The sequence below is a fragment of the Botryllus schlosseri genome, chromosome 6, assembly GCF_051294905.1.
Source record: "Botryllus schlosseri isolate E-star chromosome 6, Bs_hap1, whole genome shotgun sequence".
In the NCBI taxonomy this organism is placed as follows: Eukaryota; Metazoa; Chordata; class Ascidiacea; order Stolidobranchia; family Styelidae; genus Botryllus; species Botryllus schlosseri.
The window spans coordinates 14,104,794-14,248,972 of NC_137241.1; the positions used below are offsets into that span (position 1 = coordinate 14,104,794).

At 41.0% G+C, this 144,179-nt stretch overlaps 7 protein-coding genes across 11 annotated transcripts in view; 4 read left to right on the forward strand and 3 right to left on the reverse strand.

Moving 5' to 3' along the window:
• Positions 1-2,696: 2,696 nt before the first annotated feature.
• On the reverse strand, positions 2,697-87,642 carry LOC145440300 (uncharacterized). The gene is made up of 7 exons (XM_080317868.1): positions 87,632-87,642; positions 8,533-8,867; positions 7,428-8,208; positions 6,686-6,835; positions 6,340-6,625; positions 6,171-6,276; positions 2,697-3,227 (listed from the first exon to the last, which is right to left on the reverse strand). Exons 2-7 carry the CDS (start codon positions 8,815-8,817, stop codon positions 3,072-3,074), a joined length of 1,764 nt encoding a protein of 587 aa, XP_080173994.1. The 5' UTR covers positions 8,818-8,867; positions 87,632-87,642; the 3' UTR covers positions 2,697-3,071.
• Positions 26,902-48,842, forward strand: LOC145440292 (protein PALS1-like). The gene is made up of 14 exons (XM_080317859.1): positions 26,902-27,305; positions 27,365-27,450; positions 28,108-28,206; positions 28,265-28,386; positions 29,038-29,150; positions 29,216-29,311; positions 33,909-33,986; positions 34,343-34,639; positions 34,842-34,985; positions 36,786-36,988; positions 37,537-37,676; positions 44,093-44,254; positions 44,949-45,151; positions 47,128-48,842. Exons 1-14 carry the CDS (start codon positions 27,108-27,110, stop codon positions 47,413-47,415), a joined length of 2,229 nt encoding a protein of 742 aa, XP_080173985.1. The 5' UTR covers positions 26,902-27,107; the 3' UTR covers positions 47,416-48,842.
• Positions 50,714-52,423, forward strand: LOC145440305 (ribitol-5-phosphate transferase FKTN-like). Its single transcript, XM_080317872.1, has one exon. The coding sequence runs from the start codon at positions 50,770-50,772 to the stop codon at positions 52,171-52,173; it is 1,404 nt and encodes a 467-aa protein (XP_080173998.1). The 5' UTR covers positions 50,714-50,769; the 3' UTR covers positions 52,174-52,423.
• On the forward strand, positions 58,529-84,512 carry LOC145440283 (pleckstrin homology-like domain family B member 2). 4 transcript variants are annotated; one of them, XM_080317846.1, is made up of 27 exons: positions 58,529-58,916; positions 61,144-61,268; positions 61,773-62,317; positions 63,302-63,387; positions 64,438-64,537; positions 65,774-66,186; positions 66,872-66,951; positions 68,197-68,339; positions 70,034-70,166; positions 71,287-71,445; positions 71,988-72,070; positions 72,138-72,248; positions 74,284-74,421; positions 75,099-75,227; positions 75,673-75,828; positions 76,654-76,764; positions 77,933-78,113; positions 78,170-78,250; positions 78,337-78,459; positions 79,342-79,453; positions 79,749-79,838; positions 79,899-79,980; positions 80,383-80,598; positions 81,754-81,878; positions 81,940-82,034; positions 83,167-83,249; positions 83,874-84,512. In XM_080317846.1, the coding sequence occupies exons 1-27, from the start codon at positions 58,693-58,695 to the stop codon at positions 84,021-84,023; spliced, it is 4,074 nt and encodes a 1,357-aa protein (XP_080173972.1). In that variant the 5' UTR covers positions 58,529-58,692; the 3' UTR covers positions 84,024-84,512. The 4 variants fall into 4 exon arrangements, with proteins under 4 accessions (XP_080173972.1, XP_080173973.1, XP_080173974.1 ...); XM_080317847.1 differs by having other exon boundaries at positions 58,531-58,916; positions 77,933-78,088; positions 78,154-78,250; XM_080317848.1 differs by lacking the exon at positions 78,337-78,459 and having other exon boundaries at positions 58,533-58,916.
• LOC145440314 (upstream stimulatory factor-like) lies at positions 87,056-92,961 on the forward strand. 2 transcript variants are annotated; one of them, XM_080317885.1, is made up of 10 exons: positions 87,056-87,210; positions 89,430-89,488; positions 89,681-89,778; positions 90,275-90,403; positions 90,542-90,596; positions 90,680-90,721; positions 91,567-91,663; positions 91,726-91,784; positions 92,308-92,402; positions 92,559-92,961. In XM_080317885.1, the coding sequence occupies exons 1-10, from the start codon at positions 87,176-87,178 to the stop codon at positions 92,772-92,774; spliced, it is 885 nt and encodes a 294-aa protein (XP_080174011.1). In that variant the 5' UTR covers positions 87,056-87,175; the 3' UTR covers positions 92,775-92,961. The 2 variants fall into 2 exon arrangements, with proteins under 2 accessions (XP_080174011.1, XP_080174012.1); XM_080317886.1 differs by having other exon boundaries at positions 91,570-91,663.
• LOC145440312 (prolyl hydroxylase EGLN3-like) lies at positions 92,910-97,866 on the reverse strand. The gene is made up of 4 exons (XM_080317881.1): positions 96,686-97,866; positions 95,361-95,480; positions 95,147-95,289; positions 92,910-93,192 (listed from the first exon to the last, which is right to left on the reverse strand). Exons 1-4 carry the CDS (start codon positions 97,316-97,318, stop codon positions 93,108-93,110), a joined length of 981 nt encoding a protein of 326 aa, XP_080174007.1. The 5' UTR covers positions 97,319-97,866; the 3' UTR covers positions 92,910-93,107.
• Positions 97,867-132,370: 34,504 nt separating this feature from the next.
• The window catches only part of LOC145441069 (multifunctional protein CAD-like), a 22,776-nt gene continuing 10,967 nt past the window's right edge, over positions 132,371-144,179 (reverse strand). The window contains exon 2 of the mRNA XM_080318846.1: positions 132,371-139,566. Within this exon, the coding sequence (XP_080174972.1) occupies positions 132,982-139,566 (6,585 nt within the window). The 3' untranslated portion in view covers positions 132,371-132,981. The remainder of the gene's footprint in view (positions 139,567-144,179) is intronic.

Genomic DNA, 144,179 nt, shown 5'->3' on the forward strand with positions numbered 1-144,179 from the left:
AAAAGTCAAAAAAGAGGACAAATCCTCTTAAAAGAGGACGTATGGTAAGCCTATGTAATATAAGGTTACGCATGTTCGCATATAGGGATATCTAGAACTCCGGCTGAATCATAAGTTAGGTATAAAGATACGAAGTCATGAGTGATGTTGGGCCGACGAAATACATAACGTAGGCCTAAGCTCCAGATGTGCTCGAATTCGCGTTTCGAAATCGAATCTCTTGAGGTACTCGGTTTTGCCCAGTCTTGAAAAATACAGCATGAATTTGTAGACTCCATCGTAACTCATATAGTCCGAGAATCGTATACGTAGTTGCTTTGTAGTCCATCAGGTGTACCGTAAAAGCCAACAATAAACAATTAAACATGTTGTCAAGAGCGGAGGTTGCTTCGCCGATTCCGCACCGTCCGCATCGTTGGAGATTATCGGAAAGGTGTGGACATGCATGGTGAACATTTGAACAACTATAGTATCCTTTCTGTGGCCGATTAAGGATTGCTTTTGGTGGCGGATAGCCCGAGGGGATAAGCGGTTTTGCGATCTCAAATTACGGGTTTGGGAACTCACAGCATTGCTCAATTTGTAGTCAAGATACGCCCCAGCTTACATGTACGGGATCATGAAGGGAATCATCTATTATATGGCTACTACAAACTGGACACTGTAAACTGAACTATCACCTCCATCGCATGAGTTGTCATGTCGGTGATCTCTGGGAAACGTGCAGCGTAGCCTACCAGAATATAGACGTGTCCTCGATACTATCACCAAGTACTTGAAAAATGTAGCTGAACATAGCAGTGTGAGCTTTAACCTGGACTGTCTGCTGACTGATCCGTGTATGGTTATTCCGGTCGTAGAATTTGTTGTATTGTGTAGACGTATCTGATTTAACTATAGCTCCCTCAGGCCTGGTGCACAAGACCTTCGTAGTCGAGCACCATAAAACCTCTTATACATATACCTACACGTACATTGTACAACATACGTTATTGTCTATTATGTCAATGATATCATCGTATTGTCACTCATACAAATATCTTCTTTAATGTCTACCCCAGTGGTTCTCAACCGGGGGTCCACGGACCCCTGAGGGTCCGTGAAGCATTTTCAGGGGGTCCGCGAAGCCTGCAACTTTGTAAAACTATCGACAACCTACTTTGTGTTTTTTTTAATTAGGAAAATCATTGAGCTAGGACTCACATCATTGAAATTGTCGTCTGAGATGAAATATCCGACTGTACAAACTCTTTTTAATTGAGAAATTGCCAATAGGGCTGACGCAAACGTATTGCTGTTTAGAGATGTTTTGTTGGGGTTTGCGTAAAGATAAAATGTTGGAGATAGCAAGGTCAAACAGGGTGACTTCTAAATGTCTGCGAAATATTTGAGATTCGGAGTTGTCAGTCTCCGCAAATTAGTAAACAGTCGTTTGTAATAGAAACTTCTGAATTTTTTTCCTAATCTGCCCCAATGAAGGAATTGAAACCACGCCACGAAATCCATTTTCTCCTGTGATATAACCACACAATAACTTCAAGATGAGATGCTAGGTACAAATGACTAGGCTGGACGTGATATGTTCATTAAAAACTCACAACAAAAGCTGTCGTCGGAAGCGTTTCGCGGCAATATTACATTCGCCACCAATATATCTTTGTGGAAATGATAATTGAGCTAATTTTGGAAGCAAACTTTAGGGGGCTCCGCGGAGTCCGTGACAGTCCAAAAGGGGTCCGCGAACAGAAAACGGTTAAAGCACTGGTCTACTCTAATGCAGACGGTATATTTGAGCTTAAACAGCACTTTGTAACCATAACGCTCTTCTCGGTTTCACCCCACCATATATTGTTATCAACACAACCCCCATATCAAAATCTCTCCTGGGCGCAATACCAACACTATACACTTCATGTATCGTATGCGATCTGCAAGATATCATATCCGTCAACGAGTCAAATATTCGCGATTTGGACGGCCTGCCTAATATCGGAGCATTCAATCAATACTGCGCGGTGTTTTACCATATATTCCTTCTGTTAGGTAGGCATTATTGCAGTATTGCAGATGTATCGTGTTCGGTGCAATCTCCTAAATATACTATTGTGCTATTGTCTATTTGATATCGCCCTATATAAACAAGCAGCATATATCAAACTATGCCCGAATACTCCAGTTGAGTCCAGCAACCTCTGTCCGGCGTGGAGTGCAAACATTCTCCTTCTCTGAGAACACATATATGAATCTGACGTTCCTACTTTCTAGACGTATCGTACGCGCCTCCCCACTTCAGTTACTCCATTTCTGTGGTGCGATTACTCTGTGTTAGGGAATTCCTTTACACAATCCTATGTATGTTGTATATATACCTGTACTGATCACGCATAATCTACAATGAATTACTCCAGAAAATACCCGTCATCGGACCGCCATTAGGATAACATTATAATAATCATTATAAGTAACTCCTAAATGACATTATTGTAAAGTGATTAGTCCGCGTTTGGCATGCATGATACTTCATGATGAGCTTGCTGGCCTTCTAAGATATATGGCGAGATCTATCGGTCACATTACACTAATTGGAAATACGTCATCCCTAACCAATCGCAAGGTTCAGGTAAGTGGCAAAACAGTCGGTTCTTGAATTTCATTCGCAAAAACTGTCGGTGAGGTATAAGAAACCCACGAGCATATGACTTTAAGTACAAAGCTTTATTGATGAAACGGACGCTATTATATTGATGCGAACGCTCTTATATTCTCGAAATGTTGAATGATGAATGTTGATGCGTATATCTTGCTATATTCGCGCTTGACTACAACAGTTAATTTCCTGGAATCGCGTGATCGTGCGTGTACACTGTACAGTGTACAGTGTACACTGTACATTTTGCGGAAGTCTGCAGTTTGCGGAAAACCGCGCAATGGAAATGTCAATGGAAAAACAGTGTTTGCTGTCGCAGGTCTTTTTGGCGATTTCTCTTCGACATGGTCATTGGTCATGGAGTGACCCGTGGTGTTCCACCCTTCCCTCTATATTGGCTGTAGGTTACTATGTTTTTTACGTATCATTCAACTCTGATAGGTTCTTGTCCATTTGGAATTTCGGTTGCGTCCTCGATGTCGTCCAATTTTTCTGGTTTATTCGTCGGGACTAAACCTCTGTCCTTCATTTTGATCTCTTGCCGCCACTTCATTCTTCTATTCTGGAACCAAATTTTGACCTGAAAAAATATTGTATATAGTGAAACCACGCAGATTTAGTTTTAGTTTTCCTATATAGTGCTGGAATGTAACAAAATCGTTGGCGTCGGCGAAATATTAGTTATTAATCAGCAATGGAATTATATGAAAATAGTTCCCACATGTTTGCATAGTTGCAGTTGTAATGAAGTCTTCATTGGTAGAGTGCCGTGTGGTGAGATTAGTGGTTGGTGTGGCAATGGCCCATTTAGAGTCATATTTACAAATATGCAAATCCAAAAGGGGAGCTGATTAAGTTGACGACTTGTTTCTTATAACGGAGGCTACGTAAGAAGGTACATCCAAAAGTGAAAGTAGGTATAACAGTTACATCAGTAAGAGAAGTTATTTCTTTTGTGCTACAAATTGGTCGTCTCAGCTTCACAATACATACCACACAGTCGGTTCGCGAAGCCCATAGCGCATTGTTTTACTGCGCTGCGATTGCCGCATTGTTTGGCCATAATTTGTGAGGCAGATAGGTTTGTGCCTCCCCTTTTTGAGAATCACTGCCACGATGACAATGGCATTCGATTAATACCAGTTATAAATTCACAACTATTCATGACGAATTGCATTATTACAGGTGAGGCTAGGTTCGTCTGTTACCTCTCCATTCGCCCTATATTTGTAAACAATAATTATGCAAATCGCATGATTTCGGGTGTAAAAATGTTCAAAATTAATCATTCATGAACATCCGTGCAAAAATACCAATTATTATATCATCACTGAAGGTTTTCATAATTTTTCCCCTGATTACAGGTGAGACATTGCCTCACTTAGCTCCCCTGACCGCACGTCCCCGGTGGTAATATCAATCGTAAGTTATTTACTTTTACGGTGATGTTCTGTTTCAATGAATGTAATGAAACTCTCCCTTCCCGTATTATGAAAATGCTTGCATATAATTTATTGATTATCGTCAATATAACAACACTGGTTCGGGGCCCGTCAATCACACTCGGATTGCGTGATAGCCGATATGTATCACGTTTCCACTGAAGGAGCCCGGTCGCATGCAACTGCGTGAAAGGTCGTTCTGAGCTATCATAAATAGATAGGAATTTAATTCTGGCTCTATTTGATATTAAGATATTTCATGATATTCAATGCGTATTTCAAAGCAGTTACTTGATTGCGGTGTGTCACGATAGTATCACGGTATATTCTGATTAAGTTGCCACAGTGGTGGAAGTTTGGTCGCGATTCAGGATTGACTTTCGAAATTATTTCGGGCTTACATCGGGTCGAATGAAGATTCAGAAATATGAAATGCGTACTCCAGATTTTCGGTTCAAATCAAGTTGCAATATCAACCGACCCCTTTAGGCAGCGTTCTGACCCAATGTACTCGGCCCGATCCCACGTTGCCAAGCAATACAATGTTAGTGCATTGTAAAAAGCGAGGCCGCCCCGAAGTATAGATGTAATGGCGTTGTGTCAGTAAGGTTCCGTGGTATCGACGAGTTCACGAGAGACCGTGTTTTCAACGCCTCCCTCGAAAACCCAACGATGGGTCCAGGAAGTCAATTATGGGGGCATGCACGGCGTATAGGCGCATGCAGGAGCTCCAATCTTTTAAGAATAAGTCATTATAAAATGTATGAGTAAGAATCACCAAATATCGTATACCCATTTCAGAATCCCAACGATTGCATTACGCTTTATGGGCCGAAAATGAAACGAGTTCTACGGGTATGCATACCATAGGCTATGCATGTTATTGTTGTGCTATAGTATCTTCAATTCGTGGTGTTTTGGCATCTATGATCCATCCATATGATCCATCCATCTATCTATATCCTTTTCACATCAGGTTGAAGTTTGTTTTGATTATTCCTGAGCTGTGGACTTGTAATACGGCCTAATTTCGTTCTAAGGTTTTGTATAGCGCTCCGTCATGAGGATCCGATGGTGATGAGGAACTCAGGTAGACCCGTTGGTGCTGCAGCGGTGGGCCGTATTACTATACGCTACTCGTGACAGCGTATATATTCATATTCATGATGTGGTATTATAATGTGAAAACGATGAAATTGCCTGATAATTGGTAATCACTAGCTCACGCGGTGTACATAGAACCGTGCGATGAGGTGATAATTACCTCTCATCTTCCTAGTCTCGTCATACGCACCCAACTTCCTCAATCGATTTTGTTTATTGAGTTTGCTAATTCTACGAAAGTTCGGTGCATGGACTCATGGCACTCATTGTCAATAGTTGAGATTGCGGAAATAATTAGCGTCAGATTTACGCGGAAAGTATCACACACAAATAGCAAAAGAATCCTGTTAGCCTGTCCTCATATACCCCCGATAATTATGTTGCATATTGGCTACGGTAAAATATAGTAGATGTACAGTTTTAGCTGCCATCATTGCTATAGTGAACCTTTCCGACCATACGTCATAAACTCATGTACAAATTATGAACTGGTATTAGGTAGATATGTATTATATATATTAGAGCTGGATATGGTATCGGTCTCCAGTCCGATGAATAATTTTCTGCGAGAATTATTTGAAGCGGAATGACCCATCAATTGCTTAAATATATCAGCTCTTACAGCTCTTACAGTCAAATAGGTGAAATTATACTTCTATAGCATAATATGTTAATATCGGACGACTGCGGACATTGCATAAGATCGGCTCTATATTCATAACTACGTTTTGCGACATAGCCTACTACATCATATCTAACATTGTGGATTATATGTGCTGCTTGGCGTATCATAAATGCGCTGATGGTCCTTATCGGCTTTGGTGCGGGTCTTCCAAATTTGAAGCGATCACTCACTGAATAACCCTTCGTCACCGTCAACCCATTGGGCAGCAGATACGATTCCACATTTCATGAAGTTTTGTGGCACGTTGCCAATAATGCGGGTTACTAATCTTACTATAATATCAGAAAATTACCTGAGCGTCAGTGAGATTCAATGACTCTGCTAATTTCCTTCTCTCGGGCTTCGCCACGTACTTCTGTTTCTGGAAACTTTTCTCTAATCCGCGTCTTTGAGATAAACTGTGAATGACACAAGCGACGGTTCCCTTTCGAACCTCAGAAGAATCCAAGATTATATTTTACCTGAACACTGCGCGGTTCCATTTTCGTCTTTTCTTCCCGCCAGAACTACTTCTGGTTAATAAAGGATGACTTATCGAGTGCGAGTCCATGTCGTACAGGGGTCTATGTCCATGTCCATGAAAGCGGAGCTGTGTGTTCCTTTCGAAACCGTCACTCAATGCTTGGATGTTGGATAGAAAAGAATTGCGAATACTGGACATTGGATTCACGTCCATTCTTCCAGGGGACCGTAAAAATGGGACCGAGCCTCGATGGACCCCGTACGGTAGAGCGGGATTTAAGTTTTCTGAAAAATATAACTCATTCAATATCATGCATCCACAATGTCACAAATTCAGTCAATTACTTCTGTCGCGATATGCTTTTTCCCATGTCGATGATGAAAACGGATGTCCCGCGAAATGCACAGGCTTCCAAAGCGAAGCATTCGGCTGTTTCATGGTCTCCGAAACGTCACCCTGACTTTGTTGTTCGCTCGCCCATCTCAGATATGAGCCTGAATTAAATGGCGGATTGTTGTGTTAGCGCGGTATCGATAAATCATGTATTGACGATGACTGAAGCACACTACGTATGTGGCGCTTTTGTTGGCTGTAACATCCGAATCTCGCATAATATGAAGCGTAAGATACAGGCTAATGGTATGGCCCAATTGAGGCGATTCGAATTTATGTAATTTTCCGAGCTTGACTTTTGGTCACTTTTCCCAAGAGATTCACGTCTAATTTGTTCTTAGTACCTTATTACTTACAAACGCAAGTTCTGGAAAATACAAAGCGGACAAAAATGTTCACCGTACTTCTCACAAAACGACAGGAAGCCTGATCGTATCAATACAACTTGTTTGTTTTTTTAAATACTTTCATCGTTTTGAATATGTCTGCAGAGCTTTCGTTTCAAAGATATTATTGAAACTTGATGATATTCATCGCGAAGACTTTATTACCAAAACGACTTCTCTTCAGCATATTGTGTTTGAGTTTCGCCCTCCAGGCTCTTCTAACCCGCTTGCAATATGCACCAGGTCCTTCTATCTAGTATAGCCTAATCTAATGGCGTTGTCTTGAATTCGAATTAGTAAACTTCACCTGGACTTGTTGGCGACAGCGGTGAACTTCGCTTGTGTGTAGTTGATTGTTCGTCGTCGCGATCGCCTTTGGTGCAGTAAAATCCATTTCGTACGCCATGTAAAGGAAGTAACGAAGCGAGTCGAGCATACGGTCCCGAAAAGCCGCCAAGCCCGCTGCCATTTAACATAAAGGGATGATGGCTAGATAGCGAGCCGTCTTTGTGAGATTTTAATCTTTGCATATGTTCATTATTCGGTGTTTCACTCGTATCCTGGAAACTGTGCATCAGATGTCTGTGATAATTTAGCAACATCTGTTGATCTCGCAGTTCAAAAAACTGTTTAGGGATGCCGGGAGGAATGTTTTTACACGTCAGCTTTTCGTAAAGAGTTTTGAACATATCTAGTGAGTCAGTGCTGACGTGAGGCTCATATCGTTCTCGACGGTGTTCGGCGGGGTGAAATGTAGAATCCTTTTTGCAAGATGGATCGTAGCGGTCGTTGCGCTCTTGCGTGAGGCTGAAAGATCGCCGGTACGGAGGCGGGTTAACTTTGATACTGTTTTTACCGCCTAAAATGGCATCAATGCCAAAGTTTAATTTCTTTCCGTGAGAATCATGCTGCTTTTTGCTGGTGATTTGCTCATCGTTTTCTTCGGTGAAAGTACACTCGTGCTTCGATAATTCGGTGCGGGTCGGTGAATTAGAATCGCCTGATGAAGAGCCAGCATCGATTCTGTTTTCGGGCGATGAAAATCCTGGTGATACCCGCGGATTCTGTAGCTCCCGAGTATAGCTCAACTGAAAATAGAGGTCATTTTGTAAGCACTTCTGAAACTTTGGGGTATAATTTGACGTCGGGTTCCCTATCGGAACTCGGCAAATTGGTGCAGTCTTTTCTAATGCTTCCATTACAGAATTTATGACAGCTTTCGGTGAATATTTAACATCACGTATAATGGCACTTGTACTGTTACTATATGGTCATTTGATCGTCTATCAGACCGTATATGTGGTGCTGATAGTTTGAAGCAGTTGAAATCCTTAAAAAGGTACCAATAGCTACACAAGGCTTGTTTGTATCTTGGAAACTTATCACAAAAACGTCAACGCATTAGACCCTACCTGAAATGAACTTCGGCGTCGCTGCCCTGGTACGATCTCGTCACAATCCGAGAGGGAACTCCGGCGAAGCTCGGAGTCATCGCCGGACATTTCACCATTGGCCCAATCCGGAGATTTGCAGTCCTCTTCTGGAGTATTTTGACAGTCAAATACATTGTCCGACGCATTCATATCAATGGACTGAGGCCTTTTTATTGTGAGCTTCTTTTCGTCCGTAAATTCGGATGGAGTGTGATATCTCTGCATCAAGGTTTGGGGTATAGTCCTCGAGGGGTACGGTAGCATTTTCAAGACAGGATATTATTTTATATCTTAGTCTTTGTCTGTTAAGGTACCTGAAAGATCATGAAAATTATACTTTCGAAATCTGTGGTCTAAATAAGCACTGATTTCTGACTTGACAAAAACTGTCGTGCTGAGATTGCAAATGCCTATAATTGGCCGTGTGCGCTGCAATGAAGTCCTACAAGCTATACTGACACGACCATGGATTGTAGTCGGTTGCTTTACCTTCGTAACGGAAATGCGGACTCTATTTTGTAAACCTTTCCCAAGCTTAACTTAACATAAATCAGCTATGTTTTATAGCTGGAATACACTTCCTCGCAAATCAATAGGAACGCGCACGATCCAAACTATTAGGACAATACGTGACAAAACCACGTACCTCCTTCGCGCGGTACAACAACCACGGCTATCCGTTTTATGTCGTGATGAATTGATGTGCATAGTCTTCTTTTTGTATCAATCCTAAGGTTTTGATTTTAGAGCCATTGGCCTACACGATTACTCCGCCATTTGATGAAGTATTTCGTTGTCGTATTGGGCAACCTGTGTACTGATAAATATATATCTATAATAATTTAAAATATATATCTATTCTGAGATCTTGAAAATTGGTAGTTAGAAATCATTTTTTATTGACACCAATCCGTGAATTAAAAATCTTCTTACTGAAAGTGTTTAGACCTTGTAAAAGTTCAGTCTATCGCCAGAAACCCGATGGTTTGTTTACGATATCATTCCAAATTTGCTACAACAACTAATACCTGTGTCACCTTAATAATATCGACCTAAACGAAAATATTTCCATCTCATATGACTAGTTTCGATTATATATCTATATGTTGAATTGAACATCGCCCTTTCAGTATGAACATTTTTTCTGGCATGAAATATTAGCCACCATTTCATACCGCACTCATTCATCATAATGCGCATGGAATGAAGTGACATATATTATAAAGCGCGCTCTCGCCATTTTGTATTCTCTCAATTAAATTCGCGGCTTTCTCTTTGATTAAAAAAGAGATTTTTCTATTTGTGTTTATGGCTTATAATTTGTGTTTCTTCTCGTGCAGTACTCATTTGTCATTTTTCACTTCACATCGTGCACGGAAGAGCTTGCAGATTTTTGTTATAAAATTCCACCGCCCTTTGAATGCAATATACTTGCCAAATCCATCCTCAAGAACACTACGCGGTACACCTCTGATAATATTAAGAATAATTATAATTGTCTGTGCCAGGTGATAACTCTTCCGGTGACGAATAATTCGGTGATCGGTTAAGAGGTGAAGGCATGCGTTGATTGCATAGCTGAAGAGAATCTTTTTGTGAGCATATGGTATTTTTTTTGCTTGTGGTATTCATGGTGTTTGTCGACTACAATGGTCATTTATACCAGGTCGATATTCTTTATTTTTTATTCCGTAGCTGCCGACTTGTAGTTTGGTCCGCTCCTAGGCTTTTCACTCTCAATCCGAAATCTAGTGGGAAACTAATTATAAAGTCGATGAAATCCGCATTTGGTCCAATTCCGAGTTTATGCCTATACATTAGAGGTGTTCAAAATGACTTTTTTCCTCAAATTGTACTGGCTACTTGATAAAATTGTTAGGTTACCTAATTCAAGGCTGCATACCAAGTTTGGTTCAATTCCAACCGATAGCCGCATTGCTATGCGAGAGAAGAAAGTTATTTATTATGTAAAAATGAATAAAGGACTTTTCAAAATTCTCTGTTCACCCCATGAAATTGTTATGTTGTCTATAGAAACGATGCTCACCAAATTTGGCTCAATTTTAAAATAGTATTTACGGTGGTAAATTCTTTAATTATTTATGATAGTTCTGCCCACCGGTAATACTCTGATTTGAAGGCTCAAATTTTGAACATCAATAACGTCGTTTCTACTGGTTCAAATTGAGTCAAATTCGTTGAGCATCGTTGTTTCAGACAATCTAACAGTTTCATGGAGTAGTTGGTAAAATTAAAAAATATATATATTTATTTTTGTTAGATAGATCCAAAACTTTTTCTCTTATAGCTATGCCACGATAGGTTGGAATTGAGTCAAAATTGGTGTGCAGCGTTTTCTTTTTTAGGTAACCTAACAATTTTATCAAGTAACCAGTACAATTTGAAAGAAAAAGTTATTTTGAACACCCCTACTATACAGAGTTTACCGAGCCGAATGAATTTATTGAAGTTCTGAACAGGTTCGGTTTTATAAAATATATCACCGAAATAGCTAACTATAATTGAAGATCGCTAAGTATCAATTGGTATAGTGTTCCGGTCTTTGCCTTAACCAAGCCATTCACACTTTCGTTGGGAATTATGCATCAATCATTGGATCGAAAATATTACATTATTGCCGAATTGAAAAAATAGGTCTGTGTGACAATGTAATTTTCGCTCAACAGCTTGAAACTTCAACCCTGGGGTCTCCGTTATCCCTTCTTGCGTATTTTTACCATCACGACTCGACATAAATTATATTGCGAAATCGTTGCATTAAAATCTTCCAAGGCTCAAAGTACCATGCAAAATAAAAGAGTTCTGTCCAACATATCATCGAATGGTTGAATATCAACCATTGCAAACAATAATTACGAGTCACGAGAGACACGATTGGCATATAAAGTTATGCATGGTACCCTTGCAATGTGCTCATAATTCACTGCCAAAAGAGGTGATAACGATCTCATTACGATCACACACTAGCGGTGAATTGCATTACCGTCCCGAACTTTAATTTACATCAAAACCCAATGAAAGCATATCATATGTCTCTTTGTTAGGCGGGAAAAATCCGGATATGGCAAAAGTCTTTCCTTCCTTATTTGAGTTCGCCCGATAACCCTATTACCTGGGTTACTAATAGAGCAATTTTATCGACGCATATCCGTGATTACAGGTTAATACCTCCTGGGTGTGACATAATAATGCGTATATCGTAGCACTGCGATAGCGAATATTAGCAGTCTCCTCTCCACAAATTTCAACCTAAACCGATAAGCGTTCATCATCTCAAAGTTCAACAGTTGAAAAATTACGTGTTTTGCGGTAAACACACTGCATCGATTTATTTAGGCCTACTTCATGCACATTAGGGCTGTTCAAAAATAACTTTTTCTTACGGATTCCAGCCATTCACTGATTAAATTGTCAGGTTACCCTAAAAAACGCTGCACACCAAATTTCGTTCGATTCTAACAAGTGTAGGACTCCGCAGCTCCAATTAAAATTTTTAATTTATTATGGAAAATTAAAAAAAAAAATTTCCAGATTTTTCTACCAACCCCATGAAATTGTTGAGCTGTCTTCAAAGACGTTGCAAAACAAATTTGAGTCAATTCCGACCAGTAGAAGCGGAGTTATGTGACTTTTTCGTTGATAAATCGCGGATTATCCACCGATCAAGGATAATCCGAGGAATATCATCGAAAAACTCACATAACTTCGCTTCTACTGGTCGGAATTGACTCAAATTTGTTTTGCAACGTCTTTGAAGACAGCTCAACAATTTCATGGGGTTGGTAGAAAAATTTGGAAATTTTTTTTTTAATTTTCCATAATAAATTAAAAATTTTAATTGGAGCTGCGGAGTCCTACACTTGTTAGAATCGAACGAAATTTGGTGTGCAGCGTTTTTTAGGGTAACCTGACAATTTAATCAGTGAATGGCTGGAATCCGAAAGAAAAAGTTATTTTTGAACAGCCCTAACGCACATGCACACATCCTCAATATTCAAGTATTCGGATCGTACTTTATGCAAAAATAAATACCTCCGAGTCGTTGACTAATGCGAAATTGTGTCCGGAAGATGTTTAGCATCGGGATATATATATGACGCCATATATGGCCGTAAAGATATCGGTGCGTGCAATGTGTATGTGCTTTCATCGACTGGCATAATAATGTTAGCGCCAGTATTTAGATATCAACCAGTATAAGTATCAGCGAAAACCTCAAAATATATGTCAGTAAACTAAAATAATTAGTATGCTTGGTCTCGATAGGCTGAAATTATACTTCACTCGATGATTCTTTGATTTCTGCCTTAGCTATGAAATTTAGAATCGTTCATCTTTGTTTGCTGGGTTTTGTTCCTGCACTTGGGTTCATTTGGTCTCTCTGACTCTGTTAATACCACCTCCATCTGTAATACGGATATAGCGTAATCTATGTCAAAATTCCATAGTTCATAGGCTTTCGTTAATTTATCGATATAACCAATAACCATTGTGTATTGGGCGTCCGTGGATGTGGCGGAAGTGTATTATCTTGATTACGGTAGTTGATTGACAACATTACCATAAATATAAACAGACAGCCAAACGATCGTGTATCATCAAGTTTTGATGGCTGTCTCATCATCTAATAAAATAGGGAAGTCGATAGTGACACCTTCATCAAACGACAGCGGGTGGTGCTTGCATACAGAAATGCAGATTCCTGCTCCATTACTGATAATATATCGCCTATTACATTTTATTATTCATTCTCCTATTACCACATCAAGGCAGGTCGTTGAAATCGGTGTGCTGCAGTGAAAACTGCAGTGCGTGGATGGCGTCATCTGGCGGTGATATTTCGCTCAGCTTATGTGACAATATTATACTCACTCGCTGCATATATGCAATGATAATATATTTGTTGTGTCAGTTTATAGGAAATAAATTTCCGAGCAGTCATATCAAAAATTTATCGTATTTTCTGGTGTATAAATGAAATCGGTATTACGTAAATTTACAATTATTTTTAGTTTGTGAGACTTCGGCCGTAGTGCATGCTCAATGCTCATTGCTCATGTGGTCTTGGAAGGATTGAAGGTCGAAATTGAAATTCAGAAATGCACAAATATCAACTCTGCGCGTTAGCCATTGTCGCTTCAGGGGATTGGCTGTGAGGAGGTAGCAAAATATAAATAAAACTGAAATTTAGATTCACCTATAGACAGAGGGGGTCAAAGTAGTCACTGTCGTTTCTCAAGTAAAAGTAGAAGTAACGCGGAAATTTCTACTCAAGTAGAAGTGGCGGTTGACAAATAACTAAGTAGGTATTCTACGCCTATTTTAGCCTAAAAAATGAAAACTGTCAAGTAGAAGTAGAAGTAGTCTAAAATCAAAACTACTTAATAAGTAGTGCGAGCAGGCAAAATCTACTTCAAGTACTTCAAAAAGTAGAAGTACTTCGTTACTGACCCCCTTTGCCTATAGATAGGTAGGCTACATCGTCAGCTACGGTATTTTGAGGAATAACCCTACTTTGCCTAACAGAATATACATGACTTGACGAATTAAAATGGTGGAAACGCGAGATATGTCACGGAAATCTGGCTCACGAATTATCGCACGAGAACGTGACGCTTGTGGGCGCAAAAACAAATTATTTTTGAGGATGAGAACGTGTAGGCCTATTTGCCCGTCTAGCCGTGTGAAGATGAAATGTTTGTCGCATATTGAATAGGAAACTGTAACACAGACCTGGGCAAACTGCGGCCCACGGAGCCATTCTGTGCGGCCCGCGAAAGGTTGTTTGAAATTCAAAACATAAAACCTACTTTTGAATGTTGTTGTGTGAACTAAAACCACAGGCTGTATAAACTGAACAACAAATTGGTTTACTTTGAAACCTGTTCAATAATAATAATATTTCACGAATCCACGATTACGATTCCTACGTAGGCTATACCTGGCATGCGTAATCACATTGAAAATAAAGTCAACGTAGCAAAGTATGAGTAGCATGCGGCCCCGTACAAGCCTTCTTGCGGCTCTCACTGATTTTACTTCTACCTGTAGGTCTACTGGTGATATAGACTTCTATAGATGTTTTTCTGTGACGAGCTAATGCTCATACAATGTTATTAGCATCGAGATAAGCCAAGCGTAAATAGCAGTAGGCTCAATATACTACTCCGCGTATATATTCCCGGGCAATGTAAGTCCATAATGAATGGAAAACATGTGAATTTACCATATTCCAGCCATATAGCTGGATGTAAATCAGGTAAGCGGCACTTTCAGGTATCAAATTTTACTTTGAAAATAAGTCAAATGCACAATTGCACCATCACATAAATGCTTATGGTCGTGGTCGTACATCCCCGCAGCAGGCGAGTATTGTAATGGGTTTTGTTTTCATACCAGCTTTCTGATATTTATTGGGGTGGTACACGAAAACAGAATCCACAGTAGGCTACTTACCTATGAAATACTGTGTCCCCATCAGAATTTGTGTGTTTGATTGATCGGCACACGTTGCAATGGCGCCAAAACATAATTCGAATCCTGAAAGTGACGTTTACCTGATTTACAACCTACGCTAGAATGAAAATCGGCAAAATGCAATATTTTCTTTCTTATCCTGTAGTTATGTTACGCACTTACAATTCTAAAATCACCGATGTAGAGTATATATGTACAATGTAGATAATACACATGCTTTAAAATGGCCGGGAAGCATTTTCACGCGGCTTCATACGTACTCTGAAGTTCGAGATGCGGCTCCGACATCAATAAAGGTTGGGAAACACTGGTTTAGAGCACTGAATATTTGTATACTGGAGTCTGGGGTAAACCGGTCGTTTTAGTTTGTGCCGAGCAGGTCGCCGAGATTGAGGATTTAGTGCACGCCTTCTCAAACTAGGGGTCGTGAACGCATCTGAAGGAGGCGCGAAGCCTCAGTGAAATAAATAAAAAATCGCGCTCATCGCGTGATTCACCCCCAGCTAGTGGTTATTGTTCTGCGTATTGTCCGACTTTGATATTTGAGAATTCTCTCAGCAACAGCTATAAACCTTTCATGATATCAAACTGTCTATTGAGACTGCTAGTATACTGATGTTTCTCCTTAATAACATTTTGTGATGTCACGATAAGGGAGGTGGTGTCTAAAAAAGTTTGAGAATCACTGTTTTAGTGTCTTAATAGAATAACGTGGATAGAGGTTTAAAGAGAGCTAAAAACGCATCATTAACTTTTCTTCGAATCATGACGGTAAATAGATATTTTTTTAAATAAACCGTCCCTTCCTCATTACCTAACATCAACACATTCACTGAGCAGCTTTTATTAACAATGTAATTTAGAAATAAAATCTAAATGCGCTGGAGAATATAGCTAAAAAAATTCACTCGGCCCACCAACGTATTTTCTACTTCTGATTTAGCCCGCGGGGAAAATAATTGCCCACCCCTGCTGTAACATATAGAAATCCTTCGCGGCCCACCTGAAATAGCCTCTCGACCCACCTGCTGGGAAGCACTGTTCTAAGCCATTTCTGATCTTTCGTCTGGAGAACATAGGCTATCATGTTGAAGTTTAAAACCGATTGCAATATCGCGTCTATTTTCGGGAAAGAAAATTACAGTATATAGCATTTTTACGATCAGTCAGTTAACACCGTGTCCGATACAACTTCTCCGTATTGATCAGCATCTAGACTTGTAATCCTTGTAATCCGGGGAGTTCGCCATGCCATATGACATTTTCTGTGGGGGTGTTCGAGTAAATAGAAGATTAGAATCACTTTTCCATTGCAAAACTAGTATTTTGATCTTATGATACTGTCGAATGCTTATGCTGTCGAAAATATATATCTCCTTGGATGCATCAATATGAATCAAGGTCTCTGCACCTTCCGCATAGCTCAATTTGCGGCTTTTGGCAGTCCATGCAAACGTATTTTGATTGTTTTCACAACTGCATACTTACTTACTTACTTACTTGAGTAGATTCAAAGCAAGCCGATTCTACTTCTACTAGAAGTAGTTTTAGATTACTTTTACTATACTTTTAATCATACTCGAGTTGAGTTTCTGCGTCGCTACCCTATATCGTTGGGTTATATTTTTCATCTGAACAAGTCACACACACAATGTACAATGCGATAACACACAATGCGATGTCATGAACAGATGTAGGAGGATGTCGAACGACACGCATCAGTAGCGATCCTTTACTCTAACATCCACCTCGGCCTATAGTGCCCGATGTCACAGTTCTTCTCGACGTTGATCTTTTCGAAGCCGCGGCCCTTTCTTCTAGTTCTTACCATTCGTTGTGAGAACTATGTTTCGTCGGGTCTTTTTCTGGGCTTTTTTGTCGCCGTAAGAACTTCTACTCCTACTCAGTAGCTTATATTTGACTATACTATCTGACCACCTCTGCTTGATTCATTTCCCCTCGTCTTCACCTCTAATCTAAAGTTTTAGCAGCAAATTCGGAGAAGTTTGCCTTCTGTTGTAGTCAATGTAGTGTAAGCTGAGGCTGAAGCATAGGCGTAGCCAGAGGGGACCACAGGAGTCATGCCTCCCTCATAAATTAACATGATGTATAAGAGTGTTTTAGGAAAAATATGTTCAGCTTGAAAGTTTTCTTCGCGCTTCGCGTGGTTCAGGGTCGCTAGTTTTCCTGATCTTAATGTGCAGTGCATGGATACCCACTCCCGAATACAAAGACGCATAATTTACAGAATTGAGTCCGATCGTATTCACAGTTATGAGAGAACGGTATGCATTCATGGTCTTGGGATGCTTTAGTCTAGGGTCATGCAGCCTGCAAGTCCGGACTGTTAGGCACCGGCACTTTGGCGTCGATCCATGTCGCCCTAAGAACACGTCAATACATATATACTTTCAGCGAACATGCGACTCTCGCGAAGTGATCTCTCAGAAAAATGATCACCGCACGTTGGTTGGTCGAAGCCTTCGATATTGGTATGTCCAGGCTCAGATTGATTGGCGGATATCCCGAGAAGTATAAACGGAGAACTCAAATAACTCCGCCTCTACTTGTTGAAAACAGCTCAACAATTCCATGGGTTTTTGACAAAAAAATTTAAATTTCCCTAATAAATTAATATGTTTAATTGAATCTGCGGAGTCTTATACTTATTAGAATTGAACCAAATTTGGTGTGCAGCTTTTTTAGGGTAACCTAACAAATTAATCAGTGAATGGCAGTAATCCAGAATAAAAGTTATTTTTGAACTGCCCGAATGCACACTGACGTCTCATAACATTAGTACTTGTGAGATGATACGCACTTGTGCGGATGAAAAAAATTGCAATTCTGTTTTTCGGTTGGTATGTGGATGAAATGTTTGCCAACAAATAAGTGCGGATATTACTCAATAAGGCTGAAACGCACTTATATTAGGGTTTCAGTGCGTGGTAAGCCAACAAATATAAGCAGATAAGTCCTGGGAGTCGCCGTCGCCTAATCCACCTCGTTCGTGAATCTTGTATTACACCGGGCATAATTCGCTATGGAAAGGGTGTGTGTGTCTGTCTGTGAAATTTAGCCTGTTCAACAACTAACAATAATGAAGTGTGAGGGTAACGATGCAATGGCCTACAGAAGGGGGAGTCTAGGTGTCGCCAAAAATGGTACTGATCAATTATGCGAGGGCCTAGAGAACTCATATATTTTTCCCCATCTCAAATTCTTTCTATAGCTGCGCCACTGACCCGAAGCTACACGAGAACCATATGAATAGTCTTAACCGTGTGATATGAACAATTATGGATGAAAATGAACAAATATTGCTCAAGCTTTACATTTATACGTTTCGAAGTCACCACTTGATATTACATAGGCTATATGCAATGTATGCACGTACCCGATACGCATTCATTTCCTTTAAAAAAATTCGCGCTTCCCTTCGTGCCACTATAAATGTATACACTCAGTTTTCATTGCATTAATATTAGCAAATTGGCGTTGTTCATGAATCGATCACGTATGCCGGAGTTTGTTCACTACGGAAAGGGTAGATATATGTGTGTGTGTGATGTGTATACTGTAAAGTGTATTCCGTATAGGATATGAATCGTATACAGGGTTGTAATCAAGTCACACGGCTCCGAGTCACAGGTCAATTTCACTATTACAGTTTTGACTCGAGTCAAGTCGAGGCATTTTCAATTCGGCACCGAGTCACGACCGAGTCCAAGTCAGCGAGTAGAGGGTCGAGTATAGTCCGAGTCATGGTATTATGACTCGAGTCCGAGTCCAAGTCATTGTGTTAACTGCTCAGTTTGCAGTTAAAGTCTTGTTAAACCCACTTTTTATAACTCTGTTTTGTGATATCGAGTGGTTAGCATTTATAATATACTAATTTCCCTCACTGTTAGCATTTTCTGGTAGCACGTAGCCTACATTTTACGGTACCAGTACCAAATAGACGAAATCTCAATAGTGTGGCTACTTTAGTATTCTTCGAAATTACAATAAAATGTCGGTCTTGACAGTCGGAGTCGCGAGTCATATGACTTATTGATTCGAGTAATGCGTCGAGTGATTTTCGTATTTTGAGAAAATCACTCGAGTCAAGTCGAGTCATCAGAAAATCGTGACTCGAGTCGAGTCATGACTCGAGTCATTAGAACCCTGATCGTGTGTATAAAGGGTAGTAATGAAATTGTTCTCATATCAGTGGTGGCCGCAGGGCCGTAACAGCACTTCGTCAGCCCCCCCTAAAACGTTGGCCGTGGGGCCCCCATAGGGTGATAAACCTAACTTTTGGGGGGCTTCGCCCCCCAGACCCCCCTTTGGCTATCCGCTTTTTGACGCTATTTCACATCTGCATTGGGTGTCCGTTTAGTGAATCAGCTTTTCCCGCCTAGACGCGCGAAGCGCGAAAAATTCCAGAAAATCATGATTGAATCGGGCAATATGATCGGGATCAATTACATATATATTGCTATCAATTTTGATCCCCTGCTCACGTAATCAGATTTACCGGTAGAGCTGAGCGAGGTATGTTTTAAAACGTAGGACCGCCCAATAATAATTTATAGACATCTTCGGGCGTATACCCGTTGGCAGGAACGAAACAGCACTTCTTCAGCCCCGCCCCCCACAAAAACTTGGGCTTGGGGGTCTCATAGGGTGATAAACCGACCCCCTCATCACAGTGTTCGCTTTTGCCACGAAATTAGCTGCACTGTTTAGTGAGCCAGCTCGAAGCGCGAAAATTTTCGATAATTCATGATACAATCGGTCAATAAGATCGGGAATTGCAAATATATTGCTATCAATATCTTGTCCTCTCTGCTCACGTTATCAGATTTACCGGAAACTGTAGGGCCCGTAAATAATAATTAAACATCTTCGGGCGGGAAGACCAGTTGGTATGACTTCGTTACATGATTTTATTTCGTGACCTCCTGTCTGCTATATCAAAAATATAGAATCGCTCAAACGTACTAAACTAAAAGACGCACACGATTTCAAATTGGTATTTCTTCACAGGCATATATTTTTTTCCTGCTGGATGATATTTGTCTTCTGAGGTTCAGATTGCCAAGACAGGAAGCAACATATGGCGCCTGTCATTTAGGCACCTATGGACAACAGTGTTGGGATGACTCGAGTCACCTTTTTCGCATGACTTGACTTGACTCGAGTCACTTTGCTATAATGACTTGACTTGACTTGACTCGGCGCATCAGAAATGTGAATTGATTCGTGACTCGGAGCAAAATTCACGAGTCAATTTCAAGTCATCAAGTGATCGTTGTCGATAAAAATCACTTTATCTTGCATATGATCGAATTGTTCGCGAAACGCTGATGTAACCCGTGAGAGCGACCAATAATTCAATGATCGTGCGTTTTACTGCGCCTCCATTGTTCTCTCACAAACAAATTGACCGCAAACGAAGTGATCGAGGCTTACAGTTTACGCTGTCGTAAACTAGCATAGTGAAGTAACCTTATAGCAAAATTTCTGTTCCATGTTCTTACATCAACAAAACCTCTTGTTTTAATGAAATTGAATTCGAATATAGTTTATACATAGTCGATCCCCAACCATTGGCGCAGGCTCGAATTGTACCATATCAATTTGTAAATGGGTAATGTATTGCATATTATCAATTCGTTTCTCTATTCTCTATTTTGGCTGGTAACTATAAACTGAGGCTATGCAATTACTTACGTAGTTTGCAGTTCTACGTATATTTGAACGATACAGCGCCTTCTTGCGTGTATATTTAAGTCTGTATTAGTTCATCGCTTCAAAATTATTGACCACTCAATCTGTATTTCTGACAGCTAGCAAAATGCAATGAAGTAATCAAGCCTCATACTTCGAAAAGGCAACTTGACTTGAATTGTGACTTGACTCGTGACTTGACTTGACTTGACTCGACTTGACTCGAGTCACCTCCAAAAATCGAGTGACTTGACTTGACTCGAGTCACCTTCGAAAATCGATTGACTTGACTTGACTCGAGTCAAAATGTGCATTGACTCGAAATGACTCGTGACTCGAAGGTTTTTTTGTATATATAACGAAGTTTTCGGTCTGCGTAAGGGCAGTCCGTTTCGGCCAAGCTTTTCGCGCTGCCGATCGTTCTGGCACACTTCTTGGAGTCGCATGTAATAAGTCCTAAATCGTTATATATCTTGGTGCGTAGTGGCGTGTCAATGGCCAACGCTGATATGTCCATTGCTATAAATTTTGCGTGTTTTTTCTTGGGGGAAGAGTACCAAATAATCAAGATATTTGGCAACTTTAAATCGCGCGCTTCGCGAAAAATTTTGGAAAAAATTGCATAAATTTTCAAAAAATACTCTATAATTTATGCTAATTCACAAAATAATTTGGGGCCCCTTTCGAGCTCGCCCCCCCCCCAATTGGGGGGTTTGGGGTGCGGCAGTTACGGTGCTGGGTGGCCGCAACCCGTTACCGATGAGAAGGTTTTGAGTGGCCCATTAGGTAACTTTTGATAGTCATATTTTATCAGAAAATGAATTGCCCAGATCGTGAACTTGCAAGGCCAACCAAAAATTTGATTAATTTTGCCGCGACACTTTGAGATGTTGATAACTAAAATATCAGTAGTTCCGGCGCATTGGCATTATAACTAGGGACCAGCAGTCATATGTTCGTATACAATAAAGCCTACACAACAGTTCGTAAATTGCATGTGGTCCTTCGGTCGGAGAGGTTGGTAATACCTGCCTTCGATGGATTGGCGGATCTGGGGTGTGTGTTTGTGGGGGGAGCTCCCCTGAACTCACAAACAATTTTTTGTGGCTACGCCCTTGAGCTGAAGGCCATAAGTTTTGTCCTGATTTCCGGAATGAATTCTTCTTTATGAGTAGATTAATTAAGAGCTGGGATCAGAAAGCCCAGAAAATACCCGATATAAAGAAAGAACAAGAAATACCGTCTAAAAAGGACTGACGAAGAAAGATTAACATCGAAAAAGACATCGGGCACTTTGGCCGAGGTGGGTGCCTGATTAAGAAACCGCGACTGCTGATCGTTTCACCATACCTATTTGTTCATTACATCGCATTGTGTCCAAGGGCGTAGCCAGAAGAAATATTTGGGGGGGGGCGAAAAATTCGATGACGTAAATGAACCCCCCCCCATCCTTAAAGACAAGGAAAAAATAGGTAAAATCGATGGACTTGGGCGCTGATTGGATTATTAACATAACATCTGGGGCGATCGTTATATATATTCCACTCACAGACGGATGTCATCAAATGATGATTGTAGAAAACCAGGACGACAACACTTTCGCGCGAAGCGCGAAGATTTTTCATGGTTAATGAATTAAAATTGGTTCATTATATTGGTCTTTGCATATTGTAAATACGTTTTCATTATCAGATTTGCCGGCATAGGGCTGATAGAAGTGGTGTCAAACATTCAGGGGGCAATTAATTATACATCTTGAGCTATATGTTCATACCACACGGCAAGACTATTTAGAGTTTCTAGAGCAGGGTGGCCAAAGGGCCACATGAGACTTACGAACCATTGCGCGGGTCACTTGAATGTTGATGACCTTTTTTAGTCTTCCGATAGGAGGGTACCGGATAATAGGTAACGTTGAAAACAATACTTATATTAATACGCATCAAAATCAATGACAATTATGACATGAAGACTTGGTGTGGATCCCCAACCTAGCCGCGCGAAATATTGTACATTATATAGTCATATACGACGATCTGCGAAAAATGTGGCTGACCCCTGGCTACGCCAATGCGTCGGAACTCAGAACTGATATTTTAGTCGGCAAAATCCCAAATTTCGCGGTCAGGCTAATCAAATTTTAGTTATTCGGTTTTGGTAATTTATTTTTTGATAATACTAGTAATTTCGAGAATTAACCCGCGAGCCTCTCTAAACCTTCTCGCGGGACACGGGTTGGCCGCCCCTGTTCTAGAGGTTGGACGCCGGACGGGACAATTGTCATTTATTGCTGTTACTTCATGACTTGCGTAGAAAGGTGTCACCACTCAAGAGATCGAGCACACGCAAGGTCGTAGCCCGTAGCCAGAAAAACAATTTATTTTTATTTTTATATTGTTTGGGGGTGGGGGATTATGACTTTAGGGGAGCTCTCCCGTGGGAACATCTCGCAGAACCGTACATCCTGCCATATGCAATTTCATCACTACCCTTTATACATACGATTCTTAGACGCACACACACACATACCCTATGGAAGCTTCCAGTTGCCAACTATAGCTTATTAGGCGGTCGTTGTACGGATGAGCCCAAATCGCTGACATAAAGTGATGAACAATCAGTGTGAATTTCGGCCCTAGTCGCGCGGAGCGGAAATTTTTTTTTGAATAAATGAAAGAATTTGATCAATAATATTGGTACGTCTATATGAGCAAGTGGTGTCCATTCTTATTACTTCGTTGAAGCACGGTTTGTTCGTAACCTCTGGTAGAGATTGACGCTACTTCAAAGATTGAAATCGCTGATACATACCAGACCAAATTAAAAAACTCCTTTGATCAGCCTCGTTCAATTTCAAATTAGCAATTTTTAACGGGAGGTGGTGATATTTTCCTGTGCCAGTTGCGTTTATGTTGGAGGGGTCTGATTGCAGGGACAGCTGGATCATTCGGCGCCAGCCATTTAAGCACCCGAAAATCTGTATCGGAGGCTTCGGAATACATGCGTCGGTTTTATGGTGGTCAATCATTTTGGGAGCGCACTTTGCGGAGTAGCATGTAGCATACTTTATATATCTTCGTGTGTCCCGGAACGGAAGTTGCCGGAGCTAACAGTCCCCAACCCCCATACTGAACTGACACTCCTACAGACTCAATCAACCCAACGACCTCGGGCTACTCTAGTGTATCTACTGGTACTGTTGTATTCTCATAATTGAGAATGCAGCTAAATTCAATAATGGGTATTTGCGGAATAAATTTTTTTCGTGATACCGATAACAAAATCGAGACATGAACGGACACTAAATCGCGCGAAGCGCGAAGAAAAAATTTTAGGTTGCATACATTTGCCCCAAAATACTCTAATGTCTATTGATTTTACGAAAATTTTCAAAAAATTTGGGGGGGGGGGGCGTCCCCCCCAATTCGCCCCCCCCCCTGGCTACGCCAGTGATTGTGTCTTGTAGGCCTATATCGCACTGTAGCCTACATTGTGTGTGTGTCTTGGGCACTTTCCATACCTCATGATTCAATCGGTCAATATCATCGGGAATTGCATATAATTATATTAATTGCTATCAACTTCTTGTCCTCTCTGCTCACGTAATCAGATTTACCGGTAGAGCTGAGTGAGGCGTCTTGGAAACTGTAGGGCCGGTTGGTATGACTCCGTAACATGATGTTATTTCGTGACCTCTTGTCTGCCATATCAAAAAATTTAGAATCGTCCAAACGAAGGCTACTAAAATATAAAAGACGCACACGATTTCAAATTGGCATTTCTTAACTGGCATAAAACTTTTCCCTGCGGGATGGTATTTGTCGTTAGGGGTTCAGATTGCCAAGACAGTAGTTTGTATGTACAGATAGATAGATAGATCATTTATTAAATTCGTCTCACCAGGAAAATTTGAATATTCAAATAATCGGTATGGACAGGGAAGGGACGATACGACCGAGTGGTCATCTAGTCAATCCCTTCCCTAAAGAGCATACAAATTACATCTCACGTGACAGACGAACACAATAAATTTCAAAAACACCAAAATGAAAGAGATCGGTATAAGTCGGAAGTTTTCGGTCAGCATAAGGGCAGTCCTTTTCGGCCAAGGTTTTCTCGCTGCCGATCGTTCTCGCACACTTCTTGGAGTCGCATGTTACATGGCCTAAAACTTTTTATAAGTCTTGGTGCGTCGTGGCGCGGTAATGGCCAACGCTGATATGCCTATTTCTATAAATCTTGCGTATTTTTTCTTGGGGGAAGAGTACCCAAAAATCAAGATATCTGACAACTTGAAATCGCGCGTAGAGCGAAAAAAAATTTGAAAAAGTTGCATAAATTTTCAAAAAATACTCTATAATTTATGCTAATTCACGAAATAATTTTGGGCCCGCTTCGAGCTCAGGCCCCCAATCGGGGGGTTTGGGGTGCGTCCTCAAAGCAATAGCAATTTGCAATTTCGACTGCCATGCCTGAAGCTTTTACGAAGGCCATGTTCGAAGTAGATTGATTGAAGGAGTGAAGTTTACTTCATAACCCAACGGCCCACTAGTGACTGCAATTGCGCATTGCTGAAGATAGTTTTTAGTACTTGAGTGAAGGAGCCTGACCGTGACAGAGCGTTATCGTTTTCGCGATGGTCGATTCTCACTTCGGCTGCAGCAAAGGGCGGGCCCTTTTCAGGACTCAAATCGTTATCTGCGATAGTATGTGCTAATCCGGTAGAGTTTCCACTCTTGACATATGCCGCAAATTTCGATTCGGTTTGTTATGATAACTGCCAGCTCTTGTCGTTTTACTTTTAGATTTCACCGCACATTGAGGTTATCAGCCACATTTATAGTTATAGGCTACTGGTCGGACCTCAGTCAGGGGCGACCTGTGACGCTACGTGCGGTAGCTTACTGTTATGCACCGTATGAGGATCGTGATTTACTATGTTGATAGAAATCCGTCCACTCCGCGATCATCGGTAAATTATATACTGGATCACATCACTATACGCTCTGCATTTTTCGTCACTTTGTTGTTAATACAAATATCTTGTTTTATTGTTATATATAATAAGCAAGGTGAGGAGATTATTCCTTCATTTCATCTCGACATTGAGAAATTCTATGTCGGATCCTCATACACTACACAAAAGTGATAGCTTTAATAGTGCGTAACTGGACGTATTCATTAGAAAAAGACGAGTACCTTTCGATAGAATTCGATGTTCAATCATTCACTGAATTATAACTAGCTGTTCCAGTATTAGTACATTATTCTTATCCTGGTTATGGTTGAATTAGTTTTTTCACATGTGTGGAACATTTAATTATAAGCAAGAACTGACACAGTGACATGAATGCGTGTGACCATTCTTCGCTGAACTGAAACAAACAACACCAATGCTGAACTTATTTGGCCTGTGCCTCTGTGGTATGTTTTGGTTTTGAAGACTAATAAATGACTATTAGTCATGTACAGCGCAAACGCCTTATATCTATCGGCTATATGTGACCATGCAAAGTTTGACAAATCTAGAATGTTGTTTTATGTACTACTGGCCCGTATGTTGATGTATATTACAATATAGGCCATAATAATAATTAGTCTGTATTAACCATAGGAATAACCATATTTGTGCAATGATGCTATGCCATGACTGTTGTAATATGATTATTTTCTTAGGACAGAGGTATGCCAGTACTTTCAGCATTTTTTGATCGCGAAGGCCAATTTTGAGGATTAAGAGCTGTTATCTTCCTGCACACAATAGTGCGAAGCGAAACTTGGCACATAAAAAGTCCTACTTCGATCCAATTTTGCCTGCATGTTTTATGCAGTTCAAGCTGTAATTGACTAAGTTCCACACTATAAGGCCACGGTATAGAGTGATGATATACCAATATACCATCATATCATCTATTATGCTATATCCAATGAATTCGGAAGTGATCATTATTGTAGGTTTTCTTTGGCTATTGGTTCAAGGTTCAACAATCGATGTTTAATAATAATGGATTGATTGTTGAATATTTCCTTCTCAGGAAGTTATCAAGATAATTGAAGGTATCCGATGTCTAATGTCTTATATCTTCTTATTGGTAAAGTAGCCTTATGAGTATTTAACAAGTAAACATGAGTAATACCGACTTATCATGTGAGTATTGTTTTGCAGTTATGTTTTTATATAGGTATCCTTCCTTTGTCTGATTAGAATTTGACATGATTTTATCCTGAATCGGATTACAAGTATCTGCTGCAACGGAAATCTCATTTTCATGGAAAGCCACTCTTGATCTTATGGAATATCGGAGCATTGACTGAAATATAACATCTCCGCAATATCGGCAATGACCTCTGTTATGATGCAACCGCGTGCGCAGTACAAGAATGGTAAAGTCAACCTGGATGAACGGCATTCAGGGACTGAGATGGCTGTAGACTGCCCGCCGTCTTTCGTTCAAGCTTATCCTCCAAACGGAGGAATGTCTACACCACATCTAGAAACACCACCACCGACTCCCGCCACTGGATTTGGACCTCAAAAGGTATTGTGATTATGATTATGTGGTTTGTATTGTGGGGTTTGAATATGTATATCTTCAAGAGCAACACGGACAAAGATCTAGAAGCGGCAGCAAACGCGGCCGCATCTCTTCCACAGCCACAAATGGATTATACACGGATACACCGGTAGGTAATCTCATTTTATATTACCCTTCTTGTGAGGGGATTGATGCTTTGTTTGCTACAGTCCTTACATCGTAGTTCATCGGCATTCCAGCAGTAATTATGATTGATATGTTTAGCTACGGTATCAATTGATCAGAAAAGTGGTCATTCAAGGCAATCAAATCTTATATGTTCAAGTTTGGAAAACTAAGAGCTGTTGTAGACGACGGTATGCAAATTATGGCAATGTGTTCTTTTCTTTGGCGAAAATGTAGCCGTAGGATGATGTACTTGGGTCATAACACAATGAAAAACAGTTCTGTCACTTTTCATTTCAACAATGTTTGCAATATGTATCTTGTCTGTGATATGCAACATCAAAAAGGTTGCCTCGTTTGTTCGAGACCAACATAGGCAAGATGCCCTTGAAGAAGTGGCCTGTCAAACATCCATTTCCGCTAATTCTGTGAATATCAAGTCCTGTGCAAGTTACGAACCTAAATTCTTTACACTTTGCTAATCTGCTAATATGGGCACAGTTGGTTAAATACGACCGTTGAGCATGCAAGGTAAGATCAATGAAAATCTGTAACAACATTCATGAATATTTGTTAATATGACAGACTCATGATAGGATTTATCTTTGTATCAACTATCAAGTTCTTGTACGTTCCTCAGAATGAGGGAATCGATGAAGCGAAAGAGAGAACTTGAAAAGCGAGACCGCAAAGTGCGTGAAGACATGACCAGAGAGGATAATGCGGAAAAGCTTAGACAGTACGTCTTGCGGCTACTATCATTTAACACACAAATTTCAGCGCCATTGATGTTACAGAATGAAGGCCATGACACCAGAGGAGGCGGTAGCCTCGAGAATGAAAGGAGTTCCGAATCTAGGCTACGAAGAGGACAGCTCTGCTGGTGAATACGAACAATTTGCAGAGTCCTCTACTTTAAGTAAGCTTTCTCTTGTGATTTGTTACATGTTGTACACTCTGTAGGCCTACACTGTCAGTGTGCATTCCATATGTATCAAAATTGCCCACGCTTAGTTTGTGAGAAGCCAACACAATGGGTATACTGGGAAATGGACGCAGGACAGTTGGGTAGTAGTTAGTATGTTGGTGGCTTTGAAACTTCTTTACTGCGTTTAGTACAATGACACCCTTGACTGTAAGGAATCTCCTATTCGCTGTTGCAATGATTGAGCGTTGAATATCAGAACCCGCAATTTCTTGATTATTTCGTTTTGTTTCAACCTCAATTAGACAGTGGGGTCGTCAGCTAATTGGCCTTCACCAATATTCCCACGGTTTTGTCAAATGGTTGTACAAATGTACAGTTACGACTACGTCTACACTGTAATGCAATTATAAGTTACTCAACTGTTCATTTTGTGTTGTCACAATCGTTATACACCTCAAAACGAGCATTTCATTGTGTTTTGCTTGTAATTTCTCACTTGTGGACTATATCCGTATATTATTTAGATATCACAACTTTACATTGTCCTGATGAATATTAGATAGTTGTCCATAAGTTATCTACACCCTATTGACAGCATTACATTTCATTACTCTGCATACGAATGACTCGTCTCTTTTGCAGGTGTCGACGCCATCTTCGCTGCCCTTCACGACATTTCAAAAGAAAGTCGCGATCCTTCTTTATTAAAAGATTTGAAATATGTTGAGAATATGATGCATAATGATTCTTTTCGGGTGGGTTCTGGGATATTGAATATGATGTATGTTGATTTTTGGCAACGGGTTGTTTTTTTGTTAAGGATTCTTTGGAATTGCACGAAATTTTGAGGCAGAAGACTGTCACCAACTCTGCCTTTTCTCCTTTGCACAGAGACGCCGTCATTCTGGTTGAAGAAGTGAGTCGAAAATTGTTATTTTTGTGACTGAGTGCGTGCAATGGAAAACTGTCACTTTTCATAGCTAGGGTATCGGCCGTTGTCGAGTGGAGGAGGTACTTATTTGATATTTCTGTATGTAGAAGGGCTCTCGAATATGCTTCGTCCTTTTGATAATGACACGCTGGTGAAACTTGTGTCCTTGTCTTGGTAGCCTACATTGGAATTTCGATTATATTTAATACCTAATGAATAATTGTCCGATCATTGATTATGTTCAATGACACACAGAGATAATCAATGGACGCATGTGACATAAATTATATTATATCTGGCTAAAGCCGGATTAATAACAGAAGATAGCAACTAACTGACAGATCAATTCGATTTCAAACATACAAATGGACTCGGACTATTTTTAACTAAATCGTGGAACATGTGTCATGTTACAATTGTGAAAGAGCTTTAAATTTGTGATGGTATTACAATAATGTCTCCATCAGTGAACCAGTAGAAAAGTGTGGCTCAAGCCTGAGGATATACTCATGTCAAATTGTGTTTGTGCACAGTAGATAGACACACCGACATACAGTTAAATAACAATCGGGCACCAAATGAGATACCAGTGGTATGAAGTCTTATAGTGTTGGTTTGCATTGTTCGTGCTGGTACGTTGATTAGACTAAGGCTAAGGCATGCCCGAGCCGATATGATGTCACCCACAGGTGCTCACACTTTGGTTTGGCACGATCGACCTTCCTGTTTCCGTATGTCACAATCAATCAGCACTCCGTCTAGGGTTCCGGAATTTTAAATATGTTACCCTGCTATCACTACTACTACTGCCTGAACAGTCTTTATTTGGTAATGGTTATTTTCTATTTGAATATTGATTCTACACTCCAAATCGATTCGGGCGGATTTTTTGTATCTATGATTGTAAACGCTCCTCAACATGAAGCAAGTTGCTTAGAGATTGAAACTGTTGCTGTTACGTCGTTTTGTGTACTCTACAGTAATGATTTTTATAGTTAGACCGTTACTCTTATCTTCAGGTCGCGATTTTTGTGAACCAAAGCCATCTTCGGTGATCATTTTATAAATCATTATTTTCTGACCTAAAAATAAAAGATTTTGCACTAAGAAATGAAAATTTTGACACCAAACTACTTGATTTGCACTCAAGTATCAAAATTAGGCATTGTTACACATAATGTTGAAATTGTAGTTCTTTTCTACATTTTTGGTTGGAACTGAATGTCCTAAGAAGTCACTTGGCGATAATAAATATGAACGTTCAACAGAAACACCTGTTGCATCATACAGACAATGTTGTCTACATTGACCTTTTTAGATCGTAACCCTATTCTGAGTTTTGTTAATGATGTAAGAACCAATAACCACGCTGTCAAGTTCCAGATTCAGTTTTCATTTATCTGCGTGAGCTTGTAAAAACTACTGATTCACTAAAAATTTCACTCAATTTTAGGTGTGTTGGTCATCGCGCCATGTCAACTTGTTTGTTTTATTCGATATTTTTTGATTCACAATGGGACGTCTGCAACAGTAAGCCTGTAAAGTAGGCAACAAGGTGTAACTGTGAAATGACAAAGGAAAAGTTCACCGACAGTCCTCCACGACACCAATGAAATGCAGTTTGCAAAAAAAATAACTTCGTAAACAATTTTTAGACCTAATGCTACAATTTTGTCAAAACTTTGTAATGTCAAAAAATAATCACCCTACTCATAAGTAAAGATCATGAATTGTTACCTTACATGCCTTCTATGAAGGTCCCATATATATCGTCGCTGGAAAACCAAACTGTCCTATGTCCACTTTTGGTGATTTTGACATTTTTGGTTTCTGTTACTATTTGGACATAGGTCTTTCTTTTTAGCTGGGTTTCATGTTTCTAGGTAGTGTGATCAATGGTCAAGTGGACATGTACACATGGATTTTCAAGGCAAATTGAAAACCAAACTGGGTTATGTCCAAATTATGGACATAAACCTCTTTGACCTTCCACTTGACTAAGGTTTTATGTACGCCTGTGAGGCTCTATGTCCATCATTGCATGTAAGTAAAGTGGCGGGAAGATCCTGCCATGTGTCATTCAAGTGTTCTATAGTATCTCTCAGGATGTAATTACCTTTTTAGTTAGGTTAATGCATGTTCTCGAATATGCTCTGCCAAAATTCAGAGATGAACAGTGTGAGATGCCAGAATTCAAAGTATTGGTAGATTAACAGTGAGAGATGAGATAATAATACTTGTGTTGAAATTTAGATGTTACTCATGTCTTGATGTTTTTACTGGATTCCTATTAAAATTTGTTGATTACAGGGATATATTATGGTAATTCCCAGTACTTGTGGTTTAAAAGTGGCAGAATGAATCGAATTAGAATAAATTCAAGGGTGTCAACGGATGCCTGGCAATTCGATGAGAAAAACCAGTTGGACACTGACAGATCGTCTTATATGCATTTTGGAGATAATTGGAGGGATGCAAGAATACAAGGAACAGTTATAAAAGCTTTAGGATCTAAATGGCAAGTGAAAAGTTGTTTCTAGAAGGAATCGCAGATAGACAAGGAAGAGTTGCAGTTGAGCCATCTTGTTCTGGTGGTGCTGTAAACAGAGGCAGTGACTCTGACTCTGAGGAGATTGAATTAAGTGACTCTGCAGCGGGAAGTGGGGGGTGGTTCAAAATAATAACAGAACGGTTGTTGTAATGCTATGCCATGCCTCTACTGTTTTTGAATTTGAGGAGATAACTTTAAATTTCATGGTAATTTGACATTCACAAAGTGAATATGACAATGCACACTCTGTCATTGAAAACGCCACCAGAGGAAAGTGCATATTTACCACAAAACAATGGGAAATGGCAATAAAAATGGCATTTAAGAAGAATTCTCCTGAAGTCAATGCCTTTATTACAATGACGTGATTGACTTCAAGTCACAACAGGGTTTTCCGCAGTATGCCTCAATTTGGCGGAGCAAATCCATCATTGATGCTGGGAAAAATGCCGGTGAAAAAATTTACTGGTCAAAAGTGATGCAAATGAAATTTTTGAAGGGTTCCAATTCAACAGTTTTTTTCAAGTATAGTTACAGTGAGCCCTCGTTCCAAAATTTGCAGCTGTCCAGTTCAAGACCAGCAACTAGGTCAAATGCCACAGTTCTACCGCTGCTGTATCAGGAGAGACCAGGGATTCCGGCAGACAAATACAAAGACTTGTCTAAACTCTTGTGATAAAAATTTGGTTCCTCCACACCTGCATTCCTTTTACAAAACCCTTCCGGTGGCATGCACTAGTGAAGGGAGTGACTGAGTTATTCAGTTTCTTTCATCCGTTTCATTAATTGTGTTCCTGTTTCTTAGTTTGAAATTATTTAGTCTCACTCATTCGTTTCATTTGTTACCGGTATGTTCCTGTTTCTTACTTTGACATTATTATGCCATAAAATGCTGATAAAGTACATTATTGACGCATTGATTGGTAATTTGAAGAGGAATTATGTCCAAGAAAATGCTACTTAGTGGAGGACTATTTGAGAACCAAACCGGCCTATGTCCAAAATGGGGGCTGAAAATAGGGGTTGGTCTTATTTTGAGAAGCAAAAAATTATGCGATATGCCAGCTATATGCATATATATCAGTATCCCAGGAGCTCACTGCTGGCGTGTGGAGAGTGTGAGCATGATAACTCTGGGAAATCTTCTTTTTCGATTATCTCAGCTCGCTGTTTTGTGACATAGCGCAGTTTGGTTTTCCAGCGACGATATATTATGCATCCTGTAAGACTGTAACCATAGTTTAAAAGCGTTTGAAATCTTCCCTTGTGTATATTCTGTTTGTTATTTATGTTCCGGTTGATGAAGAAATGAAATCTCTCTCTCTGTCTCATTTGACGTTGTGACTTAATTTTTGGTTTTCCAATCGAATTTGTTGCAATTGGCCGCCACTCATTCCTAAATCACTTCAGGGTATTTCCGATTTGAGTAATTTTTTATGTTTCCTTGATGTTATGCCTGGGGGCTTCAAGCTGAAGCCAATATTGTAAATTGCCCGCCATTATTGTTTAACAAAATTCACATCAGACCGTCTGTTATCTGATTTTTGTCATTCAGTTGCTCTTTACTAAATTCATGCCCATTTGGATCAGTGTTAGAGATGCTGAAGATTTATCATAGTAATATCGCTTAGAAATTGTGAAAGATACATTTGCTGTAGCCTGTAGAGATTCATGTTTTATGATGAAAAAATTGAATTGTCCATTGATGAGAATAACCAATGAGATTATGTTAATGCCAATAATGAAAACAGCAATCAGTGTCGCATGGGGCATACATGCTACATGCTCTTTCAAGCCTCGCAAATCTTCATGGTTCATCGATCTCTCGTAGTATTGAATTATGCTGTAGAAGTATTTGTGGAATTTCACTGTAGAGTTTGGAATGTGATTATATCTCTTATATCGTGTTTCTAAGAATCATACCCAGCTCTGGACAAACTGTTTACTCTGGTCTGCATATAGCAGGCAATGTTCTGAATTTGCTACTTCGTTGGGTTGTCTGAAGATGCTAACCACTGAGTTTGATTTTAGCTTGATGATGACCTGACGTCGAGTACAGACGGTACTGCGAGAGAGCTGTCCGCTTTATTGTCAAAACACCACATCAAAGTAAGCAGTATTTTACAGTGTACTGCTGTATTAGATGCTTCAGATCCAATGTAACCGGATAGTGTTGTTGCAACTTGCATTCTATGTTTCTGCGGATTACAGAATCATAGATTTTCTGAAAATACACAGCCGATTAATTTGTGCTCGTAACAGCTGTTTGTTCATGCTGAAATCGGGTCTACTTCTGTTGGATACAACTTGATAGATGACCCAAAATAGCGATGTATGTCAAAAATGAACACAAATCTTATAAATAAGGACGATATGACAACCCTTATATCCCATGGTTTCATGTCCTACAGTGCTAGTATTAATGTAATAAGTCGTAATCGTAATGAGTCTTCGTTTATCGGCAGGGCCTTCTTCAATCGCACGACGGCGTGGCAGAATTCGCGTATGTGCCCCCACCTCACCCGAACATCCCGTCCGCCGTTATGAACCCCGAAGACAAAGTTCTGCTGCAAAACGCGGCCAAATATACCACAAAACCAGCCAAAGTAGTGACTGTTACCAAAAATAACGCTCCGTTAGGAGCGACTGTCCGTGTTGAAGAAGACGGCAACGTCATCATTAGCCGCGTTGTCGTCGGTGGGGCCGCGGAAAAGTCTGGATTACTTCAAGAGGGAGACGAGATACTCGAAGTAAACGGCAGGGTATGTAAACATTCCGCAAATTCCGTTTTGTCGCGTCATAGTATGTATCATTTTGATGTCATCTGGCACAAAGAAACAGCCGTGTGTTGTTTGGCTGGAGATATCATGTCCCAATTTTTGTGATGTAGAAATGTATCGTGGTAGTGAGCTGTGTTAGGGCTGTGTTTCTTTGTGATTTTTGCACTTTGTGCTTCTCTTTCAGACCATGAGAGGTTTCGATGTGAACGAAGTGGGCGACGCAATAGGCGCTATGTCTGGAACGCTCAAGTTTCTCATCATACCCGCCGACGGTAACGTTACTCGAAACGGGGGACATCCGGTTTTTGATATGAGTAAAGAGCCAGTCGTAAGTTTCCTTGGAGGTTGTTTTTCTTGTATTGTGCATCAGTTCCCAGATCTCTTCATTTTAATTTTGCCCGGTAGCCTACACTGCGCGTTGTGCCATGTGGATGTTGTAATGGGGCACGAGAGAAGTGTTGAAAATCATTTATTTTATTCAATTTTTCATTGGTTTAAGGTTTTTGCTCGTATCAACTTCCAAGCAAAATAACTCGGTCACTATCATTTATTGGTAGGGCTCGACACAACGATTTGAGTACCGGTATGAATTACAATGAAAATATAGGTCTTCACATCAAGGCTTAATATCCATCGCTGTCGTCTCTAAATCTCGGCTAGTCGTATCCAAGCTTCAGAAAACACGTAGCACAAGTCTATGAATGTACATGTACATTGTACAATGTGCATGGAATGACATTCTGTCAAGTTATTGATCAAGCCTCACACTAGTCACAAAAGGCCACAAAATCGTTCTGTTCCCGAAAGAGTAAATCGTTTTGGATGACTTGAAACTGGCGATATTTTCTTTGTGGTGGCAAAAACTGGGCGTATCTGAACTTTTTCAGGTCATTATTTCTATTATTAGTACTAATAGGTGGTGCTCAATTACTCAATTCAACATGAAGCTTAATACTCGAATCTGAATCGAATCACCCAGGTACTCGATATTGCCCATCGCTACTTATTAGATATGCTATCTCAACTCCACACAGTTTTAACGAGTGCGTTTCTGCCAGCTAGAAAGGCTCTGAAAGAATTCTGACTTCAAGTGGATCCTTTGTTTAATTAGTCTGACCTGATCTTGCTATGGTAAGAGGATTTGATAAGAGTAGCGCTCTAGTTTTATTTTTCGTTACCATTAAGGATTGAGGTTATATTTGTTTGACTTTGAATTGATGAGATTTTATAATCACCTGGTGCAGGCCACACTGTGGTGGTATTCACTGATCGACGGAAGTTACCGTCAGATCGATCTAATCCCGAACTCGAGACAAATTGACAGCGATAAAACACAGAAAAAGTTACGTCCCTAATCATTGGATTTGGATGTAACCGGAGGTTGTCAAAGTAGCCAGCGTTGTGTAAGAGGAAGTAGAAATTCTTATAATTTACAATTTGTACTTTATAATTACAAGTAGAAATAGCAATTATATTATAACTACTTCAATTGGATGTAGAATATGAAAAGTACTCAATTAGGTAATTGCATGAAGTGAATTTGGCAAGGGTGACATATTTATAGCAGTTAATCCAAGGTGGCTACTTTCAAAATAACATGATTCTTCTTCACGAGTGATACAAAATGACTAATCACACTAAAAGGTACAATCTTGGAATTTTTAGAATTTTAATGTTTTCAGTTACAGTGATACAGGAGGTATTTATGATATTTTCGCCCGTAACTGGGATGCTATCTTGTCCTAAACTACCTTTTACTTTTCAAAATCCAAAGTAAAAGAGTAGGCAGTTTTTCCCAGAAACTGCTTCGGTCGAAGTGGACTTTAAAACAGTGGTTGTCAACCGCTGGTCCGTGGCAAGATATATTAGAATTTTATATCTCAATTTCAAAATACAGGGAGCTGGGCACTTCTCAATATTATAGAAATGAAACATCAAATTTTAAACTGATTTAGAAGTGTGGGACGTAATTTTTGGATGGTGTCATTATAGAAAGTGCATGGTCTACTTCGGACGTTCATCACGATGGTACCAGCGTTATTAGAAACTGCTCAATAGTAGCCTACAACTCGCTTCAAAAAGGTTGAGAACCTCTGCTCTAAAAAGAGAACCGCTCCTTCTGTTTCAGACGCACGTCCGAGCGCTTTTCGATTACGACGCGTACGACGACATGTTTCTCCCTTGCCGGGAGCTGGGCCTCTCTTTTCAAAAGGGCGACATACTGCACATCATGTCCCAAGACGACAGGGACTGGTGGCAGGCTTATAGGGAGGGAGACCAGGACAACCTCACCCTGCCGGGCATGATACCCGCTCAGGACTTCTGGCATCAGTACGTTTTATATGTTCAATACGTCAGAATTCGGTTGGAAAATATTCAGAATCAGAATTGTCAAGATTGGTCACATTATACACAAGAATGCGATGTATTGACCTCTGATCAAAACACAGACTTGATGTCTTGTATGTTCTTGCTTTTGACGCTTCAGTGTGCTATCAAGCCTTCATTCATGATCTGAAAATCAACAACTGAATCAAAGAGCTTGCTGGGAATGATTGTTGGAGACATAGTATCAATGTAAATCGTTGACTTTTAGCTTACTCTGATGTCATATCTGAATTGATGGTCATTGTTGGAGTATTTGGTTGTGGTAAGGTGGTGTTCGTGAAGTATTGCATCACATTACATGTAAATAAAAATAAATCCAAGGAAACTTGTGGTACTGATCCTATTTGTAACCTGATTTGTTTTGCCTGAGTTCGCATTACTGATATTGTTAGCACTGCAAGGGGAGGCAGGCACTAGCCTACTAAGAAAGCTAAACGATATTCTCGTCAGTATTTTGGGATGATATGAATAGGATTTCATGTTTGCTGCAGGCTCGAAGCGATCCGGATATCTCTGGAGAAGAAGGAGGAGGCGCCGGAGGAGAGGAAGAGCTTGATGTGCGGGAGGGGACGGAAGAAGAAGAACAAGAAGAAGAAAGGAAAGAAAAAGGACGTCGACACTGTCAGCGAAGGTAAGCTGCCTCTGTATCGAGTGATAGCTATGCTTAGCGTATGTCCTCTCTTTAAAAGTAAACGGTCCTCCGAAGACGCTCACAAATGCCCACGCCCAAATGTCCTTTTTTCTGCATTTGAGTTTGTTGCTAATGCTTTGAACGAGACTTTTAGGTGATACGTTATAATCTTTATATTCATTTCCCAAAAAATTACTGTAGCCATGCAACGATGCTGAATTGTTTGTTTAAAAAATTACCCACAACTTTTCTGACGGAAGTTCGTACTTTATGATATTTCACGATGTTGTTTAAAAGGATGATTCTTTATTTGCTTTTAGCTGAGTATGGGAACCGCAAAGTATTAATGAATTTAATTTGTGTATTTTGTTTCTAATTTTTGCTTTGCTTTGTAACTGTAACTTTTGCCTTCAACTCCCAAGGAGATGTAAAACATCATCAAACTCAAACGTAACAACTCAATTTTTGGTATACTTGCCGGCAAAAAAATGTCTATTTTAGGGTGCTGAAAATATGGTAGGACTGTTGATAGCTTAATTCGAAATTTGTGTGATGTTCGCTTACGTGACGGTAATTTGGAAAGGGCATTGCGACAGGCATAGGCGCCGACTTTTTTTTTTACGAGGTGGCGAAGTCTTGTGACGTCATAATTGTTCCGTGTCGATGACGTCATCGTCGCACTAAAACGCACTTTCCTACATGCCGCTGGTGTACGTGCAGAGTACCAATCACTGATTGATTGATTGATCAGCGTTAACCATTTGCGTTTTACGTTACGTTTTAATACCGACTCTGCACTCATTATTATCAAACCATGCTGTCGAGTGATTAAGTGGAATCTTCAAACGGTACGATCATTCGTCCGACGATGTATGCGGGCAATACCGACGATGTATACGGGCCTGTGCATTCCATCATCGAACAAAAATCAGAATTTACGTCGCCGAGAATTTGAAGTTGCATCAATGTTATCAACGCGCAATGCGTCTTGTGAGTAACGAAATACACCACGCACTGGGCTGGCAAGTTCGCAAGTAACACACGACAACTCTCGAATATGAGGTTTCAAACCGACAATAATGATGATTACAAACGTGAAATCACGCAGCTAATCAGCAATTGTCTCGTGCGGTTTCTGGCTTCGCATCGAGGAGCTCGCATCGCGGCAATTGTTTGCAGATTAAAACAGGGATTTTGGCGGCATTGGTGCATTTCCCGATTTATGTTCGCTAAGCATTTTTGGAGTACATCCAGGCGCGAAGCCAGGGGGTTTCGGGGGTCGAAAGCCCCTCCTTTGAAAGCGCGAATCCGCCACCTTAAACGCGAAACCCCGCCCTTTTCAAATGAGCGCTCTGACGCTAATACTCGGTTGCAATCAGACATGGGGTGATTACTTCACGAATGTAATCGATTGCGATTACGATTACTTGTGAATCCCGCGATTACGATTACGATTACAGCAAAATCAGAAAGTAGTCGATTACGATTACGATTACATTTCAAAAGTAATCACGATTACGCACGATTACATTTGTTTTGCTTCTTGGAACTAATTTCAGAAGAGATATTGGAAGACAATACAAGGCTTGCGATGAAAAGGTCTAATGAGTTAACAACTTTCTTTATAAATCATACGTCATTTGCTTGTTTCGTCATAATGAACCCATTGCCCAACTCTACGCAGGACTATTCGTCGCACCCAACGATTTGCATTGCCAGGTCCGTAATTGCCAGGCATTGCCAGGTCCGTAATTGCCACACCCCAAACTTCCCAATAGGACCGGGAGCGAGCTCTAAGGGGACTCAAAAGTATTTCGTAAATCAACATAAATTATTATAGAGTATTTTCAAGAGAGTTAATTACCTTGAAAATTTTCTTCGAGCTTCGGGATTTAATGTCTCTAAATAGCTTGATTTTGAAATTCTTACCTCTCCCCCCAAGAAAAAAAGCAAGCATAATTTATAGGAATAGGCATTTCGGTGGCGGTTATTGCTCCGCCACGACACACCAAAAGACGTATGCAATTTCGGCCAACATACAACCCCACAAAGTGTGGTACCAAAGAATGACCTTCGTGCCAAAACTTTTGATATGTGTCCGTTGCCAGTAGCCGCGCTCTGTGGGCATGACGAATAGTCCGTTCCTTCCAATCTGAGCCCCAATAATGCCAATGCCACCCGGGGTACCCACAGAGGAATGAAGACATGACTGTTTGTGTGTGCGTCTCACGAAAGTTTTTATTTAGTCTGCTACGTTTGGGCGACTACAGTATCTTTTGATTATATAAAAAACGGGAGGTCACGAATCAACAACATAAAATAAAGTAATTATAACAACTTACCAGATGCTATAATTATGAATTACGTGCCCCCCAGCTCTACCGGTAAGTCTGAATTAATAGCAATATAATGTAATTACCAATATTATTGACGAAATTCAGTCATCGACTTGAAAACTGACCACCCTATGGGGCCCCAATACCCAGGATTGTAATGACTCGAGTCATGACTCGACTCGAGTCGCGATGTTTTGGTGACTAGACTTGACCCGAGTCATTTTTTCAAATGCGTAAATTGACTCGACTTGTACTAGAGTCATTTTGCATGACTCGAGCCAAGTCATATGACTCGAGACTAGAACGGCCAAGACAGACATTCCACGTAACTTCGAAGAATAGTAAAGTTACCACATTATTTGTATTTCGTCTATCGGTCCTGATACTTGGAAATAGGGCCCATAAAAAGTGAAAACTGATGAAAATTACGATATTATGTATACGAGCCATTCTATATCACTCGAGCATAGTTGAAAAAGGGGGGTTGAACCGGATTGATCTGAAAACTGATCTGTGAACATAACGACTTGAGGCATCGCACACGAGCCAAACACCATGACTCCGACTCGTCCATATACTAGCTGACTTGGACTCGGACTTGACTGGAGGTGAATTGAAAATGACTCGACTTGACTCGAGTCAAAACTATAAAATTGCGATTGACTTGTGACTCGGAACATTGTGACTTGGTTACAACCCTACCAATACCAACGTTGGGAGTGGGGCACGAATTGCTGTTTTGGTCCTTATTGTACCTACAACCCACGCTAACATGGTGTATAAGCGGATGGCCGTGGCGACAGGTATAAATCTCGAGTGAAGAACTATGAAATAACGATCGGCGCCCGTTTCAAGTGGAGTCATATGAGAATAAGATAAAGTGAACCTAAAATTCTACTTTACACTTAATACAGATACTTAAACCTGCCGTTACGAGAAACAGCAAAGAACGGGTCGGTTATGATATATATCACCAGCTGTTGATTTTAACCATCGTAATGTTTTATTTGAGTACAAAATTTCAAATCTTTGTCCGGTGTACGTACAATACATACGTATACTACGTAGATAGGCCTACTGCTCGCCAAGCAGCAACGGTCAAACTGCGTTTAACTAAGCATAACCAAACATCAATACATAAGCTACTATTTGAAACTAGGCAGAGTGGTGATTATTATCTTGCTGCGAGGTAGTGGCGTCTGGAGTGTATTGATAACCTGATATACAGCATGGCTCACACTGTTCTAACAATAACACAACAATGTACATCGAATATATATTTAACTACGTGTGGATACTTCTTACGGAAGGACGGGCAAAGCTAATACTTATGACGTAATAATGAGCCGTGGCGTTTGAAAATCAACCGTTCGCGCTATCAATAAGCCCATTTACATGGTCAAGTCGTCTTGAAGCCAAGTCGTCTTGGAGTGACGTCATGAGACGGCTTGCCAAAGTGATCGCGTTTACATGGTCATGTTTATCGCAGCTCGAGTGATACACAGCACTGTGGGATTCAGCTCGGGAATGTGCTACGGCAGTTGATATATCCAGAAATACTTCAACACAATTCTAGAATGACCAAATACACCGTGTATATATTCTTTCTGATAGTGAGTTGGGCAAGTTATATTGCTGGCTGTACTCGCTTCATAAGTTGTGTTGCTGAACAAATAAGACCACGTGCATATTATAAAAGCAGTATCATGTACTGATAGAGCTTTCATATTAACCCAGTTGAAAAAAAGTTGTTCAACTGGGTGAATGTGAAAGCTCTATCAGTACATGGTACTGCTTTTATAATATGCACGTGGTCTTATTTGTTCACCGTCACAACTTATGAAGCGAGTACAACCAACAATATAACTTGCCCAACTCACAATCAGAAAGAATATATACACGGCGTATTTGGTCATTCTAGAATTGTGTTGAAGTATTTCTGGGTTTCTCAACTGCCGTAGCATATTCCCGAGCTGAATCCCAAAGTGCTGTGTATCACTCGAGATGCGATAAACATGACCATGTAAACTCGATCACTTTGGCAAGCCGTCTCATGACGTCACTCCAAGACGACTTGGCTTCAAGACGACTTGACCATGTAAATGGGCTTAATAACCTGGTATAACATCTCTTCCTTGTTCACGAATGTTCGGTAATGTCATATTCATTGTACAAATAAAAAGTAATCGTTCTTTCACAAAGAAATCGATTAGATATGTGAAGTAGTCGATTACGATTACGATTACTTTTGATTTTTTTCGAATGTAATCGATTGCGATTACGATTACTTGAAAATGCTGTAATCGTCGTAATCGATTACGATTACTAATCGCGATTACCCCATATCTGGTTGCAATTCAGTCGTATTATCAGTGTTACGCGCGGCCAATTAACGAAAGGCGTGTCGACAATAAGCGAGATTCGTCCGTACGCATTGCACTGCACAATGTAACGCGACACGATCTCCCGCTGAGAGAATTGCAAAATTAGGTCATTCATTGCCCCGCGCTCGGCAATTGCTGGTAGCCTCATTTATCGCGTCACCTACAAGCCTAATTCCACTGGCTTGAATAATCGCATCTGCAATAGGCCGGGTGCGCACGATATCATCGTTGGCTTACAAAATCGCATCTGCATTGGCTTGGTGCACACGAGATCATCACTGGCCTACACAATCGCATCTGCAATAGGCCTAGTACGAAAGATGTCGCTAGCCTAACTACCGCGTCTCGGGCCTACCATGCTTTGGCTCCTACTTCCCGATGGCGATAGCTTGGATAAAATGCCGTTAAGTGTATGCTGATTAGCGATTGTGGTTAAAGAGTGACTTCGCGAAACTGAATGACATCGAATGTCCGCAAACATGTGCGACGCGTGCGTACATGCGTAATTGATTCCCGCTAATACTTGAGCATAACCATCAGAAGCTGTGATAAGGCTTGAGTTATAAAAGAAGAAAGGTTTGAACCACCTGAAATCGGCGTCATTGTAGCACATATTCCAAATAAACTGGTACATTTTGACTTGCGCAAATCGTCGCCAAGGCTACATAAGACGTAGGACGCATTGATAAGCGCGCGTATTTAATTGTTCACGACCGATCAGGTAGTCGCTAATTAACAGCACTTCCGGACTAGTCGACAAGCTTATCATACGAGTATGCCGTATAATCATCAACACGATGATATCGTGCACAACAGGCAGAAGCCGCCAATGCAGATGCGATTGCGTAGACAAGCGATGATATAGTTTGAACTGGGCCTATTGCAGATGCGATAAATCAGGCTGGCGACAATTGCCACGCGCAAGACAATGACTGACCTAATTTCGCGACCATCTCAGCGGGATATCATCACAGACTCTTCGCGCTGATTGAAAACTTGCCTGTCGCAAATTGGGCGCACGAACACTGATAATACAATTATTGAATTGCAACTGAATATATGATTTAATATTGTCATTTCAAAATGACGGGGTTTCGCGTTTCAAACAGGGGGATTCGAACCTCCTGGCTACGAGCATGGTACACACGCGTATAAATAACTAAGACGTCTCTAAGGATGTCGCATCGATTCGCCTGATTACTAATTACTGGTTACAAACAACTTATGCGTTTTGAGCATTTCGTACGAGGTGGCCGCCACCTCGGAATGTTCAATGAGAAGCTTAAGAGTTCATTTTTTTGGTGATTATGCTGACAAAGTTGTACCTCCTGAACTGCAAATATGCTTGTTGGGCCGTAGAAAGTACTAGTTTCTTACTCAACTGGTGTTGCAGTATAAATAAATGAAGATTATAATCAAATAGATTTTTCAAATTGTTGTATCGGTATCGACTCATTATTTCAATTGTGATCATGCTCCAATTGTGACAATTTGCCTGTCATTTCAAGCATTTTCAAGGGAATTGTGGTTTGGCCAACCTGGGCTAGTTCTATGTTGATGGGCGAAATGGGCTTTCAGACCTTGTTTCGAGTTTTTAGTCATCCTTCCCGTAGTAGTAAGTGGTACCGGTAGGCCTATCTTTGTTTCGTTATCATTTGGTGCGATGTGCAGACCGGCGGTATTATGAAAATTTCAGAAGGAGACGAAATCGAAGTGTACGAAGAGATGGCTTTGTACCATCAGCCGGAAACGAAGAAGAGGCCGGTCGTGCTTATCGCGTTGCCGAATGTCGGCCGACATGAACTGCGTCAGCGGTTGGTGGAAAACGATCGCGACCGGTTTTCATTTGCCGTGCCACGTAAGTCTTTACTTAGGCTTTGCTTGTCCTGGATGATGTGCAACGTTTTTGTAAAATCTGCCAAACGAAATGGAGTAAGCCAAGGCACTGGCACATATAATGTCTTTCCTTTGGCGTTAATGCCGTGTCTCTGTTATACGTACTCCCTGTTGCAATTAAGGCTGAGCGCACCAATTCGATTACTCTAATCCGATTTGAGTATCAATTGTAATGATTCGATTCGATTTTTCTCAATCAGTATAAATATACGCCTTTTGCATTTAAGAGTTATTTTGTCAACAAAAAAACACTGAACTCCTTCCCGTCGTTGGGAGCATTCAAACCTCGATTGGCGGTATCACACTGTCCAACACACGTAGCCTGTTATCGGAAACGGTGTTTTTGGGTAATGCCGATCTAAGCACAGCATTGTCACAAAGCGCTGTGGAATAGTTTTGGTTAAGAAACACAAAAATATTTTTGATGTGACGTAAGGTTGGTGTTATTTTCTTTGTGGTAGCGAAACGGTAGCCTGCGCATTTAGACTTACGAAGTCGTCTATTCCGCCTTGATGTCACGCTAGGTGATGCTCAAATGCTCGAGAGCGGAATCGAATCATCCAGTGCTCAATATTCTCCAGCCCTTAATTGCGATGCCATTTTTTGCGATTTTTACATTTTCCGTCAGCACGCACAAATAACGTAATTCAATTCAGACACAACGCGGGCAAGACACGCCAACGAGGTCGAAGGCGAAGATTATCACTACGTCCCGGTCCACGAATTCGAAGAGATGATCACCAACGACGAGTTTCTCGAGCACGGGTCTTTCGAAAAGAATCTCTACGGCACCACGATACAGGCGGTCCAAACGGTCATCGACTCTGGGAAGATCTGCATTCTCAATCTCCACGCCGAGGTGCGTTGTGATCATATACAAAATCTACTGCCCATCATCAGAATTACAGGCTGATCATTTGAGGACATGCCCAAATTTCAACGTTGTCTGTTACCCAGGGTTGCCACACCCTCCTCATTTAATTGATTTTGTCCTGTTGCTGAAGTGTGATGTGTCGTAGAACACCACCATCTTTCATAAGCACTGATATTTATTTGTTTCCTGGCTGGTACTCAAGACCCGTTTATAGACACTCATATGTTAACACAGGAATTGAGGGGATGATAAAAAGATATTAATGATTCAGGGCTACCAACAAAGAAAAGTTTCTTGCGCGTTGCCTTTTGTATCATTAAAATATCTAAACTTCCCTTCTTTGGAGATATCACGGATTGGCTATGGAAATGCTCTGGTTTTCAGGATAAATCAGAAGTATATCTAAGCTACGCAAGATCCAAAACATAAGATCTAGTGTACATGCACAACTCAACTTATCAATAAAGCATTGCTGTATGCCGAGCTTTATAAATTATTATATTATTGGTATGCTCGTCATATCATATGACCGCATATTATGGTGTATTGATTTAATAACGTATTCTTATAATAGCAACAAGCATTTTCACAGTGGAATTTGTCGATTTCAGTCTGGTTTAGTCTTGCCATTACCATTTCATTGTAAGTTACGTACATCCTGTAGTGTGTGCCAAGCATGCGTGAAATTGAATCAATTATCCTGGCACCCTTCACCATCACTTCCAGGGTGAGAATAATCTCATAATAACCCGTTCCAGAACTATTGGATAGAGAGTTGCTGGAATACAACACATTATGAAGTGGAACTGGTGATTCTATCACTTGTTATTATCTATCCATTTCCCAAGTAGAGACTGCCATTTGCTAACATTCTTTAGCTGGTAACACACTTACCCGAATACGCTGCAAGCAAACCGTTTGATTTTGAAAGAACTGTCGTCGCATTGCTCTTTATTTTACAGTCTTTCATAGTGGGCTCATGCTTGAGAAATTAGATTACTTGATGCGTCAGCACCGAATAATCAGCGCCAACCTTGGACATCAATATCGCTCTGGCATCACTTTACTTATAAGAAAGAGTCGTAGTGCCAGCCGACAATATTCGGGTTCATTTCCATATGAATATACTATTTGATTGTGTATTGAAGTTCTGTACCTCCAAGAAGCTCTTCATGTCATTCTATGCATCCTTAATTCCTTTGGCATTTCATCAGGGTTGTAACCAAGTCAGAAGGCTCCGAGTCACAAGTCAATCTCACTTTTATAGTAAGTCGAGTCGTTTTCCATTCACCACCGAGTCCAAGTCATCGATCAGAGGTTCGAGTCCGAGTCATGGTTTTATGACTCGAGTCCGAGTCATTGTAGTGACTGCTCAGTTTCCAGTTAAAGTCTTGTTAACCCACTTTTTATAACTCTGTTATGTGTGATATCGAATGGTTCGCATTCAACATATACTAATTTTCCTCACTTTTAGCAGTTTCTTGTCGCATTTCAAACACAAGTACTAATAGACGAAATCCCAATAGTCTTTATACTATTCTTCGAAATTCAAATGAAATGTAGGTTCAAGTCGAGTCCAAGTCGAGTCAATAGACAGATTGACTCGAGTCGAGTCATTTCTGAATTTTGCGAAAATGACTCGAGTCATTACAACTCTGCATTTCATGCGCAGAGCGCCGCATCTACTAATAAGATGAATTTCAGATTCAAATCCGGAGTTCATTCATTCCAAAACCTGATTGTTTTGTGGTAAAGACTGAAATTTTATGCGCAAATTGGCAAAATCATAAATCTGAATCTGGCACACAATCTCCAAATCCAGATTTCCCAAACCTCGACACATGTCCATCTCTGTTAGAAAATATATTGGCGATGCAAATTTTTGAAGCTCTCTCAGCATGTCGCCCCCGAAGCACATCCACTTCACATTGGCATTTACTCGAGGTTTCAACTCTTTTCAGTCGCTGAGGCGCTTGAAAAGCACGTCGCTGAAACCGTACATCATCTTTATCGCACCGCCTCCGCTGGAAAGGCTACGCCAAAATGTCTCGAAAGAAGGCAAGCAGATGAAGGAGGAGGAACTGCGTAAGATCATCGAGAGCGCTCGCATTGTCGAGTCCAAGTACGCCCACCACTTCGACGAGATCATACGCAACACGGACCTCAGCCGATCGTACGCCGAGCTGCTGCGGCTCATCAACAAACTGGATACTGAACCGCAGTGGGTGCCTGCTGCATGGCTGGATTGAATTCTCAAATTCGTGCAAACTTTGCGACCTTCAAAGCAAAACTCGGCTTTCGAATGCGAATCTACTTACAACTGCCTTAATCTATTTTGTTGCATTGTCGTATGGAGCGTCGTTGGTCGGTTGACTTTTTGTATGGAAATTTTCAGGTAAGCGCCTGTCGGCGTTCTTTGTGCGTTCGGCCAATGTCGTCCCGTTGCCGATATTTGATGCTTGGTCATTGTGACTCCTATTTTAGCGGTTGCGTTTGTCACATTTTTATGAGATGAATTTGTTGCAATGTGATGAAATGTGCTAGGAACGTGTTCGCGGGTCGCGTACCGAGCCTCCTTTTTTATGAAACTGGTTGAATATGTCCAGCGTGGCGCTAATCCGTGTTTACACCTACTACTTTATGAACTTTACTATCATCTTACGCCATCCATGTGTTGATTACTCTGTATTTTGCGTTGTCGGTGGAAGTTTGTCATGCTACTGTTACAGTTTCAACATCAGCTTTTTCAGACTTAGTTCTGCGTATTCACTTGAGGCTGACTCGAGCCGGTGTGGAAATAGGCCTTCAACTAGATTCAATCCCTGATTTTGTGTATACTCAGCATTTGCCACCGAATAGTTATGATTCTATCTGACTTGCTTTGGCTTGTGATGGCAGCCATTTCAGTATGACTTTCCTTAATATCTTGACTAATGGAAGTGGTTGCGATAATGCACCCGCGTGTGACCGTGTTTATGTCACACCAGTAACCCCATCTGATTGAAAACTAGGTCATTGGCTTCATTCTTGTGTTGCTCACATTCCCTTGTATGTAACAATCTTTTTGATACTAGGTTGTTGTCGGGAAAAGCGGCAATGTTCTTGCCGTTCAAATGTGCTTGAGCAGGTATTTATTAGCCACTAGGTGCCATAAGACAGGCTTGTTAAGGCTGTTAATGCGTCGCTCATTTTGAGTATCAGTTGCTGTAGTACGCGGGTCATTGTAATACATGAAATGTTCTTCAAATATTGATCGGTGAACACAGAACAGGGTTACTCTGGTGTGTCGATGCTGCAATATGCAGCATCCCTGTGCACAGCGCTATACAGCGAGCTTCGGCCGTGGTTCACTATTCTTTAATCCTTTTCTGACGAATTTCAACGTTTCTCATCCCGTTTGACTGGCGATCAAATAGTCATTGTATATTTGTGTTAATTGCAGTAAAAGTATATTTATGCATTGTTTTAACGGTACCGAAACTTTGGGGCGTTACAGTCTTACAATTTCCGTGTCGCAAGCAACGGTAGGTTATACTGTTATTTCATTCTCTAGTGTACTAGCAATTTCTCAGATCACCAACTTTTGTACAAATGTTATATATAACCTATTATCTTACATCCCTTTGAAACTATTATATCCGACAATGCTATTAATAAATCTTGATTGTTTATGATACACATGCGTCGAATTCTCTGCAGAAAGAATATTTCTTTATAATTGTGTTATTGGTTATGTGTTTACTTGCATTGTTGCTGACAGGAGTACATACCAGAAATGGTGTCTCGCGTGGCTACTGGTTATAAAGCCTTGAAGGACACTATTCCTGAAAAGGTCGAGTTTCAATATCCGTTCAGGTGCAGTGGAGTTTTTAGCTGACTTCCGGAGTGGTACCGTCCGCCCCCATTTAGCCATGGTGATAATACGCTCACAAGCTGGATGATAACTCCTTCCTTGTCCAGCGGCATATGCAGTACATAGATCGTGTGCATGTAGATCATGAATCGGTGAATGTGCCGCAAAAACATCAAAGACAAAAATAACTACATCCTTTCCTGTTCGAAAACCTGTCCCGCTTTCGGTCTGCTGCACAGATTCGTAGCCTGGTGTCAAGAGAAGGACGGCGTTGAACTTACAAATTACACTGTCCTTACTGTTGATTTATGTCGATTTTTTGCAGGTACTGTCCAACCAGTAATCAGGACTCGGCGACGGTGATCTTATTAGTACGGCAATTTTTTTAACCTAAATAACGGAAGATTTTGACCTAAAAAAAATCTAAATTTTAACCTTAAAAATCTTAATTTTGACCAAATTTTACCTAATGTATGCAAATTAGGCGTTTTCCCGCATAATATTAGAATTGTACTACTTATTTTCATTTATGGTTGGAACTGTCTGGTTGAAACTTTTTTTCTTCAGAAACTGACAAATTTTTACACGAAAAAACTTTATCTTAACGAAATCTGGTCCTATGAAAAATTCCAGTAGTTATAAATTACGCATTATGGTAGAAATAATTGAAAATTTTTGTAGTACAACGAAAGATACTTTCCTACATTCTCAGGTAGAAATAAGTGTCTTTCCTTACTATTTAGTATTAGTAGCTTGCCAAAAATGGAGAAAGAACGTTCAACGCAGCAGTTGTTGGTGACAAACCGTGTTGCTTCATTGTGTCTACATCACAATTTTTATCCTGCGCAGTTCGCATCTTGATATTAGAACCATGCAATGCCCACACAGTCTTGCTTCAGTTGAGATATTGAGAGAGAGTTACATTCAAAAATAAAATACATGTTGCAGCGATACGATCCTTAGAGACCATGGTAGTCAGCTGCATCAATGGAGTATAAAATCGTCTTTAAATAGAGTCTTGCGTCAAGAATAAATTAAAAACAGGTAGAACAGGAACAACAGAAAACAAAAAATAAATAGAAGATGCATAACACCATGTCATCCTATTTGTTTCATTTGAATGTTTATGTTTGTTTATGTCTACAGCAGTAGGCCTATAAAGTAAGCTACAAGCTGTCAAATGTCAAGTTCACCGACAGTGCACAATCTACGATACAAACGAAATGCAGGTTGACCTAACGCTATAATTTTGACATGTCATCAGTTCCCCAAATTTTGCGCGTAGATCCTGCAGCTGCCCAAAAGTCTCGGGGATAGGCCACAAGGCCTTCACGCCCTTCACGCATAATAGGCCTACCGCAAACTAGTGCTGGAAGCTGCGCAATGCGCATGGTAATTGGTAACCCTCTGCAATGTTCTGCAATCCTCTGCTATGCTCGTCCTTTACTTCATTCCGTTGGTAATCTTTCATAATTTACAAACTTTCTGAGGTTGTGATGTGATGCTGTGAACAGGGGGTATGTGATGTGGTCGTAAATGAACATGACTGATAGGCTATTCGACATCGTCATCTGGAATCTAGATATCATCTACCTACCAGAAAAATTGTCCTACGTGTCGAAATATCAGTGCATTTATATGTCATAATTCCTGTATGATAATGCCTTGTGCAAACATAATCACCTCGAGTCCGACAAATTAGCCGAGGCCTAGAGATTACGTAAGTTTGTCAGTACTCTGTCGACTTTTCATGATGGATAGGTCTATGCAAAATCTTAGAAAGCGGCTGCAGTCGATCAAAGTTAGAGATGCAGTGTTATGTTTAGGACTGCTGTGGTTGTTACGAACAATTTACGGTCGCACCTACACGGAAAAGAAGCACAAGTTCGAGGAACTCGGCGAAGACAACGTGGAAAATCAGTGGGATAATATCGAGACTGTTCTCGTAGCATCAAGACATCATCGAGTTCCGTTACTTTTGTTTGACATCGACATACTGCCAGAAATCTTCGTCGAGAGAGAATCGAGTTGGAACGATAAACTACATAGGTGCAAGGTGGTATGTAAACATCATCCAGAGGAGAAGAATGTCATTACATTCGCAGCGCTGGCCTGGAAATTTCAAAAATCAAAAGATGAATTTATGGACGCACTGACTGACTTGGGTTTTGTGGTATCCCTGTCGGAAGTGGTAGACCCAAGGATTCCGAAGGACGGTAGCGAATTGGCAATGACACCATCGTATCTGTGGATGGCTAGAAACGACCACATCATTCACATTACGTTCTTGCACGAACGAGGGGAAGAAATCAAATATCTTTGGGTTGCACCGGTTTCGGATAGAGAATGGAAACGCACCGTGCGGACTTTGGCACCGATGCTGAGCGATGGTTGGCATTCGCTAGATGCTGTGGGCGCAAAGTTTCCCAGATACGCCCAGGCTTACGATTTGTCCCATCGCTTTACAGGCCTGCCTGTTCATTTGGACGGCCATCGTATTTCAGTACCGTATCACATCAAATCGTTTTTGAACGAATATAGACACTCGCGCTTCATTGAATGTGGACGCCCTGGCGCGCTGGAAAGACGAAGCGATACCATCGTACAGCAGAAAAGCGACCTTCACCGATCCCGTTTAGCCATAACGATGTTAACTGGAATTAAAAAGGCATTCGAAATGGCGAGAAAGCCGTTCTGGATCACTGGCGGAACCTTGCTCGGATGGTATCGTCAATGCGCACTCATAAGTCACGATTCCGAGTTGGATATCGCCATGTGGACCAGGGACTTGGATGAAAAGGTCATTAGCGACATGGAATATAGAAATTTTACGGCCAAATTTGACATGAACGCTGCACGCGCGGGGGGAGACGCGTATTTTCTCAACAAGAAAGGAAACCGAGTGAATTTGCTGTTGTTCGACCAGGAGGGCGACATAACTCGTAACATCAGAACTCGGACTGAAGACGGGCAAAAATTTCTCTTGACTTACCCGACCTTTCAACTTTGCTGGAGTGAACTCGTGGGGATGAAGCTGCGAGTACCGTGCGACTCTTTGGAGTATCTTGAGAGTTATTTTGGAGATGGGTGGCGTACGCCAAACTTGGAATGGGTCTGGCACATCAATGCCGCTAATGCAGCCGAAATACGATAGCTGGCATGTTCGTTAGGAAATCTGTAAACCAGTGATGTTCCGCTGTACTACTTTTCAAGGCTCAGACGAATTTCGTCACGAAGCAGATTTTGCGTCGTTTTTAGCAGTGCCGTGGTAGGCCTATAACAGCACTGCCCGTGATGATGTTTTCAATGTGTGAACCAGATTTTTTTCCTATTCTGTTTGCGTTGCGTACAATTAAGTTACGTTAAACACGTTGTGAACAATAAACCATTTGTCAACTGTGTAAGTGCGGCGTGGGAAAATATTTTAACGAACGCATTTCGTCCGTCGTCATGTTCATGACTCCCTAATAACACTCCCACATCTTTCATCTCGTATGGTTTTATCGGGATTACAAGAAAAATTCTTGAAACCATCGATAGCAACTGATAATAACTCTGAGCTGGTAATGGACTCATCCAGGTCGCGACTATAAGGGTGGTTAACTGGATGTAGGCCTGGATCTCTGGTATCTGTGGATGGACAGTGGACTCCTGAATCATGAAGCAGGGATGGGTAAAGGCAACAGCACGAAGGTCGAATTCAACCCCCGAAGTCCGGGATTAAGCCGTCCACTTGATTATATCAGTGATTCTCAACCGGTGTGCCGATCGGACTGTTCAGTGCTCAGGTGTGCCGCGAGAAAATGAGGTAAAGACGGTCGACGTGTACCAAAAATTAAGGAATCCAAATTACGAGTGTGACATAATCGGGGGCTATGTTTTTACCCACTCATTACCAGAGGTGGTCAAAGTAGTCAAGAAAGCTACTAAAGTAGAATTAAAAATAGCGACGAAAAAAATTTACTCAAGTTCGAGCAGAAGTACTTCTTTCATAAGCAACCTAAGACTACTAGAAGTAGAATTTACTGACTTTAAATCTACTCAAGTAAGTAAGTAGGCCTAGTTGTGAAAACGATCGCAAGTTGTTCGCAATTGTCAAAAGCTGCGCTATGCGGAAGGTGTAGAGAGCTTGATTCGTATTTATGCATCCCAGGAGGCGTCAATTTTTGACAGAATAAGCAGTCGTCCACATGGAAATGCGATACTAATCCTTTGTTTTCTCGAACACCCGGTTTTAAAGAATATCATGGCATGGCGCCCTCCCATATATTATACGACCCTTGGTTCAGTCGAAGAGCAATACGGAGAAATTGTGTCGGATACTTTAACACTTTGCGCGAATAGTATACGTTAATTAAAAAAAAGTGCAGATCGTAAAATGCCATGTAATAGTGTATAGCTTTATTTTCGGAAAATATAAGGCATAACTGCACTTGCTTTTATACTTCATCATGCATGTTCTCCAGACAAAAGAACTGATACTATATTTAGAACTAAACGTTCGTGATTGAAAGAAATATACACAAGCGGGAAATATATTTCATGTCTTTTGTCCAGAAAGTTTCAACGGTGGTCTGCTAAAACAGGTCGAACAATAAAAAAAGTCAAAGTCCACTTTTCCAGATTAGGACACGTCATGGGCTGCAAGGTATAATAGGTGATTGCTAGATTGCGAAACGGTAGTTTCAAACGTTATGGGGGCCATACCTATTGTGATGAAATATTTTATATATAGGCGACAATGCGGTGTGAACGGAACCACGCAACCCGGTATCTAAATTATATTCAGCAATACTTTCGTCAAAACATAGGAGACGGACTTTCAGCATTTCCGTGGCCACCAACTGGCCACGGATTTTAACGTGGCCGGCCATGAGATATCTGTGGCCAGTAAGTGACCACGGAAAAGCTTAAACCCCTACTGAAACATAGTTGTCACTCTATATCTACTGTGCGCGAAGCGCAACGACAATTCTGGGTATTACATGACTTTTACGAAAATTATATGTTGGTACTACGTGAAAAAGAAAAAAGAAGTAGCGAAAAAAAGATCTACTTGAGTAAGTACCAGAAGTAGATGAAAACTACTTGAGTACTTCGAAAAAGTAGAAGTACTCCGTTACTGACCCCCTCTCCTCAATACACACAATATATGTATCTTGTACAATGCGATAAAATGAACAGATGGGAGAATATCGAAACAACCATAGGTAGGCCTACGTCTATGAATTTGGCATCCCCTCACAGGGCCGAAACAGTACTTCGTCAGCCCCCCCCCCAATCGTTGGCCTTGGCCCCCCATATGATCATTGACAGAACTTCTGGGGGGTTCGCCACCCAGACCCCCTTTCACGTTGTTTTTTTTTACCGGCCACTAACAGTGAATCACGTTTTATTGTTAGCGGACACATGACCACACGTAAAAAAATTATCTAATTTTCTCTTTAATATTGGTAATTGCATATATTGCATTGCTAATAATTTGTCATCGTTTCCCAGTCGACGCGCTAAGATTTGCTGGTAAAGCTGAGCGAGGTGGTGACTTCAGATAGCAATCGCAGGACTATTCCGCTCCTATATGGTCCATGCTGCGTCCTACAATATAGTGATATTGTGTGATCGTGGGCGGGCAAAGCTCACAGCAGAGAGTCACTAAAGATTTACAAACGTAAAGATGAATATTCCGAGCGAACTTTCGGGCAAATATTTTTTTGAAATTGGCATGGTGCATGTTCGTTTAGTGCTGAGTTTCTTTTCATGGTGAAGCGTCCGGCTTCTTGATCGGTAGGTCGTGGGTTCGATCCCTGGCCGGGTCAGACCAAAGATCTGATTAGTAACACTGGTATCCATGAACTCCCTGCTTGGCGCTCATGCGTTACTGGGATAGCATGGAGGGGTGGTGCATGACTTCCTTGTCCGCGGCATATGCACATCATGCACTCATGGTATGCATAGCCTATGCACAGATCGTGTGTATGTGTATAATGAGTCGGTGTATATGCCGCAAAAAACATCAAGGACAAAAATAAACCACGTCCTTTCCTTTCCATGCTGTCAATCCCCTTGCGGAGAGTGGTCCGAAGTTGAAAAGCCAATAATTTCAACCAAAGACACGTTATGGCGACTTTAAAAATTTTAATACATGAAAAAGGTTCTCAGTGCAGAACCTACCAAGGTTCGTTTGTGAACGCGAACCTCAAAATTCCTGAGGTTCACACACACAGATCGCGAACGTGAATCTCACGTTCACACTATCTCTACAGCGACGCTACTCGCCACTCAGGGAACCCGAAGTGCTATAGGGTGCCGCGAACTATTTTTTTCCCTTTGAGAGGGTGCCGCGAGATAGCAGAAGGTTGAGAACCACTTATATGGCCGCTGTATAATGTAATCAGAGTAGCATATATCATTTTTTTTTCAAATTTTCATTTCTCAAATAATGAGAAAACCAAGTTCTTTTTTCGAATTAACATTTTTTTCGGCCATATCGTGGACATGATTTTGTGTGTCTTGCTGTTTCAAAGTTAACCATGACCAAATATGGCCGAAAGAAAATGAAAACTTAACAAAACCACTGGAAATGTGTAAAATGGACATAAGCTATATACTGTAATCCCATAGCGACGATATAGCGAAGACACGAAAAGCGATTATGACATCACGAGAAAGTGCCAACAAGCACAGAGATTGGGTGGTTGATCAATTAATGGATCCCACATGATCGTTTCAACATCCTCCTATATCTGTACATTACATCGCAGTATGGCTTGTGCAAGTTGTTTGTCTTAGCCGAATTAAAATAATAGAACCACTGTGTATTATTATTGGGAAAACACACGCACACGCATTCGTAGATGAAGTTTGTCATTTAATATGGAATACATATATGTGTCAAGTGTCATAAACTTGTAGTAATTCTAATTAATCAATTATGATGATGCCGAGTAGTCCAATACCATCCATCCCCTAATATGGTTGATGGCTAATTCATTCATATACTTGTAATTCCATTATTATGGCGGTGATCAAATTACGTGTCCGAATACATGTGTCCAATAGAGAGCTTTGACAGGCTATATTGATGTAATGTGGAACCAGCATTCAGGTTGATCAATTTTTGTATGCAGTATGTCATGCTGTGTAGTACTTCGTACCATGTAAATTCGGAGCTAACGTTTCGCTTCGTAACCGTATAATATATGTATAAATACGTAATGCACTATATCGGGCCCGCGTAGTTTTGCTAAACATAAACTCCTCTTTACAAGAGATTAGATATAGAATGTTATCGTCAGAAAGAAGCAGGCTGTATAGTCTGTCGATGAGCAAAGCGAGGAAGTAATTTCGAAAACGATGCTTTGTATTTTGCGTATATCGTATTCATGTATGAGCCTATTGCTTGCCGATAGTAACTGTGATCTTATGTACCAGAAATAAAATAAAATCTCAACTCAACTGAAGAGGAGTTCGTTTTAGCAAAGGATAAACTTGAAATGAAAGTGGAAAGGGACTGTTGTTATCATACCGACGTGATTTTCAGATTGCCAAATCATAAAAGTCAATATGAATTATAATATCGTTACGTCGAATATTTGATATACTGCTACAGCTATAATATGAAATAGCTGCAATTTATACAACTTATAGTCATATATAGCCAGTCGCCTGTTGATCGCCTACATTTCATGTAGCATCGACTTGGTTTTCTGCGTGTATGACGAACTAGATTACAAAGAAGCCTTTCGCTAAGAGAATCGAATCTGTAAACAATCTCCCTTCAAAATTAAGCCGTTGATATTACCTTTACTTCATTACTTGTATCGTTGCCACACGGCCAGCTATCGTAGGAGAGAATAATGTATAGTTAATTCAGAGTTGAAGATGGAAGCGAAGGAGTATAAGCTATATTGCTATGAACGAGGCAGGGATGTCTTGAGCCGCCTGGTATAGTATTAGACTGTGGCATGGCATATATTAGCGTTGGGACCCCGGGAAATCCCGATCCCGGGCTTTGAAGCAATCCCGATCCCGGGATTAATCGCAATGAAATCCCGGGATTTGTAAACAGCATCTACCAAGGCTTACGTAGCGTCATGTCTCTTATTTTGGTAATAAAGCAGTGTTACAAACTCGGCTGATTGTCTAAAACAATTCATAATTAGATGATATTAAAACCAACTATGGCATAAAATGAACTGCACAATCACTTCCGTCGTAGTGTACGGATCGCAGCAGTGTAACTCAGTATCGGATCGTTGCAGAGACGGTGCCGTGGAGGTGAAATACAGGCCGGGATAGTAGCGAATTTTGAAGATGTCAGTGCGACGAAAAAATCAGTTGTGTGGCAAAACTTTTTGTTTTGTAAATCTACAGAAAAAGCCAAATGTAACTTGTGTCAAGACGTTTTGAAAGCTTCAGGGTCTAGCACAGCGGTTCCCAACGTGGGCGATATCGCCCCATAGTGGGCGATTTTGAAAAATAAGGGGGCGGTAGGGGAGCGAAAATCTTAGGACGTTCAGTGAGATATATTTAATCAACACGGCCAAAAAATGCACGTGAACATGGCTTATTCTGCATACGACGCCAAAGTTGACTAAAAAAATGGTCAACGTAACGGCGGAAACCGGTTTTTGGAGCACTTACTCGGAAAATTTACCTTTTTATTTACTCAATTCTTTGGCGATCAAAGTATTTAGGTGAATGAATTTCCCGTTTATATGTCCTCTTCTTCGGATCCTTAAATATGGAGCGATAGGGGATGGGGGGGGGGGGGGGGGGAATTTGTGTCGAGGTTGATAAGGGAGCGATGAGTCGAAAAAGGTTGTGATTCACTGGTATAACACAAAGGGATTGGTAACGCATTTAAGGTCCGTATACACATGATAGTAATTAAATCAACCCGCATGATTCAATCGGGCACGTCAAAGAAATATCATTCCTTTTATAAATCGCATAATCCTCGGTTCGATGAACTTCCTAGCCAGTTAACTGCCGTGGACGGGCTAGCATTTAAACAAATTGCTACAAAGTGAGCGAATTCGTCGGGCCTTCAAGGCTGACGGCTATAACTTGCCAAGATGTCACAAACGGGTTCGGGACTTCGTGATCGAGCACAGAAAAATATCCGCAAGTGCGTGGAAGAAGAGCTTATGGCAATGTAACGGAATGATAGACGTTTTTCGATCACGTTGGACAAATCAACTCCTAGAAGGAAGCGGTCGGTACATGAATTTAAACGCTCATTATCCGGGTGGCTTTCGATCGCTGCGTTTCATTCGTATTCACGGGAGCATGTTTTTGCGTCAATATTACAAGGAATAAATGTTGTTTGTGTAGCTTGTATGTGCATTTTGCTACTTTGCCAATCCCGGGAAATCCCGGGATTGAGGAGCGAAAATCCCGGGAAATCCGGATCCCGGGATCTGAAATTTGATCCCGAAGTCCCAACCCTAGCAGATATATAGGAAATGATTCGAAATATTTAGCTATCATAGAGGTTTCGTTTTCTTGCTACATGATAGCTATGCCTATGGTTAAGTATTCTGATTTTCAGGTCAACTTTTTAATCGACTTGACATCTGAACTATATATACTGTACTATAAAATGATTAGGAACTTTATCTTCTCGGCTTTCACATGACAATCGTTGATCAGAGTCATAACGGTCGTTGAAATGCTGGACCATCCTGTAGCTGTGAAGCAACCGCGAGCTATGGGATCTCGGAAGGTTTCTGGGCTTCACGATTCTGAATGGGAAATTATCTTCACGTCACTTGACAAGCTTGGTGAAGATCTTGTGGTCGAAACGTTCGTTTCGCCTGAGTGTGGCTACAAATCTACAAACGATACCTGCAATAGAACGAATAGAATATCGAGGGAATTTTCGGAAGAAAAACGGTAAACCTGAATATGTAAATTATGTAGGTCATTAACTTCCGTATTCGCAGATATAGATTAACTATGACGTTGATACGCCCATGTTTTCACATTCGCGCACGCAGACCGTAATTGCCGCACCCGACCCCCAATCAGAACTCAACGGGGGCCCATAATTATTATGAGCTTGGATTCTGGTATTAATTCCAGAATTATTAATGAAAAATTCAAATATAACTGCGCTTCTACGGACTGGAATTGCGTCAATGTTTTGCAGCATTTTTGTAGACAACTCAGCAATGTCACGGGGTTGACACTAAAATTTGAAATTTTTTTTATAATAAATTCAAAATTTTCAAACTGCTGTGCGTTCACATCTACGAGTTGTAATTGAGCCAAATTTGACCTGTAGCGCTTCTATAGGTAACCTAAAAATTTAATCAATGAATCCCTGGAATCCGGGGAAAAGTTGAACAACCCTAGTGCACAAAAACAATGTGAATCCGAAATTTCAACTGCTACAGTCAGGGTTGCCATTCCATTTTTATATGTGAGATTGGGATTCTAGAAATTTGCAATCATTTCAAAATATCGCACGGTAAGGCCTAAATCAGTGCTTCTCAACCGGTGGGCCGCGACCCACAAGTGGGCCGCGAAGCTATTTCAGGTCAAAGTCACTTTCAGGTCAAAGCAGGGTCAAAGTGAATTTGTTTCAGGTGGGCCACGAAGACGTTTTAGGAAACGATCATCGATCCCAATTTGTAGGTCTGTTCTCTACCACTCAAGTCGAAAATTAACGAAAAATGTCTAAATTTTCAATGTTTTCTTCCACTTTCGGATAATGATTCCAGAACATGTAATTGACGGACTTGCGGGGCTCGTGCACTTTGGGATCAAACTCACTGCAGCCTTACGGAGAAAATGTGTTTTTGGTGCGAAAGTGCATGAGCCCCGTACTGGTCCGGCTTCGTCAAATTCAGATTTGTGAATTAGGCTGCCTGATTCGCAAAATTCCACTTTTGAAATGTTAGTCACCTCTATAGCTCTCAGAGAAATGCAGAGATACCTCAAATATGCGACTGGCGGTACTGAACTTGAATAGTGCTTTCAGAACTACATTGATTGCAGTAGAATTTATTACCTCAAATTATTTTCGTGTGCCCCTTATCAAATTTCTAAATATTCCAAACACTTTATATTCTCAAGATTAGAAAAGTAATTTCACATTCTCCTACTCCAAATTAAATTGGTTTGCGCCATAAGCACCACAAGCTGCGTCGCCGTGGTCAGATTTTCGTCACAATCATATTGATTGGAGCGTGACATCCGACAGTGCGTTATTGTGTATGCGTGAGATTGAAATTCATTCTTTCCTCCAAATTCTTTGCGAACGTTGATCGGGAAATGCAGCAATCCAGCCCAATTACTGCAAATCAAGCTCTTCATAATACGTTAATTCGACGTAATTGCTGATTGGATATTCGCTTCATTGTTTGTTTTTGTTTGTGGTAGGCTATTCATGGTGTTTTTGTTCTACTATAGGCGCGACGAGATAACTGTACCGCACTGAAAACGTAAAAACTGGCGCCCTGGAGCAGTGGTTTGAACATTTGTCGCGAAAGGGTGTCTAGTGGGCCGCGCAATGAAATTTGGATGAAAAATGGGACGCGAACTGAGAAAGGTTGAGAAGCACTGGCCTAAATGACAAGATACGGAAATGTGATCATTAAAATCTTGTCATAACGAACATTTCACGAGTTTATAAACCGTCCGATGTTTGATTTGGAAGTTTATTTTACTACATCGATTGATATTAATCATATCAAAGCTAATGGTATCTCCTCACAACTGAACACCCACAGCGCTGCTCTTTCTCGGTGCCTTTGACCCATCAGCGCCCACGCTCGCACGCAGAAATAGGTCACGGGCAAATGGGACTGAGTGACGTAATGATATTTTGCTCTGCTCGGCTGCCGGCCTAGGTTGTTTTTGTTTTGCAACTCAACCGTGACACAGGGTTCAAACCTAGCAGTTTATGGAGAATGTCTGGTTTGTCTGCTCTCACGAGCATTTCAACGGTTTCCTTTCCTTGACCCATCGGAGCGTGATTCCCAAGCTGCCTTAACGTAGGATGTCAATATTTCTACGTCACTAGTTCGCTTTTGTGAAAGATGAGACCCTTGTTGCGTTCTGTATTCGTCAGCGTAATCGATATTCACAACTTACGAAGCATAACTTTCTCATTCAGATCTAATTGTGAGAACAAGGAAGACGCTGTAAACCACAAATATAGATCGAATGACAACGCTGTGTCAATAGAGGCTTCTGCTGATTCACTTTTAGTATTCCAGGATCAACGAAAGAATGAGCGAGGTAATTTGAAATTGTATACAAGCACCTTACCATACGAGATGGGGTCAGAGAGTCTCCCATTGTGGGTCAACCAATTCTCGATTCCGCTTAGTCCAGTCTTATTTTTCTACTGTTTAAAATCGACATACTTCAATTTTTCCTATATAGTAAAACAGTACAGTATCAAAATACGAGGGCATTTCATGTAGTATTTTAAATTCATACACCCACTAATGAAGCCAACAATGATGTGGTGTTATAGTTCTGTATTGAAGTTGCTTATTATTATTGAGAATATATTTTTTTCCTGTGATTTCTGAGAGAATTGAATCAGGAAGCACAAGAAAGTAAAGAAAGAATATAATTTTCGAATGAAGTAATGATTTTTATGTGTAATTTCTTCGATTGGGGACGCGCTGCTGACCTTTGTGTATGCTATTCCTTCATAGATGTATTTCGTAGTCTGTACAATTTGACTTATGAATATGAAAAACGTTGATGGACATGTAGATTTTTAACATTCAGAATTCGGCGGATTGTACAGTTTGAGAAGAAGCTATTCTTCTGAGGAAATAGCATCATCTATCCCTGCCGAGTCACAAGTAGTTGATGAGCTCGCTTCAGACGACCTTGATCAGATGAGTCGTGATTCGAAAAGCCCCAGGACCGACAATGGCAACTCTGCATATTATCAAGCACTTCTTCAATCGCCCAGAAAGTTCAAAAACATTTCCGATCCCGACTTCACATTTTCCTCCGTCCCACCAGCACTTCCGCCCAAAACATCCTCAAAGCTGAAGCCTGTCATCTCCAACTTTGACGGAGGAAGCCGTGTAGCTTTGAGCCAAGACTCTCCTATTGTGTCGCACAAGATCAATGCTTCAAGTCCCACTTCTGCTAACCATGGGACGTACCGCAGCAATTATTTATCTTCACCTACTTCCTTAGCTACATCACCAATTACTCCATCTAATTCCACTTATGTGCAAGATTACAGGAAGTTTAATGGGAATAACAACAATAGTGGGGCACGAAATTCATTCGGTGGCATTGATGATGAGGAGATACAAGTACGTATGCTCCTACTGTCCTGGACATAATCGACTGGGACCTTTGTAGCATGATAGTGTACAGGTATAATTTCATCATAATATCAAATTAATACTTGCACCAGAGTCCATGGATTCCTATAGTCAGTCATATGACATGTATGTAAGTGAACAATTGCTCTGAAGCCTATCATTTAAACTGAACTGTCACTCCGATGACTTGTCACCACTTTTACATTTATCGCTAAGCCTTTGATAAATGTGCAATTCTATGCGCAATATGTGTGTGCTAGAAATTTAGTGGCCTGAAAAATGTCATGTCAGCTCAATGGAGCTTAACAGCATATTATTTATAATTCATGTTATTAAAATTGTAATTCTATAAGGGCTCATGCCAAGAAATCTGACAGCTGGTTGAAATGGTGTCATGGGCATTTATTACTCCTGATTTAGCTCATTAAAAGCACTCAACAATACTGTTTTGGTAGAGGCTGGAATATTAGGCTAATGATGTGATCGTGCTGTTCTACTGATGAGAATACAATATCATGTAGGCCTACTTCATACTACTACATGGACTTTGCCCTGAAGTATTTATTGTTGCTAGTATAAAACAGCAGCAATGACCTATTACAAATACTATAATGGGGCTAATTCTGTTTGCATCTTGATATGGCTCACCTACCCTTCACATATTCCAATCAAGCTTCTGGGATAAATCAAGACTGTTGTTAGATATTGTCAACAATGTGGTGGTTAAAACTTCGGCTTGGCTGCATTCTTACTGAATTAGCTGATGTAAATATATATGTTTTTGTGACTCAGACATCACTTCAAAATGGTGTAGCCTGTTGTCGCTGTATTTTTTGTGGTGATGGATTGATTTTACTTTACTTGGAAGCATTGTTCGGTATTCGATTAATTGCTCATCCACGGCCTTGCAGGCATTATTAACACCATTGTGCTAATTTGATTTTGCTACTCAATCATCTTATATATGTTCAGATTCCAAGCGGCCTTGTCAGCTCAAGGGTGGCAAGGTTTTCACATAAGGGAATAGCCCCAAAGAATGTCGAAACTCATTCGAACAGGTTTGTGACTAAGTTCTTGAGCTAGGCAGTATTGTTCCTGATATATTCCATTTCCATTCAATGTTTCACTGCACACTAGATCTGATATTAATAAGGTAACATGCGGTGCTGAACTTGCCTACAGTCATTGCGGTATAGGCCAAATTTATGTAGCTTGATGACTTTTGTACCCGTATCTACAATGACACATGTTCGGTGTGATTTCCGAAGTTAGATATGCATTTGTCAGTGCAGGAGTCAATTTATGCGGACAGAAGTTCCTTAACAGTCTTAAGATATTTCATTACTACTTATTGTTATTTCTCTGTTATCTCTCTCAGTTCACACATTTTTCATGTGTTGATTACTTTGATTCCCACATATGTTCTTTGTTATAGCCGCCGCATTTGTAATGCTACAATTATCACCTAGTGTTATTATTAATTTAAAAATTACATTGTTCCTCTTATGTCATACTTTGCCAAATTGGTTCTCATTTGAATCTCTGTTTGTATGCTTGCTATTGCGCCATTAACTCTAGATAAGGGCATACGAAAAGACTCCAAGGTGAATAAATTATGCCGCGATGAAGGTAGTCGTGAAAGGTAATTTTAGAATAAAAAAGCATACAAAATACCTTATCCAGGTCCAACAACGGCCAAAGTAATCGATAGGCGGGCGTTCCTCGCTACATGCGTGTATCAGTGTATCCCTCACAGTCATTAGCCTACTCTATCCCTGAAACCACATTTCAGAAATAGATTTTCCATTTCAAGATATTTCCGTAAAGATTTTTTGTCCTCAGCATTGCATCCCAAGAGTGTCGTAACCAAAACATTGCCAGTTTTTGTATCTTTGTTCCCATCTCCAATATTCGATGATCGATAATAAGGAGGGCCTAGCTGCCAGTAAATCTCCTGGGACGTTAATATCGCCAAGTCATGAGTTGTGGTAATGAGACGGTGTTATTGATTACCGTTGTAGTAATTATAGATCTGATGTAACCGCATAGGAGGTGATGAGTGTAGGTGGGTTGGTGGTATCTCGTCAATATCTGTGTTCATCTTTCAGAGCCAGAATCACTGGAAGCGATGCAAATTGTAACGTCAAGACCAGCTCTGCCTCTTTCTCACTCATGACTGGTAAACACCATCTTGCCGGGAATTATGAGGTGATTTTTTATGCTGTGAAGGTCTGTTTTTAAAATGGCTAGACGGTTGGATTTGGTCATGTATTATTCATCTTGCAGTGAACCCCCCCAGGGCATTTTATACTGTGTCATATCGATGATGACAGGATGATTAATGAGAAGACAGAGATAGTGAGGTTTTGTGAATTACCACTTTGAACAGAAAGTCATAGATAATGCTTGGTAAGAAGCACTAGGGGTAGTATAGGGATATTGTTCAAGTAAGTGATATTTTATTGTACATGAGCCTGTGTGCATCAGCCAATCATCATTGTCAGCATTTTATGCGATTGAATCATGATGGATATCTGTAAATGAAATTTTAATGATGGATATCTTTTGATGTTGAGATTTGATCTATCAATCAGCCGGGCTGCGGCTAGAACAGGTGTGCTAAATATGGGCTCACTTCAGAAGATATATTTTTGTGTCCTATTTTTAGTGTGTATCACTACCACCATCTTGACTAACATTCACTGTATGTAAAAATTTATTCCATAACATTCTCATAATTCCACCTCAGAATCCGCTTCCTTTTCATGCTTCTGACATTAGGCAATAGAAAAGCTGCATCATTCTGCATCTTCGTGTTATGCAATGTACCTAATTTAGCCCCCCATCGACGTTTTTAAAACAGTACATTAAGGATAGTATCGGGTAGCCTTCCATAAGTGACTTTTCTGGACTACCCGGTCACAGCTGACGTCTCGTTTTTACAGCGCTATTTACTGAGTGTGATGTCGTGAACTTGTTAACGATGTAATTTAGCATTGCCTGGAATGCAAGTAGACCTACTGATATTCAATATTCCTTATGCACATCTTGTATGGATTTAAAATTGCCGATGTACTGTACATGTACAATGTTACACAAAACGACCACTTCATGTAACCAATTTATTCACTAAATGCTTTTCGGCTTACTTTTATCAGTAATGAACGTCAGTGATACTGTAAATCAAATTCAAAACATAGGAAATATTTTGTCTGTGCGACATAACAATAACAGAAACAATCAGCTAGTAGACATTGTGGTAGATTAGTAACAGTACATAATAAACTTTAATGAGTACATATTTGTCGAGTATAGAAGAGAATTCAAAGAGTATAGACTGTAGTAGGGCTCCTTCCGGCAACAAGAGTCGACTTTCGTAGCTTTTCCGTCGTAGATTCCAGGACACCTAACTCAAAAATATACATTGTGTGCATATTATTTTAGATCAGTAACAGTACTGGACCGTACGACAACTTGGATCCGAACATGAAGTATTACGCTCCGAGTACCGATCCCAACGCGCTGCCGCCATTACCTCCCAAATCGTACAAATCGATAAAGTCCCCAAGAACCGGCGCCAGAGTTATCCCAGTCAGCGAAGGCGTCACATCTCCGCCGCCTGTGTTCCCCAGAATACCCGAAAAGCGCGCGAAGCAGCAACAAGACAGGGGAAGAGTACGGGTCGCGAAAATCAATCTCCAAAAACCCGTGCTGTCGAGATCGTTAAGCGCTCCTTCGAGTCCGTTGCTGCAAAGGAAATTCGCGTCGGGCCGATTCCCTGTCGGTACCAACCCTATGAAGTACAAAAGAAACCATAGTTCGAGTGGTCTCAAAGTCAGGAGCCCGTCGCCGACTAGGTATGGGAGTATGACTTTGCTATCCCTTTTATCTCTCTATTAGGGCAGGGCAAAATCGAGTACCTTAGAGTTTGAGTATGAGTCTTAGAGTGGAGTATGCGAGCATGCTACCATTAATTACGAGTTACGACGTCATCTCATAACAGTATGGATGAATTGGGATGTCACATTGACGGTGAATTTGGCATTATTCGAACGTGTCTATTTCGTAGCATTATTATCACAATTCCACTGGTCGACAACTTCTCAGAAATATCGCTTCCGCCAATGCGTGCTATAGCGTTTAGATACCGAAATGGTTTCAAGGCTTCCACGGCGAGAAGGAAATATCAAAACTAAAATTCCTAAAGATAAAATACCTTGTAGTGCCAAGGACCGTACAATTTCAGTAGGCCTACTTGAAAAAACAGTCTCTCTCTACTCAATCAGAATTGTTACAATAAAGACTCGATTCAGAATGTGGTACTCAAATCATTGTGCATAATCCTGATCATCATATTCCAACTATGTGTACATTGCAAAGTGTTGTCGGCATGACCACCTAGTTATTTCAAGCTCTCATGTTGCTAGGCTGCTTAATTAACGGTTTACTTTGTATTGGTATGTAGCGCCGAGAGGTATCGTGGAATTATTATGTCTTTGTTCGTCGTTTGTGAATATTGACATTATCACTTTGATTTGCTAGGAGTGAAATCTTACCACGCAACGGAAGGAGTTTATCGGTTTCTTCATTTGGGAGCGACGATTTGGGAATGAGAAAAGCACGTGGGTATTTTTGTTTGTGTTAGCAAATTATTGCGTACCGGTAACATAATTCAACGTGGAATGAAACAAAATGGATATTTACATGTTTCTAGCTCTATAAGCTACATATTGTCATGAAAAATATTCCTGAAGAGTGATTCATCTATATTCTTCACCATATTTGCCGAAAAATTCATGTGTCCGCTCATTGAATTCGAGTACTTGACCTCGGTACTGAACACCAGAGGTGTTCAAAGTAGACGTCGTTAGTACTCAAGTAGAACTAACTAGTAAAAGTAAGTTAAAAAGTAAATATTCTAGTCCATGTATTGCCTAAGGAACGGAAAACTGTGTGATAGATGTAGAAATGGTATAAAATCATAACGACCCTGGTAAGTATTGCAAGTTGGCAAAACGTAATTGAGTAATCTGAAAAAGTAGAAGTATTTCGTTACTGAACACCAGGACTGTTCAAAAATATCTTTTTTTTTTCTTCAAATTATACTGGCTACTTGATAAAATTGTTAGGTTAAAACCTAAAAAACGCAGCACGCCAATTTTGGCTCAATTCCAACCTATAGTGGATTTACTTAATAAAAGGAAGTATAAAATTTTTTCAAATTTTACTTGCTACCCCGTGAAATTGTTAGATTACAAGTCTGAAAAGAACGACGCGCAACAAATTTAACTCAATTTAAAGTATTTGAACCAATAGAAAGGAAATTATTGAGGTTCAAAATTTGAGATTGCAAATCATAGTATTCACGGTTGGTAGACCTATAATAAATAATTGAAGAATTTGTCACCGTAAATACTATTTTTTCCAAATCCAAAATTTTTTATCCAATAACTCTGCTTGTACTGGTTGGAATTGATCCAAGTTTCTTGTGCAGCGTTTTTTTTTTTTCGGACAACCTAACAATTTCATGGGGTTTCCAGTAAAATTTGAAAATTTTTTATTTTCATTGAATAAACCCAACATTTTGTTCTCTTATAGCAACGCCTCTATAGATCTGAACTGCACCTTAATTGGGGTGCGGCGTGTTTTTAGGTGACAATTTTATCAAGTAGCCAATACAATTTGAAAGGAAAAAGTCACTTTTGAACATCCCTACCAAACGCTGGCATATGCTTTTCGCTAACTAATATTTTCATGGCATAACTACAGGGTTGCGTTCTGCATAGTTTGGTATCGTAATTTTTCCATAATACTTGCATTCACTCACTTTGAATCGTAATGTTTTTCACGTTTCAATCTGTTTGCAGCGTCCGTTCGTTCGTTACGCGACCGTTTTGGCAGCCAGTCTTCGGTGGGCTCGTCAAGCACGGATCAACTCGAGGAAGATCTTAAATTGATCCACGAAGAATCTGTTAAGCAAAGAAAAAATGATGAATGCACTGCGAACAGGGTACGCTACTCTTTTCAAATTTTAAATTTTATTGCCCGCTGAAATCTGAAATCTGTGGTATTTTGAGCCAGGGTCGTGTAATCTTTTTTAGTTTTAGCAAAGGGTCCGCATCAGGATAACTAGTATGAAATTTCTAGACCTGACTTGCTAACAAAAGCCGCAAATGATATTGAACAACTAAAGAGCAAATTACAGCACACTCTCACCCTGATGAACTTGAGAGTATTCCATTATTATCCACCATCTGGTGGGAAGCACTAAACACATTTTATGTATTGATAAGGAATTGAAATATTTAACCATATTTTGGTTGAGTGTTGTAGGCCAATTTCAAAAATCCTAGCATGCAGTAACTTGCCTCTGTTCGTAATGATCTCTGTGCCATAATTCAGGAGTTTCGTACTCTACAATGTCAGCTTTGTCACGAGTAATAAGGGGGGACGCGATGGTATTTATTTGGATTTTAAAAATTGATGAGATGTGCCACCAACTTTCAACTCACCATAACTTTATGAATTATTCACAAACAGTTAACACATTACTAATATTCCTGTGGGGTAAATTGTGCATGGTAAATGCAACATGAAATCCGACCCTGTTGCCGCCGATATTAGCAATTGTTCCATCGGGTTATGCGGACACATTTTGAACCCAATAAAACTGCCAACTTTTTATGAACGTAATATTCGAATTCAAGTACCTGTGACGTTGAGGACTTTGGATTTGAAGTGCCATGAATTGAAGTTGATGTTAAATATGTCAGTGCTGTGCCTGTTATTGAGTGTAGATGCATCATTACTTATGGTTGATAAACTTGATCAAGAAATTCCGTTCGGTATGGGACACAGTGTATGAAACGCAAAGTAAACTGAGTTTTATTGGATAACTGCAGCTTGGAATTTTGATTGTAGGAATATCTTTTCTGTGCATTCCAAAGTTGACTGCAAATATTCCATGTTTGCCAAAGTACATTCGCTGTATTTTAAAGTGGTACTAGTTGTGTTTCGGAACCTTAATGTCAGGTAGAGGTTGGTTTAGAAAGGTTTCTCGTGTATATGTCGTTTCTATCTGTGAGATGCATTCTCGTATGGTTATTCGCGCTTTAGATATCTTGCTGTAAAGGTAAGCAATAATTTTGAATTATGGGTAACAATAGGCTATAAATTTGTACTGAGGGAATGAGCCTTGGGACCTAGATCAGGGACATTAGATTTCTCTTTTGCGTTTTTCTCCAAATAGACACAAGATATCGCATACAGGAGTAATCATCGCTATCAGCTATGCGTAGGAGTATGCAATGTATGCGTAGCGCACACTGCAAGCCTCAGTGTGTCCACATCTGGTCTATATGTATTTCAGGAATAAATTTCACTCGGGTACATCTATAGAGGATAAGGTAATAATAATAGCATGCATAGATAACGTTATGTCATGTCATATAATGTTTATACTGGCGGCCACCTGATAAGGTATCACCACTCTCTCATGAACTGGCAAGGTATTGACTGCTTTCTCATGAACCGGCACATGTTATGATGTCTGTGTATTCTAAATCAGTGACTGACAAGAAATATTTCACTGGCTTATTACAAACAAGTGGACTGGTATTTGTATATTTGCGAAACAGGATGTAATTTATGAAGTTGTATGTACGTACAATGCGTGTGTTGCATATTTGTCTTTTTTGTTCTTAGGAGAAACAGCGTCTCGAGAAGATACTTGCGATGTGTGAAAATTTTGTCAAAGATTCGAAGAGCCAAGATAATATTTCCAACCGAAATGAAGATTTCAATAAATTATTGGTAGAAATCAAGACATTTGGAAAGGGTACTTGTGCAGTTGTTTGTCATGAGCCTGCATCATAGTGATTCAATTTTGTAGTCGCCAATTTTGGCAGACACAAAATAACATTGAATACGTTTTTGCTGGTAGCGTTAACGTTTTTTTAACGCCACAATTTCAATATCTATTTATGAAACTTAGCCGACCAGGGGTGTCAGATCGCACCGATCATTCATGCCCTGACACACTAATTTCTATGGTCAAATTCTAATCATCTAGAGACATCATGAATGGAGTGTAATTTTAGATTTGTGTTGCTTGATTTTTACGATTACCGACATGTATTTCTAGTAGTAGCAGTAAACTATAGACATGATTGAAAATTGAATGAGCATTGTTGCATATACAGTATGTGCATTATAATCACAATAAGTCACAACTGCCTGTAAATTGACGGAAGAATATGATTAGGTGCCATTAGGTGTATGATCTGACTGTGTATTGTATTGTCAAACAATTAGGCCGCAAAGTTTATTAGTTTTCACAGCCAAATACAGTTTAGCCGTAGTATACTTTTCTCGGTGCCAACCGTCTAAAATATGACTGGATTTTCACAATTTATTCGTGAAAACAGGCCAATGGCAACCCTGCCTAAGAGATCTAACCTAACTAAGAGATCTATCGACTACTCGGGACCTATCATTTGGAATGCATTACCACCACATATCCGTGAATTGCCTTATGATAGACTCAAAAAAGCCCTACTTGATCACCTCTTATCGTTACACTAACACTGTTGCCCTACCTCGCCCAGACATTGCTTCATTGATCATTTGCTACCATCGTTTGATTTTTCTTCTATTTTATTTTTTTAACTACTGTAACTTTTTTTACAGCCAGACTGTTTAGAGTCAAGTGTACCTGTTTGATGCTGGTGTGATCAGACTAGATGACCCTCACGGTCTTATCGATCATTCCTATCTAATACCGAATACTGTGCATGCATATTTTCTGTACCACCACCACTGCCGAGTGTTATGTATTTTGGTTTGATGAAAAATAAAGACTCTCTCTCTCTCTCTGCCACCGATCGCTATTTTGTATGTTGGCATAATTTTGTTGCTGGTATATGCACCATCCTAAATTTGAAATTTTATCAATTCAGAAAACAGCACGTTGCCACAATCTGCATCAAACGATGGCGCTGAATTGCACGAAAGCCTTCCACTGCAGACGCCCAATGATGCGTCATCTGAAGCTCAGGCAAGGATATTCAGACGGCTTGCATCTTTAGAGAAGGATATCTATAGCCAGACTTTGCCCGGTTCGTGAAGTTTCCAGATATAATATGCTATAATATCTATAATAATGCACCAAAATGATGTTCTTTATTTCACATACTGTCGGTTAGAAGTTATTTTTATCTGCTAACATGGTTCCTATATTCTGCTTACAGTCCGTAGCTTCAGTACCATACCCGATTTCCGTCTATACGAGATTGACTCTAGTAGCTCTATGGTCGTTGATACTGGAATGAAATGTAAGACAACCTCAACTGCAAAAATTAAACAACGTTTTAATCGTGTGGGTGATAAGACGCTTCCAGCCGCTACAGGCAGTTATCTATCATTTTGCCTGATTTACAAATTGATTTATCAGAGTTGTGTAGCCGACAGTAAAAACATGTTAACGCCAAATTAACTCTGAGCCGTTTCAATTGCACATTTCAATTTTCCATCAAACATTAATAGGCTCTGTTTTGCGATTTATATGCAGCCGCCAAAGGCTATCTCGCTGATCGTATTTTCAGTGATTGATTTTGCTGACTTTATCACAATTTCATCCATATCCATATTCTTTATACAGGTCAGGGTCCGGTCCTACCACCAAAGACACGTAACAGCAGCAAATCCCCGCCAGTGTCCCCGAGACGCGACAGGTGCCGCCCGGTGAGTTTCTTCACACGCTGTTACGTCGGTAAACAAGTTTCCAAATTCTTTTTCCGTTATCCCGCAGGAAGACTTGGCTGAAATCCAGCAATTGTATGAAATGGGATTTCGAAAAATTGAAAAGTTGAAGCAAAGAATATCAGAACTGGAAAATCAATTGGATGAATGTCTCCGCGCCGTGAGTGACGTCTGACGTTTTTCGTAGCATGTTTCAAACTGCTTTTTTATATTCTCAATAACATTGATGAATTGGACTCTCATTCATCCTTGCATTGAATTATACAAGACGTGGTCAGTAGTAAAAACATCATACATCTCTCTCTAGATTTTTACACTAATTACTTGAGTAGTTTTCTGCCATTCATTCTCTACTTCCACTTGAAGTATTTATGACATGCTTAGAAATCATTACTTACACTTTGAGTAGAGTTTAGTCTTATGATGCTACTTTTACTTCTACTTGAGTATGAACATTGACTACTTTGGCCACTTCTGGTTATTCATGTCTCAAAGATTTGTGGTGTGTAAGTGGATTTTGCTATTGTGAACTGGTTTCAAAATAGGGATGGCACAGCCGTAAACATGCAAATTCCTTGGCGTTTTTTGCATTATTTGAGGGAATAATGTGGGGTAGGGATATATATCTCTGGTTTGGAATACGTCAAAGATTGTTACAAGATTTGACCAATTACAAAAATCGGCCAGCCCGATGAAAAACGTTCTATAGACGGAATAGTCTGAGGACAAAACGTCATTTTACAAATTTTGGCCGTAACAAAGCCTAAATTTGCTCACGTCAAATATTAATCCTGACCAAAAACAAATAGATTCTGTTATTCTGCACAAATGATTTCTCAGTATGCCGTACAGTCAGAGCTGGGCTGAAGAATCGTGGCGGGTTAAAATAGTCAAGTCGAGTTTCTTAAAAGCAGCCTGCACGACTTGTCCCCAGAGTGGACAGAACTGAATCTTTTCTGTAAAAATAGTGTGTGAAAGATCATTCAAAGTAATTTCTAATGATTTCATCGATTAATGTATATTTATGACGTCAGCTTGCTGTTCGTTCTAGGTGATGGTGCCATTCATTACGTTAATGCAGGGTTTGACAGCTTGACAGCTGCATCAAATAACTTATATAGTCAACTGGTGCAAATAGCGATACTGATTGACATAACTACTCCACTATCAAGCCTGTGCCCGCTTGTAACATAATTGTTGATACCTGATATTACACTTCATCACTATTTCAGTACAGATTAGATGACACGTTGAAGGTGTTGATAGCCAAATCAAAATCTGTTTGTTCTGCTGGCACATGGCCTACTCCTACATTCAACCCATTTGCTTTTCTCTTTCATTTGAAGAAGTTTTGAAATTCAGCGGAATTTATGTCCTTATGACATTTGAATTTATTCTTTAATGGAATTGGTCTGGGTTGAACAAATAATTGCAATTTCAGATTACTTGGGTAATTAATTCAGTTAATATACTTTATTGACACTGTAGATTTGGAACATTGGTTTTGTTGTATATTGGGCGTTTCAAAGACTTCTATGACACATTATTATTTATCAAAAGGATGAATCAATATGAACTTGATTCTCCCTCAATGCAGTCGATTTGCCATCAGGATTAGTTAGATTCCAGTATGCTATGTTTTTCATCTTTGCACAGGGATTATGTAAGCAAACAGGATTGACCTCTGTTTATAAGACATAATGTCAATTCTATTGACCCCTGCAATCTTCCCTACAGTAAAATTGATGGGAGATATTGTGGTAACTTCGAATTGCGAGAGAAAAATCAATTTGTTCATCCGTGACATCATAGTAAGCCACTGTAAACAGTCGTTCATATGCGAATCCTGACAATCAAAGCTATTAGAATTTACTCTCATAACCTACGGCTTTCAAGTGGTGTAGACCCTGAAGCCATCATGTACTTACAATGATGGGGGATTGGTCAATTATAGGAAATCACTGGGTTGATTAATTTTATGAGCTAGATTTGACTTGTGCTATCCAGTGTCAGTATATCTGAGAATATTATATTTCAATGACATTGTTATTTTTCTTAGTCCTTCTCGAAGCAGAGTATGTGTGGAGTTTTTATATAAACAGGGGATGGTGTGGATATTAGCAGTGTAAATTGAATCTAGCAAATTGTGTTTTATTGCTGAGAAGGGATCTGATGAGAACGTCATGAATTTTCAGTTGGACATGGAAAAGGCATTATTGACTGGAGAGCTTGAATCCGAGCGAGAACACCTTGCAGAGACGGAACTTATTTGCGATAATCTGAAGGAAAAAATTATTGATCTCGAAGAGAATTACATGAAGCAACGAGAAATTGTAAGTTATGCCTGGAATTACATGGTTGCAGGACTATGATTGCAATTTGCAACTGTGTGAAAATGAAATACTGTGTCTCAAGGCCTCCGGCAATCTCAATAGGCGCGTGCTAGTATTTATCCGGTAGACACTGCATCTATTTAGGTTTGAAGGTGGTTTATCAATGTTTGAATTTATGTTTAATGAACACGTCTTCTGAAAGCCTACATAGTGCCATAATGTTGTGCATTGATCGCGCAGCTCATTAAGCCTTCTAGTAAAAATATATCCCCGGGTATTTAAGGATTCCTCCCCCCTGAAATCCTTCTGTAAACTGTCCGCTATTTGTAAGCACGACTTTGGCAATACTGGTATTCAGATTCAAGTTGGTGTCTTTTTCATTTATGTTCCTCGTATCTGCATGAATAATTTATGTTAATTGTTGGTCTTGTATTTACGTTTACTGTTTTTTGTGGTTGAGTATGCTTAGAAGCTCGACTAACGAATGTGGCTGCATTATTGCACTTATCAAATAGTGCTAGCACTAGATTAGGTTTTAGAGGTACGTCTTTCTTGATCTAGTCTGGTTGGTGTGGTATCAAAATACATGGAGTCGGTGCTGCCTTCATTTTTATTCCAATTGTTGTTATTCCAATTGTTGGATCGCTGATTTGTAATGGCACGAATTTCCATTCCAGCAAAACTGTCTTCTGGAAAAGGAAAAGAGGAAATTATCAGAGTTGCAAGACAAGCTCAAGGACTCGCAGAAGCAGTTGAACAATTGCCCGGAGAGCGTTCGGGATATTTGGGAGGAAGAATTGATGAAGGTATGAAAATGGTTTAGGCAAATTTAGATGTCGGTATTACCAGAATTGATTCAGTGGGAGGAATTTGATGGATTAGAAAAAGTCTTACTCGAATTCTCTGTTCTTATAACACTGTTGTTGATGCACAGTTAATTTTTTTGCACAAGCATTCTTTGGTTATGTATTAGATATGTAATGGGGTGGATTTATGTTTTTGAGCCAGGTTTGCAGATTGGTGTAAGCATAGGCTTTTGGAAGTACAGAACTTCAATATAGCAGCAAACAATATATTCATATTGCCAAATGTATTCCACTCTAAGCTTTTCGACTGACTTTTCGAGTGAACTTCAGTAAATGAACCACTGACATAAAGTGATAGGAAAAAGTCATATTTTTTTTCTTATCAGTCAAAATTTCCGGTATACTTTAATCCGTTACACAGAATCCTGTATTTCCATCGTTGCAGGATCAGACCACTCTCGAGCAGGATCTCAAGAATTTCGAGGACATCGAATTCCAAACCTTGGAAAATATCACACGGATGGACGAAGACAAAGAAACCCAACAAAACGAACTGTTGGAGGAACAGAGAGGGTGTGAGAAAAGCATAAAAATGCGAAAGGTTCGATAAAATTTACCTCTTTCTCTAACACGATATCTAGACATAAACACTTGGGCGGTTACCAGACAATGTGTTTCCTCTTTAATTACGAAATCCGTCTAGGGTTACAAATCCATCGCCAACCCAGTGGTTTTATTTTCCTTTGATCTAATACTTGATAACCTTTCCTGATTTAATGTCGAGCTGGCAAATGGAGAGCCTGTGCTAAAATTTCTTCGGAATTTATAAATAGACGCCTAGTCGGCAGGTCTGTTTGAAGTCGGCTCCTGTTATTGTCATGATGGGTCGGCATAATTTTTTAAATTAGATTATGCGGGCAACCCATTCTCAAGGCTGTCTTAACCGGACAATGATTGAATTAGGGAGAGTTGGGAAACAGGTCGCGGTACTCCAGATTCTCCCATCAACCATAGTCAAAGCTGTATTCAGCCCAGCAGTCGGCTGGTTTGAAAATTCCATGGTGGATCTCCCTGACTCATTACGCTACGAATATGTGTAATATTTATATGCCTATTCAGTCACTGTGATAGAGGGGTTATTTTACGCAGTTGGTATGACAATTTCTCTCGCAAAAGCAATGCAAACGTATTCCAAAACTACGTTATACTTTACTGAATAAAGTTAGTAGTGTTACATAAGACACTGTTGGGTAGAAGTGAAAGTAGTCTAATGCATGAATGCTTAAATGCCTAATGCAAGTAGGCAAGAAATAGAAAAAAGGCAAATGGAGAACTCCTGAAAAGTAGAAATACTTCGTTACTGATGACTCCATGCGATATGAGGCCATTGACAACGCATTGATAGACGAAACGGTGTTGCGTTCAGGAACACGTGGAAGCCTTGGAGAACCAGCTACATGATTTGATGGCGCAGGAAAAGGCGGACTGTCAGCGTCTTCATTCCGCACGTGATCAGACGATTAAAGAGTTGCAGGAAGTACGACAGCTTTCTCCATCTTCAAGATATAGAAAGAATATTTTGCAGATTTGATATACTCCACTTTCACCTTTAGTTACCGCATGATCATAAAAATAATTTGAATGATATTCAAAAGCAATTACAAGTCAATGCGGTTATCGTAGAGTTTATTTTGAGTCATCGACATTACATAATACACAAATACATTTATATTTCTTGGTCGGCAGATGACTTTAATGAATGTAAGTAATTCGCTTTTACATTCAATAAATCGAAAAGCATATTCATATTGAAATAGACCCAAATATTTTCGGCTGACAATCAATCGTTTCACCAAATATGACATCACCGACATGGAATATTGAATATTCGGGGCAAAGAGATCAGATCTCTTGACCTCAATGAAGTGTTTTCAATCCCACGAATCATATGTAGATGCTTTGGAGTCGAATTTTATCAAAATACACCAGCCAAGGCTGTGTCAAAAAAGGAGTTAGTGTACTATCTAAAAATAGTAAATTGAACGCTGTCTTATTCGAAATTCCATGCTGGTGACGTCATATTTTGTGACACGATTGTTAATATACAATGTTCTTTTCAGCTGCAAATATTCTGGTTCATTTCAATATGAATATACTAATCAATTGTATATTGAAGTTCTGTATTGAAGCTCTTCATATAGATATATACACACTATCATCATGAAGATTTTGTATTACAGTGGTATTCTTTGAACTGTCCAGTGTCCACATACTCTGCTGATATACGTTGGCACGTTGGTGTGAATGACTACATACATCAAACATCTGTCAGCGGAATCATCTTAACTGTATACCTGATATAATACCATTGATTGGAAAAGAAAATGTAGTTTCGGATACTTTAACATTGATATGAATAATAGTCAAGCACGCAATTGAACGTGGATGTGTCATCGTGGTATTAGAGGACTGTTAAAGTAATTTCATGCTACTTGGCACACTTTTTTTGACTGAACTTCAGTTTTCTCAAAGTGATGCGAATCTCGTGCGCAATCAGTTGATGTTTTAATAAAAAATTTCATCACATTCTTTTTTTGACCTGTATGTTGACTGCTTGACATGTTCGGTGAGTTCCGTTGCCCAACCGTGTGCGCGGTCAACTGCCGTCACAGTCAAGGCATGCACTTATATTTTCAATTTTATAGCACCAAGACGAAACCGTTCTTCTGAAGACGAAATACAAGCAGCTGACCGGCGAAGACCCAGTTCGACCTAACCACGAATCGTCCATACGCAGCAAGTCTCAATCTACTGCCGTGTTCAAATCGGAAGAGAACCAAGATGAAAACGTCTCCGATGCAGTAAGACTGTCGAAAAAGCGGAAGCCTGGCCGCAGCTAAGCTTGCGAGACTATCTCATTTTTCAGCCGAGCCTGTCGCCACGGGAACAAAATTCTCCGCGTGATTTTCATCTCGCTTCACCTGTCGAAACGCGACCAATCACGTTACATTCCGACAACCGAGGTAACCGATCGCCTGATTCTGTCAATATCCAATCTATCACGAACCGCCGTCGAAATATGAGACTCGATTTTTCTCGTGTTTCGTAGCGCGTTGGTGTAAAGATGACTCGGCGATCGACTATAAACCTAGATTGACTTTCGCCAATTCCTACAACTTTGCGTACTCGACATTGACGCGATATTCCGCCGTTAGGCTCAAAGGAGTCGCAGGTAGCTGTGGCGTATCTACCGCACGGTTTCTCTGGGATATCTCAGTATCTTTCACGGCAATGCATGGGCTGCACACTTGTGTCGATTGTCACCGAGTGCGTTGAGCAATTGTGATTTGTGCGGTTCTGTGATGTGGAGTGCTGTCTGTAAGTGCTTTTCATGCTGCAAAAATATGCAGTAGGAGGCAGGCCTGTCTGAAAAATATTACAAGCGAACGTGAACGGAATTGCGGAAGATTTCGTTTGTATTAAAAGTCGTAAGGCCGGTCAATGCAACTTATGCAAATTAGCAAAAATATGTTCATCTGAATGCCGGTTTGCTCCGTCAGAGACAATAGTTTTGTGAGGGTGTATCCGAGCCAGGGATGCTCGCCATTTTGCAGAGTGCAATGCACTTTTCGTATGCAGATGTCATTATGATCTACGAACCAAACAGCCCACGCTAATGATACAATTTTACCACCGGTAGCTTGCACTTGGTTAATGCTCATCATGCCTGTTTGTTTGAGTTGTACTTTGACCCCAATCTAGTTAATTTACCATCGTTATCGTCTGTTTCGGCCAATTAACATATAATTAGTATTGCGGACTGTACAGTCCTCTGATACGTTGTCACAGTTTCCCGGAAAGGCCTCGCCATCTATCATGAATGAAATATCTTCGTAAATGCTCTAGTGAGCACACCTAGTCTGTATGCCTTGCAGCAGGCCCAATAGCTTTTCTTGGCATCTCTCGTGTAGGTCACAAAACACTCTTCCGATGAGCTGCCTGCTTTTGATATGCACTTTGCACGAGTGAAAATGAGTTATTCACGTGTGGCGTCTGGAATCACGTTGTTTTCCTGCCCCTGACCAGCTTGTGTTCTTATGATTTTGCTTCACAGGGGCAGCCGCTGCCAACGTACTGTCGGCCTCCGCATCAAACTCCACTCATTGTGTAAAGCCATACTTGCAGAGGCTGCAAGATCCGCAGTCTTCAGACCGAAATAATTCAAGGTATGCGTTTTCTGCTCTTTCAGGTGTTACCTGAAGTGCTTCATCACCAATCTATTTGAGTATTTGCGGATAGTTTTTCTTTTGACGTAGTTTTAAGGGACTTGGCAGGCTATGTCTTGTCTAACGTACGTTCAATCCCTACTATAGAGGTAAGATAAGTAGCGCCATTTTTCTGCGTCGTCAATTCAATCGCCCAGTTACTTGTGTTGCAAACCCGAGTGGTTTAGAAGCCAACCCAATTTCATAATTTCAAATTTTGTCACACAAAAGTATTTAATGGAAATTTACGCTTTAGGTGGAAAGGTTTCGATGTAATGAGTCTAAGCTCGGTGGACAGTCTCGACACCACGACATCGGCGGCGTGGTCAAATCGCACACCAGATCCGTGAGTTTCATCGTACCTGTATTCAAATCTTCTCGCCCCAAATACGCAAATCCCTCGCAGAAAGGAAATCGAGCAGATCAGGCTGATTGAAAAGCAGCTGCTGCAAGCAAAAGCGGAACGCCAGCGATTGTTAGCCGAGATGGTGAGCGTTAGTAACTAAGTACTACCTTTTCAGAGTACACAAGTAGATTTTGTCTGCTTGCTCTTTACTTTAGTGGGTATGATGTTAAACTACTTCCACTTCTACTTAACGGTTTTCAGTGTTTTTGGCAAAACTAGGAGTAGAATACTGTTTTACTTACTGGGAAACCATTACTCCTGGTTCTACTCGAGTAGAAATTTATGAGATTACTTCTACTTAAACTTGGAGGTCGTCTGTTGTTTAGGGAAAAGTAGGCATGGAATACTTACTTTTTTACTTTCTTGGAAGTCATTAGTTCTATTTGTAATCCAGTAGAAATTTACCGCATTACTTGTACTTCAGTACCAACCATGGCCATTTTGGTCATTTACGGCAGAGATTCAACTCCCTCACTTTTTTCAGAACGCCTACGTCGATAAGAGTAACCAAGAAATGAACAGCCTCGAAACCCATCCGAGCCCGCAATACGCGTCTTCGTCCGCCGCCGCCACGGAAACGCCTTCTGCCAGCGGGACATCGAGTTTGAATGTGACGTCGCCCGGGTCCAATGCGGGTCCCGTCGGTGAAGGGGAAAGCTCGACCGTTAAGCGGAGAGAAAAAAGTGAACCCAAGAAACAGGTGTGACTTTATTTATGGCAGATGTGGTCATTCATGAAGTACTTCTACTGTTTTGTAGTGCTCTAGTTGGTGATGCCTACTTGCTTACTTTTGGGATGAGTCTGCATCGCTTTGAACTGTGCGAAATAGGCCCTGTGGTGACGTTAACTGAATATATATTCAAAGATTCTATGTATTTGTGGTGTGTTTGGGCATTTGAGTAACCATCTCCGATTAACTAATAAGTAGGGCAAGTTTTTGCAACCTTTTTTTACAGCTTCCGACAGCTTCCTAAATACTCAGAATCTATGTACTATGATGTTTTGAGCTGTTTGGGAGGACTGTATAGTGCAACTTTTTGCAACTTTTCTCTCGTTTTCATGCTAATTTTTACAGCAACTTTTATCCAATTTTTTTTCTGAGTCACCTTTTTCAGGCTATTGCTTTTGTTAAAGTCACCAAGAGTGAGTGTTTCTGTAATGCCTTGGCTCAAGTTTGCAGACCTGGGGGGTTCGGGATGTGTTATTTTAATGGGACGGGGATATCGCTATACACTGTTGGGCTTTTGGGGGAAATTATTCCCGCATTGCGTAATTTTCTTGCTTTGTGCCAGAAAAATGTAATTTTTGGCAGTTTCGCCAGACCGTGCATTAAATGACTATAAAGTAACAATTTGACAGCTCTGCAGGAACTAGGTTATACAACGGAACCTTTCCAGTATCTCATACCTATTAATTCAACAAAAATTATAATTGCAACTTTTTACTGCAACTTTTGTTAGAATTAAATGCAAGTTTCTTGCTATTTTAGTGCAACAAAAACTTGCCGTACTAATAAGCGACGTCGCAACCGAATCCAATTTTTGGAAGTACTTTTCAGACCTTACTATTTCTATGTTTACTATTTGACATGTCTTGAAAATTATTACTATCCCTTGTAATTGTGTATAAATTTATGGCACTTGAGTAGCAAAGCTGACTACTCTGATGGTATGTCATGTGACGTTTCAGCAGGCAATATTCAAGCACGTGGATTAAAATTAGGGTTAGAGTTAATTCTGGGTTTATATAGTCACATGCTAAAGTGTGGCATGCTCGAATTTCGGTCGACCGCTTTGATCAACTGTGCCTTAATAGGCCTTTGACAATTCATTGATCGGTTTCTACCTTTTTTCAGACTCGACCAATGACGCGCTACCTTCCCGTCCGTTCCTCGAACTTCGACCTCAGAGAGCACATTTTGTCTTGCGGGCATAACCCGGACGCGTGCCGACACATTTCGATTACCGCCACCACTTGCCGGTACGTTTGCTGTCTGCGAATTGTAATTTTGGCTCTCGAATTGGTTTGGTTTGTTTCGCAGAGGCTACCTCATGAAGATGGGTGGGAGGCTTAAAACGTGGAAAAAGCGTTGGTTTGTTATGGATCGTCAGAAGAAAACGATATCGTATTTTCACAGTGAGTTTATTGTTCCCAGCCATTATTTGTGATTAAGTTGAATAAACAAGGCGATATTGTCAATTTTGATGAGTTTGGAAATCTAAGTAACTTCTATACTTAGTTAGTCAAACTAGTCATTTTTTCTACTCAAATAGAAGTAATGTGATAAATATAGTGCGCCCCCATGTATAATACGCAGTACGCACCCTTAAAATGGCGTGTAAATTCTGGAACTGCATTCGCAGTACATGAATAGGTATGTTTTAGTATTCGATGTCATTATGTTTTGCGATGTCACTGTAGAACAATTATGACATAACTATCGCTGATCATTATACACTTAATGGCATTGTCTATAAACGATATAAAATAGCAGCCAAAGCCTTCAAGGCCCTAGACGCGATAGTTCAGGCCAGCGACATCTTGCGCACGAGGCCTATTACAGATGCGATTGCTCAGGCCAACGATTATGTCGTGCGCACCAGGCCTTTTGGAGATGCGACTGTAGTGTTTAGGCCAGCGATTACATCTTGCGCACATGGCATGTTGTAGATGCGATTGTTCAGGCCTGTCGGTGACGCGCGCGCGTGCAGCAATCAAATGACCTAATTTCGCTCGCGTACAAACAACAAACCAACTCAGCAGGAGATCGCTTGCTGTTGTGCAGCGCAGGCGCTAATTGACAACACGCTTCTCGCTAATTGACAGCGTGTAACACTGATAATATACGAATTACGGGGCATGATGGCTGAATGTGATGCGCGATTAAAACAAACATGAAGAAAGGTGTGATTTCAAGTTATATTTCGAGAGTGATTTTTTTCAAGGCTTGTTGTACCCATGACAGAAAATCGGGAAAATTTTGCACATTATACATGGAAAATTACGGTATATTACTTCGTTGTTCTGATAGTTTCACTCGTAAAAGTGAAGCAAACATATATCAAAACTAATTTTTACTTGCATAAGAAACTGTTGAGTAGAAATGGAGGCCGACCACTTGTGTAAGTGGTACAAGCAGGAATAACCTACTTGAGCTCTCCAAAAATAAGAAGCAGTAACCTCTGTCTATATATGGCCTATAAGGGTTTGAATTTTGGACACATTTTCTTTTCGTGGCGGGCATAAATTATGATACTTCTTTTATCAGACAAGCACGAGACGAAATTACGAGGCACGGTCCATTTTCAAGCCATCGAAGATGTGTTTTTCGACCCGTTGAAATCTCAGAAGGTGGGTGCTACATCGATAAATCCTCTTTTCTCGGCCCGGTTGTCTTATTAGATGCACTCTGGCCCCCATGGTTTTGATGAAGTAGTTACCTTTAAGAACCGGAATGAACCACAATTGAAATGTTGGAAAAAATAACATTTCGGTTCAGGATTGGGGTTAATAAAGATATGCACACACATATAACATGATAAGAAATGTTTTCCAGTTTCTTAGGGTTGAAGGTTAAAAACAGAAATGTTTACTTTGACTCAATTTTACATTTACATTGCACCCAAAAACAGAAAATCTGTGTCACAGACCCCATAACTTGCGCAAGATGGAGTTAATTGCGTATGAGGACAGCTGCTGTCAAGTGTCAGCATGCGATTGTCAACTAATTCCCACAGTAAAACGATTGAATTATTGTCTTACACTCTTGGAGAACTATCAGTGCTCTTTGTTACACCGTCATCGGACCCACATCTCCTCTACCTGGTCGCATTCGCATTCATTTATGCTTCGTATTTATTGATATTTTATCAGTTCCAAGGTCTGCCATGTGGTATCACTGTAAAAGCAGAAGATGGTCAACACTTTCCATCCATATGGAAAATGTAATATGTAAAGTTTATATTCTGAATGCAGGGTCCGAATGCCGCCTTGACATTTTGCGTCAAATGCTACGATCGAACATTCTCGCTAGTGGCCCCGTCAGCGCCAGCCATGCGAATATGGATGGATGTGATAGTCACAGGGGCCGAGGGATATACGGAATACATGAAGACGCTCGAATGAAACGCCTCATCGCTGATGCAGTATCCCGTCCTGAATATCTTAACTTTTTAGCGCTTCCCGGGCTGCAGTCGGCCGTCATCGATTGAAACGGATGCAGTTTTATGTTTGTGCGCCCGATTCGTGGGTTGTTTTTACTGTTGTGTATTTTCCTGCCATATTGCTGCGCTGTACTTGACTGTGTAGAGCAGCGTGTATTTTTGACTTGCAAATATTTCACGCCAACTAGTCACTAAATTGCCGCCACTTTTTCCACACGATTACATCAGTATCTTTGGCGCGAGTTGAACCATGAAAGAAATCTTGAGTTATTGTATTGTGTTTATGTTTCCGTTTGGTGCTGCTTTGCTATGACGATTTTTGACGCGGTGTCATGACAAGGTATGAAATACATAATCATATTTTTTGAATTGCCTTATTCAACTCAAGTATATTTGTCTTCAACATGTTTTTGCCATTCTGTAGCGGTTCTAATAAATACATGTGTTTTTATTGATTTGAATTCTTCTTTGTCACAAGAAAAGACGAGGTGTCAAAATGGTAAGTTTTTACATCGATATAGTCGCTGTGGAATCAAAGTAGATTATTTCTATTTTACACATTTTTAGACAATTTACCTAATATTATGTTTCGGCCATATCCTGGATCAACTTTAATATAATGTGATAAACACCTCGATACCACCGTGACGATATGTAGCACAGCTTTCTGTGTCCCTTCTAGCTGCCCCAAATCTGCGGTGTTGCAGGTACGGTCCTGGTAGATCCTGGACACTGTTCCACCTGTTGGGTCCGGCATATTTGTTAAAAGCGATGATCTTTCGCGATCATGTGATGTTTGAACGACGTGGACGCGCGTGTGTATTAGGCCAACTTGTGCGCTTTTGATTCCGAGGTGAAGAAGTCATTGAAATATTCGGGGTAATGACCGCAGTGGAACTGCATGATAGCCTGCATAAACTAGGCGATTTCTAGTTTCCGCATATATCTTCTATGTTTAGGTAGGGTTACCATACGTCCTCTTTTTTGACAGTGTCGTCGGAGGACGCCCTTTTTTCCTCTTTTTTGAGATTTTGTCCTCTTTTTTGAAAATTTAGGTCAGATTTAGAGCAAATTGCGAGTGATATGCCGTAAATTATCACAGAAATGATCGACGCTCAGGCGGGTATTTCGAAGTGAAAAACGGTTATTTTAGCTCTGGGCGGAAAGATGACCTTTTTTTAGTCAACCGATCACAAAGAAATTTACCGGTTTTTGAGAATTCTTCTCCGGTTTTGCAAGTCTCAAATTTCTGAATAAGTGTCCTCTTTTTAGATCTTCAAAATATGGTAAGCCTATGTTTAGGACACCGAATCTCTTCAGCGGCGACTAGTTGATGGACATTGGACACCCAGACTTCCTTGCGGCCCTAGCTATGATACGGAGTACGTTATGTTGTAGTTTTCGCAGTGTCTCGAGTGCAGTTTTACTTGGAGCCCCCTACAGACAATGCCATATTGTAACTTCGATTGGATTACGGATTTAAAGAGTATCAAAAGATCCCAGGCCGCACTTCGGTGATAATTTAGGGTTTAGGGACTGCATATGACTCTTCCAGGACATGTCCGAGTCCAGTGAAACCCCGAGATATTTGGCATTTTTTGCGTTGGAAATGGGCTGACCAGCGATGTTAACGGTTCGGAAATTTTTTATAAGAGACCGCAATAGGCCTTACTTATTAGATCTTAAATGTAACTTGGAAGCATAGACTATCAGAAACGCTACCGAGAAATACTGGTCAGCCCTCACTATTTACAGGACCACGATCTAACATATCGATCTCGCCTTCCGTCACTTGTCCCCTAATTTTATCGCTTGCCATTTTATATTATATTCTTTTACTTTCATTCAATGTGCATGCCTCCTCTTTACATCGCCTAGGCCCAGGTGGGTGTCTGATCTCAATGACTACTGCTAGTCGTTTCGGCATCTTTCTATTATTCATTGTGTTGCAGTCTTGTGATGTTTTGAAGTGATGAAATTTTATGAATTTACTTGAACGTGAAATCCAAGTGACAAATCTCAACTGTATTCCAATATCTAGCCAAACTGACCTTTGGATTTTGTATTGATAAAACCAAATGCTGTGCAGACGCGAAATTAACGGAAAACTGTCGATTTTCAAAATGACGGAACTTTTGTCCCCAAAGTCCAATTTTCATAAAATGAAGCTCATCCTGTTTGGAATTAGCTCATCTATGCGTGTACCAAATGTCAGGAGATTTGAAGAGGTCAGTCAGTCAGTCAGTCAGTCAGTCAGTCAGTCAGGTAGTGGTGTCAACATCGGAAGTCTAGATAAGGAATGGCCTAACTGCAACCGCAACTGGTCTTTCGGCATCCTCCTCATTACATCGCATTGCGCATTGTGTGTGTGTGTCGTTCAAATAAAAAAATATAATCTGACGATTATTATTATAAAATCCCGTAAAAATTCTAGAATCAGCATTTTTCTCGTCTGGTTATCGAACTTTTGTGGTTTGTTAAAGGTGCTCTACTTTCCGGATCCCAAATAAGGAAACCCTATCCAAACCCATGTAAGCTATGCCTTTGCTCTTCCCGTGTCTTTACGAAAAAGACCCGGTGAAGGAATAAGATATGAAAAGAGCAAGGAAAGCGTCAATAGATCCCAATCGAACACTACACCGCGAACACCGCGAATTTGATACTACAGATTCTAATAGGCTATTACGTAGGGTTACCACATGTCCTCCTTTAGGAGGATTTGTCCTCCTTTTTCAGGAAATCGAAAATATCCTCCTTTATGGCTTTCACAGCCAGGCTAACTGGAAAAACGTACCCGGGAGGATTGGTGTCTTTCCCAAACCTACTGTTGGGTCAGGATCCCGCTAGTGACGTTTGCAGATTCATTTCAATGTTATATCGCCAGAAGATATAGCGTTCGAGGTACGGTTATTGCTTCTTTACGGTGGACACTGGACAGTTCATATTACTGTTCGCGGATGAATATTAAGTTGGGTCACGGTTGATTACCGTTTCAGTCGGTCAGCCATCTTGTTGGAATCTTTGTCACATGATTTTGTTTGTTCCCGTGACCTAGACTCGTGATTAGTTTTCGCGAAATTTAAATGCCCAGCACGTCTGATAGTTTTGTGGCACATGGATGTGAGTCTCAGTCAAGTGATCGAAGTCAGGTCAGTGCAATTTCGTTTGTGGGTTAGCTGAGGCGAAACTCAGCGCCGCAATGACATAATCACGCTACTCTTTGACGTACGTTTAGTACCGGTTGTTGTGACATGCCTGCTGCGTGTAATGCTGTGTTTGTATTTTTACAATAACGCGTCATGATTGACGTCTTACAGCCTTTTCGAATTTGACTTGCAGTGCTTCACCCTCTGCCACAGTGCAATAGTTATTTTATTGCTGCTCAGTGCTGAAATGTGCTGGAAATTTGTTTCTATCGATTCCACTGTTATATAGTTGCATCATTGCAATAGGTCCAGTGTGGAATCTGTAACATATCATACCACCTTTTTCGAGTGACGTCTAATTTTACTTGAGATTGGGATGAACAGCAATATGATTACTTGATTGGTAGTATCTTCCCATACCCACCGTAATACAACTAACCACCTGTTTGGTAGAAAGCAGAATCCCGCTTGGATTGTATGTGCTGAGATCATTCCTGGCCTAATGAGTCCGTGTTGTTCCGAGGCTATGATCATCTCATTAACAGCGATGTAGTCACAATATACTTATGGTCCTTGTGTGTTTTAGACTGAACAGGCCATGTAAATGCGATGCGACTTTCAATTATGTCACAAAATAGCTGATTGATAATGATTATCCACTTGCATTAATGTTTTTCTCTGCTTTTCTCACCCCTGTCAAGAATCTTGCTTTCTTTATCCCATGCCCCAGGAAATTATAACCTCTCTCACAAGTGTGCAGCTCATGCATTGTAAATGTGATGTACGACTAACCAAAGTTGTTTCTGATACGTTATACAGACATCAAGTGATATGAATATCTGAGGGCAGTTACAAAATAAACTTGCACGGCCTGCGTGTCAAAACTCATTTTCATCATGGACCAAATCAGCATAATGGGTTAAAGGTTACCTTCAAACAGCATGGACAATGTGCCTTATTAACAGCATCCATAGTGCACCAAATGATTATCTTCATGTTTTGTTTGATTGCGTGATGACACAATTGCAAGTTAGATAAACTCTGTGGGCTGTGTCATGATGAATCATCTTCAGAGTTGCTTAAGTTGGTTTCTCATTTTCCTATAGTATGATGCATAACGAGAATTGTGTAAGCTTTGATTTGTAATCGTTACTAAAGTTTGTTGCACATGAATTTCTTTTTCAATTTGACTAGTTTTATGAAATCCAATTCTGAGAAGCATCATCTAATGCCATGTTGTGACGGACGTGGTAAACACCAATCAAACTTCATAAGCACAATTCCTACATCCTGTACTGCCGCATTGCCGTTGCCGCAATAACTTGGTCATGTGATGATGCGATCACTGCATGGTGTTTGTCCAAACTGGACTTTGGCTAGCTTTGTATGGAATGTGCAATTGAATGCTACTAAATGGTCACGTTACTGTTCATTTCATCTGTAATTTGGCTGAGTCATGTGTGGAATCATGTGATGAATTAAATAATGAGTGGTATTTTCAATCGAGGTGTCCTCTGCTGCATTATGATCATATATTGCTAGCTCTCTATTTGATCACCTATCAAGGAGTGCAGTTGAATGCTAGACTTGAAAATTAACGACTCTTATTGTCGTACAAATTCGTTAGCAAAACAGAATTGAGAGCACTAGACCTGCTGTCAGTGCTGTATGAATCAAGTTCCCAGAAAATTGACTTACTTCCTGTTTCAGTGCATGAATGTGACAACCATACATCCTTGCATTGCTGATTTCACCGAATATGATCATAATCTCCTCACATGCAAAACCTGAGTACATGGGCGTACTGAGCATTAAACAATAGTGGCAGCTACCTGTTGTTTGGATCCCCATGTCTCTACGGTTGAACCTCGTGTAGGGTTTGGTTCGATCGTAGCCCCAGTACAAATAATCTGTTATCAAACGCGTTTTCCAATCATTTCGAGATTTTCTTTGTATCTGCTGTAAATTAATGTCCCAGGCATGTTCTGTATCGCTATAATGGCCGTCCCGGTATCCTGCCTTTGGAGACCAATGTACTGTTCCACTCGAGAATTGTTCTTTCAAAGTGTTTGTGGTCATAATATTTTAAATGTTGACAGAATTCTGTTGTTCAAAAGTTAAATGATAACACCAGTGTCAATATGATATCACAATGGTAGTCCAAAGCTCCGCATTCTGTATCTTGGTGACTGTGCGTAAACTATTCTTTCCTTTGTTTTTAGAGAAAAGCAGGCAGGGGATATTGAAGAGAGCCACCAGGGTCGGTCTCCTGATATCAACGGTAAGTCTGTCTGGTAGAAATTCTATACATGGTCTGACTCAGTCATGTGGTTGTTAACCAGTGAGGTGATTGGTTGCATGTCATGAATTTTGTTGGCGATTTGGTCCAGGGCGCTAGAATTGTATCACAACATGTCGTAATGTGGCCCAGACCAATCCTATTCTGTCATATTCATGTGTTTTCATTTTATAGATAACGAGGACGAGGGACAAATAGCTGAAGGCGATACTTCGTCGCAACAGGATGAAGGATTTCACTACCAGATACGTAACACGTCAGACAATGGTCAGGTAAGATAACTGGTTAACCCATGAAATTGTTACGTTGTCTACAAAAACGATGCAAAACAAATTTGACTCTATTCCAACTCGTAGATGCAAAGTTATTTCAGTTTTCATTAATAATTCTGGGATCACCCACCTTCCGATGCTCTTTTTTCAAACTTCAAACTGCAATGACTTTGCTTCTACCGGTTGAAGAACCCTAACCGTACATGTCGCGAGATTATGCAATTTTCATTATCATGGAAAAATAGCTTCAAATTGTACATTTTTTCGGAGCATTCGCCTGCACTTTTCCATCATAATCCTTGAATGCGTCCTTCACGGTGTATTTGATGAATTGTTATCAAGTGTTGCCCGACAACCAAGCTTGTCGCTCTGTAACCTCAAAACAAGCGCTAACTTCAACCCAATACTGAATGCTCATATGTTTGTGGACCATTTTCGAGCTTTTCAAGGTTTCACAATATCGGAAACAAAGCTTATTTCTGCCGCTTCTTGTCAGGTGACGTACCGCGTGGTGCAAGTAGGAGGCGACGACAACAATCAACAAGCGACCTTGAGCATCGTGACTACGAACGGGATATTTAATCAGCTGTCGCAAGACGAAAACGGCGGGGGCGGTTCACCTCAGGTAGCTGTTGTGATTGTGTCGAGATGACGGCACCGCGAAAATGAGTTGATGCTACGCAGATTTTCAATCTTGCCGTCTAACGTGTTGGCGCTGAGTCAGTATGATGTCATTCATGCACGTGCCCGATTCTTTATCTAGGTCGCAATCGTCGGGAATCCGTTCAATAGTGACACGGGCGGCGATAGTTCGGCAGGTAATTTGCTCGTTCTCATCTTGTTAGCGCTGTCGTAAGAATTTAGTGGCGATTAGTAATGAACTATCATACAATGTCTACAGCTGCCGCTTCCGCTGCCCAGGATCCGTCATTGCTGTCTGGTGGTGAGTGAATGTTGTATCGTGTTATTGGTTGTGTTTTCATGGTAAAAGCTCTGTTCGCGTTTATCGATTTTGCTGGCACATGTAGTTCGGTGATACGTCGTGTATTGATCATTGGTCACTAATTCCATAATGATGCGTGCTTTTGTCGGTTGATTTGTGTTGTGATGTATTGACTTACTGTTGTGGCAAGGACCAAACAGCTGATAAGCGACATGCCTCAAATGGAAATTTTCAAACGACAACCAACACATTACCAAACATGTCATGACGTTTATTAGTTACAACATCAACAACGCAGTCCTTGCCACAACAGTAACTAATAAACATGACATGTTTGGTAATGTGTTGGTTTTCGTTTGAAAATTTCCATTTAAGGCATGTCGCTTATCAGCTGTTTGGTCATGTGACGCTGTATGTGAATTACAGTATTGAATGTGCTTGCATTTTGCATAAAATGTAGCTCTTTCATATTATACCTGCGATGGTTCGCGGCATTATAGGTTGAAAACTATATTCTCTATTGCAAAAGCGAAGTTGGCACGGTGTTTTATGTTGACAATACTTCATTTCTGGTTAATTCAGATTAGTAGTTGATCCATTTTTTGCGAAATAGATGACCTTCCATAGTAATAACAATTATATGTTAGTACTCAAGGTTCGTGAATAATGCCAGAGAGTAATTTTGCCACCTCTTTCCAACTTGATTAACCCCTACCTAACTTGCCCGATTTCATGTATGTGCATGTGCACCGTAGTGGAGGGTTTACATGAATATGTATGACTTTCAAATTTGATCTGCTTCTTATTGGGATCCTTAATTTTTATTCATGAAATCCCGATTACAGCAGGGCAGTTCTATGTGATGATGCATCCACAAGAAGTGCTACAAAGCGGCACAGGGACCGGTGAACGGACGATACTCAGTAGAGCTTCATTTCAGACGTATGCAAAATGGCTGTTGGTGCATTATTTTCAATGGCATTTCATTACATTATTTTTCATAGGCGGGACGAACCAGGCAAAACCGGACGAGACGACAATAGGCGAGTACAGCATAACGAAGGTGGGTATTGGGTACATTGCATGATTAATGTGACTCTAATGAAAAACGCGCTCGATGGAAACCATTTTTTATCTTGTTGCCAAGCCCCTGTACGCTTACCCTTTCTCACATAAGTGCGTATAATCCACAGGTAGTCAGAAATGAAGCTACTGGTAACTGTTTTGTAGCATTCAAGGATTTTCCTGCTTGCATTTCTCACTCAGTGGCTGTGTCTTCAGATAGATACTTCCACTCATACTTGGTTTTTGAAGCAAAACCACATATTTCTTTGGATTTTATAAAGTAGAAAGTAGAACTGGTTCGCATCACTTTTATTGGTATTGCTGTTGGTGAGTTTATATCTCAGTTGTGAAGATGCATCCTAATTCCCAAAATAGACCACTTATAATTAACTGGTAAAATCGTGTCACACCTAGACAAAATCCACATTTTGAAGCTATTAATTTGAGTAGTTTTCATTTTCCCCCATGTCATTTCCATTGATTACCAAGGATTGATAAGGATTAACCAATTGTTTCTACAGTTGAGCGGCGTCGCCGAGATAAGATCAACAGCTGGATTATGAAGCTGGCGAATTTGATCCCCGACTGTGCAAATGACCACACGAAGCAGGGCCAAGTATGTAAATTTTCTCAGAAGTAGCCGAATTACAGTTATGCGAGTCGGCACGCCAGATCGGTGCACGTGAATTGGATGTGCACATACCAAGTGTCCCGTTTCATGTTTTACTCCGGGCGCCGAACTCTCCCATTTATCCGGTCGAACTTATTTCAGAGCAAGGGAGGCATCCTAGCCAAGGCCTGTGACTACATCGGAGAGCTGCAATCGGCGAACTCTCACTTGTCCGATAACCTCAAAGACTACGAGTCGCTACAGTTGGATTACGAAGTCTGCAGGCAGCAGCTTGAAGACGCCAACCGTCAGATTCAGCTGCTGTCTCAAAAACTACAATCACATCAGATTGAGTCCCCGATCCAACAAACGCAGTAAAACTAGACTGTTGTCTTTGTGCGAAGAGACTGAAGGATCCTGTGCTAGCCGCAAACAGAGCGCGAGATGAGAGTGTTGGAGTCGGTGAGACGGGAATGGATGTGTCTGCCCCATTATTGACACACAGAACAGCAATTTAAAATGTTGGAAACATTTTTATTTTCCAAATAAACATCCTTTACGATGATTGGCTTGGTGTTAGCCAATGCTGCGAGGTAAGGTTATCGATATCTTACAATGGGGTACATCAAACTGCGCGGCGATCAGTAGTGAGAGTAGGATTTACAATTTTTTCCACGAGTAGTTTTGGTGGGTAGATAGCCCAGCTTCCTGTCATCTGCGGGGAAGATTCTTTGCCCATGTTGCAAGTGCCTTTGCTCTTTCTTCTTCATCAAAATACCAAATGGTCACTGCAAACCTGCAGTACACAATTAGAATTTAGAAATGTGGTAGTAGGCAAGGATTCTTCAGAAGCAGCTAAGGATACGTAATCTGCATCCGTTTTGCAGGATATGACATGGCCTACCGTATATTATTAATTCTAGATTGAACTGACCGCTACAAACAGCTGTTTGTGGAAAGTTCAAATAGTTACCTTTTATGTGACCAGAACGATTATAATGCCGACTATATAACATATGTTATTTGGTGAAATTTACCTTTTGTGACAATGTTGCGACGACCTCACATGTCTGACGTGTATAGCTTTGTAGTACATGATGTCTTGGATGCTTATACTCTTGGATACAGCTTTCCACAGTGGAATATAGTATCGGAATCATTTTTTCAATCAAATTCTTAGTTGATTTATCAACCAACTGTGGCAATCTCACTACTGGACTCGACCATTTTACCCAGCCCTCATTGCTGAGCATGCCTAGATTTGATTATGAACCTTCGTTAGGGACTCTTTGATTTAAGTATACCTCTTCGCCACATTTACGTGCGATCTTTGTGGTGCGACTAATAAGCACAAAGATGAAGTGTATGCAAATCAGCTTGATTGGCAGTTGCGTCTAGTTCTACATCAAGGCCTTGCCCGAGGTGACGATATTTACGCAAATATATTTAATCGGGATCAGAATCTGAAATAGCGTTGCCGGCTTGGCAAATTGAAGCATGCGATGCTCATGATTGAAAACAGTTATCTTCAAACAAAATATCTGTAACACAGAATTTAACAGAGCACTGGCCATACTATGCAATGAAGACTCCCATAATCGAATTTCAAATTGGAACTGTTCAAGACAATCGCTGCACAGTGCAACAATGGGTACCAATAAGTGTCGGTTTTAGTTGGTAAGAATGCGCACTTGAACAGAGATCAGAAACATGCATATGTTGGTAATATTAGAGCATTGAAAGGAACAGATCACAGTCATTCTACTATTGCCTGAAGACTATTAGTTCATTGCATATGGTCGATAAGATTTACTAAGTGCATTCGGGACTACTTTAGACACCGCTATAGGAGGGTTTTTCTATGATAATCATGACGCAAAATATGAGAGCCACTCGTGTAGTGCAGGCCAGGGACTGGCAGCATACGACCCATGGGATTCTGATCGGAAGCAGACTATTCACTATTATGTTTTGTGGACTAAAAATGTTAGAAGCCTGAAAATTTTATATAGGTATCCTTGAACAAGTCCAAGTTTGCCCACCTCAAAAATTATTATTGTCATGAATTCACCGACTAAACTAACGTATGCATACATTTCCAAAATAAATTCATGATTAATGTATTCAGGAATCCAGCTCGCCAAATACTTGATCTACCTATATCAGTATAGAAAAGTTTCCCAACCCTGACATAGTAGGCTATGTTAATATCCAGGGTTGTAATGACTCGACTCAAGTCAGGATTTTCTGTTGACTCGAGTCATTTTCTCAAAATACGGAAATGACTCGACTCGAGTCCATCCGTGTATTGACTCGACTTGGACTCGAGTCATTGCGCATGACTCGAGACGCAGACGGCCAAGACCGATATTTCATTGTAATTTCGAAGAATAGTAAAGTAATTAAACTATAGGGATTTCTTCTATTGGTACTGGTACTTGAAAATACGACCAGAAACTGCTAAAAGTGAGGAAAATTAGTATATTATAAATGCGAACCATTCGATATCACCAAACAGAGTTGTAAAAGGCGGGTTTAACAATACTTTAACAGGAAACTGAGCAGTCAACACAATGACTTTGACTCTACTCGAGTCATAATACTGTGACTCGGACTCGACCCTCTTTTCGCTGACTTGGACTCGGTGGTGATTTAAAAATGACTCGACTTGACTCGAGTCAAAACTATAAAACTGAGATTGACTTGTGACTTGGTTACAACCCTGTTAATATCACAAATAAAGCTCTCACCGCTCTGCAAATGCAGGAAGTACTTCGTGTGGATTTCTGCTGTCGGAATAAAACAATAAAAGCCTGTTGAAATGTGGAATGACTTCGGCCACTTTCGATTTGGCGAACGCTGTAGGGTACAGTCTTAAAACTCCCCCCATTTTCTGTAAACATGCATCAACATAAGTATTGCAGAACTCATGTTGGCTGAGTATCAACTCCATATGAAACTCACCTCCTTATCCCAGTTGCGATTCATATAATATATTGCAGTGATACATCTCCCATCGCCGGAAGGGTTATCTATATGACATTTGTAGGCGGCGCCGTTTCCTGGGTAGCAAGCCAACATTGCCTGAAATTTCCATATGCACAGTTTAGTCCAATTCAAAAGCTTTTCAGCCATAACACTTGCTACACTAGCACTACGACACACCCATATTATATATAGTAGTAGGCTGAATTTATACGAGTTTATGACCGGATATCAGAACGAAAATTTGCTTACTAGAAAATATCAATTTTGATTTCTAACCACAAAATACCTCTGTAGGCTACCTTATGTCAATAGAATTAAGGGCAATCAGAATATGTCACACCATTTGATCAATAGACATATTTGAATACCAGAATCAGACACAACAGTTACATATGTAGTTTATAAGTGTTGGAAATACTGAAATAACGTCTCTACTGGTGTTGGGATGCTTCTAGTCATGACTCAAGTCAAATCAACATTTTTGAAGGTCTTAACTGTGACTTGAGTCACGGGGCATTAAATGACTTCACATATATAAAATATGAAATGACTCATAACCCAGAAATAATTTGAGTCAATTTCAAGTTATCAAATATTCTACTCCAAAAAGCATTCCTAACCTCTCAGTAGCACTGAGAAGTGAACACTGAACTGAACATATTTACTGGATTTCATTTACGTTTCAATATCGATCAGTATCAGCTCCAACATCACAGACAAAACGGGAGCATCGTTTGTGTGAAACTGGTATGGGCTTCAGTCACTTCAATATCTGCGTACCGTGTCCATATCATTTATGTTTGAATCCATCTTGGGCTACGAGAGAGTGTAAAAAAGTAGTTATGAGCATTAATAACGTGGATAGTTTTGACATAACGATGTGCTGTTATGGATGTTGATCGTTGAATTCGAATAACTTCGTGGCTGGGTTCAGAATTCAATGAACACTGTCTAGGTATCAGAAAGTGCACAAGTATGTTCATTGGTTTCCAAATGTATGAAGTTTTTCTCGACTAGAAATGTGTTGGTCGGTTGGACATACCGCAAACTTTTCTGTGGTATTGCAAATGAATCAATGAATGCTCCAAGACTGAAAGTAATGGCGAGGTTATGCTTCATAATTCGTTAATCAGTAATTTGTTACTGATATCAAACACCGCTGACTGGATGAATGTTCATGAAATATATACAGTATGCCAATGGTAAATGCATAGATACCAAGTCTCAATGTAGAATACTGAGCTCCAGGGAAACTGCACGATCATGGTATATTTGCCTAGCAACAATTTCAATTTTCTGACCTTTGTTCTTTGTGATATCTTATATCCGATTCGCGAGTTGCATTTGCTTATTATAGTGTCGATTTTTCTACAAACATAAGAAATATTCTTTGCATTTTCTTCTGAACCGTCCAGCCACACAATTTCATCTCCTCGTATTTTTTCTCGGCCCCCCTGATCAACGACTTGACCGGGTTTAAATATTCGTGGCATTGAATGCAACGCCCTTGCGTCATCCCAGCATTTTTCAGCAATGGGCCTATCCAAAAAGTTGTCAATCACACATATCCCAAGTTGCTTCAAGTTATTTGTAATCCTGGTAATCATGTTTCTCTCACGGTCTGAGAATTCGTCCAGTACTTCGAGGCCAAGAGAATTTTGAGCGACCCACTGAGGCATAAATTGTGGATTCTCCGCTCTTATACTGAGATCGCCGATGTCCGTTAAAAGATTTTCTGTTTGAACTTTGGGATCCTCCTGCACCGTTGTCGTGTTGTTATTGTGAATACTGCTATCCGCAGCATTTTTCTTGCACACTCTCTTGTGTTCTTTCCAATCCATTTTCTGATGCTCGTGACTGCAATACGCAGTGTTCACACATCTGGCACAGTACAGTAGATTGTCCGTTTTTTCACATATTTGGCAGGACTTCATGTCCCGAGTTCAAATACACGTGGCGTCCGTTGATTTTGCCTAATTTCCCCAGACTTTACTGCTAAATGCATTACACGAATAGGTAATGCTGTACTGGAAGTGAAGAATAAGATTTCAAATCATTTCAATAATCATTTTCAAATACAATGGCTGTTACTTAACGCGTGCCTTTAGTGATAACCATACTTTATCCGTCGACCAGCTGCAGTTAATAACAACTATTCGCTGGAAACACTGTCTGGTTATTGATACAGCTTGAGGAACTGGAAATATAGTATCGCCTACTGGTAGTAAAGTCCATCTTAGACTAGATTGTATGTATATACATCACGAAACAATCTTAGATCATCGGTAAAGATGTACTGGTGTTGCAGATTCGATAACCTTGGCACTCCCCTGCATCTCTATCATCGAAGCACCTCAATTATGAAAATAAATACATTCCTTTGATCGATGAATATGAAATACCAAACAGACACCTCAGTGGTGATTTATACTATTCATTCATCATTGGTTTATTAGCAATTTTTATCAGTTCAATACACCACAAAAATGCGATACAATGAAAAGATAGGAAGGTGACGAAGCGACTTGGGGTAGTCTTTGGAATCAGACAACCACCTTGGCCTAGGCAATGTAAAGAGGAGGCATGCACACTGAATGAAAAGTGAAATATGATAGTGTAGAAAAAGCAAGCGACAAAAATGGGGTTGCATTTCAAGGAAGGTGAGATTGATAGGTCAGGTCATGGTCTGGTAATCTTGAGGATGGACTAGTATTTATTTATGCATATTATTAATAATAAGGAATTGACCTTGTGACATCACACCGCTCCATAAGAGTCACTTTATTTGTAATGTTTGGAAACGATGTAGTGTAGAACTAATAGCACGGATCATCTTTTCTATCACTATGAATACTGATCTGCGCTCAAGTTTACAGGACCACGGCCTGACATCTATTTTACCTAATAACGCATGGCCGCATGCCACTTCATTTCGATTCTATGTTACATCCAATTCAGTATGCAACTGTGCATGCCTCTTATTTACATGTCCTAGGCCAAGACGGATGCTTGATAGCCCAATATTGGTTAATGGTCACTGTCTGGTTACGGACTTCATGCCGACATCGTCTATTTTGGCGCGCGCTGAGTAGTATTGGAATACGGAGCGCGGGCTTTACAAGACGAACCAACTGTCATACGAAATAAAAACAAATGTTCTGAACATGTGCGATACCAATTGCGGAACACATCAACGTTTTGACCAGCAGAAATGATCACTGACTATAAGACCCGCGAAACTTCCCATATGTCACTCTCGCTTGCGTAACCACTGTCTCCCATCCTTGAGTTCTTTTGACTGACATAACAGTGCTTGCACTCCTACGCCACGCCTGCTAAAAAGACGTCGCCATTGATAATACAGCGATGCTCACGTGCGCAGATTCAGCACGCGACTTCAGACGCCTAAGGCCTCTGCACACTGAGCTCGCGACCCGATAAAACGAGAGAATCGCGCCTGTCTGCGACTGGACCATGCAGACCGGAGTCGCTGGCAACTCGCAACATGCCGTCTGCGACAGGGTTGCGCAACTCCGCGACAAAGTTGAAAATTTTCAACTTTGTCGCGAGTTGCGAGCGACTGGTCAACAGTTACTGATCGTTAGCTCTATGTCACCGCAATAGTTTGTCCGGGTATTGCGTGTTTTGGCATCTATAATTGTTTCCTCATTGAATTTAGACTGATTTGAGGCCATTTTAAAACTTGAAGCTTAACTGCAAGAGCGCATTCTACTGTAAGCAGTACCGGTACTTGGTAATTACCAAAGGCCAACCAGCTCCGGCAGTACCGATACCGCGAAACTCTCAGTCATTGTATGTCTACAAGTGGATTTATTAGATATATACCTTGTCCGGTTCATTTTAACCTGTACAGTGTACATTGGTTGAAAACTGGGTTAAGCAGGTACATATAATCGTGGTATGTCATGGGTTCACTGATGTATATTTCAGATACCGGTATATCTCAGTACACCACGTCTGAAAATCTTTTTGTTGACTAGGTTGCAGCAGTGTAACTCTTGATGTCAGATTTCGTCTATTCTCCTTTTTATCAGACTTCGGTACGAATTGTAGTGGCTAATATTATAAGTCATAAATGGACTATGCATCATTATGGAAAATGAATCAACCAGGCCTACGGATCAGGTTCCATGCTTGATACCTGAGGGCGAATCGAAGATTGAAAAGGAAAGAATCCCAGAGATATATTTGAATATTGTTAAGACTTAATTCATATACAATAAAATTATAATGCATTTGAATGTTGTTCTCTATCATATCGAGAAATTAATGTATGAGTGCTTGACAGTTGACGCACTCACTGAGGCAGTGGAATACAGAAAGGCTTGGTGTCTGTAGCATAATAGGCTACAGCTGGAACTCCAGAAATTTGGATCGGCAACCGGAAATAGCACCTTTAACTGGGTCACCCAGATTATGCGTTTTCAGCATTGAAATATGATATTGGTTCGTTAATGGAAAAGTGTGTGCATATAAGATGTCATCTTATTCATTGACAAACCCATGTATACCCATCGAAATATTCATTTTGCGATCTATCGGGAGCTGTGCAATGTGTATCCATTGCGAGACTTCGGACAGAACGCGCAAGAGCTGTAGTTGCCGCTTGTGGGCACTGCCGGGACCAGTGTGCATTGCTTCGCGACTTACGACTCGCAACTCGCAACGCGCAACTCGCGATGTTGCGTCGCGAGGTCAGTGTGCAGAGGCCTTTAAGGCCTCTGCACACTGAGCTCGCGACCCGATAAAACGAGAGAATCGCGCCTGTCTGCGACTGGACCATGCAGACCGGAGTCGCCGGCAACTCGCAACATGCCGTCTGCGACAGGGTTGCGCAACTCCGCGACAAAGTTGAAAATTTTCAACTTTGTCGCGTGTTGCGAGCGACTGGTCAACAGTGGCAAACAGTGGCAAACGTGACTTGTTATCCTGCCGATTTTAGCTTTTTGCAACGAGGTTGTGGTCATTGGCCATATTGTGCATTTGGGATAATATACTCGACCCAGCACACACATACAGCGGGGAGATATCGTCGATAGTGCCGATAAGCGCTCACTAATAGGGCGGACCCGGTCGATTCCAGTCGTAGGTTTATCTGGGCTCCTCTAACGGCGGCAAACAAGCCCAGAAAAATACCCGACGAAAGAAAGCACTCACAAGGAATGAAATGAACCAGAAAGGGCTCCGGCTTCAAAAGTTCAACCTCGAAACGAACTGTAGGCTACGTGACATCGGGCACTTCAGGCCGAGGTGGATGTCAGAAGTACGACATCCTCCTATATTTGATTGGTTTATTAGCAATTTTGATCAGTTCAATACACCACAAAAATGCGATCCAATGAAAAGATAGGATGGTATCGAAACGACTTGAGTAGTCTATGGAATCAGGCACCCACCTTGGCCTAGGCCAGTGGTTCTCAACCTGGGGAGGGGGGATCTCTCAGGGGGGCTCGAGAAATTGACAAAGTCTGTAAGAATTTTGACTAAACATCTGTTTCAACGCCATTCTGAGAAGACGATTTTTGAAGATGAAACTTATTTCGTATTCAAGAAATCTCACAGAATTCAAACTCCAGCAGTAGCACTCAATGGAGTATAGGCTGATTTCAACTTCATTTGAGCAAATTTTTTATATTCTTTGAAGATTTAGAGAAATTCCCACGTCAAATCTTTCATTTCATTCAGTATATAGCCTAAAGCTCGGTGCGCTGGGTAGCTGTTGTTATAATAACTGGCGAACTGCACTGCCAAGGACAGGCTTACATGCAATATAGGTTGCCCGGTTTCGCCCTCAATTAGGCTACCCTAAATCAACACAATTTAATTCAATTCCAAAACTGATCAAATTTAGCATGGCAGTGTACAGAACGACGCTGTACTCTCTGTAGTCACTATACCAGCATTAGGATTAGTCTCAGTGCAACCTACTTTGAAATAAATTGATGTCCTGTTCAATGTTTTTTGCTAGCGGCCGTAGAAGGGAATTTGTGCGGCCGTCGATACTTAATTCAATTAATATGTGTTGGCGGCCGTCGACATGCAAATCGAAATTACGTATTCACTTCCCAATTTTTCAGAGATTTTGTTAATCATGAAAATTTCTTCGCGCTCCGCGCAATTCAACATAGCTTCATTTTTCGATTTTAATATAGTAGCGCCCTTTTCAATCTGATCCGGAATTGAAATCGTGTGCTCCTCATGAAAGAATTTTGTTTATGGTACATTTGGGCGATTTCAATATATTTCCACTACCGATACACTCGACAATCCTGATGGGGGGTCAAGAAATAACAGCGTACAACAAAGTGACTAATAACAATTGGCCCACCCGAAGATGCATTATCATCTGTAAATTAATTGCCCTAAATTTTTGAAAGCTCTTCCTCCACGAGCCTTACCGGTTATTCTGATCGCATGGGCTGAGAAAGGATAAATATTTGAAAGTAATATGTGATACTGCATCTATTAATTGCGGAATTCATTCGTGAATCTGAAAAATTTTCGCGCTCTGCGCGATAATACATTAGCCCAGCAACTATTCGTAACATTGACACTCGCGATTTCGGTGCGTAAGTAGTTATGTAGATCGGTCTGGGTGTGCCTGGGGTTCTTATGGCGGGGTGGTGAGGTGCCTGAAAACCGGGGGTGGTGAGGTGACCCTTATCTCTTATGGCGGGGGTGGTGAGGTGCCATTGTGTCTTATGGCGGGGGTGGTGAGGTGACCCTTATCTCTTATGGGCGGGGTGGTGAGGTGCCTGAAAACCGGGGGTGGTGAGGTGACCCTTATCTCTTATGGCGGGGGTGGTGAGGTGTCATGTGTTCTTATGGGTGCGGTCGTGATTCGCCTTTTTTGCTATAGGCCGCGGTCGTGATTCGCCGTGAAAACTCGGGGTCGTGACTCGCCTTTTTTGCTATAGGCGGTGGCGGTGATTCGCCTGTTATGTATTCTTACGGGTTCTGTGGTGATTTACCATGTGTTCTTATGGGTGCGGTCGTGATTCGTACTTTCAGACATCTCTCGCGTGGTGTTGAATAGTCACCAACAATAACCGCGCAGACGGAAACGTGGCTTGTTGTGAGGATTAAGCAGTGCGTGCGTCCTATATTCCGAATGACCTGCGCGCTGAATTGTTTCCGTGCAGTTGTGTGCTACTATCGATTATACACTAGACCGATCAGTGTGAAATAGTTTGATCGTAAATTATAATATATGATGTCGCAGTTTAGTCGTGTCAGATGACCGATCGTGTTCTCTTTTCTCGCTATTGATTGCTACCTGAATAATACTTTCGGCTTATTCGCTGTTTCGCGCCTACAGAATAGTCTGCTGTTCACAGTCACAACTTCATCGCGATAGCGCAATTTTCACACCTCGATCAGTAGAACAACACTGCACTAACCCAGTCGCGAAACTCGTGTTGGTGATTCGCCCTTTCGAGTATAGGCATCTCTCACGCGGTGTTGAATATGTACGAGTCGCCAACAATAACCGCACAAACGGAAACGTGGCTTGTTGTGAGGATTTACGCAGTGCGTGCGACAGACGGCGATTCGAATATCAACAATAGTCGCGTTCGCAAACTAACACTTCAAAAAGATGTGAAATATTTGTAAAATCCTACGATCGCTCACAAGATACCACTTCCGGCAAATCGATCTATCACTCAATACACAACCGAAGTTGAATTGTAATTGAATGCGTAAATTTATCACCTCGACATCAAAATTCGAAAACAACAACTTGACGCTTTATGTTCTCACTCTAATTTCATGATAAGTGTAATAAGTGCCGAATAACAGATACATCACCGGCGAGACTTGAATACCAACAAATTGTCACTTATTTCTATTCTAACCGTAATCCTTTGTGAAGTTAACGCTTATTCAAAAAGGTGTGAAATAGTTTGCAAAACCCCGCGATCACTGACAAGATAATGTCTCGGACATACCCATCTTTCACGACTTGGTGTCATAGCCATACCGATCGCTCACGCGGTGAAATTTTAGTAATCAGTTTGTCACAGAACTAGATTTCACTGGTAAGATTTAATAAATACCGACTATCAGAACCATCAGTGTGGGTAACTTGAATAGCAACAAATTGTCACTTATTTCCGACGGGAAATTCACTAAACCGCAGTACATTGTGTGATTTTGAAAAACAGATGTTTGCGCTTGCGTTTTGATATGTGCGACCCACTAACTACATCCGTTTTGCGAACACGGCTTGTTGTGAGGATTACGCGCGCGCCCTATATTTCGAATGACCTGCGCGCTGAAGTGCGAAATAGTTTGCTAAATCTAGTAATCAGTCGCAAGGTGTTACTTTAGTAATTAGTTTACCATAGAACCGGCGTAGCCGGTGATTCGAATACCGACAAATTTTCACTTATTTCTGACCCAACCCTAATCCTCTGTGAAGTTGACGCTTATTCAAAAAGGTGTGAAATAATTGTAAAATCCTAATCCGAAACCGATTATTTTGACTTTGGCGTAGTGTGCATTGAAATAGGATTGACAAACATGACTAGCAACTTCCCCACAGTCCCGTTTCGATATTATACACACATTGATTTGAAACAAGTAATGTAACATTACAACTCTATTCCCGATCCAGCTTTCCGTTTGTCAAAGAGACATTTTAACATCTTACCATACTCAAAAGAATTATTCACAACATTAACAAGTGTTTAAAATCTAGTTTTCACTTACTTGGCTATATCAGTACAACTCACAAACTTGAATTAATTCATCTGGTTGTATTCATAGGACCGATAATTTTTATCCAACTGTAAAGGTCGTTATACTATTCTGTAAGACAGAGTATTTACTAATCGGTGCATATACGATTTGACTTGGGCATATTATATTTTGAGTATACGAGATTTGAGTGTCAGAACAATAACTGAGAATTAAATTATCACAATTGAATCCATATACGACAGCTTGAATTAAATTATCACAATTGAATCCATATACGACAGCGTGAAGGATATTGGGATGTCAGCATCTCTTTACGGTTATAGTTACAACCACATTACCTAATTTACCCGACCAACTCGTCATGATCATTCTCGAAATCAACACAAACATGACTACTGACTTGAGTCAACCACAAAACAGCATCAAGTTTTAAATCCACTTGTAGCTTACGGCTTATTTGAATGCGGGTTATGTTTTGTTGTAATTGAGTGTACGGAAATAGTATTACGTCTCGACATCTCACCATCTTACCATACTCAAAGAGTCAACCACGAAAACATTGTCAAGTAAATCCGTTTGTAACTTACCCAACCAACTCAAACAGTATCAGTATGAAAAACAGCCAAACATACACGAATCCATACAATCACTAAAACCTAAAATCCATAACAAGCTTGGTTGTATTCATATCCCTACACATCTTTTTTTATTCAGCTTGAAAAGTCGTTACTATTCTGTAAGATAGAGGAATTACTACGCGGTATATTCTGCAAGACAAACTAATTACTACTCGGTATATTTTGTAAGACAAAAGTAATTACTTCTCAGTGTCGGCGACTTGAGATTAACATAATATGTTTGAGTATACGAGATTTGAAAGTCCGACCAACGTGGTTGAGAATTCATTTCTTACAATCGAACAATGGTGTTATATTCAAAGTTATCATGCTGTGAACATAAGATTGACACATTGATTTGACATATGAGATTTGTAATAGTTGATCATTACTTTATTATTAAATTATTTGCGTTAATTAGACCCGGCGTTATGGTAAATGTTATGACAGCAACAAACTTTTCAGTACCAATGTTATTAACACATTAAGCTGTAAAACTATGTATGTCTGAAATGTTCTTGATAGGAAAATTACTCCACCTTGGTAAAAATCACTCTGCGTATTGCGGATATCAGAAAATATTTCCAGTACCCAAGACTAAAGATGAAACGACAATTTCGTTTGCTGATTAACAACCGGTACAATACTTTATCGTCATAATCCGCGGTGAGAATTGAAACACTTTCGCGCATTACCCGGTGTCAAGATATCACACTAGGTGAATTGACATACCGCCGCTTGAATAATACCTAATCCGTTCGCACCATTTCACATACTTTGATCATTACAAAAGTAAATTGTGATATGTTTGTTAGATGCATTCAATTCAACTAGAAGTGTCTGGTACACAACAATCGTAATATCGAAAAAGTACTTGCCACACTGTTATTTGCTAAACGTGTTTTGCATTGTTGTTCATTTGTAGTATTGATTGTTTTTGAACCCCCAAATCATAATTCCCGACATGAAACCAAGCCGCTGAAAGTCGTTACCATCACGAAGATACAATGTGCACGATGTTTGTCAAATGTGTCCTACCTGGCCAACAGAAAACAATTTTCACTCACTCGAAATGAAACCAATGTGATGGTCTCCATTCGATATTTTGTTTGTGTCAAATATACTTTGCAATGAACACATTTGCGTGGTTGAGCTTTGCCATCATCAAGCTGTCGTTTGTATCGTTTAATTAACCGACATTTAGCGATTGGTGAACATACCGAACGATACACAGTCACTTCGAAATACTCCGTTGATCATAATTTCCATCATCATAATAATCGAAGTACAATTGCTTCGAATCGCTAGAGTGGTTGAGCTTTACATCATCAGACTGCCATCTGTACATCAAGAATACATCCGCCTTGTAACTGGGTCGTTTACCTAACCGAGTTGTATGCACAGTTTGATATTTAGCGATTGCAGAACATACCATTTCGAAATACTGCGTTGATCTCAATTCCTTTGTCGTGATAATCGAAGTATATTTGTTTCGATTTCATAAAAACCAACTTTTCTATGACATGATAAATTTTTGAAAAGTTATACTTAGAAGGTTGGTGCATATCACGAAAAATAATATACCACCCACATTGATATTGCTACTCCATTGATCGGTATTTTCACGCGAGTCGATTTTCAAATGAGTAAAATTTATTACATGAGTTTCTCCGCTTAATGTAAATGAAAACTCAGTCGTCTTTTAACATCACAAAGACATTGATAAAAAGTAAGCAATCAAACACAACACTTTGTACGACACTAGTTATTGTTCCACACATCTCATTTCATACTAAGTGTATACGAAAGATATTCATGATGCACGAAAATATTCGCTCATGCTACAAACCTGTAGAATGATTGGTGGTGCAAGGCCAGCACAATTGTGGTATCCATCCGAGTTTAGTTAACACAAATTGATTACAACAGAGCCACGTAAACTTTCGTGAAAGAAAAGCATATACTCACTTTCAGAGGGTTGTGTCAATGCCATAGCAGTAAATCAAAAATATTCCTAACCCTTTGCACACCGGTGACAAATCATACAACAAACATTTTTTGTGAGTCGAATTGTTGTTCAGTGTCAAGTCTACCTGTTGAAAAGTGCATTAAAACAACACAGTCACAATTCAATTAAAACCACGAATCTATTTTCATTTCGTCACATACAGAAAAATAAATTTTCTTTCCCCAACACATACTTGTAACCAATCGCTTTCATTAAACACACAACTCCATAAAAGTATTTACTTTCTACAACATAGACATTCCGATGTAGTCAAGAAATATTAAAACGGACACGACACGACTGAATGTAAGGGGATAGAAGTCTATCGCATCGATTTACATGTGGTCTTCGCTACGGTTTCAAAAAACGAATCATCTATTTTGCATTGGTCGAGACCGAGCGAGCCAGTTACATGTATTCGCGGTAATGATTTTTCTTGTCATATGCGAATGATAGGTTTGCTACTCCGACAAATCAAATCAACAAACAACAACAATCTTCTGACGATCATAATAGCAATTTCATTTGCCACCCCTTCGTAATTGTACACGCACGAAAAGTATATTGTACAACTCGGCAACTACGTTTAACAAGACCAATCACACTACCAGCGTTGAACGCAAGATACCTACCCAAGTCAAAAATATCATACGGGTTTGGACAACTGACGTTTACCTGTGTAAAATTATCATTTTCACTTGGCGATCTATCCTTTCCTAGAGTAACAAACCCTTGTCGTTTACAAATCTATTTTTTTTCCTACAACAAAAAACTATTTTCACTTGGAAAAATACTTTTACCTAGAGTAACTAATCATTTTCTTTTAAAAATATATTTTCTCCCTGGGTAACAAACCCTTTTCGTTTGGAAAACTATCATTTACCTGAGTACCAATACCGTTTTCACTTGGCAGTCCGTCGTTTACCTGGCTAAACATATCATTTTCACTTGGAAATCTATTTTTTCCCAGAGTAAGAAACCTTTTTCACTTTGAAATCTATTTTTTCCCTGGGTAACAAACCTTTTTCACTTGGAAATATATTTTTCCCCAGGTAACAAACCTTTTTCGCTTGGAAATATATTTTTCCCTGGGTTACAAACCTTTTTCACTTGGTGGTCCGTCATTTACCTGGATAAAAATATCATTTTCCTTTGGGGGATCTGGCGTTTACCCAGTGTAACAATACATTTTCTCTTGGTCATCTAGCTTTTCCTAGAGTAACAAAACCATTTTCATTTTGAAATCTGACAAACACACCTGACAATTTGATATTTTTGTATATTGTTACAACGGATAGCGACAAAATATACACCAACAAAAACTCCAATACATTTGTGTAATCGCATATTCACTTGTGTTGATGCAGCCCATCAATATCATCGGTTACCCGCATGCAATATCCTCTTGTACACCGAAATGCATGTTTTGGAAAATTGGACAATAGGCTTCGATAGTTCTGTGATGTCCGGGTTCGTGCTTTGGATTTTCCAGAGTCAAAATGTCTGAATAAAACACCTCCTCGACGATGGTTGGTATGTGGATAACGGGGTTCGGAAGACGGTTGGATTTATGTCACCCATCGCGATAACAATTCCAGGTCGAGTTTTCCCCCCGCATGTTTACTATATTGTGTCTTTATTGGTCAATGTATGTCTCGACATTCAGATTGAAATCGGAAACCCTGATAAAGTATGTAACCGGATCCGGATATCAACTCTGAATCGATAAACCAATGAACAATATTCAAAGTAAACATGTTACATTCCACGAAAAAATACCATCCAGACATACGTCGCGCTTGTTTGCCCACAACAGTATACGCGTAAATGGAGGTGTGTGACATTGCATGCAATGTGTTGGTATACAAACATCGGGGAGTAAGCCTTCGATCCACAGACATTATCATAGCCGGTAATTTTGATGCAGATCGAATGTCACCCGATAACAATACCAATAAGCCACATTGCAATGACTCTGAGTCCGCGCTATTACATCGATATTTCGACACCGTTCACTGATTTATTCGATGGTGTTATCGTGTTGTAACATTACAAGATAGTCATGATCCTATTTGTAGACGGACCACCCAGATCAATTGGATACATCGGTCAATATCCATCGTGTTGTCGACACCGAAGTTTTCTGCTGCAGCGTTTGATCTAGGTGAACTATCGAAGTACGGTGCTCGAAATGATTGCAATCAGTCTTTCAGTCACGATCAATGGATGTCGCTACTCCCACATAACGACTCCAGATAAATATCGTGCAAATGTCGGACTGATATTGTGATCCAATAAGGTATGTTTCTGTGGAATGAAGACTGCAATCGTACACCACAATAGAACACTACCTCGTGATTTCACACGCAATCATAAAACACACTTTCGTAAGGGTCTAGCTCGTCCGGTGACATTTCGAAACGGTCGTCACCACAAGAGATCGGGGTTGGTCTCGTCATATCGGAGCATTTTGAAACGACATCGTCACAAGTCTATTGACGTCGATTCAGTTGGTCATGTCAATCCGTTTCACAATCCACCGTTTTTCCACTCCCCGCACCATAGTGTTACGACACAGACAAGAAGCGTCGGTGGAAATAATAAAACACGGAAAGCACACTTTGGTGTTATTTGACATGGATTTTACACCCGACGAACCTCACATTCGAGCGATGCATTGGAATGACGCTTGTATTATTGATGTAGAAGGAACAGAAATGTATCGATTTATTGGTTTCGTACGTATCCAACAAAAATCTGGGTATATGATTGTGCATGGTTCGCATATTTGACTGTGAACGCTCTATTGGTATATGCTGTATAGTTCACTTTCACCGTCGTGCGAATAACCCATGTTACGGTTCGGTGTTTGTGTGTCTGTATGTCCTGCTTCAGATTGACTCAGAGTCATTGCAATGTGGCTTATTGGTATTGTTATCGGGTGACATTCGATCTGCATCAAAATTACCGGCTATGATAATGTCTGTGGATCGAAGGCTTACTCCCCGATGTTTGTATACCAACACATTGCATGCAATGTCACACACCTCCATTTACGCGTATACTGTTGTGGGCAAACAAGCGCGACGTATGTCTGGATGGTATTTTTTCGTGGAATGTAACATGTTTACTTTGAATATTGTTCATTGGTTTATCGATTCAGAGTTGATATCCGGATCCGGTTACATACTTTATCAGGGTTTCCGATTTCAATCTGAATGTCGAGACATACATTGACCAATAAAGACACAATATAGTAAACATGCGGGGGGAAAACTCGACCTGGAATTGTTATCGCGATGGGTGACATAAATCCAACCGTCTTCCGAACCCCGTTATCCACATACCAACCATCGTCGAGGAGGTGTTTTATTCAGACATTTTGACTCTGGAAAATCCAAAGCACGAACCCGGACATCACAGAACTATCGAAGCCTATTGTCCAATTTTCCAAAACATGCATTTCGGTGTACAAGAGGATATTGCATGCGGGTAACCGATGATATTGATGGGCTGCATCAACACAAGTGAATATGCGATTACACAAATGTATTGGAGTTGTTGTTGGTGTATATTTTGTCGCTATCCGTTGTAACAATATACAAAAATATCAAATTGTCAGGTGTGTTTGTCAGATTTCAAAATGAAAATGGTTTTGTTACTCTAGGAAAAGCTAGATGACCAAGAGAAAATGTATTGTTACACTGGGTAAACGCCAGATCCCCCAAAGGAAAATGATATTTTTATCCAGGTAAATGACGGACCACCAAGTGAAAAAGGTTTGTAACCCAGGGAAAAATATATTTCCAAGCGAAAAAGGTTTGTTACCTGGGGAAAAATATATTTCCAAGTGAAAAAGGTTTGTTACCCAGGGAAAAAATAGATTTCAAAGTGAAAAAGGTTTCTTACTCTGGGAAAAAATAGATTTCCAAGTGAAAATGATATGTTTAGCCAGGTAAACGACGGACTGCCAAGTGAAAACGGTATTGGTACTCAGGTAAATGATAGTTTTCCAAACGAAAAGGGTTTGTTACCCAGGGAGAAAATATATTTTTAAAAGAAAATGATTAGTTACTCTAGGTAAAAGTATTTTTCCAAGTGAAAATAGTTTTTTGTTGTAGGAAAAAAAATAGATTTGTAAACGACAAGGGTTTGTTACTCTAGGAAAGGATAGATCGCCAAGTGAAAATGATAATTTTACACAGGTAAACGTCAGTTGTCCAAACCCGTATGATATTTTTGACTTGGGTAGGTATCTTGCGTTCAACGCTGGTAGTGTGATTGGTCTTGTTAAACGTAGTTGCCGAGTTGTACAATATACTTTTCGTGCGTGTACAATTACGAAGGGGTGGCAAATGAAATTGCTATTATGATCGTCAGAAGATTGTTGTTGTTTGTTGATTTGATTTGTCGGAGTAGCAAACCTATCATTCGCATATGACAAGAAAAATCATTACCGCGAATACATGTAACTGGCTCGCTCGGTCTCGACCAATGCAAAATAGATGATTCGTTTTTTGAAACCGTAGCGAAGACCACATGTAAATCGATGCGATAGACTTCTATCCCCTTACATTCAGTCGTGTCGTGTCCGTTTTAATATTTCTTGACTACATCGGAATGTCTATGTTGTAGAAAGTAAATACTTTTATGGAGTTGTGTGTTTAATGAAAGCGATTGGTTACAAGTATGTGTTGGGGAAAGAAAATTTATTTTTCTGTATGTGACGAAATGAAAATAGATTCGTGGTTTTAATTGAATTGTGACTGTGTTGTTTTAATGCACTTTTCAACAGGTAGACTTGACACTGAACAACAATTCGACTCACAAAAAATGTTTGTTGTATGATTTGTCACCGGTGTGCAAAGGGTTAGGAATATTTTTGATTTACTGCTATGGCATTGACACAACCCTCTGAAAGTGAGTATATGCTTTTCTTTCACGAAAGTTTACGTGGCTCTGTTGTAATCAATTTGTGTTAACTAAACTCGGATGGATACCACAATTGTGCTGGCCTTGCACCACCAATCATTCTACAGGTTTGTAGCATGAGCGAATATTTTCGTGCATCATGAATATCTTTCGTATACACTTAGTATGAAATGAGATGTGTGGAACAATAACTAGTGTCGTACAAAGTGTTGTGTTTGATTGCTTACTTTTTATCAATGTCTTTGTGATGTTAAAAGACGACTGAGTTTTCATTTACATTAAGCGGAGAAACTCATGTAATAAATTTTACTCATTTGAAAATCGACTCGCGTGAAAATACCGATCAATGGAGTAGCAATATCAATGTGGGTGGTATATTATTTTTCGTGATATGCACCAACCTTCTAAGTATAACTTTTCAAAAATTTATCATGTCATAGAAAAGTTGGTTTTTATGAAATCGAAACAAATATACTTCGATTATCACGACAAAGGAATTGAGATCAACGCAGTATTTCGAAATGGTATGTTCTGCAATCGCTAAATATCAAACTGTGCATACAACTCGGTTAGGTAAACGACCCAGTTACAAGGCGGATGTATTCTTGATGTACAGATGGCAGTCTGATGATGTAAAGCTCAACCACTCTAGCGATTCGAAGCAATTGTACTTCGATTATTATGATGATGGAAATTATGATCAACGGAGTATTTCGAAGTGACTGTGTATCGTTCGGTATGTTCACCAATCGCTAAATGTCGGTTAATTAAACGATACAAACGACAGCTTGATGATGGCAAAGCTCAACCACGCAAATGTGTTCATTGCAAAGTATATTTGACACAAACAAAATATCGAATGGAGACCATCACATTGGTTTCATTTCGAGTGAGTGAAAATTGTTTTCTGTTGGCCAGGTAGGACACATTTGACAAACATCGTGCACATTGTATCTTCGTGATGGTAACGACTTTCAGCGGCTTGGTTTCATGTCGGGAATTATGATTTGGGGGTTCAAAAACAATCAATACTACAAATGAACAACAATGCAAAACACGTTTAGCAAATAACAGTGTGGCAAGTACTTTTTCGATATTACGATTGTTGTGTACCAGACACTTCTAGTTGAATTGAATGCATCTAACAAACATATCACAATTTACTTTTGTAATGATCAAAGTATGTGAAATGGTGCGAACGGATTAGGTATTATTCAAGCGGCGGTATGTCAATTCACCTAGTGTGATATCTTGACACCGGGTAATGCGCGAAAGTGTTTCAATTCTCACCGCGGATTATGACGATAAAGTATTGTACCGGTTGTTAATCAGCAAACGAAATTGTCGTTTCATCTTTAGTCTTGGGTACTGGAAATATTTTCTGATATCCGCAATACGCAGAGTGATTTTTACCAAGGTGGAGTAATTTTCCTATCAAGAACATTTCAGACATACATAGTTTTACAGCTTAATGTGTTAATAACATTGGTACTGAAAAGTTTGTTGCTGTCATAACATTTACCATAACGCCGGGTCTAATTAACGCAAATAATTTAATAATAAAGTAATGATCAACTATTACAAATCTCATATGTCAAATCAATGTGTCAATCTTATGTTCACAGCATGATAACTTTGAATATAACACCATTGTTCGATTGTAAGAAATGAATTCTCAACCACGTTGGTCGGACTTTCAAATCTCGTATACTCAAACATATTATGTTAATCTCAAGTCGCCGACACTGAGAAGTAATTACTTTTGTCTTACAAAATATACCGAGTAGTAATTAGTTTGTCTTGCAGAATATACCGCGTAGTAATTCCTCTATCTTACAGAATAGTAACGACTTTTCAAGCTGAATAAAAAAAGATGTGTAGGGATATGAATACAACCAAGCTTGTTATGGATTTTAGGTTTTAGTGATTGTATGGATTCGTGTATGTTTGGCTGTTTTTCATACTGATACTGTTTGAGTTGGTTGGGTAAGTTACAAACGGATTTACTTGACAATGTTTTCGTGGTTGACTCTTTGAGTATGGTAAGATGGTGAGATGTCGAGACGTAATACTATTTCCGTACACTCAATTACAACAAAACATAACCCGCATTCAAATAAGCCGTAAGCTACAAGTGGATTTAAAACTTGATGCTGTTTTGTGGTTGACTCAAGTCAGTAGTCATGTTTGTGTTGATTTCGAGAATGATCATGACGAGTTGGTCGGGTAAATTAGGTAATGTGGTTGTAACTATAACCGTAAAGAGATGCTGACATCCCAATATCCTTCACGCTGTCGTATATGGATTCAATTGTGATAATTTAATTCAAGCTGTCGTATATGGATTCAATTGTGATAATTTAATTCTCAGTTATTGTTCTGACACTCAAATCTCGTATACTCAAAATATAATATGCCCAAGTCAAATCGTATATGCACCGATTAGTAAATACTCTGTCTTACAGAATAGTATAACGACCTTTACAGTTGGATAAAAATTATCGGTCCTATGAATACAACCAGATGAATTAATTCAAGTTTGCGAGTTGTACTGATATAGCCAAGTAAGTGAAAACTAGATTTTAAACACTTGTTAATGTTGTGAATAATTCTTTTGAGTATGGTAAGATGTTAAAATGTCTCTTTGACAAACGGAAAGCTGGATCGGGAATAGAGTTGTAATGTTACATTACTTGTTTCAAATCAATGTGTGTATAATATCGAAACGGGACTGTGGGGAAGTTGCTAGTCATGTTTGTCAATCCTATTTCAATGCACACTACGCCAAAGTCAAAATAATCGGTTTCGGATTAGGATTTTACAATTATTTCACACCTTTTTGAATAAGCGTCAACTTCACAGAGGATTAGGGTTGGGTCAGAAATAAGTGAAAATTTGTCGGTATTCGAATCACCGGCTACGCCGGTTCTATGGTAAACTAATTACTAAAGTAACACCTTGCGACTGATTACTAGATTTAGCAAACTATTTCGCACTTCAGCGCGCAGGTCATTCGAAATATAGGGCGCGCGCGTAATCCTCACAACAAGCCGTGTTCGCAAAACGGATGTAGTTAGTGGGTCGCACATATCAAAACGCAAGCGCAAACATCTGTTTTTCAAAATCACACAATGTACTGCGGTTTAGTGAATTTCCCGTCGGAAATAAGTGACAATTTGTTGCTATTCAAGTTACCCACACTGATGGTTCTGATAGTCGGTATTTATTAAATCTTACCAGTGAAATCTAGTTCTGTGACAAACTGATTACTAAAATTTCACCGCGTGAGCGATCGGTATGGCTATGACACCAAGTCGTGAAAGATGGGTATGTCCGAGACATTATCTTGTCAGTGATCGCGGGGTTTTGCAAACTATTTCACACCTTTTTGAATAAGCGTTAACTTCACAAAGGATTACGGTTAGAATAGAAATAAGTGACAATTTGTTGGTATTCAAGTCTCGCCGGTGATGTATCTGTTATTCGGCACTTATTACACTTATCATGAAATTAGAGTGAGAACATAAAGCGTCAAGTTGTTGTTTTCGAATTTTGATGTCGAGGTGATAAATTTACGCATTCAATTACAATTCAACTTCGGTTGTGTATTGAGTGATAGATCGATTTGCCGGAAGTGGTATCTTGTGAGCGATCGTAGGATTTTACAAATATTTCACATCTTTTTGAAGTGTTAGTTTGCGAACGCGACTATTGTTGATATTCGAATCGCCGTCTGTCGCACGCACTGCGTAAATCCTCACAACAAGCCACGTTTCCGTTTGTGCGGTTATTGTTGGCGACTCGTACATATTCAACACCGCGTGAGAGATGCCTATACTCGAAAGGGCGAATCACCAACACGAGTTTCGCGACTGGGTTAGTGCAGTGTTGTTCTACTGATCGAGGTGTGAAAATTGCGCTATCGCGATGAAGTTGTGACTGTGAACAGCAGACTATTCTGTAGGCGCGAAACAGCGAATAAGCCGAAAGTATTATTCAGGTAGCAATCAATAGCGAGAAAAGAGAACACGATCGGTCATCTGACACGACTAAACTGCGACATCATATATTATAATTTACGATCAAACTATGGCATCCTCTGTTGGGGGGCTGCCAGAAAAACTGCACTAAAGCCACTGCAAAAACTACAACATAAAGTACTCCGAATCATAGCTAGGGCCCCAAAGGGGCCTGGCTGCCCATCCAACAAGTCGCTGCTGAAGAGATTCGGCGTCCTAAACATAGAAGATATGCGGAAACTAGAAATCGCCAAGTTTATGTATCAGTTCCACTGCGGTCGTTGCCCCGAATATTTCAATGACTTCTTTACCTCGGAATCAAAAGCGCACAAGTACAACACACGCGCGTCCACGTCGTCCAAATATCATATGATCGACCGAAAAGATCATCGCTCTATCAAATATGCCGGACCTGATGTGTGGAACAGTATCCCGCCGGCCATCCGACAGTCGACGAGCATGTCCACATTCAAGTCGAAATACAAGCAATTACTACTAAATAAATACAGTCCATCCTCAAGATTACCGGACCACGACTGACCTATCGATCTCGCTTCCCAAGACATGCCGCCCTATTTATTGTCGCTTTCTTTTTTCTATACTATCTTCTTACTTTCATTCAGTGTGCATGCCTCCTCTTTACATCGCCTAGGCCAAGGTGGGTGTCAGATTCCATAGACTGCTCCTTGTCGCTTCGACATCTTCCTTTCTTTTCATTGTATCGCATTTTTTGTGGTGTATTGAACTGATAAAATTGCTAATAAACCAATGATGATGATGAACTATTTCACACTGATCGGTCTAGTGTATAATCGATAGTAGCACACAACTGCACGGAAACAATTCAGCGCGCAGGTCATTCGGAATATAGGACGCACGCACTGCTTAATCCTCACAACAAGCCACGTTTCCGTCTGCGCGGTTATTGTTGGTGACTATTCAACACCACGCGAGAGATGTCTGAAAGTACGAATCACGACCGCACCCATAAGAACACATGGTAAATCACCACAGAACCCGTAAGAATACATAACAGGCGAATCACCGCCACCGCCTATAGCAAAAAAGGCGAGTCACGACCCCGAGTTTTCACGGCGAATCACGACCGCGGCCTATAGCAAAAAAGGCGAATCACGACCGCACCCATAAGAACACATGACACCTCACCACCCCCGCCATAAGAGATAAGGGTCACCTCACCACCCCCGGTTTTCAGGCACCTCACCACCCCGCCCATAAGAGATAAGGGTCACCTCACCACCCCCGCCATAAGACACAATGGCACCTCACCACCCCCGCCATAAGAGATAAGGGTCACCTCACCACCCCCGGTTTTCAGGCACCTCACCACCCCGCCATAAGAACCCCAGGCACACCCAGACCGATCTACATAACTACTTGCGTACAATAGGCCGTTGTGAAAAGTAGAATAGTCCGGAGTTTACCGGGAATGGATATGGACAGATTAACATAGGGGTTAAGGGGGCGCAATTTTTTTGACCATCGCCAAGGGGGGCGCATGTCCAAATAGGTTGAAAACCGCTGGTCTAGGCGATGCAAAGAGGAGGCATGCACACTGAATGAAAAGTGAGGACAATAGTATACAAAAAAGCAAGCGACAAGAAATGCGTTGTCATGTCATGGAAGGCGAGATCGATAGGTCAGGTCGTGGTCCGGTAATCTTGAGGATGGACTATATAGTAGTCATTTAGTGGTAATTGCTTGTATCTCGACTTGAATGTACACATGCTCGTCGACTGTCGCTGGCCGGCGGGATACTGTTCCACACATCAGGTCCGGCATATTTGATGGAGCGATGATCTTTTCGGTCGATCATATGATATTTGGGCGACGTGGACGCGCGTGTATAGTAGGCTACTTGTGCGCTTTTGATTCCGATGTAAAGAATAAGTCATTGAAATATTCGGGGCAATGACCGCAGTGGACTGATTCATAAACTTGGCGATTTCTTGCTTCCGCATATCTTCTATGTTTAGGACACCGCTAGCTAAAATGATTCGGAGTACGTTATGTTGTATGCAGTGGCTCGCATTGTGTCTTATCGCTTTGTACATTGTGCGTGTCTTGTTCAGATGAGAATATAACTCAGCGTTTATTGATTAATTATTATTACGGAAATCGAGCGATCATAAATTTAGTTTACGGAAATTACATCTCGTTATGTTTTACTGTGATAGGGTGTCGGCGGTGCTGTACGTTATTGTTGGCAATGTAAACAAAATGCAAGGAAACGACGTACATTTTTTTTGTCCTTGATGTTTTTCGCGGCATATACACACGATCTGTGCATAGGCATACCAGCGCATGTGCAATTTGTGGATATGCCGCTGGACAAGGAAGGTGCAGATATTTTAACGTCCTTGTTAGGCTTTCTAAGTCTTGCACCACCCCTCCATGCTATCCCAGTAATGCATGAGCGCCAAGCAGGGAAGCCATGGATACCAGTGTTCCTAATCAGGTCTTTGGTCTGACCCGGCCGGGGATCGAACCCACGACTTACCGATCCAGAAGCCGGACGTTTCACCATTAAGCTATCTTGCAGATATGAGCGGATTTTAAATTACTATATCCTAATGCAATCCAAATCCGAAGCTTCAAATCCTAATCCAAGTTCTATTCCAGAACTGTTGTATATGCCAAATCTAATCCTAATCCGATATATACTTGGAATTCTTGGTAAATTATGGCTATAATTATGTAAAAAGAAATAAAACGCCTAATGAGTTCCAAAGTAAATCAAGTAACTTTGGTAGGTCGAAAAACCTCGTCACCATTCGTCACAGGACATCAAAATCCCCGAAAATCGGTAAATCCAATCCTAATCCTAATCCATAACAAGAAGAACGAGAAAGATTTCGACGCTTCAGAAATCTCATCTCCCATCATATCTCCAAGGCAAAAGCGAAAGCTAACGCGAAATTCTTCAACAAACATAAGAAAGACACTCGAAAAACCTAGTCAAGAATTAAATTGCTCTTGCACCAGAAAAAACGCCCCATGCCCGTCTCGCAGGTCACGAACTGGACTACCGGGGACAATCTGACAGATCCTGCGGCCATCTCAAATTACTTCAATGAATATTTTTGCAATGTAGGGCCTAATATCGCCTCATCTATTTCTAAACCTGCGTCGGCCAGGCCTGAGGTTAAATCAGTATCCCAATCCATCATGCTCGAGCTTGCAACTTCCACGGAAGTGGTACTTGGCATTCATGAACTTAAATCTAACAAGGCAGTTGGATATGATCTAATTCCAGCCTGGTTTTTAAAACTGATTAGTCTACACATCGGTCATCTCATTGCCCCTTTTTTCAATTTCATGATAGAAAATGGTGTCTACCCGAATTATCTGAAAACTGCCAGAGTTGTCCCGGTTTACAAAGCCGGAGATAGAACTAATGTCACCAACTACCAGAGGTGATCAAAGTAGTCGAGAAAGCTACTCAAGTAGAAGTAGAAGTAGCGATGAAAATATCTACTCAAGTACGAGTAGAAGTAATTCTTCAATAAGCCACCTAAAACTACCTGAAGTAGAAGTAGAATTGACTGACTTTAAATCTACTCAAGTAAGTAAGTAGTTTTGAAAACATTCTTAATTCGTTCGCATGGACTGTCAAAATTGTCAAAAGCTGCGAATTGAGCTATGCGGAAGGTGCATATAGAGCTTGAATCGTGTAATGCATCCCAAGAGGTATAAATTTTCGACAGAATAAGCATTCTTTCGCATCATGGGATGCAAATTATAGTATTGACATGAAAATGTGATACTATCCCTTTATTTACTAGAAAACCCCGTTTTAGAGAATATCATGGCATAGCGCCCTACCCCATATTATAAGGCCCCATGTTTAGGTGAAGAACGATACGTATAGAAGTTGTATAGGATAGGGTTTCATCACTTTGCGCGATTAGTATACGGTAATAACAAATATTGTGGATCGTAAAAGATATATTTAGTGCAGCTCTATTTTTGGAAAATAGAGGCATACTACACTTGCTTTCATGCGTAAAAATGTATGTTCTGCAGACAAAAGAACTGAAAGTGATTAGAACTCAAAGTACGATACTCGCAATTGAAAGTAAAATACATATAGCACTTCTAAAAAGCGGAAAATATATTTCATGTCTTTGGTCCATAAAGCTTCAAGGTGATCTGCTAAAACAGGTATAACGTTCCAAAACGCTGGATTTTACAGATTAGCAAGACACGTAATGGGCTGCTAGATTAGGATATGATAGGTAATTGCTAGATTGCGAAACTGTAGTTTCAAACGTTATGGTGGGCCATATTTACTGTGATGAAATATTTGACATGGGCGACAATGCGGTGTGAGCGAAACCAAGCAATCCGATACCTAAAATATATCCACTGATACTTTCGTGAAAACATATTTGTCACTCCATAACTACTGTGCGCGAAGCGCAGCACAATTTTTGGGCTTTACTCGACTTTTATGAATATTAAATGTTGATACTCCGGGAAAACAGCCCCAAAACTCCCCAGGATATCTTTCGTATTGGGGGATTAACTACTTCTACTTGACAAACTGAAAATAGCGAAAAGTACACAAAATATTACCAAGTAGAAGTAGAAGTAGAGAAAATCAGATCTACTTGAGTAAGTACCAGAAGTAGAGGAAAACTACTTGAGTACTTCAAAAACGTAGAAGTACTTCGTTACTGACCACCTCTGCCAACTACCGACCTATATCTGTCCTACCGTGTATTGGAATTGTGTTCGAAAAATTGCTCCTCTCCCGCCTATCTTCGTTCCTCGCCAAGATGTCTATCATTTCTCCACAACAATTCGGCTTCCGCAAAAAGCATCAAACCTCGCATGCCCTGCTAACAGTGGCTGAACAGTACTATGACATCCTGGAGAAACGAAGTGTGGGATGTAGCATTTTTCTTGATCTAAGAAAAGCGTTTGACTGCGTCGATCACAGTATTCTTCTCTCGAAATTGGCGCGCTACGGGCTCCGGGGTTCACAACTAGAGCTCATGAAAAGCTACCTGACTGGGAGATATCAAATGGTTTCGATATCCAACAATTTGTCCTCCCCCCACCTTGTTACCTGTGGTGTTCCGCAAGGCTCTGTTCTTGGACCTGTCCTTTTTACTTTATATGTCAATGATATCTTTGAAACCTCATCATTGAATACCACACGCTTTGCTGACGATACTCATCTCCTATCGCACGAACCTACTACCGCAAGCTTGAATGCCGTCACCCGTGATCAAATGCCCAAAGTGCATGAGTGGACATCCCATAATAGCCTTTGGGTTAACGCTGCGAAATCCCAATTATTGGTCGTGAACTCCTGCGATAACCTAACCGTTGACATCGCTGGCCAACCAATTTCCAACACTAAAAATGCCAAATACCTTGGTGTTTTACTGGATTCAGACATGTCCTGGAAGAGTCACATACAATCACTCAAATCACAACTATCGAAGGTGGTCTATTTCGCCGCCTTAGCTACACTCTGCCAGTCAGCGTGCTGTTGATACTCTTCAACACTCTATTCCTATCAAAGTTACAATACGGAATTCTTTGTTGGGGTGCTGCCTGCAAGAATACAATTGACCCACTGCAAAAACTTCAACATCGGATCATCCGTATCATTGCCAAAGCCCGACGGGGGCCTGGATGTGCAACTGATAAATCGCTTCTCAAAAGATTTGGTGTTCTAAACTTAGAAGATACGAGGAAGCTATAAATTGCCAAGTTTATGTATCAGTTCCATTGCGGCCAATGTCCCTCAAATTTCAACGACTACTTCACCTCGGAGACAAAAGTGCACAAGTAGCCTACAGCACACGCGCGTCAACGAAGAACAACTACCATATGATTAGGACTGAATACAAGAAAACGCATTGCTCTCTCAAGTATGCCGGACCCCAATTGTGGAACAGCATCTCGCCGGCTATCCGACAGTCGTCGAGCATGTCCGCATTCAAGTCCAAATACAAGCAATTTCTTCTAAATCAATACTAGCCAGTCTTCAGGATTACCGGACCACGACCTAACATCGACCTCGCCCTTCGCCACATGCCGCCTCCTTTTGTCGCTTGCGTCTTATATTCTCTGCATTACTTTTCATTCAGTGTGCATGACTCTTATTTACTTCGCCTAGGCTAAGGTGGGTGTCTGATCTTAATGGCTACTCCAAGTTGTTTCGACACCTTCCTATCTTCTCATTATATCGCAGTCTTGTGATGTTTTGAAACGATGATAATATTAATAAACCTGATTGATTGATCCATCACAAAAAATCTGAAATCCTAATCCAATCCAAATCCGACAAAATTTCACAAATCCGGTTTTCCAAATCCTAATCCTACTCCATGCTCAATGCTCATGCTCATCTCTGTTATCTTGTCGGCAAGACACCCTGACCAGTAAACACTCCGTTTGTTGGGTTAGTGGTCAACGGATATTCACTTCGGTGATTCTTGAAGGGTTTTTGTCTCTGATTACGAAAATGCCCTTATTTTTTGCTAGCCCATCCGGATTTCGAGATATTGGGCCATTCCAAACCTGGACAATAAAAGTTGGAACCACCACATTTCCAAATCTTCTGAAATTTGGTACTTGCATAGTTGAGTTAATTTCGAACACAATAAACTTTATCTGAGGAAAATTGAACTACTTGGTCAAAAGTTACGTCATTTAGAAAATTGACGATTTTCTGCTCATTTCAGATCTGCAGCATTCAGGTTTTATCAATGCAATATTCGAAAAGGTTAACAGATGTTGGATTACAGTTGAGATTTATCACTCAGTTTTCTGGGTAGATAGTCTAATGGTCTATATTCCCACCCATGTGGTATTATATGCCATGCGGTATAGGGTGAAAGGTTGAATCGAGGCGAAACTTGACCGATTGTCTGAAATCTGTCCAGTGTTACACACTTTAGAATGCGATTGTTCAAAACCCTATGAAAAATATTCAAGCGAGTAGGGTATCATATGAAAGCTGGATTCAAGGAAAAATTTTCATAGCGGTTTAATTTTCGATTTTTTTGACTGCGAGGTGGTAAAATTGCAGTCTCAAGAGTACACTGCATTTGTACATGGAAATGCGTAAGTTTGGAATGGTAGACCGATGGTTTCCATACTTTTTTGACTCAACTTATATTTTTCTATTTATAACGTATATTTTGTGTAACTAGGCTACTATGTTCCCCATATAGCCTGCATATAACGGTTTCGCATTGGCGTTTTTGCTTCTTAGAATAACCATACGTTTTGGTCAATTTTTCCATAGAAATCCGAAATCCGTGTGTACTTTTGGTAGGGTTGCCCTACGTTTGGAATTTCCCGGACATGTCCGGAATTTCACTATTCAAACTGCGTCCGGAAGGAAATTCTAAAATATGTCTAAATGTCCGGAATTTTGAAGGCTTGAATTTTTTTCGTAAATTAAGGTAAATAGTATAATTTTGGGCAGATTGATGGTATTTGAGTTTTCTTCGGGCTTCGCGCGATTTAGTATCACATTTTAATATGGGGACCGCCGCCCTCGCAATATATACAATCAAAAATAAATAGCAATAACCATCATTAACTAAAATCAGTCTAATTGCAATCGCAATTATATAAGAGAACGCTATTTCTAGAGTGGGTTAAGACCGTTTTTGGATGCTTTAGCCAAATATAGATGTTATAAACCGTGGAGTGGTTTGCCTTTATACTGTGGATCGTGAAGATGTTGAACGTAATGAGCTTCCAAAATAGGCCGTGAGTAAGTCTAGGCAAAGGCGTTGACCCTTTTTCAGTAATACGCTTATCAAATTTTGAACTGGGCCACGAAACAATTTCAAATTTGAAATGGAGTCGCGACCATTATTGGTTGGAAACCACTGGACCGGCATTTATGCTCATGAATAGTCTTATCCGTGCGACATGAACATGATTTCACTATTGTACAATTACACTCCATGTATTTTCGAAGTCATTATCCTCCACCGGGTCTACCTGATCTTTGATCACGTGGGCAGAGAGAGGATCACAATTTTGTAGTAATGTATGAAGAACCAATATTATTGACATAGTTGATGCATATAGAATGCTGGATGCATGTAATAATCTCTCAAAAGTTGCATTGATTACCCTCGGTCTCTGATGGGCCAAGATCATTGTTTATTAGGCTGGGAGGGGACGGATAAAATGTTGCTTCGGTCCTGGTTTCAATACACAAATTCACATACTTATGTGTATATACTCTCACATGCTCCTGAACCGCAACGTGACCACTGACCCCCACTGGTCAATAGGCCAAGCTTTGCTCGCGTTACGTCATATTGACTGACAACATATTCATACCTCATTTTAAAATCTACTAGTATAGACGCTAAAGAGCGTCCATAATTTGTGCGACAAAAATATGGTAACCCTAACTTTTGTGCCATCCTGGAATTGGGTGTCCAAGTCAACGACTTGTTCCTAATGGTGAACAGAATGATATCGGAACACCGCTTCCGCATGGTTAGAATGAATGAGGTCTATGAACATTGAACATACTTGACATTGTTGCCTGTTACTCTGTTGTTGTTCCAACTTACCACTGTTCGACTTGTTTTTAATTTATTCTTGACGCGAGACTCGACTTGAACGACGCTTTTATACTTCATCGATGCGGCTGACTAGATGATCCCTAAAGATCGTATCGCTGCAGCCTGTATTCTATTTTAATGCAGTTTTTACGCAGTAAAAACCTTTCCAGATTCCACCTTTCCAGATTAGGACACGCCATTGGCTGCTAGATTATAATATGATAGGTAGGCCTAATTGTCAGATTGCAAAACGGTAGTTTCAAACGTTATGATGGGTCATAGTTACTGTGATTTGATATAGACGACGATGCCGTGTGAACGGAACCACACAACGCGCTACCTAAATTCTATTCACTGATACTTTCGTGAGAACATTTTTTTGTCACTCCATATATCTACTGTGTGCGAAGCGCGACGAAAATTCTGGGCTTTACTTAACTTTTATGAAAATTAAATGTTCGCACTCCATCAAAACAGCTTCGAAATTCCTTGAGCTATCTTTCTGATTGGAGGATTAAACTGCTTCTACTTGACAGACTGAAAATAGCGAAAAGTAACTACGTAGATAACAAAATATTATGAAGCAGAAAAAGAAGTAGCGGGACAAAAGCATATGCTGTCGAAAATTTGATACCTCCTGGTATGCATCAATTTGAATCAAGCTCTGCACCTTTCGCATAGCTCAATTCGCAGCTTTTGACAATCAATGCGACCGAATTACGATCGTTTTCACAACTACTTACTTACTTGAGTAGATTTAAAGTCAGTCGATTCTATTTCTACTTCAAGTAGTTTTAGATTGCTCATGGAAGAAGTATTCCAATCGTAATTGATTAGTTGTAGCGTCGATACTCCTACTTCTACTTGAGTAGCTTTCTTGACTACTTTGGCCACCTCTGGATAGTTCTGACCAGACCTGACGTGACGTGACGCGGGCGGGCGGGCGTAGTGGTGACGGGCGGCGCCGGTTCGACTCTCGTCGGATGTTTATCTGGGCTTCTCTCCCCCCCCCCCAGAAAAAGGACCAAAAATAAGCCCAGAAAAAGATCCGGTGAGTGAAATCACTCGCGGCTTCGAAAAGATCAACATCGAAAAAACGCGTCTAGGCCAATATTGGACAGCTAGATAATTCTAGTTATCTAATTTCACTAAAGTAGAGCGAAATGCTAGTAATCTAATTTGTGAAATGTCATTATGCTCTAATTCTAATTCTAATCTAATTTATGAAATGTTCCTTTGCTCTAATTTTATTTCTAATCTAATTTTTTTATGAATATGCCCCTTTGTCCGAGGCATTTTGCAGCGAGTTAGCTAGAATATTCCTCTCGCACAGGGAAATCCAGTGCCGAGTCGTCATCGCCGCACTTACACCGTGCGGCGTACAGTCATAGTAGTTATTGGGACGCTAGCATTGGACTGCTAGCTATTGGACTGCTAGCATAGTATAGCTAGCTATTGGACTGCTAGCATAGTATAGCTTGTAGTCTGCGAACAACATTCTAGTTTTTAAAACTTTGAGTCAGGGATATCTAGAACTAGAAGTTCTAGATATCCCTGCTTTGAGTTAGTAGTACTACGCCGTGCTGACTAACGTGGACGATGCTCATGATTAGCTTATACCTAATATCGCATGCTACTTCATTTCCATCCCACGGTATATCCAATTCAGTGTGCAATGCGCATGCCTCTTATTTACCTGTTCTAGGCCAAGGTGGATGCTTGATAGCCCAATATCGGTGAGTGTTTTGTTACGGACTTCATGCCGACATCGTTTATTTAAATATAGAGATGGTCCGCGCTGAATAGTATTGGAATGAGCATTGCGGGCTTTTCAAGGCGAACCAATTGTCATACGAAATAGAAACAAATGTTCTGGACATTAGCGATACCGATTGAAGTACACATAAAAGTTTTGACTATCAGAAATGATCACTGACCAAAAGACCCACGAAACTTGCCATATGTCACTCTGACTCTACAGCACTCAGCAGTGGTCACAACCGGTGGGGAATCCCCTACTGGTGGGGATATTCAATGCTTTCTGGACGCATGTTGGCGACTCATGGATTAGGCCTGCACAATGCATGTCATGACGTCATTCTATCGTTTGTCGAGTACTGTGAAATACTCGTAGACTCATATATAATACAATTAAATAGTATATTCATATTGAAATGAACCCGAATATTGAAGTTCTGTACCTCCAAGAAGCTCTTCATATATAATAGGGTTACAATATTTTCGTGGCAGTTTTTAGCGTCCACTAGCTGGTTTCAAAATGAGGTTAAACACATATGACGTCACTTAGGAAATGCATTGCCTATCGATTGTATACAGGAGTGGATTTTCTAACATAGGTCGTGAATTAACTAGAGCTAGACTGTTGTAGTTGGACCATCTCGAATTTGAGCTCTGGTGATGATTGCTAGGGTCTGTATTCTCATTTGGTCTGCAACAGACTTCTTCACTGGCCGGAAGAAATTGTCTGGCCCGCCGGCCGTGTTAACTGTTAGGTCGGTGCAGATGCGGTGCAGCCAACTCCCGCCCCCGAAATCGCTAGTCTGGGGCCAACCAGGACCGTAATTGCAGCATCCCAAAAACCCAATTGGGGGGTGGGGGTGAGCTCGCAGGGGATCCCAAATTATTTTGTGAATTTACATAAGTTATAGAGCATTTTTCGGGGAAATGTATGCATATTTTTATTATATATATGTTTGATTCTCCATATAGGCTCTAACTGGCTGGCGTCGATTGTACCTGTCCTGGTCTTCTGAACCCAACAAGACAAATGCCCTCTCGCACTGAGGAAATACGAATTTGAAATCGTGTGCGTCTTTTTAGTTTAGTATGTTCGAGCGATTTCAATAGACAGGAGATCACGAAATAACATGTAGTGAAGTCATTATATCAATGGGTCCGCCCGAAGCTGTTTAGTTGTTATTTACGGGCCCTACATTTTCCAAGACACCTCACTCAGTTCTACCGGTAAATCTGATTCCGTGAGCAGAGAGAGGATAAAAATTTATAGCAATATATATGCAATTCCCGAACATATTTACCGATTCAGTACTGAATTATAGATTTGTTCCGTGCTTCGACATTTAGGCCATACAAGCTGTCTCACTAAAAGTACGAAAGAATTTAACTTATAAATAGCGGCCAAAATGTACAGGGTGATGGGGGTCTGGTTTATCACCATATGGAAGGGGGCCAGCAAGACCAACGTTTTGGGGGCCTGACGAAGTGCTGTTTCGGTTCTAGGGCCAACCATAGGATGATCAATGCAACTTCTGGTGGGCTTACTATGGATCCGTGCTTTTCAACTTGCGGGATGGTAGGCACTTGTGCGAATGAAAAAAATTGCAGTGCGGCTAACGAACGTGGGGCGTGTGGTGCGGATGAAAATCCGGATAAATGTGGATCGAAATCGTAAATAATTGGTACTTTTTCTGACGTGAAATAATTCAAATGAACCCATTAAGAAATTAAAGTGCCATGGCTCCGTAACTTTTGTAGCTGCGATGCAATTGTGAAAACTTGTTTGACTTATGACGCATCACTAATCGTAGCTTTTACAGTTCAGTTCAGTTTATTAGCAATTTTTATCAGTTCAATACATCGCAAAAATGCGATGCAATGAAAAGATAGGAAAGGTGTCAAAACGACTTGGTGTAGTCTTTGGAATCAGACACCCACCTTGGCGTAGGCGATGCAAAGAAGAGGCATGTACACTGAATGAAAAAGTAAAATAAGATAGTATAATAAAAGGCAAGCGACAAAAAATGGGGTGGCATGTCACGGAATGCGAAATTGATAGGTCAGGTCGTGGCCAGGTAATTTTGAATGCGGACTAGTATATTTAGTAGAAATTGCTGGTATTTCGACTTGAATGTGGACATGCTCGTCGACTGTAGGATGGCGGGCGGGATACTGTTCCACACGTCAGGGCCGGCATATTTGATAAAGCGATGATCTTTCCGGTCGATCATATGATAGGCTATTTGGACGCGCGAGTGTGTACTTGTGCGCTTTCGATTACGAGGTTTAAAGCAGTCATTGAAATATTCGGGGCGATGACCGCAGTGGAACTGATGCATGAACTTGGCGATTTCTAGTTTCTGCTGCCTATATATCTTCTATGTTTAGGACACCGAATCTCTTCAGCAGTGACTTGTTGGATGGACAACCAGGTCCCTTTGGGGCCCTAGCTATGATACGGGGTATACGTTATGTTGTAGTTTTTGCAGCGGTTCAAGTGCAGTTTTATTAGCACCCCTCCCCCAACAGAGGCTGCCATATTGTATTCCCAAACAAAAAATACGCGTGATTTATAGAAATTGGCACTTCGGCGTCGGTCATTACCGCGCCACGACGCACCAAGACGTCTTCTAGTTTCGTACGTTTGGACGATTTCAATATCTTTTGACATAGCAGATAGGAGATCAGGAAATAACATCATGTAACGAAGTCATTATGCCAACGCGTACGTCAGAAGATGAATTATAACCGCTATACCCTAACAACGTCTTTCTCTGCAAATATAGGCTACGTCGTCTTCGAGTAAACATCTGTGAATCGAAGAACTCGCAAACCTTAGCCATGACTTCCAAGTTACGTGGCCAGCAAAGGCTAACCTTCAGGAATAATGCCAAGTCCATCTACTGATGCATGATGTCTCTGCGTGAGATTAGTCTCAGACTTACACCTCTTACGAAAGATATAGACGTTCGCTATCGACTGCCGTCGTTGGACAATGGACATCTACCAGGACATTCCATCAGGTAACCCGTTTTTATACCATTTCTGAAATAAGCTTCAGGACAGCAGATTTCCCTATCAATCTCGTGTATTATATGGTATCTATTAGAATTAGAGTTTGCATATCGCGCTTTCGTCGCCTACTTGATTTTTAGTACAGACGTATATATTCACCGCATTTTTTCCACGGCGAGGGTGGCAAGATAGCGTAGTGGTAGGCTATAATCCACAGTTACAACACCAATGGGGTGTGGGTTCAAGTCCGACCGAGGTCGACTCCAGAATACCTACCTACGTGTTGGAGGTTTATCTAGGCTCCTCCTCCTCATCTCATCTGCGTAAGCGGTGTCTTGCAAAATGCCAATGGAAGTGTGCCGTGCTGCAATTCAGCATGATACGAATGAAATAAAAAATAAGGATTATCGGCCTGATGTAAATGGCCATAGTAGTCGACAAACATCATGAATAGGCTACCACATCAACTACTCCAAGGCGAGTAATGACGAAAATACGTCATTTTCTGTCCCTAACCCTGAAGTTGAAAGCCCCTAGGATATGTTGAGCTCGACTGATGACGTCATTCGACCGTTTGTCGAGTAGCATACTTAAAGCTAAAACTGCGACATACTCGCGGACTCATTTCTAACCGCTACCCTAAGAACGTCTTTCTATGTAAACATATACTTCGTTGAGTAAACATCTGTGGATTGAAGAACTCGCAAACCTTAGTACAGGACTTGCAGGTTACATGGCCAGTAAAGGTAAACCTACGGTCAGCTATTATGGTAGAATGACAAGTGCCTGTACTGTCGCACGGCGCCACTGCGTGAGATTAGTCCCAGAATTACGCCTCTTACGGATGATATAGACCAGGGGTGTCAAACTCAACTTGCGCCGCGGGCCGGATTGACACCTTCTGATCGCTCACGGACCGGTCCAAATAGTTACCTCAAATCCATTCCCTTGCTTTTCATTGAATGCTTTATTAGCAATCCTATATTAGTATATTAGATCAGGGCTCTTCAACCGGGCGTATCGTTCACCCTAGTGCAGGGGTGTCAAACTCCAATTGCTTCGCGGGCCGGATTCAAACCTTCAAATCGCTCGCGGGCCGCACCTGTCAACTAATCCCGCAATGTTACCTCATGCTTTATCTTCTCAATTGAATACTTTATTATCAAGTTTATATACAGACAATACTATATTACATTGTACCAAGGATCATAGCAGTTTTATTCTAGCAAGTAGCAACACATTTATTGGCGAGCAATGGAATTGGCAAAAATACGATGATTGGCCGGTTGAATACAGATATAACGCTGTAGCTAACGTGATTCGGGGTTGTCTGGAGGCCGGACATGTTTTGAGTAAGAGGAAGTGACACGGCAGTGCAACCACGGATATTTGCATTATATTTCTGTATAACCACTATATTCTACATGTAGGCCTACAGTACACTGCTTATAATGGTTTTGCTTATGTGAATAAATACGTTTTTTGTTCTTATTTTTCCATAAAACTCTAAACCAGGGGCGTCATACTCAACTTGCGTCGCGGGCCGGATTAGACAAATGCTTCTAAAATGTTATCTCAAAGTCCATGCCCTTGTTTTTCACCTGAATACCTTATTGCCATTACCAAGCCTGCCAGATATTATATTTCATTATATTGCTATCAAAGGGCTCCATTCTAGCAACACCTTTATTCGCAAACAATGGAATTGGCCAAATAGGATGACTGGCCGGTTGAATACAGTTATACACCCCTGAAACAGAACAGCGACGACAGAAGTTTCCGTATTTCTATGCTTCCTTTGTTATAGTGGGCTTACCATATTTTAGAAATCGAAGAAGAGGACGCTTTTTCAGAAATTTGCAACTTGCAAAACCGGAGTAGAATTCTCAAAAACCGGTTAATTTTTCCCACTTTGTGATCGGTTGACTAAAAAAAAAAAAAAGTCATCTTTTCGCTCAGAGCTAAAATCACCGTTTTTCACTCCGAAATACCCGCCGGAGCTTCACTTCTGTGCTAATTTGCGGCATATCACTCGCAATTTGCTCTAAATCTGACCTAAATTTTCAAAAAAGAGGACAAAATCTCAAAAAAGAGGACAAAAGGGCGTCCTCCGAGGACACTTTCAAAAAAGTCAAAAAAGAGGACAAATCCTCTTAAAAGAGGACGTATGGTAAGCCTATGTTATAGTCGTCAAATCTGGCATTAGTCCTGGGTAAGCGTTGTTAGGGATACAAGAGATTCAACTGTAAACGCGAACGTTGGAATTTGGTTCATCAGAATTAAATCGCCGTTCAGGTTTCTATGGAGGCAGGCCGCTACCCTAAGAAAGTCTCATTCTCTATAAGTAGGCATATGCAACCAGTGGCCCGCGAGGTGTAGGCTAATTCTCGAAATTATTTATAGTATCAAAAAATAATTACCCAGGTAATTTTTTGTGAACTTATTGTAAGGCCAACCAAAGTTTAAGTAGCCTGACCGCGAAATTTGGGATTTTGATGACCAAAATATTAGTGCTGAAGAATTTGCGTAGCCAGGGGCCAGCCGTATATTTCGTAGAACTTTGTATACGGCCATGAAGTAGAATATTTCGAGGCAGATTTATTTGGCTTGACATTTATCTTAGCACTTCGCGTGATTTTTTGCCACTCGAATTATTGCTTTTAGTGTTGGTGCCTCCTCCAGAAAATTAAAAAGTGCCCCCAATTTACAGAATTCAGTCGAACTGTATTCGCAATTATGAGAGAACGTGTCGTCCAACATGCGACTTCGCGTCTGCACTCACGGAAAGATCGTCGGCGAAGAAATCTTTGAACGAAATGATAGACGCACGTTCATCGAAATCCTCGACATTGATATGTCCAAGTGCCGTATAATCCTGTCCTTACCAAAGGAGCCCAGCATTACATGTAAGTAACATTGTTATTGACCGAATTCATTCATTAAGTATGAAAAAATTCGGCTGGCGCATCTTTGCAGACCAAGTTTTCATGACACAATCGTTATCGACTTTGATGCGTAGTAAATTGTTTACGCCGTTACCTAATCCGGTTCGCTCCCATCGGACGACTAAAAAATGTCATCAACATTCAAGTGGCCCGCGCAACGGTTCGTAAATCTGATGTGGCTCGTGGGCCGAAAAGGTTACCTCTGGGCTGTGGCTGCACTTCGTTGCGAGGATGTTGCTCATCATGTCTACTGCTGGTTTACATATTCTAGACTAGTGAGGTCGCTGAAATCGCACAAAATCGTTATTTTCACAAAATTTTGACGGCCTTCAAAATCCCAAGTCTCGGTTCTAACACAATCGGCACTCTTGAATCATAACGGAGAATACTTTCCGGGCACTATTGAGGGGTGGTTTATTAAAATGAAAAAATCTCCGTATCAACTATCACAACATTGAGATTGATTTAGCAGCCATTGGGCGGTTAAACTCACATGGACGACGTAACAAATGGAATAAACACAAGCAGAGTAACATGTCCAAAAACACACCAAACACAAATATTCATAACCTCTAAATTCAGTATTTCTCACATAATCAGGCAGATTTATATTATCACAAGGTAATTTGGTATTGAATACAAACAGGCAGTGTCTTTCATGGTTGTCTATCATCGCAGCAAATCGAATAGCAACAGGCAGTGCAAATCTTCCACAAACAGCACCTAACACAAACGAGAACTTATAAATCCCATAACACCAGCATATTCAAGTCAGCACAAGGGAAATAAGTAATGCAAACAAGTCCAGGCAGTGTTTTTATAAGTTGTGTATCATCAAAAACGGAGGCAATATATACAGGATTGATAGCAACCGAAAAGGTGCTAGAGCAGACACAATTCAGTGTGACGACAAACTATCAACTCAGTTGGAAAATTGAACAAACGCAGGGGTATTTACAAAAGGCGTAGACATAGACGAAAAAGCGACAAGACAGACGCCTCAGTACTTTCCGAGCACCATGCAAAGCAACGCCATTCTCACAAACATCCCGCACTCAGATTGCCGGAAGTAAGCGGCCCTCGGATCAGTGTCGACCGTGGGCTTAATCTCGTCGATACGTGGCAACGGATGCATCACCACCATGTTCTGCTTCGCCATCGTCATCAAATGCGGCGTCAGCACATATTTTCCCACCGCCTTCTCGTAGTCCCGCTCTGACCCAAACCTCTCCTTCTGAATTCTAGTCATGTACAACACGTCCGTGTCTGGCAAAGCCTCCTCCAACGAGCTGCACATCGTCTGCGGTATGCCCTTCAGTCCGACGTAGTCGCAGATCTCGGCCGGCATCTCAAGCCCGGGCGGACAGATGTACCTCAAGTTCACGCGGTACAGCGTCAACAGTTTCGCCAGAGAATGCACAGTCCGGCCGTGTTTCAAATCGCCCACCATGGTCACGGTCATGCCGTTTACGGTACCGAGCTCTTCGCGAATCGTGAACACATCTAACAAGGCCTGCGTGGGGTGTTCGCCAACACCGTCACCTCCACTAATGACTGGTTTCGCAGTGAGCCCGGCTACCTTTTCAATTGCGCCAGGTTGAGGATGACGCAGCACAATAACATCAGCGTATCCTGACATGACCTGCACTGAATCAACAAGCGTTTCACCTTTCAGCACAGAAGACGATTGTTTGTTCATCGCTATCACCGACCCTCCCAATCTCTGCATGGCGGCGTGGAACGAACACATAGTCCTTGTACTCGGCTCGTAGAAAATAGAAGCCATGACGCGTCCGCTCAAAATGTTCCCCAGGTACTTTTCTCGCTGCACCATGCTGCGTAGGGTGTGCGCCACGTTAAACAGGTGATGAAGCTGCTCCTTTGTGAACTGCGCCACACGGATGATGTCCGAATTGATCAGGCCGTGGCTGGGCTTGAAGTGTCCGTCTGACGATCCGCTCAATGCACCGCTGCCCAGGATCGAGCTGCGTAGTAACGAAGACGCTTGCGGGGTGGCGGTCTTTTCGCCCTCAGCCCTTTTAACGAGCAGGCCAGGACCGTCGCCGGCTCCAAAGTATGGCGTCGGGAACGCTCCGGGCGGCTCCGCGATGCGCTGCACTTTAGGTGGCAGCCCGTGGGACATTTCGCCAGACATCATCCGCGGGCTTAGAGCAGCCAGGGTACCGACGCTTTCAGGCACATTGACTTTCAAAGAAGGCGTCGGTAAGACTGGTCCAGGCTGCTTGACAGAAGGTGGCGCCGATAACGGTTTCACATCCTTGCCGAAACCAGGCGGCAAAAGCACCTGCCCATCTATATATGCGATTTCACCATGCAGGACCACTCTTTTCACAGCGCCCTTGACTTTAATCCCAGCAAACGGGGTCCATTTCGATTTCGTGAATGGCATCGCGTTCGGAATCACCCACTCTTCATTCATGTCCACTTCGACGTAGGTATTAGGCTGGTGGGGTAGGTTGAAAATCTTCTTCGGATTGGTGTGCAGTCTAAGTACTAAATCGTCAATAGTCAGCCGTCCATCGTTAACCGCATTCAAAAGCAGTGGCAACATGGTCTCGAGCCCCGGGAAGCCAGGCGGAGGACTATCCCTGTCCTTCTCATATACTGCGTGTGGCGCGTGATCGGTCGCGAAGCAGTCGATGATATCCAAGTTCTCCCACAGCGCGGTCTGGTCTTCTTTTGTCGCCAGAGGCGGACACACTCTACCACGTCCGTGCCCTATGGTGTCCAAGTCATCAGCAGTTAGAAACAAGTGATGAGGCGAAGCTTCGCAAGTCACCGGCAGGCCGCGGTCTTTTGCGATGCGGATCATCTGCACCTCTTCGGCTTTCGACACGTGGCAGAAATGCACGGGACGCGGGTAGAGCTCGGCGAGCCACAGCACAGCGGCCATGGTCTGCCGTTCTGAGTGGCAGCAGATGGGCAGGTTTTTGGGCCACGCCTCAAAGTGCTTGATCCACTGCGACACGTCGTCCATTTTCAGCGTGCTGAAGGTGTCGTTGAGGTACATCTTGAGAGCGATGGCGTGATCGCTGGCCTTGGCCGCGTCTTCCGCTTTTGTCATAGCCGCGCCCATGTATATCCCATAATCACAACGGGCGCCAGCATCTGCAACTCTCATTGCGAGTTTAATCGTTTTCTCATCAATCACAGACGGATTCGTGTTTGGCATTGCCAAAATCGTGGTGATACCGCCGGCAAGCGCGCTTGCCGTACATGTAGACCAGTCCTCCTTGTGCGTCTGCCCAGGGTCCCTCACATGCACGTGGACGTCAATAAGCCCGGGCAAGCGCACGAACGACCGTGACGCGATGCTGTCGTAGTGCGGCCTGACTTTCGGCTCGCCGCCAATATCCTGCAACGCAGACACAAACAGTTTGGCACACTTAACATCCGTGATAAGCGGGATGGAGTATTCAACCGCCATACGCCTCGCCTTGTAGCCGTGAGTCATAAAAGACGACACACGCCTGGACCCTCCGTTTCTCATCGGCAAGTTGATCACCAGATCAAAACGGTTGTTTGACAGGTCGTCCATGATGGTGGACTGCTTTTTCGCGTTTTCGGCCGTCATGCCTGTCTCGTCGAAAGGCCAGTCGACGGCCTTGATCTTGATGCCGTGTTCGCTGTAAAAATCCGCCGTCCCGATACTGCCAAACAGGTTGAATCCCATCTGCTCCAAGATGCGCGCCGACTCCAGCAGCTCGGCTTTGTGCTTGTAACTGCCCACCGAGAGAAGGATGTTTTTCTTCGGCAAACGGAACCCAGTGCTCTGCAAGGCTTTCAAATAAGCCTCTTCTCTGTTTTCGCCGAAGCAAGCCACCTCTCCGGTCGAAGCCATTTCAACACCGAGCATCACGTCGGCCCCACCCAGCCTAGAGAACGAGAACTGCGGCACTTTCACCCCGACTCTTTCAGACTCCAAGATGCACCCCACTGGTTCGATGGGATTATCCATAATCACTCTCGTAGCTGCGGCAACGAAATCAAAATTCAGCGTCTTGGAAACAAACGGAAAAGACCTCGAAACTCTAACATTGCATTCGATGACTTTCAACTCGTTGTTTTTCGCGATCAGCTGCAAATTGAACGGCCCGTTGACTTGCAGCTCAAGCCCGATGGCGCACACAATCTGATTGATCTTCCCGAGAGTGGCAGCGTTCAGGTCTTGCGGCGGAGTGATCAAAGTCGCGTCGCCAGAATGCACGCCTGCGTTCTCAACGTGTTCCGAGACGGCCATCGCGATAACCTGCCCGTCCTTAGCAACGGCGTCGACATCAATCTCTTTCGCTTCGAGTATAAACTTGGAAATGACGACAGGGTGATCTTTCGAGACCTTCCCGGCGTTTTTCAGATACTCTTTCAGGTCCGACACGGAGTGTATCACTGACATGGCGGCGCCGCTGAGGACATATGATGGCCGGACCAGGCACGGAAAGCCGACTTGCTCGCAAAACTGCTCTACCGAGGCCACGTCTGTGAGTTCCTTCCATTGTGGTTGGCTGATGTTGACATTGTCGAGCATTCTCGAAAACTTGAACCTGTTCTCGGCGTTGTCGATGGACTCCGCCGTAGTCCCCAAGATCCTCACTTGCTGTCGGTGCAGCCCCATCGCGATGTTATTAGGTAACTGTCCACCCATGCTCAAAATCACGCCCTTCGGCTGTTCCATTTCGTAAATATCCATCACGACTTCGAGAGTGATCTCGTCAAAGTACAGCTTGTCACACACGTCATAATCCGTGCTCACAGTCTCCGGATTGCAGTTCAGCATGATGGTCTTGTAGCCTAGCTTACGCAGCTCTGTAATGCACTGCACTGCGCACCAATCAAATTCAACGCTGCTTCCGATGCGGTAAACGCCAGACCCGATCACCATCACATATCCCGCCGATGTTTCCGTGTCGCTCTCCACGCCGTTATAGGTCAGGTACAAGTAATTTGTCATCGCCGGCCATTCCGCGGCCAACGTGTCGATGCATTTCACGCACGGAGCGATCTCGTGCTCCTTCCTGCATTTGCGGATGAAGTTTTCGGTCGATTTGCAAGCGATAGCGATCTGCTTGTCGGAAAATCCCAAGCGTTTGGCGCTGAGCAACAGTTGCTTTGGCAGCGATTGCAAGTCTCCAGCTTGAGCTGCAGAGTAGGACTCCAAAGTGTTAGTCATGTTAGTAATATTCTTGAACTTATTAAGGAACCATTTGTCGATTTTAGTGAGCTCATACAGCCTGTCGATGGTGTAACCCGCTTTTAACGCCGCTGCCAGCACAAAGATACGTTGATCGGTGGGCACAGACAGTTCCTCGTCTGACACTTCCGTACCAAGACCCGCGAACCCAATCCAATCACGGCACACCATTCTCAAAGCTTTCTGCATGGTCTCCTCAAAGCCTCTCCCTATCGCCATCACCTCTCCAACGCTCTTCATGCTGCTGCCGATTTTATTGCTGACACGATGGAACTTGCGCAAATCCCACCTTGGTATCTTCACGACGCAGTAGTCCAAGCTCGGTTCGAAATTGGCAGTGGTCTGCTCGGTGACGTTATTCCTGAGCTCGAGCAAGGAATTGCCGAGTGCCAGTTTAGCGGCTACGTACGCCAACGGGTACCCGGTGGCTTTGCTAGCCAAAGCTGAACTTCTGGACAATCTCGCGTTCACCTCGATAATATAAAACTCCTCCGATTCGGGATTAAGAGCATACTGTATATTGCACTCTCCCACAACGCCCAAGTGGCGTATCACCTTTATCGCGGTGGTCCTCAGCCTGTTGTAATCCCGGTTAGACAAAGTCTGGCTGGGAGCCACTACAATAGACTCGCCGGTGTGAATTCCGAGCGGGTCCACGTTTTCCATGTTGCAAACGGTGATGCAATTATCGTACGCGTCTCTCACCACTTCATATTCAACCTCTTTCCACCCTTTTAAAGACTTGTCGATCAGGACTTGTGTAGTGTGGGCAAACGCGGAAACTACCAACTTTTCCAATTCTGTTTCATCATTGGCAAATCCAGATCCCAAACCGCCGAGAGCATAAGCAGCACGCACTAGAACCGGATAACCGAGCTTGCCAGCGACTACCTTTGCCTCAGCCAAGTTGTAAGCAGCGTCACTAGGCGCGACACTTTCACCAATTTCTTTCATTTTCTCCGCAAACACTTTCCTGTCTTCTGTATTCTCGATGGAAGATATCGGCGTGCCGAGTACCTTGACATTGTACTTTTCCAAGATCTTCTGATCCTTCAGCTGCACACCACAGTTCAACGCGGTCTGCCCTCCAAAAGTCAACAAGATCCCGTCTGGCCTCTCGATGTTGATGACTTGCTCCACGTAAGACGGCGTGATGGGCAGGAAAAATACTCTGTCGGCCAGTCCTTTCGTAGTCTGCACAGTGGCGATGTTCGGATTGATCAGCACGGTGTGTATGTTCTCTTCTTTCAACGCCTTCACGGCCTGAGATCCGGAATAATCAAATTCTCCGGCTTGACCGATGCTCAACCCACCCGATCCTAGAATCAGCACTTTCTTCGGACGAATCTTGAAGTCTTTCGGCGTATTTCCCGCGATCCTGGCTTTGATTGCAGAATACATCGGCGGCACGTTTGAGACTCCCATGATTTGCGCCTTGACGGTGTCCAGGAAAACATCAAACAGCACCTCCAGGTCTTCCGGGCCGGCAGTGTGCTCGGGATGGAACTGACAGCTGAAGAAAGGCAAGCTCTCATGCACGATACCTTCGTTGGAACGATCGTTCGCGTTCGTGAACAGCGGCAGCCAACCTTTTGGTAATGAACTCGCCTCGACTGCAAATCCATGATTCTGCGACGTGATGTAACAACGGCTAGTGCCTTCCAACGTACAAGGCTGATTATGCCCTCTGTTTCCATACTTCAGTTTCGACGTCCTAGCTCCAATAGCCAGCGCGAGCAACTGATTCCCGAGGCAGATTCCAAAAATCGGCTTCGGTTTCTTCAACGACATAGTCTCGCGAATATGTCTTATCGTCGCTTTTGACCTTTCCGGATCGCCGGGCCCGTTGCTCAAGAACAGCCCGTCGTACTGCAGCTGCTGAAAGTTATAATCCCACGGCACTACCGTGACCTTGGCACCACGCTTGCAAAAACACCGTATCTGGTTGTTCTTAATCCCGCAATCTACCGCCACGATGTGCGGGCTGCCGCGCGGGTTGTAAGTAACAGGCGAATTGATCGAGACTTCACAAACCAAGTTTAAGGTGTTGGGATCCAAAAACGGAATTCTATCCCACTGCTGTTTATCCGACGCACCAGTCAGGACCTTGCACAGCATCGCGCCGCTGGCACGTATGTGCTTGGTGAGTTGGCGCGTGTCGATTCCCTTTATTCCCGGTATCCCTTGCTTGCTCATCCAGCTTGACAACGATTGAATGGCGGACCAGTGACTGTATTCCAGACAGTCCTCGCCCACAACGAGAGCGGCGATGTGGATTCGCGACGATTCGAACCACTCTTGAATGCCGTATTCGTCCTTGGACTCCTCGGACGGAACTCCATAATTCCCGATCAATGGATAGGTCAACACCAGCACCTGAAATGCAAATATGGTGTTAAATTTCAAGTTACGCAAGATGTTTTTTACCACAAAATAACTGAAATTAATATGATATTTCTTGAACAGTTTTAGCGGACTCAATTATGTTGCGGTTACGATTACAAGTGTTGATGAATTAGCATGAAGCTGGTCATTTATGAATATGGATTGTATTTTCAAATTCGTGAAATTTGACTTTGCCTCATACAGACGAGTGGGCAATTGTCAGGAAGGGTAGTTCAGAACTGACTAGCAGCCGCATTCCCCACAGCACCAACTTTGAAGTTGCAAAATCTTCCTCTATCATGCATCCATTTACGATTTTGAAAGTTCCTATAAACCTAATCATCAACAACGAAGACCGCCAAGCAGTGTTGGGATGACTCGAGTCAGCTTTTTCGCATGACTTGACTCGAGTCACTTTGCGAAAATGACTTGACTTGGCGCTTCAGAATTGCGGATCAACTCGTGACTCAAAGTCAATTTCAAGTCATCAAGTAATTCGTGTTCCATCCTCTTGGCAGATGTAATAACAATGTAGCTGTAGCTCAGGGGTGTCAAACTCAAATTGCTTCGCGGGCCGGATTCAAACCTTCAAATCGCTCGCGGGCCGCACCAGTCAACTAATTCCGCAATGTTACGTCATGTTTCATCTTTTCACTGGAATACTTTATTATCAAGTATATACAGATAATACTATATTACATTGTACCACGGATCATAGGGGTTTTATTCTAGCAAGTAGCAACACATTTATTGGCGAGCACTATAATTGGCGAAAATACGATGATTGGGCGGTTGAATACAGATATAACACTGGAGCTAACGTGATTCGGGTTCGTCTGGAGGCCGGGCATCTTCTGAGTCGGAAGAGGAAGTGACACGGCAGTGCTACCACGGATATCTGCATTATTTTTCTGTGTAACCACTATATTCTACATGTAGGCCTACAGTACACTGCTTAAAGTGGTTTCGCATTGGCGTTTTCGCTTATGTGAATAACTACGTTTTTTGTTTTTATTTTTGCATAAAACTCTAAACCAGGGGTGTCAAACTCAACTTGCGTCGCGGGCCGGATTAGGCAAATGCTTCTAAAATGTTACATCAAAATCCATGCCCTTGTTTTTCACTTGAATACCTATTACCAAGCCGACGTGATATTATATTTCATTATATTGCTATCAAAGGGCTCCAGTCTAGCAACACCTTTGTTGGCAAACAACGGAATTGACCAAATAGGACGACTGGCCGGTTGAATACAGTTATATAACCCTGAAACAGTGGCTCTATAGCAACGACAGAAGTTTCCGTATTTCTACGCTACCTTTGCTATAGTCGAAATCTGGCATCAGTCTTGGGTAAGCGTTGTGAGGAATACAAGAGATTCAACTGTAAACGCGGACGTTGGAATTTGATTCATCAGGATTAAATCGCGGTTCAGGTTTCTATGGAGGCAGGCCAGGGACCTTTTGAGCTAAAACTGATGCAGCAGTGTGACATCACATATTTGAATTATATTTTGAGATTATTTTATTCTCCATGTAACCTGCGTGTAACGGTTTCGCATTGGTGTTTTAGCTTCTGTGGAGAATTACTTAGTGGTCCATTTTTTCCCAAACCTCTGATCTGAGCGTGCACATTTTTCCTTTGTAGAATTGATGTCAATGCCCGCGACTTCGTTCCTAATGGTGACTAGAGTGAAACCGTAACATCACTGCCGGGTGGTTATAATATGGCCTATGAACAATGAACATATTCGACATTTGCTGTCTTAACCCTTTGTAACCGGCCGGCCTACTGACTAGAATTTTACTGCATCCACAAAAAAAACACGATAAAATGTCATCCATATGGCTTAAATCGACGCCCAATATATTGCCGTAAACCTGAAGTAGCCGCCTAGCGGTCTGAGATACTCTCACGGCTCAGACACCAGAGGGAATAACGTTATGCGAGAAAATGTTTGTGATTTCTTGAAAATAAAATATAATTTTGTTCTTCGATATCTCCTGACGTCATACCTAGGCCCTCTTTTGGTATATGGCCACCTGATTGCCTTCCGCATGAATCTCTACGTTCCAATGAGACATTACACGCTACTATAGCGCTTCATAGCCCAGCGCTACGATCTTGGAAAGGTAGGGATGATAAGCACAATCACGCGGCCGCCGCCGATGAGTAATCGATTACGTAATCTCGTATTCTCGCTGAAGGCAACGCGCGTGCAGCTCTACATAACATAGTAACTGCCTGCGCAATTTTCCCTTAGATCGTATATATCTCCATGCTATTGAAGTGTTATCAACCCCAGTTGCTTGTTACATGTAACTTGCAACTGCATAAGGGATCCGTAAGTATACACATATTGCCTTATTCGGCACTGCCCAGCGCCCATTTACGTTCGAAAAGTCATTTCACGTGATACATTATTGCTTTATTTCACATCAATTTGAACTGTATTCTACACGGCCAGTGTTCCATGTATGATCAACAGTATTCATAGAAGCCAACAGTAACTTCGTGTGTCATCTAAGACTGATATATAACTGCCTCTATATGATGTTGTTATTACAGGCTCGGGTACCAAAATAGCCTAACTTGCACGCTTATTTGTGTAGTGTTAGGGCTGGTGTTGGCTTTCTTATACAAAACTAAGCTTCATGATAGGGATATTGATGAATATGTCAGGATAATGGCTAACCATACGTACAATTTGCTATTGCATGATCTTACGTAGCCATGATTACGGGTGATCTTACGCAGCCATGATTTTCACGTAATAAGCTATGCTTCTTTCACGTCAATTTGAAACATCTTCTACGTGCTAATCTTCGATATAAGGACTTTCATAGAATAGTATGACCAACAACAAGTCATAGAAGATAAATGTAATTGGTTATATCACGTCTAGAACGGAAGATACAATGGTTTATATTTCAGGCGGTCATTCACGCGAACATCATTATAAATTCAATTTTGCGGGAAACGTTTTTGCGTGTTCTATCTGCATTTCAAGCAGGATATACATTGCAATAATAGGTTATACATGGTCTGATGTATGCGTATTTATAAGAGCTATCCATACAAACCGATTGCAATAGTTTATGACCAATACAGGTCTAGCTATCTTCGATTAAATACCGACTCTTCTGTGTTAAACAGTCGCGGTCTAGTATACTAGACCGCCGGTCGCAAAGGGTTAAGGGATTAATTCAGTGGTTCCCAACCGGGGAGGAATTCCCCCCTTGGGGGGAATTTTGCAATTTTTAGGGAGGAATTCCACTTTAGAATGGTAACGGATTTCCCAACTTGTTCATGTCCGAACTGTCATGTAGTCAACCAGCTATATCCGAATGTATGCTCCTTATGGCTGTTTTATTGCTGAAAGTATGTTTAAATGCTATTTGAAATCTCTTTTTCACATACAAATTCCCCCTAGTTGTTTTTAACTAGTTCAGATGTGCTGCAGTTCGAAAGACAATTTTGTAGGCCAGCGACGTCCTCTCAATCAAATATATCCTATAAGCGAGCAAATGTCGTGCCGAATCTATCGCAACCAGGCCTCTAGTGAAGGTATTTATCTTATATTTTCAAGTCAACATTTTCAGACAGTGCCAAAATATTCCAACGTCATCGATTCAAGTCAAAGAGATCTCTAGACTTGCTTTATTTTTAGTGAACGCAGCTCCCCGATCTAAAAAAGACATGTTAAACTTAGTGCAATGTTGCCGAAACGTAATGGGTTTCCTAAATTTCAATGAGCTCCAGCAGGAAATCTCATCACGTGTATGTTATATATCAGGGCTGTAACCAAGTCACGATGCTCCGAGTCATAAGTCAATCTCACTTTCATAGTTTTGACTCGAGATCAAGTCGAGTCATTTCCAATTCAGCATTGAGTCAAGTCCGACTCCAAGTCACCGAGCAGAGGGATCGACTCCGAGTCATGGTAATTGTATTATGACTCGAGTCCGAGTCCGAGTCCAAGTCATTGTGTTGACTGCTCAGTTTCCAGTTGAAGTCTTGTTAAACCCACTTTTTACAACACTGTTTGGTGATATTGAATAATTTGGATTTATAATATACTAATTTTCCTCACTTTGAGCAGTTTCTTGTCGCATTTTCAAGTACCAGGACCAATAGACGAAATTCCAATAGGGTAGTCACTTTACTGTTCTTCGAAATTACAACGAAATGTCGGTCATGGCCGTCTTATAGTCTCGAGTCATATGGCTTGGTTCGAGTCATGCACAATGACTCAAGTCCAAGTCGAGTCAATACACAGATTGTCTTGATTCAAGTCGTTTCCATATTTTGAGAAAATGACTCGAGTCAGGTCGAGTCATCAGAAAATGGTGACTCGAGTCTGGTCAACCTTGCTATATATGAATGTACCAATATTATTGGCCAAATGCATAGGCAATCTTGAGAAAAAAATCGCGAGACCAGTAAATTTATACATACCGATTTTTCACAGCAGTTATATTAGCGATTGGTGCATGGTAAGCCGAAAACACAAATGGAAGTATGGGGGTCTGTTGAGTCAAGCCTCACAGAATTTGTTTGATTGGGACCAAGATCATTGTTTTTGGAGGTCTACACAAAGTGTT

Coding starts and splice junctions, on each gene's coding strand:
- LOC145440314 (XM_080317885.1), top strand. CDS start 87,176: ATGGATGTGAGTCTCAGTCAAGTGATCGAAGTCAG. Junction 89,489..89,680: donor TCGGTCTCCTGATATCAACG/GTAAGTCTGTCT, acceptor TTCATTTTATAG/ATAACGAGGACGAGGGACAA. Junction 91,664..91,725: donor AGTAGAGCTTCATTTCAGAC/GTATGCAAAATG, acceptor TATTTTTCATAG/GCGGGACGAACCAGGCAAAA.
- LOC145440305 (XM_080317872.1), top strand. CDS start 50,770: ATGATGGATAGGTCTATGCAAAATCTTAGAAAGCGGCTGCAGTCGATC.
- LOC145440283 (XM_080317846.1), top strand. CDS start 58,693: ATGCTGGACCATCCTGTAGCTGTGAAGCAACCGCGAGCTATGGGATCT. Junction 79,839..79,898: donor TCAAATCGCACACCAGATCC/GTGAGTTTCATC, acceptor AATCCCTCGCAG/AAAGGAAATCGAGCAGATCA. Junction 83,250..83,873: donor ACCCGTTGAAATCTCAGAAG/GTGGGTGCTACA, acceptor TTCTGAATGCAG/GGTCCGAATGCCGCCTTGAC.
- LOC145440312 (XM_080317881.1), bottom strand. CDS start 97,318: ATGAAGTCCTGCCAAATATGTGAAAAAACGGACAATCTACTGTACTGT. Junction 95,481..96,685: donor AGATATCACAAAGAACAAAG/GTCAGAAAATTG, acceptor TGGAAATTTCAG/GCAATGTTGGCTTGCTACCC. Junction 93,193..95,146: donor CTTCCTGCATTTGCAGAGCG/GTGAGAGCTTTA, acceptor TGTGTACTGCAG/GTTTGCAGTGACCATTTGGT.
- LOC145440292 (XM_080317859.1), top strand. CDS start 27,108: ATGACCTCTGTTATGATGCAACCGCGTGCGCAGTACAAGAATGGTAAA. Junction 27,451..28,107: donor GATTATACACGGATACACCG/GTAGGTAATCTC, acceptor TACGTTCCTCAG/AATGAGGGAATCGATGAAGC. Junction 33,987..34,342: donor TGTCAAAACACCACATCAAA/GTAAGCAGTATT, acceptor GTTTATCGGCAG/GGCCTTCTTCAATCGCACGA.
- LOC145440300 (XM_080317868.1), bottom strand. CDS start 8,817: ATGCTACCGTACCCCTCGAGGACTATACCCCAAACCTTGATGCAGAGA. Junction 8,209..8,532: donor GACGCCGAAGTTCATTTCAG/GTAGGGTCTAAT, acceptor CTCTATTTTCAG/TTGAGCTATACTCGGGAGCT. Junction 3,228..6,170: donor TGAATCTCACTGACGCTCAG/GTAATTTTCTGA, acceptor ATATTTTTTCAG/GTCAAAATTTGGTTCCAGAA.